The sequence below is a fragment of the Pezoporus flaviventris genome, unplaced genomic scaffold (assembly GCF_033815535.1).
Source record: "Pezoporus flaviventris isolate CSIRO_AGI_PZ_B2104156 unplaced genomic scaffold, CSIRO_AGI_Pfla_v1 ptg000081l, whole genome shotgun sequence".
Lineage (NCBI taxonomy): Eukaryota > Metazoa > Chordata > Aves > Psittaciformes > Psittacidae > Pezoporus > Pezoporus flaviventris.
In genome coordinates, this window is record NW_026892629.1 from 4,692,949 (window position 1) to 4,815,727 (window position 122,779).

The 122,779-nt window shown below is 41.9% G+C and overlaps 2 protein-coding genes across 4 annotated transcripts; one reads left to right on the forward strand and one right to left on the reverse strand.

Annotated features, from left to right (window-relative positions):
- Window positions 1-53,327: 53,327 nt before the first annotated feature.
- On the forward strand, window positions 53,328-89,525 carry ECHDC1 (ethylmalonyl-CoA decarboxylase 1). The gene is made up of 6 exons (XM_061475008.1): window positions 53,328-53,351; window positions 60,773-60,994; window positions 65,563-65,705; window positions 70,412-70,464; window positions 72,271-72,351; window positions 88,901-89,525. Exons 2-6 carry the CDS (start codon window positions 60,775-60,777, stop codon window positions 89,304-89,306), a joined length of 903 nt encoding a protein of 300 aa, XP_061330992.1. The 5' UTR covers window positions 53,328-53,351; window positions 60,773-60,774; the 3' UTR covers window positions 89,307-89,525.
- Window positions 89,526-94,183: 4,658 nt separating this feature from the next.
- RNF146 (ring finger protein 146) lies at window positions 94,184-106,202 on the reverse strand. Of its 3 annotated transcripts, none has more exons than XM_061475018.1 (3): window positions 106,083-106,202; window positions 100,368-100,523; window positions 94,184-95,957 (listed from the first exon to the last, which is right to left on the reverse strand). In XM_061475018.1, exon 3 carries the CDS (start codon window positions 95,954-95,956, stop codon window positions 94,898-94,900), a length of 1,059 nt encoding a protein of 352 aa, XP_061331002.1. In that variant the 5' UTR covers window position 95,957; window positions 100,368-100,523; window positions 106,083-106,202; the 3' UTR covers window positions 94,184-94,897. The 3 variants fall into 3 exon arrangements, with proteins under 3 accessions (XP_061331002.1, XP_061331004.1, XP_061331003.1); XM_061475020.1 differs by lacking the exon at window positions 106,083-106,202 and adding an exon at window positions 105,912-106,042; XM_061475019.1 differs by lacking the exon at window positions 106,083-106,202 and adding an exon at window positions 101,545-103,436.
- Window positions 106,203-122,779: the final 16,577 nt, after the last annotated feature.

The following is a 122,779-nucleotide window of genomic DNA, read 5'->3' on the forward strand; positions in this document are numbered from 1 at the left end:
TTTTGCAGTCTTTCTCCAACAAGCACTAAAGCAGCCAGTCTGGGGCTGAATACAAGAGTTTTTCACTATTGTAGTGTGGAGAAAGCTTTTGCCTGTTCTATGCAGGAGTCTGTCTCTCCCACAAAAACCTTCTGGATGGGTTTATGCAATTTCAATTCATTTTGTGGCAAAATTTCACAGCAGTTTGGACAGAAAGCGCAGAATTCCTCATTCTCTGTTGGAAGTTAGCCAAAAGCTGAACTAGATGTCCAAAGGGCCAAGAAGAATTTAAAACTGTTTAAAAATCTTCAGCCAAAGTGATCAGCAGTCAGCTCACCAAGGTTTTTAGAACTGAATTGTCTCTTTAAGCTTGGCTCTGGGAAATAAACCAACTTGTTGCTGTTGTAGTGAGTGGAAAGTGGATGATGAAAGTAATTTGCAACATTCAGAAATGTTGCAGTCTGGTGATTTAAGTAGCACTATGCTGCTTTTACAGCCTCCTGTGAATAGTTACCTGTTAGATAATCTGTTTTTCCTAGGATGCCATTCAGAGCCAGCCCGTATGTCTTTTGATCTAGACTGCTGTGTTTCATAGGAGGTATACATTTAAATATGTCTGGGAGAACCAGGCCGATGTGATACTGGAGACAGCATCTCTCTGATCCGCAACATTTGTGAAAATCAAAGCTTGCTAATTCAGAATACCTGCTTTCCTTTTATGTCTATACACACACACACACACTACACATTAAGCGTATGTATACACTGATTAATTATTTTTACTGCTTCCTTCTTGTTTTTGTGCTGTCACCCCACTGCATGGAAACATGCCGTGCATACAGTGGGGCCTGTATGCGGTTACAATCAGTCTTAGCTAAACTGGAAAAAACAGTGGTATTACACTAGACTTGGGATCCCAACCAAAATCACAGTTAAAGGATATGTTGAGACATTTAGAGTAGGGAGCTGGACCAAGTAATTTGTAATTCAATTCAACTAAAGTAGTCCTAATCCTTTCTTGTGCCATTCTGTTCAAACATTATAGGTTTGCAGCTGTCTTTATAGGACCAGTTTGAGCATATTCGTATTTTTCTCCACCTACATTTTCCTGTGATTTGGAAAAAAACAGGCTGTAGGAAAAAAGATTGAAGATTTCTCCAATTCAAGATAATTGGATTCAGTTCATTCACTTGGCACATGGGAGTCAAATGTAAACTGTGTCAGAATGGAATCTATCAAAAGCTGGAGAGGAACTGAGTCATCAAATCCAGACCTTTGGTTTAGTCTAATTGCTCCTGAGTCTCCCTGAAATCCAGAAGCAAATCTCAAAATAATCTGCTGGTCCTGGTACCTCCTACCGAGTTTGAAATTTGAAGGACTGCAGAGAGAAACTTAAAATTTTACATGCATGTGTAAGTATTATCAGAGTGCAGAGATTGTAATGGGTCTCAAAGCACTTCCTGCAGCCCAAAAATTCCTGCCAGTATTTCACACTGGTGATCTCCACTCTAGCCTGTAAGGCCAACTGTGTAAAAGCCATTGAACCCCAACACCCACAGGAAAAAGAACAGCAACAACAAAACCAGCAACAAAAAACCCACAGAGAAAAGTCCAAGCTCCAACCACATGTGCGACATCTCTGCTAAAACAAGAAAGCAGATACCAGCTTTGCTACATAGGCTTTGGCAGTGATGACTTACTGCCACAGAAGTCTATGCAAAAAGAATGGTCTCCTCCTCTTGTACTGGGGAGCAGTAGAGAGACATCTTCATGTTCATAGCTGGATTCCCAGGTTTGCACCCACTTTCCTGAAAGAGCAACAACTGGCAGAGCTGAACTGAAATCAGCTTTGTTCAACAAGTGGACACTAATGACATTAGTAATCATCTTTGTTCCAGAGCTCCATGCTGTTACTACTGACCAAGAAACACAGGAAGAAAAAAGGCTTTTCTTGCCACCCATAGCAAGTTTGTGGAAGGGTGAATCTTGCAGCATTTCTTTCCCTAAACACAGTAAAAAAACCCACAGCCTCATTTGTACTTTTTCTGAAACGCTATGTGCACACACTCAGTCACTGGTGGCTAAAACTGTTTTTCATGACAACGATGTTACCCACTGTTGACGAATTAATTATTACAGAAAAGGCCAGCTGCAGGAGGTCAGGAATAAGGAAATGCTATTTTAGAATTTCTTTGGCAGAGACACAGAGAATTTAGTTTTTGTTACACACACAGCTTTGAGCTTCCAGTTGGATCAAGAGGAGAGGACGTTCATCTGCCTCCATCATTTCAGACAGGTCTTGATCTTCAAAAGTCTGTAATGATATCACACAAGAGGAACTTCTGATCGATACACTTAGTTTGGAGGTAGAATAAATGACTGTGATCCAGCTAAGTCATGAATCTTGGGCTTGGAAAGACCACTCTTCTCCCCACGGGCAGCTTACAGTGTGAAAGCACACTAAATATGAGATGTTAAATCTTAAAGCACTGCACTGGTACATGTTTATCTTCTAGCTGCATTTTCTGCAGCCCTGTGGAGCAAGCATTAACATTCCTATTTTTGAAGTGAAGGAAAATGAAGCAGAAAAAGAAATAGCAGGCAACTCTTGACTTGCTGGGGGATAGTGGGAGGAAGGAAATGAAGCAGAAGATCAGAACAGAAATTACTGTAGCAATGTAAGATGTGCCATGCTCTTTTTTTTGTTGACCTTTCAAGAGGGAAAGAGTGAAACCTCCACTGCCTTACAAACCAAATTCTCAGACCGGTGTCACTTCACCTGATGCTAACGAAGAGAAAACCTCGCTGATGGTGCATTGAAGTGGAAGGGGGACTTGCATGATCCATTCCACAGCAGGGTCACTATCTCAAGTGACTCTGTCAAGCTTATTATAGCCAGTAAATGATGCAGCAATTGAGTAAGTAATTCTGTAAATCTGCATTCACAATCTTAAGAAGCTTTTTTCAAAATTGACATATGTTCTACAGAGGTTCATCCTTGTATGTACATGTCTGGTCTAACAAGTGGATATTTACTGTTAGTTTTCTGTTCTTGTTCATCTGTTGGGTTTTAATCCAAATAACAGAAACAGCTGCGAGATAGATAGATAGATGGTGGGGCTGGGACTTCAGACATCTGTTCTCAGTGTTTTTGACCTACCAGGACATTCCTCAGCTGATCTTGCTTAAACCACTGGGCGAGATTCTCAATAGTGCTTGCTAATTTCTACAGAAGTGATGGAAGCACTTGCACAGTTCCGCGGGCCTTGGTTTCTGTTCCCCTTGTGCAAAATAGTGATTATAATAATACTTTATTTGGCTGACCAGTCTGTTTAGGTTATGTTAGTCATTGCAGAGAGACAATAGGAACTCCCTTTCAGTGCAGAAGGAATAGTAGAATCCAAAATCCACTGAAATCATTAGAAGTCTTTTCTATCTTGGATCATGCACTGTGTGTTTAAGATAAGTTTTCAGCTAACATTTCCTATGATTGAACTTGTGATATTATTAAGGCAAGGAGGTGTGAAAGAACCTGAACAGATGCAAAGAGAGCTCTTTTCTTTGATTAACAAATGTCTCCAAATTACACTTTGGCAAAATTTGCTGTTAGTCCTAGTTCTGGGAAAATATGGATATCCCAAAGGCCAGCTGACGGTCTTGCAGGCTGTCATCAAAAGAACTTCTTATTATCAAAGTAGTGGATAAAGTTATTCAAATATTGCTGAATTTACCATATAAGGGATATTGGATTCAAAACTGGACGGCTCTGTGACCGTCACTGTGATTTAACAGAATCCATGCAGCAGGTTCCAAACGTGCAATACTTCATTCTCCTGCTCCTGATAAAGGTCTTGGATCCATACAACTCTCACATTTAATTGCACACTTCTCAGTTAAAAACACATCTTTAATCAAGTCAGCCACAATCATAATGATCAGATGTTCTAATGAGAAAAGAAAGTTGTAGGCAAAGCCAGCAGAGCTCACACAAAGCACGCTGAAAAGGCAGGCAAGCTGATGGCTGGAAAAGTTTCTGTTTCTTCTCTTTATCACCCGTCCCCTCTCCTGCTGACATTTTCTAACTGAGAGAAGCTGCCAAATCGCAGATGGTTGTGGGGCCTGCATGAATCAGAATAAAACAAGGAAGCTAGTATTTGTAGGAGAGATTGGAACAACAACTAAGACTGACCTAATTATTCAAGCATGGTCAGACATAATGCCAGACTGTGTTTTCTGATATTTGTCATGTGATTTATATATCAGTATATACTGCAGAATGCAGACAAAAATTGCTGAATCCCCTTTTTTCTCTTCTGTTGTGAATCTAGTATCTTTTGGTGCTCTGAACCTGCTGACTCCTGAATTTTGCTATACCAAACGCCTTAAACTTAATTTACAGGGGCACCAAATCAGATAATGTTTGCTCATGTAATCATAAATATAGATATTTTATTACCAAGATTTTAAATTGCTAGGCAACCAATATTCTGTCTTGATGAAGATGTGATACTGCGTGCTGGGACTTACAGTTTCAGGACTGTATCAATGTATGGAAGTAAAGGATCAACACACTGTTGACAACAGCTGGTTCCTCGATTCACTCTGCCGTTACTTTTGCTACCCTTTCTGATGCTTTGTTATTGAAGGACCATGTTGGAGAAAAAGTATGGTTATAGGTTGAGTCCCTGAAGTTTACAGAACACAGGAAGTAGAGAGGAATGCTGAGTCACAGACAAGACTCAATCAAGCACTGCTTCTACCCTCCTGAATCTCTGGCATTAGAATAACCTCCTCTAGCAGCAGGACTGCTGCTGCAGTACAGCCCAGCTAGACTTTGGTAGCAGTAGGCCATATCATGTACTCTGGGGAAGGAGAGAGGAAAAAAAAAACAACCACCAAACAACAAAAAGCCTCAGAAGTAGGAACATGAGTTAACTTGTTCTGAAGACAATGTTTCTCCTATTCTTGGTCACAGGACTACATATCTGCACACTGATGGATTGCTCTTTTTGTATTTTTTGGATGGAGTGCAATGCCATTTTTCCCATTTTGTAGCTGGAGAGCAGAGGCACAGAGAGACCCATGTTCTAAAGCCATTAAACTCTGTAATTCCAGAGACTTCTTATGGGAGTCAGGTTTCCAAATCGAGTTTCAGCATCTGGCCAACTACTGTCTTTCCTCCCTCCCTGACCAAACTGAGATTACAGGGTAGAGAAGGAAATTGAACCCACACCTCTCACACCCACCATTATAACTACATACCCACCAAATAAGATTGGGATTTGGGTCCAGCTTTCTTGTACTGCTCCAACTCTGGAAACTGCTGTAAGCTGTAAGCATACATAACATGCATTTCTGTCATAAGAGGTGGCTGCTTTAATGTCCCAAGAAAATGATCCCAAACTTTTCAAGCACCTTTAAAGGGGAATTTTGCTTTCCTCTAACTATCCTTTGGAATTACCTCCAATACCATTCTGTCCTCTCAGAATAAGCAGACATAGAGAATGTGTAAGTAACTCTCCATGGATTATGAAATGACAAAGAGCATATTTCATACTCCATGCCCTTCTTTTTGTATTCTGACATACATCAGCTGTTTTCACCACTGCGGCTGGGCAGAGGTTTTTTTGTGGTTCTCTATGCCAACATAAAGTTAATTCTTAGCATTGACTACAGATGCCGTAGGCACACACACGAAGTGGAGCTGGGGCACCTGCTGACCTGAGAGATTCTAAGCCACTGAATGTCACTTTATGACTGTCTCTGAGTCACTTCAACAGAGCTTAGTCATAGAATTAGCACATGGGTCCCAGTTAATGAGCCATGCAGGTTCTTGCGGTGCCTCTCAAAGATGATTTTCAAGAAGAGCCAGATGCTCACTTGCAGGCAGTGAAATTACCATGTCTGTTTGTTACTCATGTGGTTAGAAAACACACATGCAAAAGAATAATCTTTCCTTTTAGAAACTTGTCATTTTGTTTTGTATAGCAGTGGGCAGCAAATGCTAATGAGAGACCAAAAACCATCACACAGACTAAATGACTAAATGCTAATGACAGACATCACACAGACTAAATGCTAATGAGAGACCAAAAACCATCACACAGACTAAATGACAGCCAAATTTAACTTGCACTGAAGTCCATGGGAGTTTTGCCAATACCTAGTACAAATACTAGAAGTTCCTCAGAGTCAGACAAATAGTAAAATGATACAGGGAAAAATCCAGCTGAACTCTGCACTTGAAATATCTGCTCATAAGAAGTTCACTGGTTAGGTTTGTACAGCTGCTCAGGAGCAGCCCCTGGACCAACCACGTCCAGGTTCACCCTGCTGACACCACATGGCAGTGGGAGCTCCCTGGGATGTGGCTCCAGGGAGAGTCAGACGATGCTCCCTGATGTGAGCACTGTACTACAGCAGCTTCCCTGGAATACCCCCCTGCTGTGCATCCCATGGTCCCATTGCCTCTGGTAGCAGCAGGTTACAGATAGACAGGACTCAGTCCTGGATCCTGCCTTGGAATAACCTCCTTAGCTCTTCCTAGGAGAGCCACCTGACATGTGGCAAGTGGTGGCTGAAAGGAGTCTTAAGTTCAAGCCAAAACCAGTGATGCATTTCAGCCTGCACAGGTACAAAGTAGGTTAGATCCACTCTGAAACACACCGTCATGAAATTTCTGTGGTACAATCTTCTTAAAATTGCTAGTTTTCCTGTTTGGTAAAGTATAATCCTCTCTCCCTTTAAAGACAAGGATAATTAGAGCATACAAAAAATCCTGTTGCTTAGACCTTGATCCTGTTTAGTGCTTCTGATCCCTGGCTTTGTTAAGGAAGTGTTTAAGTGGATAATTTTGTTTCAGTAAGTGAACCATTCTCTTAGATTATCAGAGAGTAGTTAGTATTCTGCCAAGTAAGGTTTCAGAAAAAGATACCCTTTAAAATAGGATAGACAAAATAAAGTAGGAGGGTAATCATATGTTTAAAAACATCACAATATAAGAGACATGCATTTTAATGTGTGAAACACAAATCTGTTTGAGTGTCTTTTGGAGGCACCAGGGGGATTTGGACTGCATGGTGCCAGACACATACAAACACACATTGATCAGAACTTGTGGGCATGAACAGTATACAGCATTAAATAGATGAGATTGAGAGACAAAAAAAAAAAACCCTGTTTATCCTTGGCTGAAAGTTCGTGCTGTAGGCAGAGTCAGATAGAAACTATCACTGGAAATACTGTAACCAAAATAAGTTGAACCACTGCATCTCCAAATACTCTAGTGTAATTTATCACATCAAAAGGCATCCTACATCCTCCATTTCTTTTAACCATGCAGACAAATATGAAAAGGCATTCTACTGCAAAATGTGCTAAATCTTTCTCATAAACTCACAGGCTCACCAAGTTCAAGAGACCAGCAATACTCATTTTTGAATGACTAGGTATTAGCAGAGATACTAACTATTTTCTGGTATTGAAAGTATCAGGTGTGACCACCTCTTAATGTTGTGTGTTTACATATCTACCCTCGTAGTGCTGCCAGCAATAGATGAGGATGATGTCACCAACTGACAATGATAATTTAGGATACCTGATGCTTATGTGGCATGTTAGATCCCCAGAGCACTGGGCAAGCACTAATTTGGTAACGTAGTTCACAGTTTATACCAGAATAACCATTGGGCATCCCTAGCAAAAGTGTAACTTGGTACCTGTGATTGCTTTGGGTACTGGAGTACCGCCAAGACTTTACACAGAGGGAAAAAACAACTTTTGGCCAATGTACAGCCCAGTAATGCACAGTTTCTCTAGAAATCAGGCTCCAGACATTAGCAGCTCCCCAAGACATAGTCACAGTCCATGATTTCAACAGTCAAGGGGTACAGACTGAGAGCAAGCCAACCTAATCTTTCTCAAAGGCAAAGCTATTTTGGGGTCCAGCTTGCCTATAACGTACTAATGGATATTTTGAGGTCCTGGCTTCTGATGTCTGTAACTCACTGACAGCAGTGAGTTTCCTCTCACCAAGAGGTCATTGTGTGCAAGAGACAAATGAATCTATTTGATTTATCTCTGAGGCTGCCTTATATTTTGGCCTTGAATGCTACCTGTTTCTCTTGTTGCCTCCTAGTCTCTCTCCCCATGTTTCTCTCCTTGCCTTGCAGTTGAAAAAAGCAAGAAAACACAAGCAGAGTCATAAATTTGCCGCTTTAGGGAGTCAAAAGGAATTTATCCTATCAGTTGCTGTAAGCAACCTCCATATAGATGTGCTATAGACATAGAATGCTCTCCTGGAACACCAAATGAGTTCTGTCTCCCTGCTTTCCACCACCCAGCAAGTCATCCTCACTGGCTGTCAGAAAGCGTGAAGTGCTCTGAAGAAACCAGGGATGTAAATGCTGCTATGGAAAATAGATATATGAAATTACAATAATTACTGTTGTACTTAACCATATTGCAGTATATAATTGAAGGTTGTTTTGTGGGTTGTTTTGTTGTTTTTTTTTAAGCATTAGCCAAGCTTTTAAATCTGTTAGGAGCAAAGATAAAACATGCACTCTTCTTACTGTTTCTCAACATTTCTGAAGAGGGAAAATGGCTGAAAGTTCAAACTATATGCTTCTCCCAGGTGCAGTTCTCATTAGGTGTTAGTACGCAGTATTTGGATTTTATTTGCTTGTGTTGTGAATATTTGAGGTCTGCAGCTTGATCATGTTCTGTGAAGGTTTTCCTCAAGCTCTTGTGGACATATGAGGTCTCTGCCACATGACTAAATTGCTGGTTAATTGCTATGTGTCATCTAAGACCTGTTTATCACTAGGAATCCTCTGTGTACCAGCTGCTAGTCTGCCATAGATACAAGGTAATGCAACATAGCTCAGACTGTTGTGAAAATAAAACATGGTGCCCAAGGACTGTAGTCAGACCTAACAATGCAGGGGTTAGGAAACTTGGTTTTTTTTCCATTCTTTGCCACTCATCTTCTGTACAGCTCTGGGCAAAATCACTTTGACCTGTCATCTTCTTTTCTCTTTTGCTTTTCTTCTCTCTTGTTCACTTAGGTTAAAAGAACTTGAAGGATTATATGCACCTGGGATCTCTAGACTTCTCCATGCAAAGAGTTATTATGTTTGTTGGGGTATTCATCCAGCTAGGATATGAACTTTTCAGTTCAAAAGACCTTAGTGAACACTCTTGTGAAGACAGCCGTAGTGTGAATTCAGTAAGGGAATCACATTATTAACTGCAGCAAGACCAGTGAATGGTGCAGTGCCTCAGTGCAGAAAACAAAAGCCATTAGTCTTAAATATTCCTAATTGAATCTGACTGCTAACTAAACCACTGCAGTGACTCACAGCAGTTCTGCAATGTAAATACTTTTCTCAGAGACAATAAAATATAATTCGAGTCAGCTTGTTGTTATTGATTACAACATAATGCATTAGAGAGCATCCTTTTCCATACACTCTATTTATGGTATCTGCATCATGGAACAGTCATTACAGCTTTTCCATCCTTATTGTGCAATCATGAACAAAGCATTAAACATGCATTCCTGTTAGCATGCTAACTCAGGCCTGTCAAAAAAGACAGGGACTAAAGTCAGTTGATGAATTTAGAATTTAGCATTTCTGTAAGAAATAGAATGAAATCCAGGGGGAAAAGTGTGTGATTTAACAAGGGATATTAGCTTTCTCTTTATGGGGCATGCTGTACGTTGAAGACATGGCATGCATGTTTACACTGCCAAAAACATTCACAGGGCAGATGGCACTACATGAGCCTTCTCTCCCCGCAAAAGTGGCTCTGTGCCCAGCTCTGCAGCTCTTCCTCCACTTCCTCCATGAACCCAGAGTCCCAGGAGAACCTTTCTTACAGAAGCTTGCAGTGGAAAACAAGGCTTGTGTTCCGCCAGACCCAATTCACTTTAAACAGTAGCCAACCGAATAAGGTACGTATTGACAGGCACATAGTCAGGAAAGTATTTTTAGGCTTAATGCAGTGCAACTGCATGCACAACTAGAGAGAAACTAATGTGCTGACAAAATGCTCTTCCTACCTCTTGCTTTGAAAGCCACGGAAGGTTCAACTTTGAGATTGCCATCTTTAGAGCTGCTGCTGCAGGGTGGTAGTAGAGCAGAATCACAGGAAGCCACTGATTAGAGTCTGCTTTCTGCAGAGGAAAGTTGTTTTCTCAAGAATGAGATGTACATAGGCCAAGGCTGATGCTATGGCAGCATGAAGCATTCCCAGGAGAAAGCGCAGCTGCGATGCTCCTGAAGAATCTCATTTGGTCTAGTGTTTCAAGTAACCTCACAGAGCCCTAAAGGTGAGGATAGCAGATGCTTACTATCATAGAGAGCCCTCCTTCATGATAGAAAGCAGCTACTTAAAAATCAGGCTCCCAACTGAGCAAAGACATGATTAACTGCTTGAAGTTAAACATATACTCAACTAATTCGCTGAACTGGAGTCAAAGGATGCAAAAGGTGACAGCAAAGGGGACATTTAACTGAATGAAAAAAGAAAAGAAGCTTGTTACCAGAAATGCTCATGAGAATTCTCTCAAGTTCCTGTACTCTGAATCAGAGTCTTTATTTTGTCCCCGTTGCACCTCAGCATAGCTATACAGAGCTAAGCTGGAGTGATTTACCCTGGAGGGGTCACTGTTCAGGTGGAAATTGCTTTAGAAGTGTAATGTATTCTGATTATTAGTAGTAATTGTGAGCTTTTTCTGTCAAAGAAAGTGAGTAGTACTTAAAAGTGAGCAGCAAGAAGCAGTGGAAGAAGACCTACAATAAACTCTGTTGTTTACTAGGCACGAGCAAATACAGCTTGCTCCATATTGTGCATCCTTCTGCTACAGCAGACCTGTAGGTCTCAGAGCACCACAGAGCAATGTCCACCTGCTGTAAATAGCCACTGAGGGCTATCTGAGAGTCTTCTGAAGGTACTACTTTTTCAGGACTAGATCTTTCATTCGTCCTTCATGGTACGACCAACATGAAATTCTCCTTCTATAATATATTAACTTGGATATTTTGTGCCATAAAGCACCAGCCAAGTCGATACAGAATTTATATCTACTCAAGGTCTTTCACACTTTCTGCATCATGTAAAATGTGCTAAAGAAAGACAGCCGCATTCCTCAGTGATGTGCACAGTGATGTGTTCCAGGTTCCCCATGGCCTCAGTGGTGCTTGTGAGCAGAACCACGAAGCAGAGCTCCTGTCTCCTTCCTGCAGATGCTTTCATCCCATGCCTTCAGTGACCATGGTCCATCACGTGTCTATCTGTTCAGGTGTCTCCAGGATGAAAGCAAAATACAAATCCAGAGAAAAGAATGTATGTTGCTCCCAATGCACAAGCAAAGTGCAGGAGGGTGTGCAGGAGTGGGTAAAGCCTACTGGATCATCTCACATCAGATTCCCATGGGTCCCAGAACACGTGGGTCCCACTCCTCACTATATGCGGTCCACGATGTCAACATTGAGAAGTCCGCAGACCCATATGAAAGATTAGCATCTGAATGTTTTGATCCTAGCAGAGTCTTGTGGTTTGTGAAAAAGTAAGTCACCATCTTTTGGTCCATGCAGGGTGGGATATGAGTTTGATCATAAGCACTATATTGTGTCAAGAGGTGACCTATAGTAGCATAAAGTATGCTAAAGAGCATACCCAAATTGCTGTACACCCAAACTGCTGTACAGACAGGGCAGGATCTGTACAAACACAGAGACTTTCACAGGGCCACTAGCCAAATGACATATATTTTCTCCAAGGGATGACAAGAGCTTTTTTTGGTTTTTTATGGGCCTGAGCTGTGTTGACTGCGTGGCTGTTAACTTAGACAAGCCAAACTTGTCAAATCCTGCTGGCCCACTTCTTGATGCCGAAGACATTGTCCAAGAAGAGCTGAATTGTTCATAAGCTGCTCCCCACAAACCTCCCTGTAGTGCCTGAACTGATGTGGAAAGGGCAAAGACATCCTTAGAGGATTTCTGTCCTGCTGCTTCTTCCCTGGCACTTGACAGACTGACAGGCGTCAGAGCATGCAGCAGTTGAAGGAAAGGGAAGGTCGCCATGAAAGGAAGCCAAAAGATCAGGCATTGTTCCAGGCATGGCTGCTGATATATAAACTATAAGCCAATTGGCATACAAACCCTTCTAGCTGCCAAACATATTCCATGAAGAGCTCAGGGTGGTCTCCAGGGCTGGACCACTGAAAGGAAAATATGCACTAATGGCAGCAAGATGTGAAAACCTTGCCAAGTCAGGACAAAAATCATGTGTGTACCAGTTTCCATGCCTCTGAAGACAGCTCTGTTATGTCTGTGAAAATAGACCTACACATGGACATGGTCACGCATACATGTGCACACACCAGGCACACACAGCCCAAGATGGCTCACTCTAGCATTGCCTTGTATTGCCATCAGCATCAGATGGTGCCGCTTTCTCAGGCTGCAGCGTGCACTGCTGCTGAAGGGGACTTTATTCCAAGCGTGTTACCAGCACTAATATTCATGCCCCTATCTGGCAAGCAGGACTGGGGAGAACTCCAGCTGAAAACCAATCCGGAGTTAAAATAGATTCATGCTCAGTGTGAGACACTCCCTGACTCAGCTTGCCATGGGTTCATACTTCTGCTGGTGACAGTGCAAAGGAGGCTTTGAACATGTGCAGCAGGGCCAGACTTGTCTCTTTTGATGACAGTGTGAAATCAGATCTGTGTAATTGCACATGAAACCCCAGTCTGGTTCACGCAGGTCAGACTTGGAGGAGCATTCAAGGGTTTGTTTCAAGGAGACTGTTTGTTTATCTAAACTGTCCTTCTAGACTAAAATAGAAATAAGCATGAAGTAAGAAGAATTTTATCCCCCTAGGTATTCAGATTAATTTAGGCCCCTTCAGAGCCCAGTTGCTCACTGACCTAGCTCCTCTCCCATTTTCCCCTCACGCACTGCTTCCTAGCTGTGTCTATCCCCTCTGCTGTAACGGCTCTGAGGTGTGGGGAACCCCTTAATCAGTGGTTTGGCATGATAAATCCTCAGCACATTAACCCATCAAAGGAAAATGGATTCTCCCTTAGCAGGCCAGGGTACTGGCATGACTTTTGCACAGCCTCTGACAACCACCATAAAGAGGTGGAGACACAGGGCTAAGAGAAGTAATGGTGGCAGCCTGCAGGTAAACCAGCATAGGTTTCCCCTTTGGGACAACAACCCCAGAAGACAGTAGCTACCTTTTGCTCTGAAATAGTGCATTCCCTGACCTGTATTGTGACTGGCAAAAATAGTGAAAAGCAAGTTAAAGTCTAGCCTTTGATCTCACTAGTGCTTTGCAGTCAGTTTTAATACACAACCTTAATTTAAAAAAGCAGTGGATTTGCTTTCTTGGCTTGCCTTTTCTTAGTGGCCAGAACACTGGAGGTGTTGAAATAAGAGACGTCTTGTCCAGCTGGAGTAGCTGATTGATATTTGGAGCATTTTCATCAGGAGGAATAATCAATTCCATGAGTCACATGTCCTTTGCCCTGAACTTATTTAACCTACACAACACAAAGCCCTGTTCTCTGAAGCACAGTTGTAAGGACTGGGCATTTCCCACACTGAGCACTCTGTAGCCTGACATTCCAGCAAGTTCTGTGCCAATGAAGCCCAGTTCCTGTTGTCTCCCAGGAAGACCCATAGTGCTTTCTCTTTGGTTTTTGCTGTTAACACACATTTGTCTTTAGCTCGTACACTTATTCCAGGCTTGTGACTCTGCAAACTTCAGCACTGTAACTTGTTGTGCAGCCTTCACTGGTTAGAATCATAGAATCACAGAACAGTTTGGGTTGGAAGGGACCTTCAAAGATCATTCAGTCCAATCCCTCTGCAATGAGCATGGACATCTTCAACTAGATCAGATTACTCCTCTTGTTTTCATGAGGTTTTGCTAATGGCAGCTGGTGGCTGCTCCTGTTGAGCCAGACAAAGTGCACAGCACATCCCAGGTTTGCTGTTGTGTCTCTCATGTAGTCTTGTTTTAGGACATGCAAAACTGTCAGGACTTGTGCACTCCTCAAGCAGTTGATTTCTTGATGTCTTTTCTCTACATAAGTACCCTATAGTGTGAGGTGGAACAGCCTTTCATACATAAGGCAGCAATTCATTCCAATGCAACAAACCCATTCATGGTGTACACAAGGCTTAGTCCTGCAAATATCTCATGTCTGCACTGGGCAACACTGGTTAGTATTTGCATTTGTGCTTTTTTTCTGCTCACGTGTTCTGGTTTCTCTTTCACTTGTTCCTGCCTGGTCCAATTATTTCCTCTTTAAACTCAATTTTGTTTGTTTCTGTTATGCTTTTGTCTGCATTTTCCCAGTTACTCCTTTTCCTAATTCCACATGCATTCCTGCATACCCCTTTCCCCATACACCCGTTCACTTGCTACTGGCTTAACCTAGACTGGTCAGCCACTTTCTGGTAGCTGTTTTGAACTGCAGCAAAACACTGTACAGACTTTCAATGTCAGCATGTGTACAGATTTGAGATTGACAGTAATGGGCATTCAGATGCCAGAGAATTTCCCTGAAACTCAAAACAATTTTGCGCTAATATTTTTGATAATAAATTATGTCACCAAATAAAATAATACCGGAAATTTAGAAGCACATACATTTTCTTTCCCAGTATTTTCCATTTATTTTCAATTTTTTCTGCTCTATTCTAGAAAGACACAAATCTACAAATTAATGATCAGTTCTGGTCCTGCAAGGACTAGGGATTAACATTATAGGGTGTGTTGAATGCGTAATCTAGGAGCGGTACTCTGACTGCATATACACGAGTCTATGCATGTGACAGCTATGAGGCAGTGTGATTTCACCAAAGGTGGCAGATGCAAGCCTTGGATTGGAACAGAAAAGATTTTCCTTAAAAAAAGATTCCGTTCTTGAATATAGAAGTATCCTAAATACAGACATTTGCATTTTCAGAGTTTGCCAGTGTTCATGCTTCCAAAACCCTCAGAAATCCCCAAATCTCTAAACCAAAAGCACTGTTACAAAAACATGTTACATTTTAGTTTTCAATAATGTTCCAGTGACTGCCCAGTGTCCCACTCTCCTGGATTACCAAGCCTCACACCAATTTGCTGGACTATCTTTCTTGTACCAAAAGGATGTGAGAAAGAAGATGGCAAGCATCACTGGAAATACATGCTATGCTTGATCTGTGTGAGAGAATAATGAAAATATTCATCTACCCTCAGTGTTCTGATAATTCATTAGTTAACACTTACATTGCACTCCAAACTTCTTTGGTGGGAGGCATGACTCCATGGTTACCCTTAGCAGGAGTAGCAGGAGTGGTTTTAGCCATGCAAGTGGGACTGGTCTGGTGGCTGAACACAATGCCATGCCCATTGCCATCATGCCAAAAAATCAAAAGTTCAGAGGTATTTTGTAGGTCATGTTACTTTGGCCACTTCTCCTCATCTAATATTGAGATCTGATGTGTATTTTGGAAGAGGAAGCTTCCCCTAATCCATCAGGATTGTTTTCATCATAAACAAACCCCTCGCAGTACAGCTGCAGCCTGCACTGCTTTGTGCCTCTTGGCTCCAATAGTGATTCCTCAGGACAACATAGAGGTAGAAACCAAGCGCCAGTGACTGCAGCCAGCAGGCCTTGCTTTGATATACTGGCAGCACCCCTGCCCTAAACTGTCTGGACCCCAGGTACCCATGCAAATCCCATGCCACAGCTAATGTAGGGGAGAGCCATGGAACACTACTGGATGGGGACACCAGCTCTGGCAGCAACTGAAGGAGGCATGAAAAATGGCTGGGGTTAGTGCATGGAGGCAGTGGGGAGTGGGAGTCCTGTGAGGAAAGCCCCCAGGAAGGTAAATGGGGATAGAGAGAGGTGCTGGAGGGTGGCTCAGCAAGGGGATGGAGAGCTGGAGGACTGGGTAAGGACAGGGGCTTGGAAGGGGAAAAGACGGTGACACAGGAAACTACGGAAAGGAAGAAACAGGGAAAACAGGGAGAAAGGATGATTTCAGACTCCCAGGAGGGAAATCAAGTGCTAGGAAAGTGAAGGAATTGTCACGGGGAACAGAGGGACACATGAAGCACATTGGCATCAGGGACAACATGAGGACTGATGGGAAACCTGTGGGAGAAAGAGAGGTGGGGCCGACAAAAGGGAAGGGAGAGAAGCAAAGGGAGTCTGGACTTGGTTGTAAGAAGAATCAGGAGAAGAAAGAGGAAAAGAAAACATGCAGGAGGTTAATGTAATGGAAAGAAATAAAGAATGAAAGTAAAGAAGCAAGGAAGTGACCAGGACTTTTATAAACTTCAGTTCATTCAGACTTGTCCAGCCCAATTTGCGGGGTGAATCTAAGGATGACCTCAGGAACCTGTGTTAAACATCACTGCCTTTTGGAAATTTACTTCCACTAGTAGTGAAGCAGGCACATTTCCTGGTACACAGAGGAGATGGAAGGAAAGAAAAAGAGTAGACGTGTCCATAAAGACAGTAATTACAACCACATGCTCTTATAGCAGAACTATTTTTAAAGGACCATTGTAGTAGTTTTGTTTATTAACTGTTACTGGGGAGGAAAAGGACCATAGTGCAGTAAGGAATTAACTAACCTGCATTTGCAGCACTGCCTGCTGCTGGATGGGCTGGTGCTTGGATGCTGCATGCCTATGCAGTACATCATGTGGCAGGTGGGGAGCCAAGGTGCAGTTTTATCAGTCCAGTGTTGCAGTGCTGCTGGATGGGCTGTGCTCCCAGAGCTGGAGCTGTGGGGAGGAGGAGACCCTCTCCTGGGGAGGGACTGATACCTCCCTGCTTTGCCCAGGGGTCCCCTGGATCCCTGCCAGGCACTGTCCAGCTGGCAAGGGGCTGGTTTCCACCCAGTTCCCACTGGCTTGGCTCCTTCTGCCTCAAAGGCTGAACAAAAGCAAGTGAATCCAGCCCTGAAAGCAGCCAATTCTCTGTGTCCTTCAGTACTGCCAAATTCTTGAAACAGAGTCTTTAATTGCATGCAAGTAGTGTCATGAGAACAAGACTGAGACTGGAGGGCAGTCTTTCCATCACATATCTTGCTGTCATGAGCTTTATAAGGTGCATACCTGACAGTGTGATGCTGCTGTTAATCTTTAGTATGCTCCTCAGCCCCGAGCATTTGAATTTTGCCTATTCACAGCTTGTCCTGCGGCACAGGGAAAGAAAGGCCACATGCGAAAAATAGGTCCACATGTCATTGCATGTGGATTTTTGGTTCATTTCTGAAGCCACTGTCCCTTGAGGCTCTCAGCTAAAACCCAGAGGGGAGACGATCAGTGCCACGCATGCTCTTACCCATACCATGCAACCCATCCTATCTATGCCCTACCCCATCATCTGGGAGTATGCCTACCCTGATATTTGTACCATGGACAGACAACGAGTATGGCTGATCACAGCATGGAAAAACCCTTCCTCATCTGGTACTACCAGCTGTATGGAAAGCCACCCACACAGCTGTGCCAGCATCTTTATCTTTTAGTGCCCATGCAGATGCACACCCCTAACAAAAGCCACTGTGTTTTAGCACTCCAGAGCAGAGGCTGCTGATGAACAAGTTCAGCACATGGCACAGGCTGACACCACACACTGGAGCTCTCCTCTTAAGGAGTTTCTCTGCATCAAAGTGTGTTGAAAGCTTTAAAATTTAGTAAATTATATTAACGTTCATATAATTTAGCATTAGCAAATATAGTGGTTAGGTACTCTCCCGCATTTTAAATATTGTTTACTGTGTGTGACGTTGGAGAGACACATTTTAACATCATGTTCAGAGAGGTATCTATGCCAGTGTGCACCAAGGGAACTGCTGTGTGGTAGCGCCCCAAACATACCAGAGGGGTGGTGAGAAGCCTGCCTGTGACACTGCGTGGGAAGGATTTTGCCAATGGCAGAGACTTCATTAAAGACAGCAGTCAATTAAAATCCTGTAAAAATCAGATGTGCTTGAGCAACAAGATCTTTTGGAAATCCAGCTGGAAGAAATGGCATTTGTTCCATGAAGATGTAATAAGAATCACTTAACAGCCTAAAAACAAAGAATGCATTTGATGAACTCAAAAAGAGATGGTATATACCTGGCACTAAGAGTAAAAATTCTCAGCATATTTGACTCTTCAAAAGCTCTGCTTACAAATGTGCAAACAACTTGGTTTACTTTCTATTCCTGTTCTCAGGAATGGTCTGGCCTCTGGCATCTCATTAGAAATAGAATTGTATTGACCGAAAGAGACTGTAAATTAACCTGTGTATCAGCAGACTGTTTCTTGCCATGGTCCCTATCCTGATACTGCATATGCGCACTTGTCAGGGCCTTATTTCCCTGCAATTACTGCTCATGCCAGGAATGCTTCTGGATGCAGCAACCTTTTAAAAATTAAAAATCATATCAAATGTAGTTTTCTGTTTTGCTGGTTCCACTCCATTCAAGGACAATGCATCAATATGCTGTGGACAATGTGAACCTGCTCTCTGCTTCCCTGCTCTGTGGTAACAAGTTGCTACTTGTTATAATTGTTATATTGATTATTTTTAATAGGATAGTAAATTGCCATAGAAATTGCCAGTCTTCTCCTTCCGCATCCTGGTATTTCCAATTAGCTCAGAAATATAGTCCAAACCAGGTGTCTCCCATAGCAGTATCTGTGGTCAACCATTGTGCATGGACTGACTCTTGATGGGCTCATAGAAAGAAAAGCAAGCTAAGGAAAGTGAGAAAAAAGGTCTCCTTCTCTGTAAAATGCCTCTGAAAACAAAGGAACTCGGAAAGCATTGGGCTAGGTTAGCTTCTTTTCAGCAAGGGTTGCCTGTGAGTTTACATGTTTGTGGCTTTGTCAAAGTATGCTATAGAGCTGGCATTATTTCTCTTTTCTAATCTTTTCCTTTTCCTATATTAATCATGTAGCCATACATAGGTGACATGTAGATAAGCTATACTTTCTTTGGACTTCTGCTTATTTGCTTATTGCAGGACTATCTGTTAAGGCAGGAATTCTGAGGGAATTACAGGTATTTCTGCACATAAGCAAATGATGTTAAAACTATTAGCACATGGAATAGCCTGGAAAACACTCAGATGCCCTGAAGTTTAATAAAAGAAAAATTGTATTTAAATGACTCAAGGCCTGAAATAGAGGTCAAGTTCACTGGGCAGGCTAGTTTAATCCCAGGGAAAAGTAGTTGCTTTCTGGAATAACTCACAAAATGATAAGAAATAGGTATGGAAGCAGCTTCAGGAAGTCTCAATATTAAGGCAAGATCAATCAGACTTGAACTGCCTCAGAGAGCTCCCTTCCCATGCCTTCCTGATGTTCAGAGAGCTTCCTCCAACGGGACATCTGATGTTGCACTTAATTTAAAATCCTTCCTTCTTGTTTCACCCACTATTGTCATGGAGAATTGCTTTTCCCGTTCTCTTCACAGCATTTGCTCTCATGGTTACCAGGCCTTTGCATCTAAGATCCTATTCCAAGGTAGTCCTGTCCATATCAGCTTCCAGAATGGACCCTGATGTAGAAAGACTGAACACAATCTTGCACAAGCTTTAGAAGACCTTTGTTCAGATTTGTTTACCGCATTTAAGCCATGAGTGCTGTCAGAGCATAAGCAGAGCCAGAAGGACATAAAAAATTGCCTGCTCAGGATATCTACAGTATCCCTACACACTGCAGCTCCTCTGCCAATGCCACATATGTTTTTGCTGACTTTCAGCTTCTTTGCATGAAAGAAGTTGTAAAGCGGCTTTCACAGGTCAGGGAGACAGGGAGAGGGTATATAAGAGCCAGGTAAAGGGATGGCTTATTCTCTCAGGTTATCATGAAATGGTGCTCTTCAGTACCTTCACTGTGATAAATGAACCAGGATATTTGAAACAGATAGGAATAACTTAAATTTTAACTCTGTCCCAGCCAGAGCAGCTTGCAACACACATATTGTTTCCTATTGTCAAAATGTGATTGAATGCCTTATTTTATTTATGAATAAGGACTGAATGCATCTTTAATGGATTAATTTTGCTTCTTACATAAACCTACTGAACCCGCAGAGCTAATCTGTATGAAAATTGTTCTCTTGGTAACAACTCTTTCCCAAAAATTCCATCATCACTTTAATTTTAAAAAGCCATCTTTACAATAAACCTGGTCTTCATGTTTGTGTAATTTTGGGTTTCCTTTCAACTACAAATAGGTTTTCAGGACTTATAAAATGGCAGTGTGCACTCTCCTTCTGAAATGTTCTGCAGTGATTGACCATATTAGTCCAGGAGCTATCCTGCCATCAGAAAAGACAAAATGATTTTTATGCACAGGAATAATAGACTTCCCAATGACAGACTTTCCAAAGGGACAACATAGGTGAGTTGAGAGTTTGACCTTTCTTCATACAGCTGTACAGGCGGATGTTAAGAGCCATTCATGGTGGCCAAGAAGGCACCGCAGCTTGGCTCCAGGATGGCTGCCTGACTGGCTGCACTGATAAGACAGTTGCACAGAGCCCAGCCACATGCCTGGAACAGAAGAGCAGCCCTTGCACACATGCAATGACCTGAGACCTCACCAGCAAGCGCAGTGCCCCAGGATGAGCAGACTTTCATGCACTCACTCTCCTCCACAAACCAGTACAGTGCTTGCTTTGACCAGTGTTCTTGGATTCGATGCACTGATCCTCTTTACTTATTTCGTATTTACAGAGGAAGTGACTTCTAAATAAAAGTTCAGATGTTACACCATTGGGGAAAGCCTTTTCATCACCCTCTGCCTTGCATTGCTTTTCTTTATCCCCCATTCTCATCCCTGCACCAACAAAACCAGTGGTGGGGATGAGGAAAGTATGTAGGATCTAGTGTGGTTACAGGGGTAAGGCTGCTGTTTGGTAATGTAAGACCTTTAAGACTACAAAAGTTAGGATTCCTAGTACTGGATCAAAACCTCTCCAGCCCATTGAAACCAGTCTGACAGCAATAAACTCTGCCATCTCCCATTTGTTCAAAGCACACTGACAAGTTCAGCTTTTATCAGCTGGCCTTATATCACTGTTTTAACTTCATACTGCATCAGGTATTGTCTGCTCTCCCACAGCTTGTGTGAAAGCTTCAGGCTGCCAGAAACCACTGCTACGGGATTGGGTTTATTTGGCTGGAATGTGATTGTTTGATCTCATTTGTCCATTTAGGACAGGTAGTGCTCATGTCTGGTACTAATTATCATGAAACTACAGTCTTGAGAGAATGCACAGGCAGTGATTGGAGAGTAAGAGCACAAGGTAATTAGAAGAGAGAATGAGGGAATAAAAGAGAGGGGGAGGGGATGGGAAGATGATGTAATTCTTTAGGGAATAAGTAAAAGCAGAGCAAAAACAAACTCCAGATAAAATTATTTGGGGAAAAGTAGCCAAAACAGGCATGGTGAGGGGAAAGGATAAGGCCTGATATTTTGATAAACCCTCCATCTGAAGCACTTCCTAGCAATCTACACTTAAAAAAGTGTCCTGGGTTCAGCAGTAGCAGTCATGTTTTTTCCTTTGTGTTAACTGGTGCAGTGCTGTGTTTTGACTTCTAGTTTGAGAACAGCGTTGGTGAAGCCGATGTTTTCGGTTGTTGCTAAGTGATGTTTACCCTGACCAAGGACTCTGTGAGGCTCATGCTCTGCCAGGGAGGAGGGGAAGCTGTGAGGAAGCAGAGACGGGGCGCCTGACCCGGGCTAGCCGGGGAGGTATTCCATACCACAGCACGTCATGCCCGGGGTGGGGGGTAACTGGGAGTTACCCGGAAGGACAGGGGCTTCCGGGTGGAACTCGTTTTCTTGGCCGGTGGTATCGTATTCTCTTCCCTTGTTATTTTCCCTTATCATTGTTTTAGCTGATAGTAGCGGTGGTGATTTGTTGCTGGACTGTTCTTGTCTCAACCCGTAGGAGTTGCACTCTCTCGATCCTCCTCCCCGTTCCTCCGGGAGCGGGGAAGGGGAGAGCCCCGGTGCAGGGGGGGGGGGAGACGGACACGGACCTTGATTGTTGTCAGCTCGGCACCACTCACTGGGAGTGAGTGAACAAGTTACCTGACTGGGTTTAAACCACGACAGTTCTTTTTGGCGCCCAACGTGGGGCACGAGGGGTTGAGATAAGAACAGATCTGACTGGATTGATAGTCACTCGTCACAATGCTGATTTATTGGCTCTCAAGGTTTTTCCTCTTGATCTCACAGTTTCAGTATACCATATCTTACGTCCATCCGGTATTGGCTATATTAGTGTTTTTCAAGTGTGGGGCTTGGGCTAAGGTTTTTATCCCATTGTACTTTATGGTAATGACTTGTAATACAATAGAATCATTGATCATGAAACTGATCTGGCTTATGTTCCCAGTGTGGTCACCACCTTTATACTTTGGGAGGTATATGATGGAGGTGCTTAGCAATTACACATCTTTTTTCTCCTTCTCAGGTGCTCAACCTGTGAAGGAGACATCCTTTTACCCTCCTAGTCGTCCCCCCAGACCATTTACATTTGAGAGTTTTGAATTTTTTGAATGGCCTTTTAATGCTGTTGAGACTTGTTTGCTGATGGTGATGGGAATCACGATGCTAACACGCATACAGAGTGTGTTTTGCCCACTACTGATTTCAAGAGTTAAGCAGATTCAGGTTTGGGTCTTGTCTGGGGTCAAACGACGATGTAGGAGGACCGAGAGATTTTCCCAGAGGCTGGACAGCCATGAGTGGCAGGGTGTGTGGGATAGTATGGGCAAGTATCTAGGTCAGTGGGCCCCTCCAGTATTTTGGAATTTCACTACCGAACAACTGCAAAATCCAGAAGAATTAGTAAAACACTTAAATGAGGTGTGTGGTCATTCTGGCCATACCAGAGATGGACAAATCACGGCAACGTGCTGGGGCTTGGCCTATGCTTACAGGGCCTTGTTCAACACTATCCAGCACCTTCAAAAGGAAAAGAATATCGGCGGATTTGAGGGCAAAGCGACAGTCGCTACTCAAACTTTGGCTGCAATGAACTGCGCAGCTACCCCAGTGGCAAGTACAGCAGCTGCTCAAACTTCAACTGCAACAGACAGCGCGGTTACCCCAGCTCCAAGCACGGTAGCTACACCACCCCCAGCAACAAGTACAGTCGCTACTCAAACCACAGTGATAATCACTGCAGCCAAACCAGAGGACCAATTCGTACCAATATCAGTTGCCCCTGTACGCAAGAGAACAAGCAAAAAGGAGGCAAAAAGGGTGAAGCGAGATGAAGAACCAATGAATTCACCACCCGGCCCAGAATCTGATCAGGAGTCATCATCACATGACGAAGAAGAAGAGGTAACTTCTCGACCTCGGACCTCAACCGAGCTGCGGAATATGCGAAAAGATTTTACCCGTCAACCAGGGGAGCACATCATCACCTGGTTACTCCGATGCTGGGACAATGGGGCCGATGGTCACGAACTAGAAGGTACAGAAGCCAAGCAGCTGGGATCACTTGCTAGAGAAGGGGGAATTGACAAAGCAATTGCAAGAGAGAAAAAGTCCCTCAGCCTTTGGAGGAGGCTCTTGGCAGCTGTGAAAGAAAGGTTTCCGTACAAGGACGATGTTACGAGTCGTTCGGCCAAGTGGACTACTATAGACAAAGGCATCCAGTCTCTGAGGGAATCGGCCATCGTAGAGATGATCTATCACATCAAGCCGAATAACGGGGATACACCTATAGATCCAGATGAAGTTGAATGTACACGACCCATGTGGCGAAAACTTACACGGAATGCACCGTCATCATATGCCCATTCGTTGGCAACAGTGACCTGGAATGACATAGTACCACTAACAGTGGATGAAATGGTTCATAAACTCCGAGAGTTCGAAGACAATCTCACTCCTTCCATCATCTCAGCTGTGAAAAAACTGTCCCAGGACCTCGACAAATTGAGGGACGATGTATCTGATTTATCCAGCTCCTCACGTGTACCAACACACGTCTCAGCTATTAACAAAAGACGTCCTATTATTCAAGAGAGGAGATACAGAAGGTATACGCCACGGGGTACCCTATGGTTTTACCTGCTGGATCACGGAGAAGACATGACAAAGTGGGATGGAAAACCTACTTCAGCTTTGGAGGAACGGGTGAGTGAACTGAAGAGGGGAGCAAGGGCCAAGACTGATCGTCCCATGAGAGCTACGGCTTCAGTCTCTGGTGAGCAGTTTCCCAGATGGAGTGGAAGAGCTGATTTTACTCCAGCTCCTGTGATAACGAAGAATAATCCCTTTCAACACGACTTAAGTGTCCAATGCTGTGACGACCATTAGAGGGGCCCTGCCTCCAGCCAGGTGGAGGTAGGGGACAATCGGATTTACTGGACTGTGTGGATCAGATGGCCTGGCACATCAGTCCCACAGAAGTATAAGGCTCTAGTAGATACCGGTGCACAGTGTACCCTGATGCCATCAAGCTGTCAAGGGGTGGAACCCATCTATATTTCTGGAGTAACAGGAGGATCCCAAGAGTTGACTGTGCTGGAGGCTGAAATCAGCCTGACTGGGAGGGAGTGGCAAAAGCACCCTATTTGGGTGGTGGTCCAGAGGCTCCATGCATCCTCGGCATAGACTACCTCAAGAGAGGGTACTTCAAAGACCCAAAAGGGTACCGGTGGGCTTTTGGTATTGCTGCTTTGGAGACTGAGGAAATTGAGCAGCTGTCCACCTTGCCTGGTCTCTCAGAAGATCCCTCTGCTGTGGGGTTGCTGAAAGTTGAAGAACAACAAGTGCCAATTGCGACCACAACAGTGCACCGGCGGCAATATCGCACCAACCGAGACTCCCTGATTCCCATCCATCAGCTGATCCGTAGACTGGAGAGTCAGGGGGTGATCAGCAGGACCCGCTCACCCTTCAATAGCCCCATATGGCCAGTGCGAAAGTCTAATGGAGAATGGAGACTAACAGTAGACTATCGTGGCCTGAATGAAGTCACACCACCATTGAGTGCTGCCGTACTGGACATGCTAGAACTTCAGTATGAACTAGAGTCAAAGGCAGCCAAGTGGTATGCCACGATTGATATTGCCAATGCATTTTTCTCCATTCCTTTGGCAGCAGAGTGCAGGCCACAGTTTGCTTTTACTTGGAGGGGTGTCCAGTTCACTTGGAACCGACTGCCCCAGGGGTGGAAACACAGCCCTACCATTTGCCATGGACTGATCCAGACTGCACTGGAACAGGGGCAAGCTCCAGAACACCTGCAATACATTGATGACATTATTGTGTGGGGCGATACAGCGGAAGAAGTCTTTGAGAAAGGGAGGAAAATAATCCAAATCCTGCTGAAAGCCGGTTTTGCCATAAAACGGAGTAAGGTCAAGGGACCTGCACAGGAGATTCAGTTTTTAGGAATAAAATGGCAAGATGGACGTAGACAGATCCCCACAGATGTGATCAACAAGATAACAGCAATGTCTCCACCAACTAATAAGAAAGAAACGCAAGCTTTCTTGGGTGCAGTGGGGTTCTGGAGAATGCACATCCCAAATTACAGTTCGATTGTAAGCCCTCTCTATCCTGTGACCCGGAAGAAGAATGATTTTAAATGGGGCCCTGAGCAGCAACAAGCCTTTGAGCAAATTAAACGCGAGATAGTTCATGCAGTAGCCCTTGGACCAGTCCGGACCGGGCCAGATGTAAAAAATGTGCTGTACACTGCAGCTGGGGAGAACGGTCCTACCTGGAGCCTCTGGCAGAAAGCTCCAGGGGAGACTCGAGGTCGACCCCTCGGCTTTTGGAGTCGGGGATACAAAGGATCTGAGGCCAGCTATACCCCAACTGAGAAAGAGATACTGGCAGCGTATGAAGGGGTTCGAGCTGCTTCGGAAGTGATTGGCACTGAAGCACAGCTCCTCCTGGCACCCCGGCTGCCCGTGCTGGGCTGGATGTTCAAAGGCAGGGTCTCCTCTACACATCATGCAACTGATGCTACATGGAGTAAATGGGCTGCACTAATTACACAACGAACTCGAATAGGAAATCCCAGTCGTCCAGGCATTCTAGAAGTCATCATGGACTGGCCAGAGGGCAAAGATTTCGGAATGTCACCAGAGGAGGAGGTGGTGCGTGCTGAAGAGGCCCCACCATATAATAAACTGTCAGAAAGTGAAAAGCAGTATTCCTTGTTTACTGATGGGCCCTGCCGTATTGTGGGAAAGCATCGGAGATGGAAGGCAGCTGTATGGAGTCCTGGACGACAAGTTGCAGAAACTGCTGAAGGAGAGGGTGAATCGAGTCAATTTGCCGAGGTGAAAGCCATCCAGCTGGCCCTGGACATTGCTGAACGAGAAAAGTGGCCAGTACTTTATCTCTATACTGACTCATGGATGGTGGCAAATGCCCTGTGGGGGTGGTTGAAGCAATGGAAGCAGAACAACTGGCAACGCAGAGGTAAACCCATCTGGGCTGCTGCACTGTGGAAAGATATTGCTGCCCGAGTGCAGAACCTGGTGGTGAAAGTACGTCATGTAGATGCCCATGTACCCAAGAGTCGGGCCACTGAGGAACACCAGAACAACCAACAAGTGGATAAAGCGGCTAAGATTGAAGTGGCTCAGATGGACTTAGATTGGCAACATAAAGGTGAATTATTTCTGGCCCGGTGGGCCCATGACACTTCAGGCCATCAGGGCAGAGATGCAACATATAGATGGGCCCATGACCGAGGGGTGGACTTAACAATGGACACTATTGCCCAGGTTATTCATGAGTATGAAACATGTGCTGCAATTAAACAAGCCAAGCGGTTAAAGCCTCTTTGGTATGGAGGACGATGGTTGAAGTATAAATATGGGGAGGCCTGGCAGATTGACTATATCACACTGCCACCAACCCGCCAAGGCAAGCGCCATGTGCTTACCATGGTGGAAGCAACCACCGGGTGGCTGGAAACATACGCTGTGCCCCATGCCACTGCCCGGAACACCATCCTGGGCCTTGAGAAACAGATTTTGTGGCGACACGGCACCCCAGAGAGAATTGAGTCAGACAATGGGACTCATTTCCGGAATAACCTTATAGATATTTGGGCCAAAGAGCATGGCATTGAGTGGGTATATCACATCCCCTACCATGCACCAGCCTCTGGGAAAATCGAACGGTACAATGGGCTGTTAAAAACTACACTGAGAGCGATGGGTGGGGGAACTTTCAAGCATTGGGATACACATTTACCAAAGGCCACCTGGTTGGTCAACACCAGAGGATCTGCCAACAGGGCCGGCCCAGCCAAGTCAGAACTTTTACATATTGTAGAGGGGGACAAAGTTCCCGTGGTGCATATGAAGAATTTGCTGGGGAAGACAGTCTGGGTTATTCCTGCTTCAGGTAAAGGCAAACCCACTCGTGGGATTGCTTTTGCTCAGGGACCTGGATATACTTGGTGGGTAATGCGGGAAGATGGGGAAGTCCGATGTATACCTCAAGGGGATTTGATTTTAGGGGAAAACAGCCAGTGAACTCAATTGTATGCTGTTGCCTGCTGTGTAATGCTTTTATAGCCCATCAACTAGATGTCTCCAGGTCACCAGCGACTGGCCCTGACTTCCCTCCAGCCATCATCCCAACAGAGAATGAACTTTGAACATCATGGACCAAATGGACTCGGCAGCATTATAGGGATTGGTCCATGCACTAAGAAAATGATTTTTTCCTCTTGGTCTGTATGTATATGGATGTATATATGTGGGAGAGCGATGGGGTATTGAAAATGTGGGATCTGAGCACGACGTGAATGGTATGGAATAAGGGGTGGATAATGTCCTGGGTTCAGCAGTAGCAGTCATGTTTTTCCTTTGTGTTAACTGGTGCAGTGCTGTGTTTTGACTTCTAGCTTGAGAACAGTGTTGGTGAAGCCGATGTTTTCGGTTGTTGCTAAGTGATGTTTACCCTGACCAAGGACTCTGTGAGGCTCATGCTCTGCCAGGGAGGAGGGGAAGCTGTGAGGAAGCAGAGACGGGGCGCCTGACCCGGGCTAGCCGGGGAGGTATTCCATACCACAGCACGTCATGCCCGGGGTGGGGGGTAACTGGGAGTTACCCGGAAGGACAGGGGCTTCCGGGTGGAACTCGTTTTCTTGGCCGGTGGTATCGTATTCTCTTCCCTTGTTATTTTCCCTTATCATTGTTTTAGCTGATAGTAGCGGTGGTGATTTGTTGCTGGACTGTTCTTGTCCCAACCCGTAGGAGTTGCACTCTCTCGATCCTCCTCCCCGTTCCTCCGGGAGCGGGGAAGGGGAGAGCCCCGGTGCAGGGGGGGGGGGGAGACGGACACGGACCTTGATTGTTGTCAGCTCGGCACCACTCACTGGGAGTGAGTGAACAAGTTACCTGACTGGGTTTAAACCACGACAAAAAGAAACAGCATGTGAGATGAATAAACACTGCTCCTCTCATTTTACAGTTGGGGAGGTGAAGATGGGTGTTTGTGAGTGGTGGGTTTGTCCAGCATCTCACAGGAAAATGTGGCAAAACACAGGCAGCTCTCTTGAGCCCTAACCGCAGAAGATTCCTCCCTCTCCAGGAAGGAGGCATGGCTAGCAGTCTTCACTTCCTCCAAGAAGGTGGCTGGCTTGTTGAGATGGACAGAGGGATCACAGCCAAAAGCAGAGTTGGAGGTACCAAAGAATCAGTATTTCCCTCTCCCTCATGAGCACAACTTCTGGCAAGTCTTCTCAGTGAGCTTTCAGTATCTGCCAGCGAAGACAAAGTCTGTGTCAAAGGGAAGACAACCTCAAGGGTAAACAAGCAGTGCATTTTCCAAGCTGTCATAACCTCATCCAACATGAGTTCTGGCACCAGGCTTTTGTCTTTTTTCATGTTCTCCTGCTCTTGGGGAACTCCAATGGCAGAATTAGAAACAGCACTGAAGACAAGCTCCTCAGGCTCCAATTTAAGAATATACCATGGTGCTCTCTTAAAAGACTTAGCCCCACAGTAACTGTATGCTTAAGTGTACATGCAACAGCTTTTTATTTTAATGATTCTGTGTCTCAGTGCTTTCTGTCTGTGAATTCTGTAGGCAGAGCTCAGGAGATGAGATCCCAGCACAGCACAGACCAAGAGGAAAAAGAACAGCTGAGCACACCAGTAAAACAAAAATAGACATGGTAGCCCTCCTGAAAGGGGCATGGCTCTGCAGCCACACAGTCTGGCTCTGCATTGCCCTCAGATCAGGAAACTACAAGTGGGAGGGAAGAATCCACTCTTCCTATACAGTTTCACCCATATTCTGCTAGGGACAGATGCCATTTCTTTGACAACATTGATCTGGCTAAGGAGAAGCCAGAACAGCAAATATCGATGTGGGCAAAATTCATAAAGCACTGCCCATTTTTGTTTTCTTGAAGTATTACACAGCAGCAATAGTAAGTGGGTCTCTCTCTTCTTTAAGATGCTTTCAGGGAAATGCGTGGATTTTCTGATTTTCCTTTTTTTTTAATAGGGAGGAGCAAAAACCTTCATGTTTTTAATAGTCTGAAACCCAACACGCTTGAAACTATTCCAGAGCATTTCTGGGCTGGGATGTTCTTTGGAAAGCACCTCTGCATATCAAGAAGTTGTTCATGATGTTCATCTAGAATTTGTCTTTCCTCATTTAGCCTTGTCCCCCTGAGGTGAATTTCACAGAATTGCATCAGCAATTCTGATAAGCAAGCTAAAGTAATTTCTTTCTGCTTCTTTTATGTAACAGGCAAGACATTTAGCCATTTGATTGCTATTGATTTCCTTGGGAATTAGGTATCTAATACTTTGGGGATTTCAGCCAAAACTCCTTGAAGAGACCTCCTTTTGGTGCTTACAAAAATTCTTGTCAGTCTATCCACAGCTAAGTGCCATAATCAGCATTGAATCTTAGGGTTCTCAACTACTTGTCCCATATTCTTTTGCCAAGATTGGAAGGCCAAAATCAGTGTTAGACCTGTAAGCTGTACAGCTTGGTAAGAAAAGGTACATGGGTAGAAGGGCCTTCCCCGGCTGCCATCCAGGTTATGGAGTGGAGAGCCATTCCATGTACTGGCAGCTCAGGCAGAATGAAATGGAGATATGTGGGGATGTCCATCAAAGGATGAAATTTGCTTGGATTTAAGTTGTTCAAACAGGAGGCTAAGAAAAGTAAGCCCCAAAGCAAACAAAATGCAGCTGGATGCATTTACTAGCGTTAGCTGTATCCATTCTCTGGCCACTTTGGGTTCTTACACCACAAGTAGTAACTAAAGGAGCTTTTTGAAAACTGAAAAAACCTGGCACTTTAGTGCTACCTTAGCTGGCTTTAAAGCATGTGCTTTCTTGCACTGTTTCTGCAGAGCGGATTTTGGAAGACAGTTCAGCTTTGACAGTGTGTCCTTTTTCAAGGGCTCTGCTGACCTTTCCTGAAAGCTAACAAGACAGAAGTGAGCCACCTGCATCATTTCCCCATCACTCCTCGACAGTTCCATATAAATAATAATACTTACAACTGGCAGCTGACATTTACATTGTGTAAAGAAAATTACCTCAAAGGAGAGAGGCCTCCTGACATGTGAAGTTTGTAAAATGATAGTGAACTTGTGTGTTCTGCAAAGGAAAATACAAAAATAGGTGAGACCCAGTATGGGTTGAATAGCTCAAGTGAAGTTTGACAGTTCTACTAGATATCTGTGTTTCATCACAACCCAAACATCTCCTTTCTGCCTTTAACAGCTAGGGTAGTTTCCTCATTAGCGTTTCTACTGCAGTCAGGAAAACCAGGGCATGCAGAAGCAGGCTCTGAATTTGCTGTCTCCTGGCTGCTCAGTTTTACCATCTGCCTCTGAAATCCAACTTTAACCCTGGGTTATACCTGCCCATTCATTTCCTATCCTGCTAAAATCTTCTGTCAAGTGCTGATGTCACATACTGGGTACTCCCAGACCCCTCTAGCACTGCCAAACGTAAAGCAGTGCTAAGGCAATATTTGATATTACATATGCACATATTGCCAGTATGTACTAGCAGGTACATGATGGCCTGGATTTCTAAATGATGCCTGTGCCTATGTGAAGAAAGACTCTGGTCTCTTTCCGCACCCAGGATTTTCTTAGCACTTACATTTCAGCACTCTTGGGTCCATAATCTCTGTGTGCTCCACTGACCGATATCATTGTCACCTGCCAGAGGCTGGTCCTAGCTTTCTACACACATTGCTGCAAATAGGTATCACCAGGTATTTACCAATTGCAGCTGGGTATGGTGGTTGGAAAAGAGCTCTCCTTTTGGAAAAGAGTCAGGGAACTCCCTGATTCAAACAGCCACAAGCATTTCTGCGTGCTCCTACAGTGCTGTAATTGCCATTAGATCCTGTGAAGATGAAAGCCAACAAGCCCTAACCCCTCAACATGCTCATACGGTGTGGTGGACCAGTGTGGTTTTACACAGGGTTTGTAGACTACTTCTAAAAGGTCTGTGAGAAGGCATTAAGGAAAGCAAGCCTTTTGTCACTACATTTAAATGAAGAGGCAGGCTAGATACTTGAAAAAAGATATAATTAAGAGTCAGCAAGTCAGGAAAGTTTTCAACCCACAGACCTAGGATATATTATTTTGCATCAGAAATATGCAAGTTAAACATCAGTATCAAACTGTAAGGTCCACTGTCAGCCCTTAACTAGATATAATAGAGATTTCTATGATGAGTTACTGTTGCTGTGGCAATTCATGAAGGCAATAGGCATGAAGGACCCCAGCAGAAATTTTTAGTAACATACTGAGGATGATACAGTTTATATTCTATCTCCTTTGGGTTTTATCTTTTGTCTTTTTTCCACGTCTCTGCTCCTCAACCATTTACATGGGAAACCTGTTTAGATTCCACAAAATGCATTGCAATCTGCTTTTCACATGTGACTTTCTTTTGTTGGATTAATATGTATGAATAAAATCTATAAGAAATGCTTGTAAAAAGCTGTGTGCAGCCTTCTGCTATGCTCAGTCCACACAGCCTCGCCAAGACACTTCATAAGCCACAATACAAAACATACCCTCCAAGAAAAGGATGGCACATCCACGAGTTAGTCCTTCCTTAGGCACAGAGGAGCCAAGGGTCGCTGAATATGTGGCTGAAATCTCCCATATCACGGTGTTTCCAGAGAATAAGGGCATCAATGTAAAACATGAGCATTTGTGCTGACTATTTTGGTTGGAGCTTGCTTTTTGAGTAAGTATTGCTAATACTCCTGCTGATGGTGCTAGTTTGTTGTTTCAGTGATTTAAAGCAACCATTTGTTACTGAAATCTGGCTTCCTGTACACAACACTTCATCCAGCTACTCCAGTACTGAGTGAAATAGTTCATTTCTGACCTAAAAAGCTTCTAGAAAGAAACTAAAGACAACAGCGATGGAGAATCTGTTATACCATTTAGTATGTTGTGGATTGCTGGGTATATATATAGGTATGCACACACACACACATACACTAAGATTTATCAGAAATAATTCAAGAAAGCCTTTGATCTTTAGCTTATTTTTGTATGACTCCTGGACATAAGCCATCAAGACTCAGACTGTATTGCATATTCAGATTTCAAAAAATCCTATTTAAATTTTTAAAGAAAAATACATTATTTTTTGTAACATTTTGGAGTATATATTGATTGCAAAACTGTGTGGGCTTCTTTAAGGAGAATTGATTATGGTTTAAAAAATATCCTTTTCATTGTTTTAGGTAAATTGAATTCACTTAGAGTAACATATTCCAAAGCAGGATTGTGGAACACAAATCCATTACATGAGAAAAAAGCATTCATGGTCAAGTACTGCTTATTACTGCAGATGGAGACAAGGCTTAGCTTTGTAAGAAAGGTGCGGCCTAAGGAAACTGAGAAAAAAACCTCTCTTTTTCAAATAGCTTTACTATGCAAATCAATGCCCTTAACTTACACTTACCATTTAATACAGACAGTGCAGTACCTAAATTCAGCACTGTAGGTGAGACCATGTAATCTTTTGGTTGCACTACCCTTAGAAGATGATAAAATTTGTGAAACACTGTATTTTAATTATGAGCCTTGTAATGCAGGGAAGTCATGGAACCAACTTGTAGTTGGGCATCCTTTGAGGAAATGCTGGATAGAAAGAAATCTCAGAAATATTTCAGGAAAATTCAGGAATATCCCTACGTTCCCAAGAAATTATTCTGGTCTTATATTTCTTAAAAGAAGACTGTGAAACCAAGATTTAACTGTAACTTCACTTGTCTTTCCCGTTGACACAGTTATTTACTCACTGTGTGTGAATAATTGCTAGAGACCAAACTGCTCTGTAAATTTGATCTTTATTTGCCTGCAGTACAGGTGTGTTTCTTTCAGTGTGTTTCTTGTCAAATCTGCTCATGCACTGGCATTGTTAGAAACTGCAAATTGGACACAGAAGCCATTCCTCCTGACACTGCTTGCCCTCAAGTGACAAGATTGCTTCTGATGGTTGGCTGTCAGGCTCCAATTCTGGCTTAAAAAAATCCCACTAGAATTTTCTTTTCTTTTTTCTTCCTTTTTTTTTTTTTCCACATTAATTCCTGGAAGACACCAACATTACAGGAATTAGGAACTCCAGAAACTCTGAAGTAATTTCTTTTCCACCCAAACATGCTGTATGTGGGACATTTTTCCAACGATAAAGTGTTCTGTCAGATTTATTGCCTGGGTTCGCAGTTTGCATTGAATTTCCCCTCCTCACCATCACACAGGTTTATTGCCCTGTCCATATGGAATAAACAGCAGAATTGGAGATCCAGATCCCTAACATGCCTTCTACAGCTGTGGCAACTCCTCCTATTCAAAGGGAACTTAAAGCATCTTTAATCCCTGCATGGGAGCAAGGCATTTAACCATAAGCCTTTCTTGAATGATAAAGAGAAAGCAGATCCAGACCAGAAGATGGAGAAGCCAGGATCTCATACAATCTGTTCTGGTTTGAGAGATACTTCCTTGGTTTGATAAATTTTACTAAATAGGCACCCTAAGGCTAGCCTGGTTCATGCCAGAAGATGGTTTGTCTTCTGCATACTTCAGCATGATGGATTGGTAATAGAAAGTGCTCCCTGGCAAGTCAGGAGGCAGCTTTCGAAACAGAGGCTGATCCTCCATTCAGAAGAAGAGGCAAGTCTCATTCTGATGATTTTCTAATTGTAGAAATTGGGCTAAAATCCTCATTTGACATGTTATTCTTTTAATATAGGGGCTCATCAGAAGGCCTCTCTACTAGTTTGGAAAGCTAAATTACACCCAATTTCACTTTCCACACTGTGACTGTGGGCATATTCTGTTTTCTGGAATGTTCCTGCAGAAGATATATTTCTTCATTGGAAAGGAACCTTCCAAGACCACAAGAACAGCTGGAATGCATTGATTTTTAACTTATGACAAATATCCCTAGTTATGGTTTGCAGCAAGAACCCATACTTCATTACTTCCTAATGCAAGAAAACATTTTGTCTGCCTTCCTGATTGGGCTGCAATAGGTTATTCATTTCCCAGGAATGCTAATACAGTGGCTCTCTTCTTTCTCTTGCTATGGTCAAACCACCCAGGCAAAAGTTTGGGAATATCCAAGATTATTTTAAAGTAATTAGCACTCTGTATTTCATTACACTGCCTCGTTGAACTGCTCAGCTACCTAGGAGCAACCAAATGACAACATCATGCAAGCATGTCTTCATTATGTCAATCCATGAGCATAACAATGCTCATATATGTATACATATATTTCTAGCACTCGCAGCTTGTAGGTTGTAAAGCTGATGTACTAATCTGAAGCAGAAGGTTGGTTTGGCCTCTACTTCTTTTCTGTAGAAACTCAGAACCACATTGTCATACGGATGTGTTCTGGAGCACAGTGTTAGCACAATATACAGCTCTGCTTGCTAAGCATGTGCCACTGCTTTGAGACAAACCTGAAATGTGTGGCTGGGATTTTATTCTTCACCAGGGTGCTTAGGCACTATTAGAGTGATGAGGAAACTTTAAAAATGAGAATCGTGACCAGTGAGCCTACAGGGACTTTGACGAGCCACATTGCCACAGCAAGCCTCTGTCAAGCTTATTTCGGCTGGTTTCAGTGTTTTATTATTAAAACCAGAGGAAGCACTGTCACTTGTAGAGCTGGGCAATCTGTTAAACTGAACCCTATAATCTTTTGATGAATGGATTAATGGAAAACTTATCAAAAGGAATTTGTGTAAGAGCCAAACTATGCCTGCTTTTGAAGGGGACTGATTTTGCATGAGCCAGACTGTTCTGTTTTGGTTTCTTTCAGGTTTGGTTTGGTTTGTTTGTTTTGTTGGGTTTTTTTTTCACCAATACAATGAAAAACTTCAGTTTCCTCCTCTGCACACAAAACCAGAATTGTTTGAAGACTCTGAGTTTTCCTAAGGTCTTAGGGATTTGTTTCACCCTTTCTCCTCTTTTGCTTTATGCTCCCCCAACAGAGTTTGTAGAGCAACCTCAGTCTTAATCTGACTGAACAAACCAAATGGTTGAAAGGAATGCTGCCCTGCAAATAACACAATTCTTCCCCCTTGTGGCATTTCAGCAAAAATCACAGTTTGTGATATTTATGGTAAATATCTTGCAAAGCTGACAGAAACAAACCCTTGTGTTTCCTTTGTAGCTACAGGCAGGGAGAAGGAAGAGGAGAGCAAAGGTCTGAAGCAGCATTTGAAGATGATTTGTGTCTCATTTGACATGGTACCTCAAGGTATGGTAGTGACATTGGCTGCCCTGTGGTGCACTGTCTGATAGGATGTTGTCAGGCCCTGTTGAGAGGTTATTCTGTTTTGAGGGGTCTTGTGCTCTACCAGTGGCACCATTTAACTCCACTCTGACCCAGTGATCACGGAAGTTAGCCAGGGTAGCATGTCCCTGCAGAGAAGAATCATTCCTCAGCAGTATCTGATAAACCTGCTCTTCTTTACCATGATCCCCTGCCATTCATTGAAGTAGATACTCTGACGCTCACTGAGGACTCCTGGCATTCAATACATTCAATGTGTCATTGCAGAGCACAGAGGAAGTTTCAGAGGAGCAGCAAGGATGTAACACCATGTCATTAATTTTATGAAATTATCAAAACATAATTTAAGGGAGTGTTTCGCTTGTCCCTGGTCTTCCTGTAGTGACTTGGAGCAATAAATCTGTATAGCGAATAATTCTGCTTCCCCACATTTAGACTCATTGCTTAATGCCAAATCCCTGCAACAATATACATTTGAGCTTCTTTAGATTCATAATTAAAAAGAAGCCAGACTCCCTGGAGAGGGGATGGAACACTCTTGGGTCACATTGCAGAAACTCTTGAAAGTGTCATGGTTTAAACCCAGCCATTAACTCAGTACCATGCAGCCGCTTCGCTCACTCCCTCCCCTTCCTTCTCCTGCTCCCGGAGGGATGGGGAGGAGAATCGAAAGAATGTAACTCCCACAGATTGAGATAAGAACAGTCCAGTAACTATGGTATAATACAAACCACTGCTGCTACCACCAATAATAATAACGATAAGGGAAATAACAAGGGAAGAGAATACAACTGCTCACCACCTGCTGACCGATACCCAGCCCAACCCTAGCAGTGATCTAACTCTTCTGGATAACAGCCCCCCAGTTTATATAATTGGCATGACATGCTGTGGTATGGAATACCTCTTTGGCTAGTTTGGGTCAGGTGTCCTGTCTCTGCTTCCTCCTGGCTTCCCCTCCTCCATGGCAGAGCATGAGACTCAGAAGGTCCTTGGTCAGAGTAAACGTTACTGGGCAGCAACTAAAAACATTGGTGTTATCAGCACTGTTCCCAGTCCAAAAGTCAAAAACACAGCACTGCACCAGCTACTAAGGAGAAAAGTGACTGCTACTGCTGAACCCAGGACAGAAACTCTAGTTCTTACTTCAGCCCCAGCACATCTTCAAGCCCTGTCAGCAGTATTCTACCTCTCTTGGAGACTTTCTTGTACCAGTGTGTGGCTGTCAGAGTAACTACCAGGGGTTACAGACAAGGCATAGCAGTGATTTAACAGCAGAAAAACACCCCTCCTGTTAAATTCTTTGCAACACCTTTAACTAAAGCAGAGCTGGGCTTCACTGAATAGCATCTGCACATTAAATTTCTTTCACTCCATGCTGCAGGCGAGGTAAGTGGCACATATTTCCACTGCATTTTTTCCTGCTTGGAAAATCAGAGCCTAAGTCTGCTTTTGATATGAAAAATAAAACCCCATGTGTACTTTTCAGTCTGTTTCAAGAGCCTGGCCTGGTGACTTTCTGTAAATTCACTCTGCTGCAGCAAACCAGCACTTTTATTTTTCATTCTGAGTCTTGAAATAGTAGCAACCTCCTATTTAATTTCCCTGGTAACTTGTACAGAAGAGAATAGAGTACTCCCTGGCATAGATCTGCAGAGCAATAACTGAACATCATGATGAGCAATTTCAAAGCATTATAAGTCTTTTCCACTGCAGGATATTTTTTCCTCAATTCTCCCATAAAACCCTGCCCACAGTCAACTGTTTTTACACCATCTCATTTGTTCCCACACAGGTTACCAAATTTACTACCACATTGGTCAGATCCATAAGTCTGCTACAGGTGTTTTGTAGCACCACAGGTACACAGTGGCCATAATCCCAAAATGTGCTTTGTAGCTGGTGTGTGTTAGTGGAAGTCTCAGGTCATTAACTAAATACAGCTGTAGGCACAGAGAGACTGAGATCTGGTCCTAATGTGGCAGCTTGGAAAATCTCAGTTTAAAATGACAGGTACGTGTGTTCTGCACAGAACGTTAGAAAATTGGGTCTTTTGTCACCTTCTCTAGTCAAATCACTTAGGCACCATGAGGAGCTGAATCACTAAGGAAAAAGCCAAGGCTGGGTTGAGGCAGTTATATCTAGGGTGGTGGAACCAGCTGCTGAAACAATGGTCATTTTGCAAATCCCTAATAAAAGCCAACTTTGTCAGGGTTATACAGCACCACTTTCCCTGTGCTATTAATCAGAGTCAGTCACCTCTTCTATATAGTACCTTGGAAAGGAAGCTTGTGACCAACTGGCAGCTGTTTTCTTCCCACAACAGGACTGGGAAATAGGCTCCTGCAAGACAGCTGAAAACACATTTAATGGAGCACATGTTGGACTATATCACAGTGAGGTGGACACATACCTGCCTCTATCTGATGAGTGTGTCCAGGCCATTTTATAGTTACGGTGATGTAACTTCTGCTACCTGCCTGTGATGGTGTGAGTGGAGGCAGGCCAGCTAGGGAGTATGATACTGGATTACTGAATTACAGAGAAACAGCTGGAACTTCTGACTCTGGCAGCCACAGCTGTACATAGGCTTTGTAGAACAGTCACGTTTTCTAGTTTTGAACACCACTGAGTGAAGTTTAGGTTATATCATCGTGTATTCCCTGGCATTTTTAAAAATGCTTGGTTTTATCCTCAGGGAGCATTTGTCCTTCTGTAACACAGTGTACTCAAGACGGCACTTGGTATTAGATATTGATTCATAAACTCTGGGAACCATCTCATCTGACCAACTGAACAAAACAGCATTTCACCAATTTATTCCTACGCTGAGTGTAATTATTTGAGAATTTGACTGGAAAATGTTTGAGTCAAATGCACACTAAAGGCTAAAAACTCACTGGTTCCCTTGGCATTTATTCCCATGGTTAATTTCCCGCTCGACCCCTGTGCTTAAAAAAACGGTGTTTATTTTCTCACATGAAAACATGAAGGATTTAACATCTGGTATTAACTGATTCATATTGGTTCACATCATGCTGGCATGAAGTGCCATATGAAAGTACTTCCCAGTACGTCCTCTTGGTGTGGACGTGGGAGTGATCTTAAAAGTCTTTTACAACCTAGCTGATTCTACAATTTTATGACAAAATTGAGCCAAGGCATATATGGTGCACAAACTCAGTGTGGCTCCTCTAAGCCTCCCTGGTGCAGACAAGTGCTTCAGGCGTGGGCTGTCTTCCTTGCCTGCTCACCCCCATCACTATCTGAGGGTGTAATTACCTGCCTGTCTGTGTTATTACTCAGGCATCCCCACTGCAGAAAGTGTGGCCATATCTCATAGCTTGGGTGGAGACATCAGTAAATGAGGAGTAAATGTTTCTAGCAAGAAGCTGCAACTCCTGAAATCTCCACTCTGAGGTAAGCCTCAGACGGAAAGCTTCATTTTATTTCCTTCTTCAAGTCAAGCCTGTTTACTGAATACCAGATCAAACTAAAATGAATATTGATTGCTGTGTTGCCTTCCCTGGAATTGTATCATTAGCTTCATCAAAGCACCAGCTATGGTGTCCTAAGTTCCTCTGTCCTGCTATAAACATTCCTATAGGGAATTTGAATTGGTTTATTATTCTAGGAAAACTGTATTTCCATTTTGTTTTGTTAAATTATCACTCAGTTACTTTGGGAGTGCATACAACTACAGTTAATAATTAATAACATTGTTTAATTGGGAATAAATGCTGACACAACCAGAAGCTCCTCCATTATTTGTTTTAAAGCAAATCCTGTGATTGCCCCAGACCCGGGTCTCAGATTGTCCCAGGTAGCAGCAGGAGCACCACAGCTTATAGCCTCTGCTTCTGGCCTCGGAGCTGTGGGCAGCTGTGCTGCAAGCTCTCTTCTTATGTCTGCTATGGTTGCTGCAACTCTTGCAGGGGAAAAAAGGGGCAATTCCACCCCAGGGAAATGTAGGCTGAGTCTGAGATCAGGCCACGTGGTGAATGTTGCTGTGAATCACATTGTTTCTGTGACTTTTGAGTCCCTGGGACTAAATGGAGCCCCTCATCTCATTTCCCTCTAGAAATTCAGTGCAGCACATGAGCCTAAGGATGAAGGATGTGTTTGGACATGAATCCTGTGTCTGCACTCAGCATCCAAGCTTATCTCAAAAGGCAGGTCTCAGACGAGGGCTATCTTGCTGTTAAAACTATCATTCTGGTTTTATGCTGAGGCAAGGTTATGTAGAGTACATACCTCAAGATTATCAAAAAACACCATTAGTTCAAAGAGCATGGTGAGATTGAACTGGACCAATTCTTTTGTGAATACACATGTATCTGTATATGTATCTATCTATTTATCTATCTATCTACAACACAGATTGCTTCCTGGTTTCTTCTCCAGCAGGGTCACAATGAAGTGCTACATGCTAGAGAAATTCAACTCAGTTTTCTCACCCAAGCCAAGTAAATAGATTAGGACCTCTGTCAAACAGCTATCCCAGAAAGGATGACCACCTGAGCATTGATATATGACACAGACAGCGTCTACTTGGCAGCATAAACCTTGCAGCAGCAAAGCTCAAAAAGCATGGCCATACCAAGAGATCCTTCTGTTTCACATTAAAAGTGTTGACCAGCCAATACCATCTTTGTTAATAGATTTGTCTCCTGTCTTGGTGAGGCTCTCTGTGCACAACACCTCACCCATCTTCTTCCCCTTCTCCTTTTTTTGTTACTCTTCTGACACTTCTCTTCTGCCTTCACTGTATAAACTTGCCATTGTTATTAATGTCTTGCTCCTTGTTCCTTCCTGTCTTGACTTTATAAGGCAAGAATACGGGAGCAGCCCCCTTGGAAATAGTAATTGTTATTACTACAAGGGGCTGAAAACTTCACTCTGCCCTGAGTGTTCTAGGTTCCTGTATTGCTATTGTGCTTCTGGGAGAGCTAGAAAAGGCAGCTACAGTCCTCAGACTACCCATATCACATGAGCTATAAAACCTGGGAAAGTGTGCCAGGGAACCCTGAACATCTTGGGCAGATGATCTTGTTACAACAATAAATTTCTTCTATGAGCTCATTCCGCCTGCAGGTGACAGATAGGCATGCAGTCCTATGATTTAATGCAGGCCTTAAGTGTGTAAGTCTGGTGTCAGAAGAAAGCTATATTTGCCAGAAATAATGCTAGGATCTGATTGCCTGTGTAGGAAGAGGCAGAACTGCTGTAAGGTGCATGCAGCTTCATGTATCAGACTGACTGGATCAAGAAAGGGATCTCAGAGCACAGGGTGATGCAGATAAAATGTCAAAAAGACATTAACATACTGAGGAATGGAAAAAGCAGGAAACGTTATATTTATTCCTTTGAAAAAGCTGTTATGATAGCTCAGACATATGCCTTGGCTATGTTGTGTCATTGTAACAGATGTATTGCATTATTGTTGGAATTTATTTTATTTTTACAAAGACAGACAGGCTGCCAAGAAGGAATAGTTTCTCTATATCTTATTGAAGCATGAGATAAAATTTGGGCAGGAATAATCAGAACTACTAGTTCCTGCTAAAGTAGCCTGGGTGATGGCTCTGTGGACCTTTATTCTGCAACAGCGCTTGCTGAAGTGGCCCTATCATTCTTCTCACCTTCATGTTTTGTTCCTACACTGCACTTCCTTCCTTCACTATGCCTAGCAAAACTTCTTGTACAGTCACACAATGGATTAGATAAGAATTTATCTGTCTGAGAGTCAACTTTCTTTTCCTTGGCTTCAGTCAAAACAAACTATCGATTTGGTTCATGATCTGGATACACAAACCCTTGTGCCAACATGATGGAAGAGGCTTGGGTTAGGAATAAGCTCCTAGAGGAAGGTAGGGTACTACAGAAACTGCAGCAGCACTGCTATCAAATGTGGGGAAACTATTCATGCAAAGTCTGTAGTCCCTCAGCCACTGTTAGTGGTCATTCAGGCTAGCACATTAAGAACACAAGTCTGTAGTCCAATCAAGCACATACCAAGAGGTGTTAATGAACCCCATTCCTTGGCCTTGCTTCTCTTGCTGCATCATAATTAGCTCAGATGTTACTATGCTGTAAACAAGTAACATATACAAATCCATGTATGTAAATCCATGTATGTTCAGAGGGTGATGTAAGCAGGTAATCTGACAATTTGTGTTCACTTGCACTAAGACTAGCAACAGCCTTTTGGCCAGGCGGAGTCTTACAAAAGCATCTTTCTGGAAGCAAAGACAGACAAACCTCCTTTACTGCAGGAGCCAGGAGAAAAAGCAATGTAATAATTAAATCATAAACAGAGTGGGCAAAAATGGAGCAAAACCATGTAAAGTAAGTTTCTTTAGGTTTCTTTCCCAGGTGATCTGTCTCACTCCAAGGCTTGCCTTTCTTTCACATTGCTTGCCTATCCCTGCTGCTGGCCTACGCCCATAGTGCCAAATACTGTAAGCAGGAATCCCTGGCACCTGTGGGCATTTGTCCCTATACCAGACTGCATGATGGCAGATGCAGAGGCTGCCAGTGAGGATATCAGATGAAAGAAACCTTTACCAGTCAAATTCCTTACCTGTAACATGGGGAAGAAAGTGTTTACCCACCAGGACTTCCCTAAACCTACAGCATCTGGTAGTAGTAGGCAAAATCTAACGTGCACTCACCCTTACCTACTTACTCAATGACTTTATTTCCAAGGAATTTTGCCGGGTTAAATTTCCAAACATAATTTGAATTATTCTGTGAGAATATCCATTTTTAATTTTTTAAAGTTCATTTTTAGTCCTTCTTCAGCAGTCTCAAAAATGTGATTCAAATTATCATAATGACTCCAAAGAATCCAGATAAGAAACACAATGTATGTGTGAATATCACATTTATGACTATGATTTTTAGCCTGAAAATTATTTTTATGAGATTATGCTGTCTGCACATCAGTCAGTCTACACTTCCTTACAGTTTCTCAGTCCTTTGCTTATGTTAGCCAAGTCTGGCAGAGGTCTCCAGGTCTCAAATGTATTCAGATTCCCTAAAGTTTCATGTAAATGAGCTTAATGTAAATCAGTGGACTCGAATTCTCCTTCAGGGGAAAGTTAAGCAAAGCAACCATTACTCCCTCTTTCTGGCAGTGGTCATCCTCTGCTGGCAGCCAGCCAGCACACATGCTGGGGTGTGTTGCCTCTGCCTTAGGGTGCCCTATGGAAAATATTGGGCTGTTGCAAAGGAGCTAGATGAGCCACCAGGCAGGCACAAATCCATTGGAAAGTACATCTTGTTCTTCTGGCTTACAGAAAATGCTATCCAGTCAATCACAACACTGAGCCTCCTGGGCTTGGAGTACAGGGAGTAATGAATACTGGTCTTGCTGTGGTCCATTGTCTTCTCTCAGCATACAGACTCAAATAGCATTATGATTTAGTAAACTAAGATGGAATTTCAGTGGTCTTTAAAACAGTATTGATTGCACTTCAAAAGCAATGTGGCAGAGTAGAGGCACAGTAGTATATAAGGGACCTGAAAAGTCCCAGGTTCTTTTGTGGTGGCAGGGCAGGGTAGGAAGAATAATGAACTCAAATGGTAGTTATTGCAGAGAAAACTCTGGAGAATCACATCTAGTATTTTCTACTTTCTACTTGTCATGTTTGACAAAAAAAGAATCCTGAAAGAAAGGTCTACTGAAAGAAATGTTGCTAGCCCAAAGCGCCCTCCTTCCAGCTTCTAGTATGGAAGAGCTTATTTTTACACATTAATAACTTCTACTTGGTAAGAATGTGTTGTTCTAGCTCTTTGACAAATGGCTGTGATGCAATGGAGTGCAACAAAGGAAGAGACTGAAGTGCTGTGGTAACGGCATTAATACATGTCAGCACTGATGCTACTTACAAGGGTGTTTACCCTTGCTGTGTGAGCTGGCACGTGATCAAAGAAGCTTTTCTCATGCACTGCATCCTGGTAAATTTCCTGGTTCACTTTTATCCTGCGTGTCCCATCCTCCTACAATGACACAGCACAGCAGCTTCTCTGAGGCTCCAAAAAGTTGCAAAAAGGCTGTCAAGTCCCAGACAGGATTTTAACCACCTAGGTTAAATAGGCTTGAGATGAAGCTAATTCCCTGTGCAGCATCTTTGTGCAGAGTCTGTAGGAAGATTCATTTCTGTTATTTCCATTTGCAGTTGCTTTTTTTTTAGAGATATGATTATGCTCCCTACCCATCTCTTCCTGCTCGGATAAGGAAACAGAAAATGGAACACTGAAGAGCATGCCAGATTAGAAGCTGCTAAAATATATATGGCCAAAAATGTCTGATTGATCACATTTAATGAATAATAATACCTAGTGATACAAAACACTTTATAAAGGATGTCTGTCTAGCCACCCATCTATCATTCTGCAGGAGGAGAAGGGGAGATGAGTGGAAAGGCAGGAAGTGCCCCTTGCCCCGTCATCAATGAGGCTGTCCAGGTTCTTTGCTCTCAGCAAAGATGTCATCCCAACCCCATGGGCAGAGCATCCTCCGCAGCCAGCTCATGTCACTCCTGTGCCTTCCTGTGAAACTGCACTGAGGTCTATGCTCAGCACTGCACCAGCATGCATGCACACACACATGGGGCCCAGCTACCCTCTGAGCTGACTGACTCAGCCACCCAGTAATGCCTGGCTAACCAGTGTAGAAAGAAAACTAACACTAACCCTAAACACTTTTGGAAATGGTGACATAGTATCTCATCACCAGCTTTATAGCAGTATTAAAATAAATATATTAAATAATTAATTGTGATTTATTCACCTGATTCAGCAGTTAAAAGCTTGCAAAATTTGTTTTCTTGATATATTACTTTGTATGTTGGTTGTATATTGTACTTGGTATATTAGTTGTTTAAGCAGACAGAAAAGCATTCTGTGAAGATTCAAGCTTTTTGTTAATATTTTTAATCCTATTTTATTCACATGTATCTGAAAGGCAGTAAAGAGAGATGATAAAATCTATGAAGTGTTCTTTATGCCATTTCTTGTCATGGTGGGCTGGTTATATTTTCAGATGTACTCCGCAGCATCATCCTGAAATAAAGTTGTCTGCATGTACAACCAGATTATGCACAACCAATGCAAGCAGGAGAAGCCCTGCTCAGGGACACAGAGCATGTAAATTTACTCTCAGACTGACTCCAGCCTGCAGTCTCCTGGTTAACTTTGATAGTCCAGGGATTTTGCACCTCTGTTACTTCAGGCTAGCTGGCAATGTACACCTCTCTAGATCATCTTCACTAAAGTAAGGTTTGACTGCACTGCTAGTGAAAACATGGCAAGAATGATAAGCTAACTCACAGAAATGCATATTCCATTGTTACTCATGTTAGGTCTTATTTTAGGCTGAAATTATTTATTGAAGAAAACCTAAACAATGAATTGAGATTTTGCATATTGTTTGTCCATCTTGTCCATATTATTATCATCTGTTGACAGGGGGAAATAAGCCAACACAGGAAGCATCAGTGACACAACAGGAGTCTTAAGAAGTTTATTTTCCTTCCAATTTTCTCTGCATTTGGTTTTAGCTTTCAATTAAACCACAAAAGCAGTAAATTTTGACTGTGTGATGAGTTAGAACATTAGACCTGTACAAGACTATGCTTTCAATGGAGGAAAAGTGAAAGGTCTGGTTAATCTTCAAAGGCTTTAAGGGCAGTAGAAGTTCAAGAATTTTTTCAATGCAAAACAAAAGCATACACAAACCCACCATTTTACAATATTAAAAAAAACACTAGCATGTAGGTATAAATGAATTTATCCCTAAATTAACTGCTTCAGAGGCATGATCACAGCCATTAGCAGCTCTTTAATACAGTTAAAAAAATCTAGGTTTTAATACCATGAAATCTCTGGTGACAGTCAGAAGTTGCTTTTTATTAATTTCCTCTTTTACCATTACAGTATTTTTATGCACTTTGTGATTTAACTTTGTGTGGTCTACCACAAGATAAACTCTAAGCTGACCAGCTTTCCCATGTAAAGTCAAGTCCAGCACTCCTGGTGAACCTGGGGTCACTGGATTCAGCAGGCTGCTCTGCCCCTGCCCAGAAGAGAACCTCATTATCCATCTTTTGAAATATTTCAGCTGTGGAAGTGACACACTTACATAACACCTACTTTAGAAAAGTAAAACCATTTCTGCTTTCAAAGAGGAATGCTCTCCAGCTCCCGCCACTACTTAATTCTCACAATTTCCTCTTTCTCCATAAAGTGTGAGCTAGAAAAATATTATGAGCAAAAAAATAGTGATGGCCAGAAAAGATGGAAGAGAAATTATGAAAAGGCAGTTGATAGCAGGGAGTAATGCTACCTGAAAGAGAAAAAAAAAACAAACCAAAAAACCTAAATATATTCCAGTTCTTATTTATAAACAAAGCTCACATTGCATCAGTGTTTGCCATTTCACCCAGATCCATTTATTAACTCTTCACATGAAAAGGGGAGGTGCTACCAGATAAGCAGACAAAAAACAGCATTGATTTAGCATTTCTGCAACCCATGACCACAGGGGCCAGGGAGTGGCAGGCAGGGTGTAATTTCTCCTTGATGGCCAGATTTCAAAAACTCAGTCCCGAATTGAGGACTTCTTTGCTTTAGCTGCAGAGATTTGGCTGCTTTGTAGAGGAAGAACTTGCCATAAATGCGGTAATTGGTGAAACCTTCAGCCAAGATCTCTGCATAGTTTCTCATAGATAGACCTCCCACATAGGTATCTAGGCATGACAGTGCCAACATTTACCATATTTTCATGTTACAGCTACTGAGAACAACTGGAACTGTTCTTCCCCAACCTCTAATACTCCAACCTCATGAGATCCCACTTGGAGTACTGCATCCAGCTCTGGGCCCCCCCTACATAAGAAAGACATGGACCTGTTGAAACAAGTCCAGAGGAGAGGCACAAAGATGAACCTCTCCTGTGAAGACAGGCTGAGAGATTTGGGCTTGTTCAGCCTGGAGAAAAGAAGACTCTGGGGAGACCTTAGAGCAGCCTTCCAGTACCTAAAGGGGGCCTATGAGAAATCTGGAGAGGGACTTTTTACAAGGGCAGTAAGGAGAGGACAAGGGTGAATGGCTTTAAACTGACAGAGGGGAGATTAAATTAGACATAAGGAAGAAATTCTTTACTGTGAGGGTGGTGAAGCACTGGCACAGGTTGAGCAGAGCAGCTGTGGCTGCCCCGTCCCTGGTAGTGCTCAAGGACAGGTTGGATGGGGCTTTGAGCAACATGGTCTAGCTAAAGGTGACCCTGCCCATGGCAGGTGGATTGGAACTGGGTGATCTTTAAGGTCCCTTATGACCCAAACCATTCTGTAATTCTATGAAGGAATGTGGTTTGGCAGGCAGAGTGGACCTGGTTCAGCCAACTGCTTATGTGACACCAAAATCAATGGGAGTATTTAGGGGCTTAATTGCTTTGCTGAATCCAGGCCAAAGAGGAAGAAAGCAAGATGGTTAAGCTGCAAGGCTCATATGTATATATATATATATCTATCTTTAGTCTGGAACACTTAGATCTTTTATCAATGTTATGATTCTCCCTAATAATTCACGGTGGTTTAGGAATATTTCAAAGGAAACACAAGCCTCACTTTCTGGCCCTAATTTAGCAAATATTTTTCTGTCTGTGTAACATTATTCATTCAGACAGTGCCATTTTCTTAAGAACAGGAAGACATGATTGAAGTGCCACAACAGGCTGTTTTTGCAGGTCAGAGCTGTATTTTATTATCTACAGCATTTAAGCATTCCTAACAATGTTATACAACTGCTAGAGACATCTGGACCTAATACCGAAATGTTCCATAATCTGTGTGTGCATGAATATTCTTGTGCCAGAATATTTATTTTAAACTCTCTTTGAAAGAAAGAACAGTAAGTTCAGGGAGTTATATTTTTTTTTTAGTTGTTTTTGTTTCAATAGTAAACACACCTCAGACAAATAAAAAAGAATAATTCCAATGCCGTTGTTGAAAAGATGCTTTTACTCACTGGTTGTCAGAACCCATACAGAATGACTGCATTTGCCCTAATTAATGGCCCATTTTCAGGAGAGGCTTTAATTAACAGCTGACATTTAAGCAGCACTACAATGTGCTGTGCAATTATCACCTGGCCTACTTCTGTGTGATCCAAATGCTCTTGAAAAAAAGGCAGGATGCCTTTTTTTTCCTGAAAGTTTTACAGCACAGAGTGGAAACAACTGAGGAAGAGGGAGGAAACACAGCCAGATCTTCAGGGGGATTTAGGGTGGAGTTTTCCAGTACCATTAGCCAGACCCAGTGACTGGCTGCCTCTTCAAAAGCGGGGCAGGTACTCATGCACCTCTCTTTGCCCTGGGCCACATATTTTTAACCCGCTCCCTCTCCTCAAACTGGCAATGCCCTGAGCACCATGGAGAGTCATGAACAGACTACAACCGAACCTGCTGGTGACCTGGGATGGCCTTTCTCCTATCCGTCTTGTTTTCCCTGTTTTGCATCCTTGAGGCTCACCTGGTAGCAAGCCAGACTGTTTTAGCTCCTTAGCCCTGGAATCAAAACCAAACTAGTTGTGCTTAAGCTCAATACAATGAGCTTAACTGGCTCACTGTGCAGTCACCCTTAGCCCTCACTCCTAAGAAGGGGCAGGAAGAAGTGTAGGGTCACTACCCCACAGTGGAGATGAGCTGGTATTTTAAGCTGTACTGTAAATAGAGCAGTCTTGTGAAATCAAATCTTATCTTGTGTAGGAAGGTAAATCGCACATGAGAATATTTTCGTACTGTGTACATTTCCTTCCAGAAAATTCATCAAATAACAAATAACAGTGCTGCTAAAGCGAAAGGTGGTAGCAAGTGGCATGGGCCTGGTGGTCCTTTTGGCTGGGCTGAGCCCACTCTTCCAGAGGTGAGCTGTAACCAGAGGACTTCACAAATAAAGAACATGCTTTACCCTACCTATTCAAACTGTTCTATATGGCATGCAATAATCAAGTAGCTATTAATGTTTAAGTACAGCAGTATTTGCTGGGTCACTGAGAGCGTGACCAAACACCCAGCTTTGGTAGTGTGGCAATGCCGAACCTCTTTCCTGCTCTCCAGCCTGATGAGTACTTCATTATACTATACAAAGTGAAACACCTTTTGGCATGGGAGCCTGGGCTCCTTCCCCTCACCTTTTCCAGCATATACTGCAGCCTGATGACCTGACCACCTTCCCCATAGTAACTAGCTGCTTTGCTTGGATAGAAAAGAGCATTTACACTGCCCGGATGACACACCACTTCCTATGCTGGGCTACAGAGGTGCATATTTCTTTGCCTCTTCTTCCAGCCATGTCTTAGTGGAGCCCAGGGTCAGCTCTGCTGGTTCTCTCCAGGCCCAACACAGAGAACATAAAATAAACATATCATGGTAAGATGGGTATGAGCTACCTGGGAATAGCTGAGCCCTCTGTGGACATTTCTAAAGGCCAAATATTGTGCGGGAAATAACCCCAGTCCCATGTGCTGGTAGCTTTGATTCAGGAGGTGGATGGGAAGAAGAACGCCGGATGAGGTTGCAGTCCTGAGGTACACACAGTGAATACCCTGTCCCCAGCCAGCTCCTGCCTAATGAAATCACACCAAATTTAACTTGGCATGCAGGGCTGCATTTAGAAAGCTGAAGCAGCTCAGGGGTATTTCACATATCTGCAGTGGGGACAGGAGAGACAACTGGGGTGGCAGTCTTGTTAGTCAGCCTTATATAAATTGTCTCTTCCCATGAATTAAAGCTGCCAGGCACTGATGGGGTTTGGGAGCCTCCAGGGCTAGCCTATCAGGAAAAACAGAATATCATGATTTTGTAACCAGAAATCTAGATTTTAGAAGGATTTCAGAAATTTAGAAATAGAATGCTGGTATCTGCATCTTTTTCTGTACATCTAGTCTTTGGAGTATGCATTAGGCCATCCTTTAACCTGTCACATTTCCACAAAGGGCTGATTATATTTGCCTCAAAAAAATCACAGTCAAGGGACTTTTTATGAACTGACTGTGGGGTTATGTGTTGGTTAGTATCCAATAATCCCTGAGATTTAAGCCTGGACCTGTCATCGGTTTGTTCCATGCCTCTGAAAGGAGTTTGTAAAAATAGAGCCAGGGAGCTCTGCGTCTATCGGAACTCAATATTTCAGTCTGGCAGCTTTGGATCCAAGAGTGAAGTGTTGCTCTTTCAGCCAGTATACCGCCGTCAGCTTCTGGGTCACAGATAGAGAATGGGAATGTGCTAAATAATTCAGGTGGTGACCTGACTCTCCTAGGGCAGAACTGCTTTAGCAATGCAAGGAGAAAGTGTTATTGAAATAAGTGGGATTATTTGTATTAATAAGGACAAGAAACTCTGTGGGATTGTGGGTTGTTTTGTTGGTTTTGGGGTGTTTGTTTTTTTGTTTGTTTTTTTTTTCTTATTGTACAGCCAAAGATGCAGGAAGTAGTGTCATCATCCTGCTGGAAGTTACAATACGTAAGAAGTCTTTAGTGTCTGTTTTCAAACAGGAACCAATTCATCTGCTCATTTTGCTACAGACCCCATTTTGCATTCTGAGCATACCCTATTTCTAATCATCACATTGCATATGACACAATGCAATAAAAGCAAAAGTGAGGCAAACTGTTTATGGAACTGTAGGTCAGGTTTGTGTTGCTTCTGTTAAGTACTGCTAGGTGGCAATGTGTTACCTAAAAAACCACCCTCTGCTTCAGGCATTGCTGGCATGTGTCTGGGCATTGCTCAGCTCCAAAAGCGGAGGAGGCCTTGGAGCAGGATCTGCTGAGAGCTGTTTCACTCACACAGATTTCTAACTCAGTACTGAGGTTTTCCAGAAACAAATGCAAAGATGAATCCTACTGGAAAAACATCTCTCCTTTGTCAACACAAGAAGAAAAACATGAGGCAAGCCTACCTATGGTAATATTTCTGTTTACACCAGGGGTGTTGTTATAAGGGAATAAATCCTTCTGTTGCATGAAGATAATGCCACGTGGGACTATAATATGTAATATTCTTACAGGATTAACAATACAAAACTGAAAATATTTATTCAGAGTGCAAAGATTTTGTTTTTCTAAACATATGATTAGTTGAACTCTTCTACATGTTCAATCATAATGTTTAATCAACGAGACCAACTTCAGGATATTTGTATTGACAGTTGGGTTGAAAAACAGCTTTAATAAAGGTGGGGAAGATATATTTCCAGATACATCTTTCAGCCATGCTACAAATACCTAAAACTGAGTTATCTTATGTATATGTATTAAGAAGGACACAGTAATAAAGACTGGCTTATATTTGCATATTGCTTTGAATACGCAAGTGATCTGCATTGAAACAAGAATTTTATTTCCCTCTATCTGGCACCTGGTGTGGTGGCATATGTTCTTCCAAGGAGGGAAACCAATTGCCAGGAGAAGGGTAGAGACGGCAGGGTTCTGTGCGATGGTGACGTTTTAAGCCAGCTATACGTTTACATAAAATTGCAGCTAAGGATTACTCCCTTGTGATGCTGGGGTAGTTTGCAGCTGGCTCAGTGCTTCAGTCCAGTGTGTGTGCAAGAGATTGGCACACACTGGAGAGGGAGTATGTGGGAGCACGTCTGCTAGTAAGGACTTACACTTGGGCTGACAGGGAAAACAGATGTAAATTGATTCGGAGAAAACTCCAGGAACAAACTTGCCAGCAGAGTTTCAAGTCGACAAGCAGGTATTCTTTATTGCGGCGCCGGGAGACACGGGGATAGCTCCCCCTAACGTGTGTCCCCGAATTGCTATACAGGTCATTCTTACATGGTCACAGAACATATTACATCATTTTCCAAAACGTTTCCGGCATGCATATAAAAATGTGGTGGTCTTTAAGGGTCGTTTATTTTTCCCAACAAGCTTAATTAACATTACAGACATAGCAATCATCCTGGCCTCCTACTTATCAGTTAGTTTAACTGCTCTCATCCCGGACATCTGCTAGTCCGGGATACTCCCTAGTAGATGCTTACACCAGTTTAATGGGTTTATTAACACCCCAAGCATAGCAATCATCCTGTCCTTTTACTTATCAGTTAGTTTATCTGTGCCCACCCTGGACATCTGCTAGTCCCAGATACTCCCCATCCCCAGGTCCTGTCATTCTATTCTGCTTTTCTCACACCTTTTGTACTGAGGTCCTGAAACTATGTCAACTACCTTCAAGCACCGCAGTTATTTTCCATTACAAAGCCATCAAACTTAATGTTACTTAGAACTGATTACATTTTGTACTTTTGTGCCTCCTTGCTTCAAAGTGAATCTGGGGAGCCTGTCTCTCAATACGGAAGCATGCTTCTCCTGACAGCGTCATCACGGAAAGCAAACGGGGCTGGAGGTTAGCGCGCATGTACTTCACTCTAGGCTGTATTGCCCTGGCAGAGGTGCATAGCCCAGCCTGAGCTACGTGTGGACATTCTTCTGGGATGCTGGACAAATAACTGTCTTTAATTACACTGGCTTGAATAGAAATACTGGGCTTTTTTTTTAGCAATGCAGGCTGCAGGTTCAGGAAACCAAAAATAATATTGAACTGCTCGTGTGCTATTTAACAACCAGGGAAGCTAGCATGCATCTGCATCTTCTGCTGCAAAGCTGCTTTAAATTTAGGCTGCATTTTCAGTCCCAGAGGTCACAAGTAGATGTGGCATGGAGCAGAAGGCACCACAGCTCAGGCCGCTCAGCTGCGGGCCCCGAGTCTGCCTGAAGCTCGCAGAGGCTCAGTTTAATCTCCTTTGCTTCCCACGGGCCTCCCTCGGCACCGGCTGCTCCCCAGGGAGGTGAGCTGCAGGCCCGCCTCAGAGGCCTCGCCCCTTCCTGCCCCGGCGCTGAGAAGGATCCCGGCACCCCGGCCCGGCCGGCGCGGCGGCAGTTCCCGGAAGGGCTGCTTTCCCCGCTGCACCGCCCGCCGGTGCCCGCCCAGCGCCGGGAAGGGGAATAGTGGGGCCAGGTCAGTGCCTAGCCGTGGGCTTCTGCTTGCCTCCGGCCAGCTGGGGGCCTGTGGCGCTCGGGGACTGCCCCTGGCGGCCCGCCGGACCGCAGGGCGAAGGGACGAGGGTCTGTGTCGAGCGGGTTGCTGAGGTGGCTCGGATCCTCTACAGGGCCTCGGGCTAGCAGTGGGGAAGAGGAGAAGCAGGATTTGGCCAAGAAGTGGGCGGACGGGAGGGAGGCGTGGTGAGGCGCGGACCCTTCGGTGCCGCTGGGTGCCTGGGTCGGAGGCGGGGCGGTCTCGTCGGTGCTGCTCCTGCCTGAAAATGTTAGGCGCTGCTACCTCTCGTCACTTGCTCGGCTTCAGCCCTGAGACCAGCCACTTATCCCTGCCTTGGGCCCTTCTCACTGTGGAGCCCATCCATGCTGGTTGATATGTATATGTGTGTGTATATATTTATTTGTTTGTTTGTTTGTTTTTAACAGGCCATGCCAGAAATGCTTGCCTAGGTAAGACCAGGTGTTGCAGTGTACTTCTCATGATTTTGGCATTGCACAAGGTCAGCAGCAAGAAGCCTCTGCTGGGGAATCACAGAACACCAGGTTGGAAGGAACCTCAAGGATCATCTGGTCCAACCTTTATAGGCAGAGCATGACCTAGAGTACATGTCCTAGCACCTTGTCCAGTTGAGTCTTAAACATGTCCAGTGTTGGGGAATCCACCACTTCCCTAGGGAGATTATTCCAATGGCTGACTGTTCTCATTGCGCAAAATTTTCCTTTGGCGTCCAGTCAGAATCTCCCCAGGAGTAACTTGTGCCTGTTACCCCGTATCTTTTCCGTATGACTCCTTGTAAAAAGGGAGTCTTCATGTTCTTTGTAGCCATCCTTTAAATACTGACAGGATTTTCACCCCCTCTTCCCCTCAAGTTTTTGCGTTATTCCCAAAGTGACACTGTGCAGGATGCCTTTGTTTCCTGAAATGTAGTGTGTAGAACAGAAAATCAAGTGACGTGCTGACATGGTGTGCTTCTGTTAGTTGCCAGTGCTGTACAGGGGAGCAGGAGGTATACTCCTGAGAATCACATGGCCAGTTCTGTTACCAGAATGCAGTTTCGTTGATGCTTTCATCAGGAGCATTTACTGGTGCTGGTAAGGAGAACAGTAGTAAAAGGGTACTGAAAGGAATTCAGAGCACTGCTCAACTACAGAACTTTTACAGTCTTCAAGGCAAATCAATCCTTGGGAAAGCATCAGTATTTGCGATTACATCTAGCATGAATTGATCCTTATGATTTCGGGGATTTGGTGACTAAAAAGCAAATGGGGAGTTGGCTGTGGTAGTTTCCATTCCTGTGAAGTAGCACATCGGTTCATTTTAAAGGTGTCTGAAATACACCTAGCGGGCAGTGAACTTTATGTGAAAGTGTTTTCTGTCACTGTTACAGAGGACCCTTTGCTGACAGAGGCAGAGAACCTCTTTAGATCAAAGCATTAAAAAATAAAGGGCCCATGTGCTTCTTGCAGAAGTTAACAGATTCTTGCTCTCACCCTCTGCTGTGAAACTCAAGAAACTCGAGATCTTGTACTCACCATGTAACCACAATCAAAGGTGGTGTCATATATTTATGGAAAGACTTCCTTTGTCAGCTGTTTTACATACTTGAATACTATTATTTTTCACTAGACTTGGGTATGTTTCTGTGTGATGCTTTCACTAGGTCTTCAACATAATTAAAATGTGTTTAAAAGAGAACATATTTGGTTGGGAACAGAGAAACAACTCACATCTTAACCTTAGCCTGCAGGGACCATTAAAAGATACAAAACTTAACAAAGAATAAATAATTTGGAAAACGCATAGCTTGCTATCCCCAGAATTGACATGCTCAGAAATGAGGAGAAAAACAAAGGAGAAAAAGAGAGAAAGAGAAAAGCAGAAAAGAGATGTAAAGTGTAAGCCAGCTTAAAACTGGAACTGCAGATGAGAGATTTTTTTACTTACAATGTTAAAAGGTTTTTTTACATTATTTTTATTTCACATGTGCATGATTTGAAGCCATTTCAATTAGTCAATTTGGATATCTTCTCACTTCTTGTTCTCTCGGCATCTGGACAGGTAACCATTGTTTCTAATGATGACATAGAGAAAATAGGAGGCCCAACCTTTTTGTTCTCAACAGAAATACAGAGGCTAAAAACCTGCCCCATATAATACCAGCTACTTCTAAAACCTGTTTTTAGATTAGTTACAAAGTTCTTTAAGTATCTTAATGCTGAACTAGAAGGACTATTGATCCTACTTAATTTTTCCCCAGTGCAGGTCCCAGAAACAACGTACTAAAAATTTGAACAGGATTCAGAAGTTTGAAAGCCACAGAATCTTGAGAAAGGCATGAGCCTGAGGCAGCTCCTCTTGAACTCGGTACAAGTTCCTGCTTTGTGTAGTCATGCCATAGAGGATGTGCATTTTCTGCCTGGAGGAGGCAGAATTTTCCAAGCTTTGATTAGTTTCTGTATTTGTAAGTTACCTTTTGTCAGCAGGTTTTATGCTGATGATCCCTCATCATGCTTAAGATCTGCTCACTGCTTTCTTCCAAATGAAGGAAAGCCAGCTGGAGAGGTGATTGCCCTTATATTGCTTCAGCTGGTAATTATAAGAGTGGGAAGAACCTGTCAGATAAGATGTTTAAGTCAACCTAAGCCACGAGTAACTGAAGGGAAGAAAAGAGATGCATAAGCAGATGAGGTAGGTGGAGGGTTCTGAAACCTTCAGGTGAGGAGTGGTGACAAGCAGCCTGTTCAGCCAGTGCTGGAGAGGAACCCTGCAGCTGAGGCCTCCCTCCTACACCTTTCTTGTGTCTGAAGACAGGGTCCAGTGACTCCTCTTCCCTATGAGATCTGTACTTTTGATTTGCATCCAGGCCAGTCCCCTTTGATCTTCCTGTTTCTGAATTCTTTCCATGTTGAACACTGGCGTTTATTCCTCCTCTCCCCATCATCCACAAGCCCACTTTCCCAGGTTCCAGTCAGTTGGTGTTAATGGTTTTCACTAATTTTCAATTTATTTTTTTGTGTGTGTGTGTGTGTATAGATGTACTATTTTCATGTTTTAGTTGTATTCCTCCTTCACTGCCCTTTCACTTGTTTTCATGTTACAGGGTCAGTAGTGCCAGTCCTCTGCACTGGGTCACCACTTGCTTCCCAATAAAGTCAGTCACTGCAGGAACCTGATGAAGTCACAGTGACTGTCACTGCTTTCTAGTACAGATGAATGCCTCCCACAGTGACTGCTAGGATACCCACACAGATCTGAACTGTGAATCATCATCTTCGGTTCATGTCTTCTATCCCTTTCTCCATAGCCTGTTTCACAATTTTGTGCTTGTCACTGGAGTTGCAGCTGCTGGAGGTCTTTATCAGATCAAGTTCTCTTGTGCTTCTTGAGTCATCAGCTGCCCTTGATGCCTTTGCCAGTGTCACAGAAATGCCTTTCTAATTGCTTTTTTTTGTTGTTGTGGTTATGTCATTTCATTATTTTTCTGCTTCCTGAGATTTCTTTTGTGGATTTAGTATGTTGGATCCCTTTATTTCTGCTACACTTTATCTCAGCATACCTTAATCCAAACCCAGTAATTCAGTTGATCTATTTTTTGTGTGTGCTGGTGACTCACAATCTGCACATCACACCTTTCACTTCTGTCATGTGTGAAAGGGTACTCTTATTTTCCTGATGTATTGAAAGCACATACCTGCATCTTTTGTCCCCATTTTCTTTTTCTCCTCACTGGTGTCAGTAATTCAGGCCCTGTCTTTGAGTTGGAATTTTCGCTGCTCATATATTTTAACTTGCTGATTATTTCTGTGTAGCTGCTCTGTAGTGCAGCATTTCTTGTTTGTGCATGCAGCTCAAATGCTCATTTGGGCACCAAGTGTCCAGTTCTCGGGTTTGTCTTTGTTCTTCTACCCATCCAGGAAGTTGGCAACCTGCATTCCTTACACTTTGCTCTGGCCGGCTGTCTTAATGTTTTTCTCCTAGTTGCAACTGGCAACACTGCTGGTGTTGCTGTTTGATACAGTGTGTTTTAAGAGTAAAAGCTGGGGTTGTAACAAAGTAGTGGTGAATGACAAGAGGAAATACCCATGTTCAAGAGCTGAGGCTTAATAGTTTTTCAAAGAATCTGCTCAGGAAATATTGCTGCTGTTGTTATCCCTAATAAGAATAAATATTAATTATTATAAATTAATATTATTAATAAGACTATAATAATTATTATTTTATTAACATTGTGAGAGGTGAAGTTTAACAGCAGTCACCAGAGGCTTTCGGAAGGACTGATACATATACATACACAAAAATACATATATTGTGTGTGAGTGCATGTCAATACATATATTACTCTTGAATAATGTGTGTCATTCCTTTGATACTGAAGTGTTGACATGTGATATGTGTTCCTATTAACTGAAGTGTTGACATGTGATACGTGCTCATGTTAATTCACAGTCTGCTAGCCCACAGGCATGGGTGTTATAAAATCACTTGAGTGCCAAATGGGATTTAAACTTTTGTTTTATGTAAGAAGTACAATAATTGCAGAATGGAAGGCTATTGGTGTCCATACTATCAGCTATCTCTTGGTTGTCACCAGTGACATGTAAAGCTTTAGCACTGAAAACATTTGAAAGATGTTAATTGCCCACAGTGTTTGTTATTCCAAAGCTATTCCTATGCTGATTTTGTTTTTCACTATAAAAACTGTGCATAAACTGTCTGTGATACAGATGATAACAGGTATAGCATGTCTGACTTTTTAAAATTAGACTAAAACTTAATTTCTGTAAGTGTATCTAAATAGACATCATTATGTTAAAAGTGAAAATCTGAAAGCTTTAGTGTAATAAATATCTCTTAGCATATCCTACAAGATTGTGTGGGTTACTGCAACAGTCCTCTCTTGCACTGCTTTCACTTACAGTACAAAACGTCAGTCTCAGTCATGCTGTGGATTGTGAGTGCTCCATACTGATTAGAATTTAGGATGTTGGTTGCCAGAGATCAGTAGAAATCCCTTTAGTTTGTGAGAGCTGTAGCAAAAATATCATGCTTTCCCTAGTGGTTAACTTCCTCTGACTGAGCTGTTTAAATTCTTGGTTTTATTTTAAAATGTACTGGGTACTGACTGGTACTGTAAGAGATGGGTTTAAGAAAATAATTCAATGATAATACTTTGCATGAGTCATTAATCATGAGTCATGATCAGCAGGCAGTGGTGTCCAATTTGTTTTCTAATCCTGCAGTTGCTGCTGCTCTTTATTACCATAGTGATAATATTAAAGAGCTGTTAATGCATATAACCATGCAGCTGAAAATGACAGACACTTTTTTTCAGTGGAATAAAATTTTCATATCTTAAGTTTGGTTTGCTCTGTACATTTTTATTTTCTTCTTTTATTTATTTTTTTTTTGACATGGGAAATCTAGGTATTATAAAGGTGATCAAATGAGTATAATTTGGCAAGGAGGTTAACAGAACAGACTTTCCGCCCCCTCCCTTGGTTTTCAAGCCAATCGTTGTGCCTTCCTAGAGAATTAAATCCAGTCTGTCTGTCTATAAGGACTGTGGAGGCTTTGTATTCATTAAAACTTGGAAGTTAATTGTTCAAGCTATGCTTTGCACAGTTTTATTGCATGAATGTATATTAGGGAATGACTACTGAGGTTTAGAGAAGATGGAAAGCAGTTTCTCTTCTGAGAGCCTGAATATAAAAAGAATCATTTAGCTGAGAAATGCACTCTGGAAACCTGTTTTCACTCTTAAAAAAAAATTTACCAAGATAAGTGATTTTAAAAGCTCTGAAAGGTGATGGCTGAAGTGTTGCAGACAATATTAGAATGTGCATAGGTTGTGAGTGTTGAGCTGATATTCTTTACAAAGCAATGAATCTTGTATTCAATTAGATTTTAACATGATTAAATTTTAATTAGTTGTATTAATTTACACTTTAGAGTAGAAAAGTTGATTCAGGCTGATTAAAACCTTGAATTTAGTAAGGAACTCAGAAGACCCTTCAAAGTATCTGAGCAGATGGTAAAAATTGATCCTTTTACCTATTCCAGTGTATATGACTTTATAATGCATAGATTCATATAGGCCTTACTAGTTTCTTTTTGTTGAACTTGTGCAGTCGTGCTGGTGGATGCAAAGTGGCGGGACAGGTATGAATCTACTGGCATAGATGGTTCTTTGAAATCAGCTGGTGCAATGTGTACTCATCCGCATCCCAGAATGTGGTTGCTGTGTAAACTCCTGCTACATTTCAATGAGGATTATACCTGCCCCGACAGAAGCATTTTCCACTTTAGTGTAGGATGGTACAGCCAGGGACAAGATAAGTGTTCACCTGAAAGGTTTGTTCACTTCTTTCATTATGAACTAATTGTATGTGGTTTTTTTTTCATGTGTGTGTGCGCTTGTTCATGTGTATATAATAATTGTTTTAAGATTCCTAAGTCAGGATGCCCTGAACATAGCATAAAATATAGTTGTCACTAAATTTTGTCTCACTGAATATGTTTGTGTTCTGGGTTCACCTTGGGAAAACTTTCCACGAGCTTCTTGCCAATTTTTAAAGAGTCTTGTTTCTACCAAATACAGGTGTGAAGTAAAAGTGGTCCTTTCCCAGTTCTCAAGAAAAAAAAAAATTAACATCTACCATATCTTCTGGTCTGCTGTATCCATTAAAAAGGTGGCTGGGGCAAAGCTAGGACTAGTCTAGCCAATCACAAGATTTATATATAAAAAAAACCTCTTTCCATGTCCTGTGGGGATTTTGATTCCCACTCCAAGAGGCTTCTAGGATTACTTCTTTTTCAGACCAGCTATCTCTAGTTCAGGCTTTACCCCATTTCTTTCAAATCACTTGTAAGCTACTTTCTTTAATACACCTCTTTCCAAAGTAAATAAAATAAGGCTGAGCCACAGATCAAGAATAATATTTGATGACTTCTGTGTTTTTTTGCTAATACACTCTACAATGTAGAGTGGAAATAGCAGAGGAATAAGCCATGGCTGTACTGGTACATAGAAATAGTTCACCACTATTATGTACTTATATAAAAGACGGGTGTGATGCTATATATATATAATACTGTTGTATGCTTTTCCTCCCTTGAAGTACTGCACAGGTTCTGGTGCTCTGTGTCCAAGAAAGGCCACTTCAAAGTGCTACTGAAATGACTCGGAAAAGCATACAGCTACCAGGGCTATTCAGACTAACTAGGTTTAAGATGGAGTGTGATAAACGTGTTAATGGAATTAGGTGACAGGGAATGGACCTCAGTGTAAGAATGGTCTTCAGTTCTTAATTTGTGTGTTCCTCAAGTATTTCTCTCAGGAAGGTTTTTCTGTAATAGTTGCTAACTGAGAAACAGGAGATCCAGATCCTGAAAACTAGAGGTTTTGATATAATTATTCCTCCAACATAGGTGTGAGTTTGGAAGTTTGGGTGGTTTGGGTTTTTTTTTTTTTTTTTTGTGTGGGGGGGGTGAGAGAGTTTTTGGAAGATTAGTACAAAGTCGGTCTAATGGAATACATAAGAATTTTACTACAGTTCTTGAGCCTTTTGAGTTCTGCACACAAATACTTTTGGGTAATTTTTACAATAAAGTATTTTAAATAATATAATTAAATAATTTTTACAAGAAAATATTTTAAAAGATGCTAATTTCTGACTAAACTAATAAAATCACTTCGTAAATCTTCTGTTAACTTTGTGGAGTAATTAAAACTAAGAATTTTGCAAATACAGTCTGCAGTGATTTGTGTAGGCTTCTATGATTTCATCACCTTTAACTTCTGCTGTCCTGCTTCCCTCTCTGTCAGAGGACTGAGGTGGATTTCAAATATTTAACCCCTCCTTGTTTCCAGAAATGGTCATTTTTATGTGGAAGAATTTACTTCAAACTACAAAAGAAAGGATACTCCAGCAGAGAAGGATGTCAGTGTATAGCCAGACTCATGGCTATCAGGAAGAACTGATAAAGAAGAAACTTCAGCAGTTTGCTGGTGGATCCATCAATCTTACCAAAGAAGACAATGGCATTGGAATACTTACTTTGAACAACCCGAAGCTAATGAATGCATTTACAGGTATTAAATAGTTAATGGGGTTGCTGGTTTGGTCTGTTTTTTTTTTTTTTTATCTTTCAGTTACCCATTTTAGCATTTTGCCTAAACAAAATGAAAAGCTGTGCGTTACTATTCCTTAACTGAAAGAAGAAGTGTTTAAGTTTTATCCAGATGTGCAGAAAATGCCCACTGTTCTGCATAGTAGCTTTGCCATATGAATATAAGAAATTCTCAACAATACAGGGACAGTCTGGTAGAACATTTTTTTTCAGTCAGTACAATTCTGCTACTGTGCCCTTTCTTGTATCTCATTCTGTTGCTACTGCTCTGGGAACGTACAAGGGTATTTTTAAGGGGCTGAGAAGATGCCATCTTTGTTTTGTAGTTGTTGTAGAAAGGGTGGCTTTACTTCTTTGTTCTTTACCTAAAGCCTTCCCTGTAAACTTCAGCTTCTGTAATTTGGTCTTTTCCACTTGCTCAGACTGGTTTCCATCTCTTCTTCATTTGTTTTATGTCTGAAATACCCATAACTAGTTAATTAAGATCAGATGAGCTGGCTATTCTCAGCTGCTGAGATCATATTTAATATGATTTTATACTGGACAATACTTAACTATCAAAATCAAGTGCCCTATTTTATTAATCTTGTATTATGAGAGGATCTTGACCTCCAAGGTATTTGCCATCTCTCCTTAACTGTCTAGAGTATTCAAATTTATGCCATTCTCTTCAGATGTAAGTGCACAGGTTCATAGTCTGCATCTACCTGAGCTGGAGCTGTGCATAAGCCTTACTGGAAGAATGCCTTTATCTCTTAATATTTTGAAAAGGATAATTTGTGTCATTTTGTTAATTTCTTTTTTTTTTCCTGTTTTATTTTCCTGCCCAGTTCTCACAGTTCCTTTGCTGTCAGCAAGTATGTTTGCAACCCACTAGCAAAACATAGAGCTGTTTACATGAAGAGTGCCAGTCTACTTCTGCTAATGATTGTTAGCTGAAAGGAAGAAAACCTAAGAGAACAACAGAATGAGTGTCAATGCATCTAGATGTGTCTACCTTTTCTCTTGTTTCCCTGTAAAAGCTTGTGTATAAAATCATTATCTAACTTGAGAAGTTATAGCTAGAAGATGTTAGCATGGGGATTCTCCTTCTGCAGGCCTCCCGGTCAGCATGCATGATGTTGTGCAATCATAGTTACATTGTTGTTACTTCTAACACATTGGGTTTTATTTTTCAGTCGAAACAGAGCTGTGCAATGTGCAGCCTTTAGACTGTGTGCTCTTAGCTTCTTTTGTTGTGAAAGCCCAGTGTGTTATTCAGATCAAATGTAACACAAGTCAGATTGCTTAAACTAAACTTCCATAGAAAATTACAACTATGTTCTCTGTTTTCTAAGTGCTTGGCAGAAGGAGCTCAACTAATTTGTTGAAGTGCTGAGCAGTTACCGCTGCTATTTAGGCCGCTGGTACCTGTGCTTTAACCATATGAAGGGCTATATAATGTTAATGTACTGAAATCATATTGTACATCTCATGTTGGGTACCCAAGTTAGCAAATATTTTTTCTATATCTTAGTTAGAGGTCTGTAAAATAATTTCATTTCTCCTTATAGGACTGCTGTGAAACTAACATATTGGTGTATGTGAATTAGATGCTCTGGTAACAAAGAAGAGCTATAAAAAGCTGTGAGGAAATTAATAATTCTTTCTCTAGTGCAGACCCTGATTAGCATATAGCAAATGAACCATGGGATCAGGCAGTTCTGTTTTACAGTAGTGTGTAGAGAGCAGTACTCCATTTTGTTAGGTAATAGACACAAAAATTTGCTGTGAAAAATCTTGCTATGGCAGTTCAAGAGATTACTGCTTCTTTCTAAAATGTGCCTCTGCTAGAGACTTTCGTTGCTACAGGAGGGAGAGTAGACACAAAATCATGCTGGCCACTTGGCCACTGTGGTGGAAGTATGAAAAATGATGGGATGTGCAACCCCTGAATTGCCCCAGCAGACCTTCATCAGCCAGAGCCTGTAGATTACCCCACTCAAATAAATTCTGTTCTGTTAATTCTGTGTTTCAAAGCTTCTGGATAGTGGCAGATGTGAATGTATATATAAATGTATGCTTCCTTTAGAAAGCTGCAAAACATCATTAAACTGTTGAGAGAAATCCTATTTGCCAGGCATTTACTTTACAGAGCAGCTTTTTATCTCGAAGGAATTATGTTTATTCTAAGCTTGAGCAACTCACAGAACCAAAAGCAGAACAAAATTGTTGGCAAATTGCTAATGGGCAATGTGGAGGTTGTTATGCCTTGTTGTTATGCCTTTTTTCTCTTCTTAATTAGAGTCTGATAGCCACCTGTTTGAAATGGTCTCTTTGGAAACAAATGCTAATCAGGTCAGTTTAAGCCTGGTGGAACCAATTTCAGCAGCCCAGCCTTTTGCTGAACTAAAGTTGAACTTAATTAAAAAAAGAAGGAAGCTAGCCAGCAGGAATTAGGTAATAATGGTGATAATTTTATTTTCTAGACTTGACTTTAACACATTTATTCTCAGATTATAGTTAAGATGCAACAAATTATCTTTCCAAGTAGGTTTAGTGCTGCACAAACTTACTGGTATTAAATACTGAAGGACCAAGACTGTCAGAATGAGGATTTGCTTTAGTACTGTGTCCTCCTCATTACATCAGACATGATGGACTGTATCTATTGGCAAAATAATGGTTCAGCATTGTCTGTAATGGAAGGGATCCTCTCCCAGGAGGGTGGGACAGGTACTTTTGTCCCCTGCTGTTGCATGTAACTGCCTCATATGGTACCTCTTTGTAAACTCCATTTTTGAGTTGACTAGATTTTTGGTTCATAATACTCTGTGGAAAGACTCTTCAGTACCTCACTGCTTTGACTGTTAAAAGCATCACCAACAGTGGCTGCGCTGTATCTTGATTTCGGCAAATCTTGGGTGCCAGCTCAAATACCTTTCTTGTAAGAAAACTTGGGAAATATGCAATCCATAGGGTTCCTGCACACCTTTTTAAACAGTGGCATATGCAGAAAAGTCACTGTTGAGTATACTGTCAGGCTGGGAAAGCACATCAATTGCAGACCCACAAAAATCTTATCTAGGTCTAGTTCTGCTCAGTATTTTCATTCATGGCTTGGATGATGAAATAGAAGGTGAAGTGCTGAAATTGTTAGATGACTACAGATTAGAAGAGCTTGCTTGCAAGAAGATTATTATTTGGAACAGAGGAATGGAATTTAAAATGATCACACAAAAACCATGTCCAAATTATAAATACAGGAGGAAAAGGAACAGGTTAAAGTGCTGGGATTTTTTAGAGGATCATAGTCTGGACCTGACAGTGGGGAAAAAAGAAACAAACCAATGTCATCCTGGTATGTAATATGTGATATCCACTTAATTATTGCCTTCCTCAGGAACTTTGTTAGAATATGCTATTTTAGTGGCTGAGACCAAGCTTAAGGTGGAAATGCTTGACTGAACATTTACTCTTGACCTGGTGCTGGGAAGCTTTCTTCATAAAGAACTGTAAGGAAAACAAACACAAAGGAAAAAAAAGAAATCTCCCATGTGAGAATGGCTGCTAACAGGGAATTTCAGAACAGGTTGACTTCTGTGCATGCAGGCATAGGGTCAGAAACACAACACTCCTGGCAGAAAAGGAAAGAGCCCTTCAGGGTACTAATCTGAAGTATGCTTCTGTCTGAAGAAAGTAGTCCTGTCCATTTAAATTCTTGTCAAGAGAGTGTAAAGCTGAAAGTGTCATCTGTATGTAGCCTGTTTCTGAAATTAGTTTCCAAAAATGTTTCCTCTTACCATAACTGAATAGAGTCATAGGCATTCAAAGAGGAACAGCTTGAAGTGAATGCTGGGTAAGCTCAGTTGGTGTGGAATATGCTACAGTCTAGGATGAGCTAGAAACAGGAATCTGTAAAGTTCCATGTCAGAAAGGGTACTTAAGTGAACATACAAAAATATTATGTTTAAGCTAGAAATAAAAAGCTAGTACTGTACAATCCGTGTATTTGGACCCTATGATATACTTTGTAAAGAGAGGCTTTCTAGAAAGGTACAAGAGGGAATCAAAAGATGTTTTAGAAAGATCTCTTTTTTTTTTCCTTTTTAAAAGATTAAAGACGCTTTGCACCTATTTTCAAATATATCTTTATTTTCTTACAGATGGATACTTCTAAATGTCTTTGGCCTCCAATATAATTTGTTCCTTAGCCATTTTTTAGGACTGGTTGTAACTTGAGCCCACCTTACACATGATTCTTTTCTGTACTCTGCCAGTTCTTTGGGCAGAGTGAAATGGCAGTAACAACAAAATGACTACCTGGACGGTTATAGATGGATACATATAAGTTCATATGTCTTTCAGAATTTTGGGAAGTACATCCTTGAAAAAAATATATATGTCAGTGCTTGTGTGCTTTCCCTTGTGTTTATAAGCCCATCACTTATTAACAATAACTTGGTTTTGATGGTGGAAAAAATGTAACATAAACCAAAATGGTGATAATAATTTCCTGTTAAACATTTTGCTTCTCCCCTCTTGTGACAGGTACTATGATGCTGGAACTTCAGGAGAGGGTAACAGAACTGGAAAACTGGAAAGATGGCAAAGGCCTTATTATCTACGGTGCAGGAAACACCTTTTGCTCAGGATCTGATTTGAATGTTGTCAAAGCCCTATCCAACTCCCAGGCAAGTAGTGATACAAACTAAATTTTTTGAGAAAAATAAGCTTTCTGATATTCTGAGATCCTTTTCAGAAAGAGGTGTTGCACTATGCTGCTGCTGCTATTTTACATGCAAGTCACAGAATGGAGCTTTTAATGGTTGAAAAAAATGCTGGCAGCCCCTCTAAGCCATGGCTTAAGTGTTATTGTAATTGATTCATAACTCTGAATTCCTACATTATATATTCTTTTTAGCCTTTTAAAAATATCATTTCAGTTTCTCAGAGCAGCGTATGGTGAATTCACACATAAGATAAGCTGTGCTTCAGTAGTTTGACCTTTAGCTGCAGATACAAGTAATCATTTCTCATATATTGTTAAGTCAAAACCAAATTTAAGTAGCGTGGCTGCTGTTACAGAAAGGTTTGAATTTTGTTAAAACTGCACTTGGACCTGCATAAAATGGAAGGAGAAATGCAATTCTTGTGCTGTAGTTCAGTCAGGTGTGTTATGTGTGTTACTGTGGGGTTGAAGAGGTCAGGCTTTGATGGCAATTTTTCACTCATAACACCCATCTTGACAACTTTGACATGTGCTGCAGTTCTTTTTATGGGTTAATATGTGGTTCTTGGCAACATCTGAAATAGGACTTTATCAACTGCAGGAAAAAGGTGTCTTCTTGTGCTGCTCTTACATCCTGGTTTGTCATTGTGGAAACTGGCATCCTGGTGCATTTCTGTGACCAGTTTCAGGATTTAAACACACAACTCAAACATTTAATTGAACATTCCAGTAAGAGCGCCAACTCAAAACTGATTAATATGGTATTTTGTCTTTGGTGATGATTTGTTTCTGTTGATGAAACTAAGTATCATAAAAGCCGCAATGTCTTAAATATTTATGACCTGATTAAAATAAATCGGATGGTCCAGTTTTCAGAAGGTATAGGAGGCTTTGTTTCCTTCGTGGAACATTGTAAGAGGGATGATTTTCTTAATGTGGAGATACTATGCTTTATAGATATAAATGGGGAGTTTTCATTTGGATTCTATATAGGCACGGTTATTTAAAAAGTATAAATGCATCTGTGATTTTGGTTTTGTGTTGTTTTGGGTTTTTTTTTTGTTTGGTTTTTTTGTGTGTGTGTGGTTTTGTTGTTCTGGGTTTGTTTTTTTTTTTTTAATCTGAAGTTTTCAGCTTATTTTAGAATTATAGTAACAGAAAGGAGCTGCGTTCAAGCATGGGGCCAATTCTTACCTGCAGTCTAGGCTTCCCTTCAGACTTCTGCATTCAGTAATTTTCAGTGATTCTGCTTCCTTACTCTCTTTGACATTTGGTGTTCTGCCTGTATGTTTATACAAATTACTTGGAACCACTGCAGTGGCAGAGAGGGGTCTTGTAAGGATTAGGGTCCGTAACAGATGTACTGGGCAGAATGAAGTGTACAGGTATTAAAAATAACTTTGTTGAAAATTCTTTTCAAAGAATCCAAATCTCATGCTAGTACTGAGAGTGTAAAAGTCAACAAAAATGTTCTAAGAATAGTTAAACTGTTGCTTTCTACTTCCTTAGGAGAGTTTAAACTATTTATTCTGAACTGAAAGTTTACTTACACTAGCCAACTCTTAAAACATTTGTTTGGTGGGATTTAATGATCTTTACTAAGTAAAATTTTCATAGAATAAGGAATAGCATTTGCTGTTCTTTAGTCCCACAGAGCACTGCTCTCTAACTTGCTTCATTTGAGAGAGTTTTGTCTGCTTTCAGGTTAAAAGAGCGTTAGGTTAAGTTTTCTGTTCACAGGCATCCCTAAGGCAAAAAAAAAAACCCACCTAAAACCAAAACCACAAGTTAATAGCTTTGTGCCTGAACTGTTACTCTTTTCCCTTATTTTTATGCAAGGCTACTTTAGCTCATAGCTTTTAGTAATTACAGAAAACACCTTTATTTTATTCAACCAATTGTTTGAGGGAAGATTATATTTTTCATAATCTGCAATAGCTTGTCCTTCCCTGTAAAGGCAGGGAATAATGGCCAAGGCAGAGAATAAAGGAAAGGCAGAATAATGGCCAAGAATGCTGAAGGATTTTCATGCCCCCTAGTGGCTCTTCGTCCTCCTCTTCCTCTTTGTCCTCTTCATCCTCCTCCCATGTTCAGTTGTTCCTAACCCTGAAACAAACCCAGGTCCTCCACCTGAGTTTCTTTGGTGAGTGCTAACATTATGTGACCAAATCACAGAACACAAATTAATAGTGGACTTTTAATTTTTATTTTTTTTAATATGTATATATTTCTTTCTGTCTTTCTAAGCCTGGCTCTCAAGAGCAATAATCTCTTTCCGGAGTGAGACTTGAAAAGCTATCTAGCTGAAAAGCAGGAGAGGCTCTTGAAAGGACAGCTGAAAAGGAAGAGGCATAAAGGAGAATTTCACTTTCCTGGGTCTAGAAGCCCTAGGACTTCCCAAGCAGGAAGCCACAGAGGGTGGCCTTTTGAGCAGTTGGAGATGATCTGGAAATGCTGTACTGTCTGCAGTAAAAATGGACTCAAAGCTCTTGCAGCAAAAAGAGCTAGAAGTATAGTTTTCTACTTTATGAAGGTGACTTTCCTGTTCCCTGCTTCCCCTAGCCCCAGTGCAAACTATTAATCCTTTTCTTCCAAGTGCAGTGCATACTGTATTTTACCTCACTTTCTGCTTATTAGATTTCTTCTTACTCCAAGGATGGTATTAGAACTGAAAATGTGATTATTCCACTAGACTCCAGTGAGCACCTCTCTTATTCAGATAAAATACTTATCAGGAAGGTTTGAAGGGTATGTTGGCCAGAGCTCAAGTAATTGTGATTTATTTTTTTCAGAGTGCTTTCTGTGCCGGCATTTTTCCCATGCAATACACAGTAATCTCTCTACCACATGAGAATATTAAGATCTTTCTTTTTGTTTGTTCAGTTATAACTGCATTTATCAAGCTGGTCTGTTCTGGCATTAATCTTTAATTACCATTTTGGATTTTGGTATGAATTGAGATGGCCAATTTGAATGCAAGGACTCTGATGTGATGAAATGAAAAATTATTTTCTCTGAAGAGCTTTTTTGCAGCTTCATCCTCATGGTTATAGTATGGAAATTGCACATGCCCATGTCCAAGAGGTGGTATCTTGTATGTTTGTGTGGGTTTTTGACTCAGTTGTTAAGACAGCTGTCATGGAGGATTTGATTGTTCTTTAATTTGGAATGGAAATATTGCTACTAGTCCCAATGGTTGTAGGAGATGGCTACAGTGATAACTAAAAGCTTCTCTGTAAATCAATGTGTGCTGGAATTTTCAAGCAGGCCTTTAACGTAATGAAACTGAATTCACTGGTTCCTGAGTAGCGACTGTTGTGGCAGCTTCAGTCTGCCGGAGATCTGTCCCTGGACATCATATTGCTGGTTGATGTTAGGTAGAGTAGGTCTTGGGAACACATGACTAATGACAATAAATCAGTTGAAGTTGACTTACTATTATTTCAAGGTCCTATTCCATGATGTACTGAAGACTTACTGCGTATTTTTTCTTTCACTGAGGTATGAGTCAGGAGCTTTTACCTAAAACATATTCTTTACCTTAACAACCCCTGTAAAACTGCGTTTTAGAAATCGGTAAATGTCAGTAGAGATGTTTCTCTGTTCTTTTTCTTGCTGCCAATAATTAAGGGGGGAGGGGGTGTGTATGTGTTTTTTTTTCAGTTGAGGATTTTGAGGTTTTCATTTGGTTTTTTGAAAGAAAGGCTGAAATTGGTATTGACTAGGAGCTTTTGCTTCTACAGTGTCCAAACATATATATATTTAATCTGGATTAAATGGCACATGTATAGTTCCATATGTATATGAACATGGCCATACTGGGTCATTTAGCCCAGTCATTTTTCAAGTTCCTGGTTTATGCTAGATGTCTGAGAAAGCATATAAGAACAGGGAAGGGAGATAGAGAATTATTTTGCTTGAAAATACTCTCTTAGTCACAGCAATTTGTGACTAAGACATCTGGAGCCAAAGGTGTTACCTTGTATTTAATAACCTTTTGTCAGTTTTTCTGTCTTGACTGTATCTAGTTGTTCTTGAATTGATATAGGTTGTAATGCGTTGCTGCTAAGTGCCACTGTTTAACTGCCTGTTGTATGAAGAAATACAGCAACTGGTTTTATTTGAAGCCCCTTAGTTCTTGTACTAGAAGAGAACAATTGTAGCCTATTCATTATTGTTTGCAAGCTGACATAAAACATAGAGGAGTGAAATAAGAAGAATCTTCTTTCTGTTTTCTGTTTTGGTTTGGGTTTATGTTTGCTTTTTCTGAAATGTTGTTAGCCGAAACTAGAAAAAAGGAAGTTGGGAAATTGATAAATTGTATATTGTCTAAAACTTTGTGGATTTGGAACAGGAAAAGGTACGCAAAGCTCTGTAGTCCTACACAGACTTTTAAAGCTCAACTTTATGGGTGTTTAACTGGGAGTAAGAAGAGGAAATTATGTACATTTTCACATAATAGGAATTCAGTATTGCAATTACTTTAGCTGTAGTTTAATTATAACTGAAGTTCACATAAATTGATTGAGTTCTGAATTTTTTTATTTTTTTTTCTCACCAGATTGAGACCAGGTTTTCTGTTTGTACGTAGTGGGGTTGGGCTGGAATTCAGGCAATATTAACCACATCAGGGTCACTTAACATTTTTTAATTTCCTGTTCTTTGTAGGATGGGATGAATATGTGCATGTTTATGCAAAACACCTTAACCAGACTTATGAGGTAATATATTTTATTTACCCTTCTTTATGAAGTAATTATAATTATTGGAATACATGTTGGCTAACTCTTTAATATTATGTTTAAATTTAAATACATAGTTTCAAGTATGTAATTTTGAATCCCAGACCTTGTATTTACACATTAGTCAGGTAGGCATTTATGGATTTAAATTAGGCCTTGACATTTTGCAACTTAATAGTTAATAACTTAATTAATAAATAGCTTAATAGACTTGCCAGAGATTGGAACAGAAAAAGACCCCTATAGGTTTATATGTGGAGGGTCAGGATATACATAGAGTTAAGCAAGTGTAGGCCTTCAGTATTTCTAAAGCTGTATTCTGTAACTCAGTGGAAATCAGTAGCTCTTAAAAAACAGCCAGGGCCAGCTCATGCAGCCTACGCAGGTAACATTTATTTAATATATTTATTTAATCTTCCCACTTCATAAGAGGAATGTATTCAGTTCTACCATCTGGTACTTCTGAAAAACACTTTTTTCTTTCCTTTAGATTTAGCTTCCCTTAAGAAATCACATTTCTATTAAATCCATGTGTGGTACAGTTTGTCTTTTTTGCTGCTCAGAGCTCTTTGAAGATAAATATTCTTTGTTTTCAAATAATCTATATGAGAAAGTGTTATGAATTAACATTATGCTGTAAAACTGTGCAGGAGATTGGAGACTTAATGGTACTAGTTTTTTAAGGAATCCTCAGGATTAGAATCCATTTGTATAAATTGGTCTCTGTATAATCAGAGTTCATGGGGCAAACCAAAGAGGACCAAGATGCCTGAAGATTAAGCCCTTACCAGAGGTGGTTTGACTTAGAGTACATTAAAGCTACAGTTCATAGGGAGCACTGAATTGCTGTCTGGGGACATTTATTGTTGATGGGACCAGTCTGCCTCAGGGAGAGCCGAGGCTGATATATGGTCCTTAAGAGGATCAGCCTGTGGATGGAGGGGACTTGGACCCATATCTTCTGGTTCCCCATAGTCCACATTAAAAATGAAGTTACTCTCTTCCAGTGGGTTTACTTGTGCCATGTATTGTATGAAGTGTACTGCAGCTGGTAAGTGAACAAAACAGCTGTATGGGCATGCAAATTCTGGGACTAACTAATTGTCTTAATTTCTTAAGGAATTTAGCTTATCTGAAGTCAGTCACTGTTCATTAGTATTCATTACACAATGGCAGTAGGGAAAGTGGTTCTCCCTACATATTCTTCCTTCCTTCTGTCCTTTAAATTACCTTGAACATGATTAAATACAACACCATCAAAGGTAACTTACTGCTGCTATCCTCAAAGGATGGATTTGTCCTCCAAAAGAAAAGTTTTGTTGATGACTGAAATGGTAGTGCTGTTTGAAGAAATTCCTGAAGATGTCATGCTAAATCTCATTATTTTTTAGATAACCCAGCCCTACAGTTCTTTGTGTCCCTTTCTACTATTTTCTGTAGTGTACTGGCTTAGAGTCTTGTCACTCCTTCTTGCAAATAGTCTTTTTTGGTATAATCTATAGCAGGTATTTTTCATAACACAGTACTTGATCTTCTTTACTTTGATTCTATTTAATACATCTGTCTCACTGTTTCATTTTGGGATTCCATACCAATTACAGAAGACTCATTTTGGTGTAACTGGAATTGGTATTGTGCTGCTTAGCCACAAAGATGTAGTTATTTAAATGAATTTGAACAGTATATTTTTCTGAACTTTTACTATAGAGATGGTTTGCTTGAATTCTTTTGTCATTTGTAAAGGACTAAAAGCATGAATTTTGCTTGCAAAACTCTCTTGTGTAGATTGCCTTTGATCAGTGTTGCACTAGTCCAAGGAAAAGCTATTGGAGGAGGAGCAGAGCTTACCACGGCATGTGATTTCAGGTAATATCACCAATTTGAGTAGTTGCCATGTTGGACCATAGATTTGATAACTGTACCTAGGAAATGTGGGGAGCTTGAGCTACCACTTTTACCAGGATTCATGTACCTGAATTCCAAGGCATTTGGAACTGGGCTTTGTCAGCAGACTTCACAGGGAAAAAGGAATTTTGGGTTTGCTGATAGTGCAGAGGAAAGAGTATTTACTGCCAAGTTATACAGTTTGAATCACTGTGTAAAACAAAAGCAGTAAGGAGTTTTAGCAGCCAGCTGTGTTATATACCAAGTAGGTCCAGCCTCTCACCCCTGAGTGAGAGGCAAGAGGACTACAAAATTGTATACCCCCTTATGTCTTTATGTGGCTGACATAAGTAAAAATAAATACATAAACCTCTCCATTAGTCTGGTATTTTGTGTTCTAGGTTTATTATTTGTAACATAACTTTGTGCTGTACAGTTTTTCAAGCGAGTTCAAGGTGCAGAGGAAAGCAAATGAGGTTCTGTTCCTATTCTTTTTCCATGGAGGTGCAGGGATTTGCCACCAACTAGCAAAAACCAGAGGGCTTTAATTAAAGAGGCTGAATGCAGAACAGGAACTGGAAGAAACTGAAACAATAAAATGTCACTTTATTTAAACAGTTGCTAATGTGCAAACAGCCTGCAGATGTAACAGGATAAGCACTGTGTGCAGCCTTTCTGAAAATAAGGAGGTTTTAGTGAAGTTTTTATGCAAGAGAAGGAAATGTGCTCTTTAAGACGGCCTTGGTGCCTGAAGTGAGAAATAAGTTGTCCAGGACAAGCTGAAAGTACTTACACAAAAGTAATGTGAAGCAAAGTAAACTAGAATATTACAGCACTGTTCCAGGAGTCAGGAACAGGCTTTGGATAGAGGAGATGGTATCTGTGTTGTCTGAGCCACTTGGAAGCAATCTTCCTTTACTTTGAAACTAGATGTGGCCAGATCTTTCTTCATATCTACACATCTGAAACCCCAGCTCTGACTGTGGCCTCTGAGTACAGTTTGTATTATAAATGCCTAGTAAACATGCAGAGAGGTACTGTGTTTGACAGCTGTGGCACTGACAGGAGAATACACCTGGGAGACTTAGTAGACCTTTCTGTATCTGTGAGTCTATTGACAGAAAGAGAATCTTGTTATCCCTAAATAGGAGTTTAGGGGATGTGAACATAATGAAATGGAAATCTTTTGGTTTTCTAAAATACATAGTCTCTACTTTTACTCCAGCTATGCTGTTTGACATACTGTATAATTATAGTCACTGTCAAGTAGCTCTTATTTGCATGAATTGAGCAGCTGCAGTTCCTCTGATGTACTGCCATAATTTTCATTATAGCTACAGCTGTTGATGCATCTTTGATTACTTTCTAACACACCCATCCAGTGCAACTAAATAATAGCAATTCAGGAGGAGCAAATGGGACTTAATTAATAGCAGCAACAAGATAGAGAAACATAATCTGTGCTGCTGTTGCTGTTGTTGCTCCAATTATTTGAGAATTTTAATACTGGGGGACAAAATGTGTTTTTTTGGGGGACTATGAGTGGATATTAATGGAACAGGTATTCTTCCCTGATTCTCTAGATGCCAAAAGAGGAACTTCAGAACAGAAATCGTGAAGTTTGTTTTCTTCCTTGAATCAATTGTTTGGATATTTTATTTTATTAAGAACAAAGTGAGTTATGGCTGGTTTTAATTCTAAATTTTCAAATCCATTTCTGTTTTTCATAGTTACAGTGTAAACTACCAAACTTCTTGGTATTGGCCTAAAATATTTTCTTATTTTTATCTTTGCCAGTTTATACTACATTAACTATACAGATATTCTTAAAGTGACTCATTGGAACCAAGTGGCTTATGTACCTTCTCTGAAATGTGCCCTTGCAGCATGATGCACATCTCTGCTAATGCAGAGGTGTGGACAAATCCGATTTTAAAATAGCTGAGTTGGTTTAAGATATTACTGATCTGTTCTTCCAGAGGCCGTTCTTGTGGTTAATTGTCTCTTACTCTGTTTTAAGACAGCTCATTTAAAATTGGATTAGGGAGGGCTTGCATGAACTCTGGTAGATTTATTGCTGACGTAAGAACAGTGATGAAAAGTGAAAGCCTCTTAGGTTGCTCACCTTTGATCTGAGAGAAGAGGTCTTCTCAGAACATCTTATTGAATCTTGGCTGCTTTATGGATTGTTGCAGTATGACTCTCTGTAAAAGCAACATCCTTGTAAAGATTATAAACATGTGACTGGGGTGGTGGTGGGTGAAATTATTGTCCAGAGAAGGGCAAGGTAAAAACCCTTTCAGACTTTCTGTGGTATGAATACTGGGAAGATAAGACTTCTGACACTGTAATAATTTATCTCAATTATTTCTGTAAAACTGAATAATGTAAAACCATGCAGATATGAAACTTGTTTGGACATCTGAGCCTTTTACTGCAGTTTCTCATTAAGCCTAGGCTTTTTTCAGTATGCCACAGCTGAATATTCTGAGACTGTGAAGATGGCTCCTGGGTTCTTCTGCCAAATATGTGTATGTTGTGGTTCTTCATGACACTTCAGCCATTTCAGTGACATGCACAAATGAATCAGTGATGCAATTTTACAAATGATTGAAATGAAGTACCTATTCTGAGTTCCCTGTATGCAGAAACTTGAAGTGTATCTTGTACTTACACAATACATAAAATTAAGGAGAACTGACTTGGCAGGATTGGTTAAGGAATTTGGACAATTGTAGTGGGTTGTTGGGCAATAAACTAACAGATACGGGGCAGAGATGGTTTGGTAATGAATCCATTTGTGCAATTAGTAGATCACAATAATCTCTGAGGACAGTATCTGCAGTGGACTACCAGCCAATAGCCGAGAAGACTAACTTTGATTCTGAGCTGTTTTGTCTTCTATTTCACGTTAGTGCCTTTGAGAAAACTCCCTGAGGCAGTGTCTGTGTAAGTCTTTTAGATACATCTACAACTTTGAAAATCTGGTCCTATGCCACTTGGCAAATGACTTCCATTGTATCTGAATGCTGCTGAAAAATACAGTCTCTTCCCCACTACCCTTTTTTTGCTTCCTAATGCCACTGGAGTCAAAATAGAGGTGTGTCACTACCGATTGAATCTAGTTTAAAAGGTGGCATCTCCAGGCAGAGGATGAGAGTGAAAAGATGGAAAGCTACCCATTTCTATGACTACTGACCTCAGAAGTGCTCATAGGTAGAGGCAGCAGTATTCTCCTTTTCCTTTTTTTTTTTCATTTTTTTCAAAATAAATAAATCTCCTATTTCTTCAGCTGTAGTTAATATTGCACACTTAAATCGCAAAGAGCCAATTTCATTACTCTTGTTAGTGCTGAGCAGTATCCTACTTCATAAAAAGTGCCATTGATTTAAAGAGGTATTTGCTTTCTGAGCAATCTTCTGCCCTGTGTCTGTAGGAGTGGCAGAATCAAGCTTTTAAAAAGGGAAGAAGCTTATGCTAATAACACTGTATTTATCAAATTGCCCTTGCTGCATTTTAATTGGATATTTTCTGTATTTTTTTTTTGTGAAATATGTATGCATGCTTACTATTTCATTTTAAGGTCTCAGGCTTGTTCCATAAAATGCATAAGAGATACAATGAAATTCACTGCTGTCAAATAGCTTTTGGGGTGTGTGTTCTTGTTGTGACTTGTGTTTATTTACTTTTACAAGAGTGTGTTTAATGCTTTAAGTGTAATTTATATGAAATGAAAGAAGTAGAAGATGGTATAACCACTACATAGAATAGATCTAGGTTCACTATAACTTCTCATTTGTTGCTTCTTTCAACAACAAAAAGAGTGGGGAGAAGCTGGAAACACCTTACTATTTTACAGTAAGCTTTTCCTTATGGAAATAGGTTTCAGAGTGTCAGAGCACAAAACACTAGCTTCTTTGGAAATATTTCACTGTATGCAAGGCTTTGGGCTTTTAGTTTATCAGGAAGAGCTTTTAGGTACACAAGATGCTGCTGTTTGAAATAAAGGTGCCTCAGTACATAGTAGCTGTTTTCACTGGACAGAGCATGATATGAATGTAACGGGATGGGTTTCACATTTTCATGAGTTCTTGCAAAGTCCAGGCTGACAAAGCACTTTTCATTGGATGTGACTCTAACATTGCTGTGCATAGTCAGAAAAGAATCAGCGGCTGAATCTGAGAGTGGGTTCTCTCAGCTTCAGGTGTTTGCTATATGCCACAGATCACTTAGCTATATAAAATTTTCCTCTCTATGTATATGTGTGTGTGTGCATGTAAAACCTCCTTCAAATCAGTTGCCAGTTTTAGAATTCCATTGCAGTCATGCATCACTTCACGTTTTTAGAGCCATGGGAGTTTTGTTAGTACAATTTTCTAACGAATTTTCAGAGGTGGATTATAGTTTTAAAAGTTTCACAGTGCCTGCCTTTAAGAAGACTGTTTTTATTTTCGACCTAGCACACTTGATGTCTGCTTAAGTAATCACAGCACTGCTAGAAATGGACTTGAGAGCTTGTATTTTTGGGTTTGTTTTTATGGCCTGGTTTGGTTTTTTCCTTTATTACCAGTTTTCATTTGGGTTTGAATTTCATGGGTTCACAATCTTCCAGGCAGAAGATTTTTTTATGTAGTCCACAGTTCAAATTTACCACTGTTTGACTTTACTGGAAATGTAAATAACAGCAACATAGCCTGAATTGGAGTTGATGTTTTTTTCTGGGGTTGTCTTTTTGTAGGGATTTATTTCATTCTAAGTTAGTTTTTTTCCTTTGGGAGGCCAAACCATCTTATCCTAGGTGAATGAGATTTTTGTTATCAGCATGCATCTACATTTTAGACCACTTCTACCATGCAATCTTATGTCCTTTCTGTTGAACAATCCTGTCTGCAGCTGATTCTGTGCTGCACAGGAATAATAAACAAAGATAATGGAAAACTTAGATAAGATGGATTTTAGGGAATGCAGAGCTGGACCCATGCTGATTCTTGCTGAGACCCTGGGCTCTCAGTACACTGTAGGAAAGCATTCAAGTTTGAAGGAGAGTTAGTTTAGGAAGAGTACAAATGCACTGAAATTGTCCATTATGCTTGCACCTGTGAAGTGACTGATCCCCAGTTGAGATAAACTGCCTGCAGGTGTTTGAGTTGGATGCTGTATTGCTGATCTTCACTACCAAAATAATCTTTTAAATATGTATATATATATATGTATATATAAATATGTGTGTATATATATTATCAGACAGCTCATGTGAAGTCTGAGAAGCACTTACCTGTTCCAGTGTGCCAATTCTGAGGTGGGATTGTATTGAGCTGTGGCTCCATGAGAAGGATGGACTACCTGAACAGCTCACTTTGGTGCTTGAGAAGAGTGTCCCTGCTGCCCATTCCCAGCTCACTGCTGACCTCTGGTTTGCCATGCACCAGTAAAGTATGCCTATATGAGTTGAATATCTCACTAGGAAGCAACAGAAAGCCTATATGTTTCCTGTCCTTACAGTGAGTTAAAGTGGTTTGTACAGGGATAGACATAGTATGGCTAGAGCAAAGGAGGAACTCAGCCTCTAAATGGTGACAGCTCTAGGGAGCTGTTAGGTAGCCTCAGTTTCCCCTGAAGCCACAGCTTTTAAGTGGCTAACTTTGCATTTGATCAGCTTCTAGAGAATGTCTTCCAGAGTCCTTGTTGTCTATCTCATTTCCTCAGTTCTGTCCTGTGCTACTGTGAAAAGGAGAACTAGTCCTTTCTTCATCGTTCCAGGTAACAATATAGTTAATGTTGTAGATAACTAGAGGGTAATCATCCACATCAGAGTCAGTTTATTGAAATGACAAAATGTTCCCCAAGTTACTGTTTCCCTGGGTTTTTGCAAGGTGTGGATCTCAACTGACTTCCGTTGTAAATATTGCCTTTGCAATCGCAACTTCCAGTCTTCTCCTTTACCCCACCCCCCCACCTTTTAGGTTTTTTTTTTTCCCCTCTAACCATAAGCAACCCAATGTCTTAGTGAAGAGCTGTGGAGGTTGGACCTTTGTGTTCCTCTTCCCTCCAGACATATCGAAAATCATGTGAAATAAGACTGTCAGAATCTATAAGCCTTGGTGGCTTTAGCTTCCTGCTTATTCCTGGATTCTGTAGTTAGTGAGCAATGAATTGCTACTTCTGTAACGCAGCAGTCACCATAAGAATAAATCAAATTATAAATTCTTACGTTAAATAAATTCCTATTGCGCTTAAACTGTTGTATGTGTATGAACTTCTACTCTATCTATGGTCTGTTGCTAGGTGTTATCCTCCAGTTGTTTTTTGTGCTGATGTGTTCATAAACAGAATGCAAATATATCCACTGAGGAAAAATCAATAATTTCAATTAGTGTGGTTTTGTGTGTGTGAAAGAGAAAGGTTGTAAACAGAATGATACCAGGGAAATGATACTTTTAGTGATAATTGGTCACACTTTTAGGCGTATTTGTGGGGAATCTCTTACAGTTTGCTGAAAATGAGCCTGTTTATTGTCCAGCTAGTCTGAACATACCATCAGTTAGTGATGTGAGGCTGGCTGTAGTTCCCTGTCGGTGTAACTAATGAGCTATATTAAAAAGTAGAGAGGCGAAGAAGCTAAGTTACTGTTTAATGTAGACTTTTAATATTAAATTCTCCATCCCATTTATGCCTTTTATGAGTCACTGTGCCCTCATCTCCCCTGAGAAAAAAAAAAGGGGGCAAAAAAAGAAAGCTCTGAATTCATGCATCATATCTGGAAAAATGAAAACTTGGGTCACAGCCCCATGATCATTTAAAAAACAAAACCAAACCCACAACTTTCAGCATGTTTTGCATGTTTTGTTTGAGATTATTAACCTGACACAACGACAACATTTCATTATAATTTAATCACCAGTGATTTCAAACAAGTGTATGATCTCTTCTTGCTTTAGTCAGAAATTGTTGTGTAGGATGTGCAAATGCAGCATGAGTAGCACTGCACGCAGATGCTAAAGTATGTGTTGCTGCCTAGGTCTTGCGAAGGCCTGTTATTTAATGTGATGTTGCAACATATTTTAAATCCTTTAATGCTGTGGGTTGCAGAAATATGATGTATCAAATCCATCATAAAGTATTACAGCAACTCAAGCCTTACATCTCTTAGGGCTGATGTCAAGAAATGCTGTACCTTTCCAGGCAGCAGAGTTCAGACCAGTGAGGTGATCTTTGCCTCTTTGACATTTTAGGTGCCAGGCTCTGAGCCAGAGTGTTGGGAAGCTCCCCCTTGCCTTTATGTATTGGCAGCAGAGATGAGCAGAGAATATGACTGAAATGTTCCTGCTTTAAGAGAGTTGAATTTGGTCCAGGAGAATTTTATTCTGTTTTCTTTGGTCTTTATCAAGACCAAACATATGCGATAGAAACAAAGATGTGGGAAACCAAAGTTAAAAACATTGATGTATGTGCTGCATCAAAATGTGTACATAATTTTTAAAAATACAGTATTTTCAATTTGAAAACAAGCTCCAATGTCCTTTTTTTTGATTTCTAGATGAATACTGGCATTCAGACTTGACTAACCATGTCAATTATCAAACCTGTTTACCTCCAAGCGGTCATTCTTCATAGACGAATCTGGTAAAATATCACTGGATCTTTTATAATGGAAATTTTTGCTTTTGTCTAAAAGGCATATCTGTTGTTGAAGATGTTTGCTTGAATTAAATCCAAATAGCTGTAGTTCCTTTTTTGGAAGGAAAGACTCATGTAGCATTTTAGATGCATGAGTAATTTTTATGTGAGCATTATTTTGGCGTTCACTCACTTGTGTATTGAGGTTTTGGCAGCCTGTGAAGAATAGCTAAAACCTGCTTCGTGGGTAAGACCCGACTGCTATGTTAGATGAGAATTACTCTGAAAATGATTGTATGGTAGAGGAGCGTGTCTGGGACTGACACCCACTGATACCAGGGTAATACAAAAAAGGTCAGAGCTGGGAATTAGAAGAGGAGGAGAGTTAGTAAGACATTGGTCATTCGCAGGGAAGGAGAAATGGAGTGGTACCCCATGGATTGCTTTTGTACAGCTGTGGGGAAAAAGGAGGAATCCAGGCACTACATTTTGAACAACTGGGCATTACTCCCGCTTTATGGCTCTGGTGATTCATGCTGTATGCAGAGTTTATACTACACACTTCAGGGGAATTAACAGCTCCCCGGTGTAAATATCTGTTTTATTCTCTTGGTTCTGGTGCTCTTAAATTGTGGTATGAGCCTTGTGTGCTTTTGTAAAGCCATGCTGCTCCTTCTCCATGTGTGCACAGGGGGTGTTGTCAAACAGATCTGAGGCAGCAACCAGGGACTGGGGACTCTATTGCTAATTGTGTAATTGTAAAAATCTGTGTCTTTTCCAGTTGGGAAAAGCCTTTTAATTTACATTTCTGTTATTTTCTGGATCTCCTCAGCTCGCTTGAATGCTGCAGCATGAGAGGGGATGAGGGAACACTGTGTGGCTCAAGCAGCTTTTGTGCTGCATCACAGCTTGCAAAGGGGCAGCTCTGTATGTACAAGCAGCATTTGCTGCCTTGCATGGTGGTGATTTGGGGGAGGGGGGGGGTGCTGCATGAGCCCTTGGCCAGCCCTCTCCCCATCCCCACGGCCCCCTTACATAGGGCTGACCATCCCCTGCCACCACTGGTGGGAGATAGTGCCCTGAGCTGCAGGATTTCCCTGTGAGCATTGCACATGGACCTCAGGAAGAGCCATCCTGGGAAATGGGGCAGATTTGCTTTGCAATTTGACCAAATAATTTTCTTTTCTGTCAGTTTATTGCAAAGTGATAGGGGGAGGAAAGCTCATCTTACTTCCTTTAATGCTGCTGTGGAGTTTTGATAAGTCATGGTTTTTTTGATCCCTATTTCTTGCCCTGTGATCTGTCACCTAATTCAATTTTTCATTCCTGCTACAGAAAAAGGTCTTTCTGTAATTTCCAATATTCAGCCTCATTTATCCCTTTAAGGAGAAATGTAGCTTTTCATGGCATGTTTTTCTCTATCTGGCTTCTGTGAGGCCACAGGTGAGAAAGTGTCAAGCCTGAGTAAGAAAATAGATTTAAAACCCCTAATGCAAATCTACTGGCTAAAACTGTCTGTAGCTGACTTCTGAGAAATTCTAGTCTAGAATGAGGTTGGAAGAGCCATTTGTGTGTATGGCAGCCAGTATGATGCCAAGCATCACCTGCAGGAAACTTTTGGGAGGTCCTACCTACCTTGTCTCAAGGCTGCCCTGCTCCCTGTGCAGTGTGTTAGCAGCAGTTTATTTCCCTGTGTTTCTTTCCTTCCATAATCCTGCTCTCAAATTAACAGTCTGTCTGGCCCTCTTTTAGCTACTCTCCTTTGATCAGGAAAGTGCTTAAGAAATAAATGTTTTTTCACCTCTCTGGTTATTCTTACACAGTCATGTCTGCATCGGTTTTAGTCTGGGGCTTGCCAGATCACAGACCGTGTGCTCTGCTGCTTTTTGCTGTGGATAGGCCTTTTATTAATTTTTCTCAGCGCAGACTTTGCTCTTGATTAGATGATGGATTTTGGGGAATGCAAGTTTCTGTATTTGCCTGTTACAGTTTAACTCCTGTTATCCAAAGGATCTTTTTCTAAGTAACAGTATTATTTTTGTGGTTCTTCCCTGGAGTGGCTTCCTTTGAAATCTGTAAACACGCAGCCTCTTTGACTTGACTTTGTTGCTTTTGGAGGCTCATCTTCCATTGAATGTCCCAGTGTTTGAGGAGTAAATGGTGGGTTTATCCATACCTTCAGCTCCTATTTACTGTCAGAGACCATATTCCTCCTAAAATGGCTTATGTCTGTTTAGCAGTTTCTGTTCTGACGTTTTTTTGTTCCATCTTTGCCTTCAACTGTTTTCTTGTTGCTACATCTTCCTTTTTTTTTTTTTTTGATCCAGGACCCTACTTTTCAGAATTTTGTCATTAACCACGTTTTTTGTCTTTATATGAAAATACAACTTTGTTCTTTCTTCTGCATTTCATTTGACTCTGGGTGATGTGCGAAAACATGATTGAGCCATGCTATAAATGGTTGTTTAAAGGTTTCCTTTGAAAAGTGTATCTCTTGTTGTTTAGGTCCATCTGCTCCTCTCTGGGAAGTGCCAACCCAGAACATTAACTCTTGCTCAAGAAAATAATCTGTAATTAGGAGTGTATTTCTTGATGTGATTTTTGACCCTGATCCTTAGAGTTTCACAAAATGTGTTGGAAAATCTAACTGGAGGGTAGCAAAGGCAGGTAGGTAGGTGGTGGTAAAGGCAGCATGTGCTGGGAGACGTGAGACTTTCCCTAGTGCTTGATTCTCGGCTTTTGTTGCAAGTGGAGGGGAAATGGATGTGCTAAGAGTGTTACAAAATAATTCAGTAATTATAAATAAAATTGCATATAATCTGTAAGACAATTTGAAATGAGCTGTGAGAAAAGTAAGCTCTCGTCTTGGTGAGATTTCTTAGGCTGGCATCAAGCCTATTCCTTTGACATGGAATTTCAGAGTGTGCCTAGAATGCTCTGAACTTGAGAGGCTGGTAGGATTTTTTGCATTTTGGTTCTTGGGTATTATTTTAATTTATTTAAGCCTCATGTAAAGAAGGTATATCAAGTTTGGTGTTTGGGGATTTTTTAACTACTGAGAGGGTTTGAGTTGGGTGACTTTCTGATGGGCTTATTAAAATATAGCTGGACCTAATTCTTTCAATTTTCTGTAGTAAAGGTTGCATTCCTGGAGTAAAGGTTACAGATTAAAACTCATAGACAGGAAAGATCAATAATGTGTATGGTCTTCTCTTACCCTATTGACATTTGGGATTGCAGAGCTGCTTTGTGCAATTGTATCAAAGATATGTACAAGGAGCATAGTTTCCCCAAACTCTTTTAAACCGCTTTGTCTTCATTTTTACATTTTTTAGTGGCTACCATTTAGGCATCTGTCAAGTGACTCTGACTAAAGGATTCCCAGGGAAAGCAAAGACTCGGGGGTTTATTTTTATGACGCCAATGTGGATGGACTATCACCAAAAGCTTTAGTTTTAACAGTTTTACACTTTGTAAGTCTCACTTCGTGTTGCCGCAGCTCTGAAGCAGCAATTCCTGTAACGTCTAATGGTCTTATTCTTTCTCTGCATAGGGCAGAAATAGGAGAAGCTCTCCATGAGTGAGAAGATATGGGAGAGGAGCAAGGGGAAGTAATACCAGCAAGCTGTGCTGGGAGAGCATAGAACAGTCATGGCTGGCCAATATTGACTGCATTGCTGCAGTTCAAAAATCTGCTAAATATAATTAGAAAGGAGTTATTGATTAAATGTTTAATCAGGGCTTTTTGATCCTTTAAAGTCTATCCAGTTAATCAAGTGATATTGACAGATAAGTGAAATTATGACTAGCTCTTCCCAGGATAAATCCACTTGCTAATATATTCAGTGAATTGGGATGGGGGGTGAAGGATTGGTGATAGTGTGTAGTGGGATAACTGAATTTCAGAAAAATCTTTAGCTCTTTTGTCTAGCAAATCCATTTACACAGTACCTAGGTAATTTGATGGTGTAGTGATAAAGATAGTGACGAGACACTGCACTGGATAGGCAGAGGCAGAATAATTAGTCCCAGCTTGCTTTTTGAAGGAGACTATCTTATTCTTGAGGGTCTAATTCTAACAACATCTGTCACAAAAGTTGAAGTCAGGGCTGGAAACTATGCATCAGCAGCTTTGCTGACCAGCTAAATTATTTTAGTGTAGTACTGCATATTTCTTCTGCAGAATATTCTTCCCACAGTACCTTGCTGCTTCAGAATTCATTTTTATTGCAAAAATGACTGGTTAATGAAGTTGGTTTAAGGTGAGTTTCTGTAATAACCACAGAAGGCTTGTTTATTGGAATATTGAACTAGGCTAAATCTAGGTGTTTGAGATTTTTTTAATTAAAAATAAACCCCTGTATGCTCTGCAGTTAAATACTGATGAAAGTATTCCTAGCTTTCCAAGTAAGATTTATGGTCCTAAAAATATTTTGAGAGACTAAATACTTATACAAGAAACGATGTAACTATTAGAATACAATGTTGTCTCATAATTAACTATCAGTATCTAGGTTTCCAGGTTAGGTCTCTGCAGGCATGAACTACAGCCTTAATTTCAGTCAGCACTCTTAATTTCAGGCTTTCTGTGGCTTTGTGAAGATGTCAGTGTGGTGTTTCTTGTTTTCAGAGCTATACCAAGGGATTACTTTTGCTGTTAAAAGATTCTGGAGAAAGTAGGAAAGAGATTTGGAACAAATTGCCAAGGAGGGCTTATATATGGGGCCTCAAGAGTTTGTATTTTAATGCTAAGGAAGTTCTGTAGTTTCTTTTATGTGCATTGACATCTGTCTGTGCATAGTGGGCAGGATAGGTTTTAGACACATTAAATGGGAAGCTACATGATACCTGGTGTATCTTTCTGACTCTAAGATTTGGAACGCAGGTATCAGAGGTGGATTGAGCACTAGGTACATGTTAAATCTCTGCAGGGCCACCTGCCATGCTAAAAAAATGGGGAGAAGGCAGTGAGCCTGGAAGTTTCCAAACTGCAGTGTGTACTGCATGAACAGTTCAGGACAGTGTGCAGTAGCAGCAGTGCTTGACTACTTGTGCAATGGTCCTTTCCCAAGCTGAGAACCAGGTGCTGCAGCCCTCTGTGATGCCAGCAGCCTCCCTCCATGGTGTGCCAGTCTCATGCCAGCTAAGAGGAAAAGATTGCAAGTCAAGAGCTGTGTCCTTACATGACATTGAATCGAGCAGGGATGGGAACAGAATCCAGGTTGTTGACAACATGTTTAGTGTTTTAGGCATACATTTTTTACATTATGGGTTTCAGAAGCATAATGGTAGGAGCTTTTAAAATGCATAAAATAGAGGATGGTATTTGTCCCTTCCTAGTAAACTTCATTTGTGCCTTTGCCTTGTCAGAATACTGAATATAATTCAAACCCCGAGGTTCAGGAAGTGATGAGGTAAGGGCTAGCACAGATTTTAACATAATCTAAATGCTGCCCAGGGAACTGATTTTACCTGTTGGGACATCCAGTTCAGTAACATCAGTAACTATAAAAAGGAGGTATGAAAAGCTGAGAAAATACATTTTTGTTTGTATTTGCACCTTTTATTGTATATCTCCAGCTTCAAGTAGCTGGGAAATATTTTAGCAAAGGGAAGCATAGCTGTTAGCTCACAGCAAGAGCCACCTTTGAGGAAGCAATTATACCTATTTAAGGATAGGATTTGTTTGGTTGCATTGTGAGTGGCAAACAAGGCTTTCTCCTCACGTGTGTTGCCAGTGATGTGATGAGATGTGACATGACAGCTGGTAGTCTGTGGGTGAAATGAGATGTCACGGAGTGATGGAATTCTCCGATCAAAGGTGGAGGGTTTGTAACATTTAGTGCATCTGAGGGCATTTTAATATGTACAGCACAAACATTTGCTGTAGCTCTTGTTTGTTTTAGATGACTAACCCAAAATTGGATGTGGCCCATGGTGGCTGTGCTTTCCTCCTAGGGGGGTTGTAGAGCTTGTAACATGGAATTATAATGTTCTTAAAGGTTTCAGCTGCACTTCGATGCTTCTATTCCCTCAACCTTTTATTTCCAGTTTAAGTTGTGAGGATTTTGCTGCCCTTTATGTTTTCTAAGGAGGTTTCTGTGCTTGTAAGATCTCCAGTTACTTTGTACATTAATTACATTTAATAAATATTTTTTTTTTCAATATCGTCATGTAACAGATTTTCTGCTTCTTTTTTTTAGGCAAGGAAGGCATGCATCTAGGAGCCCAGTGGTATAACCTTCCCCTGGGATACAGGAAATGCAGATTTTAATTCTCTTGACCTGGAAGACAAGAACAGGCATACTCAGTCAAATCAGGGTTTATTTTGTGTTCATCCACTATTCTGTCTCAGGCAGGGCAGGATTAGGTGAATAAGGTATAACAGCTCAGAAATGGAATAGTGCTTCGGTCTTCTCAGCTTTTTTGATGTCTGCCTCATTATGTTTAGTAGTGCTTGATATACTTTTCTCACATAAATTCATCTAATGGGAGATCAGCTCTGTCATGTCCTAGAAGGTAGACTCAATTCCTTTCATAAAATAAAAGGAAAATACTTATGCGAGGTTGTAGCTGGTGATGTTCAGAGGCTGATTCCAGGCTAGCTTGGCAGTGGCATGAAACTCTTCAGATCTGAGCTCAGGTCTCCACTGCTTCCTTGAGTATGGGGAGAGGTATACCTAACAGAGAGTGTGATGGCTGGCTTCTGTAAGAAATGATGTAACTTAGAATCATAGAATGGTTTGGGTTGGAAGGGACCTTAAAGATCATCCAGTTCCATGACTTTCTTAAGCCTGAAGGCAGTCCAAGACTACCTTTACACCTTCCACTAACCACCACTTATCTCAGTATTTTCTGTGGAGCTTGCTCAAAGGAGCATTGTAGGGAGAGGTGAATTCCAGTGAGATTCTGGAAGCTGCAGCCTCACAGCCTCTCTGTGGATTTAGCTGTCAGTCATTTATTTTCCTTTCATCATGCTCGGTTCCATTTTGTGAGGGGGAGGTGAGGACTCCACAGGGTAGCAGAGCCTTTCTCACATACTAAACGTTTGCAACTTTTTCCTTATTGGCGCTGATGGGTCAGCTGTGCTTCGAATGTAAAATTTGACTTCCCATGAGAACCTCAGAGCATGCTGACCCAGTTTCCCAGATGAGTCTGTATGGTGCCCTCAAGATGTCCACTGAAATGCCTGTCCTTAAGGCCTGGCCCCAGGTACCTGGGACAGTCTGAGATTCAACCTTACTGACCTGCAGTGTCTGTCTTGTGATACTACCTAGAGGTTGTCTACATCAAGATGCCTAGCTGCATATGACTGCTTCTTTTAAAATGCGTCACATCACTCAGCACAGCTAGAATTAAACCCTTAATAATGTTTTTGTTATTGCTTTCCCAATGGGACACCGGGTGCCAGCAAATTGCAAAGTAAGCTGAGACAGTGAAGGAGTTTTGGAATACTTGCAGAGTCTTCCTCTTGGAGATGAGAGACCTGAGCTCCGTGGGATTTGCTGGGTTTTGGAAGCACTTGCTCATGTTAGCTAAAAGCCTGCAATACATTGCGCTCTTCCTTTTGTCACACAACCTTCCTCCAGTATCTCTACAAAAAGGCTTTCATGCAATCTGGCATGTCAGCTGTTGCCTTTGTGCATTGTGTTGGGTCTGGGATAAAGCGTAAGCTCTTCAGCCCTGGAGCTTTATCGTATGTCATGGATGCTGGTGGTGCTCTGGTTAAGAAAAAAGCAACCAAGCGAACTTACAATTAACAATAACTAAGTGGATTTGGGAACTGTGAGTTCTTACAGGTAGTTGCATTTTTTTAAAGGTTTTCCTATTCTTTCCCCTTTGAAAGCTGTTCATCTTGGTGTTTTCACTATGGAAAACTGCATTGTTAGGAAACAGACTTGTATGTAGGTCTCAGTATTACAAGATATATCTTCAGAAAGCCAATTAGTGCTTGAAGTAGAAGCTAATCTACTTCACAAGTATAATTTGTCTTACAAACAGTAGCAAGCAACCACGCTGCAGAGTACCATCTTAAGAAAAAGCAAGTCTAGTTTGTTTCCATACATCTATTCTGTGTGTTTCTGTTTCTAGAGGCTTTTTCCACTAACCTAATGCGTGTGTCAATGTGAACACTGTGTGGAGACAGTACAATGCTGCAGCATTGCTCCTCCAGGGAGAGGGCTTAATCAGCCCTAGGGTGAGTTGTTAAATTAGGGAGGTGACAGACTGTAGAAAAGAAGCAAAGATGTGAAATCTTTGAAAAGAGAAATGTGACCCTACCTTCTGTAGGGGAGCGGTTCTGTTACACACTGTAAGCAATAGATAAATAGAAAGCAATTCTGTTATGTTATGAGCTATGAATTGTTGGAATGAGCAGTTAGAAACCAAGCTCACATGGACTCCAAAGTATGGAACAAAAACCAAATCAACTGTGCTATAAATAAAGCACCATGCTGCTGACAGATCTTCCCCAGTGCAGATCAGTAGTAAGATCACGATCCATTCACTTGAGAAATACGGTTTGTGCATTAGTATGCTTGAGTTTTACCTAAAACCCTGTTGTTTTAGGCATGAACTAGCAAGGCAGTGTTGGCACTGTAAGTGTAACATGCCCTCTGCAATTCTATTTTCAAATGCAACTTAGAATCGACTACAGGTGTCAGTGTGGGCACTGAGCATCTTTACTGTGGCAGCTTATGTATCTCATTTTGAGGAGGGCCAAAAGCTGCAGCTGAGGCATGGGATGTTGTAAAAATTAAGGTACTCCAGCTCTGGCTGTAATCAGCATGCTGTCAAGTTGTACCATCAGCCTTTGGGGGCAGAGGGGAGGAAAAAATAGAAAATGGAGTGCCGTTGAGCTGAAAATGGAAGTCGATGCATAGATTGACTGTGTGTGTTTGTTCTTCATTGACAGATTGATGACACCTGGCAGTGAAATTCGATTTGTCCATAAGCTCATGGGTCTGGTGCCAGGCTGGGGAGGAGGTGCCCGGCTGGTGCGGATCATCAACAGGAGGGCTGCCCTCCAGCTCCTCAGTGGGGCTACCAGGGTGGACCCCGAGAAGGCTTTGCACCTTGGGCTGTCGGAGGAGACACTCTCATCCTCGGATGAAGCTGGAGCATTAGAAGAAGCCCGAGCCTGGCTAAGTCAGTACACAGAGGGTCCAGCCAGCGTGATTCGGGCTGCAAAAGAGGTGGTGGCAGTGGGAAGAGAGCTACCGCTGGAAGCAGCCCTACAGACAGAGAAGGACATTTTTGGAACTCTGTGGGGTGGGCCTGCCAATTTGCAGGCACTGGCTAGAAGTCCAAAACATAAATGACCGTCAGTGCATAAGAAATGTTCCTGACCTTTTTGCAAACAAAGCTTTCGCTAAAGCAGGCATTTAACTGAATCATTTAGGGGCTTCATCATTTAAACTGACATTAACATTCCAATCGTTCACATCAGGCAGACATATTTGGTGTGCAACCACATAGAAATCCCCTGCAGATTCTTTGCTGTCCTAATCATTCACTGAATGGAGATGAGTGAAATTAGTATGCAATTCTTCTGGAATGAGGCTGAAGATTATTTTCTTCAGAGTTAATTTTGGTTTTCTAACTGGTATGGAAATAAATTGCTTGAAAGATACAAGGTGTATGTATTTGCAGAACAGGTGCATCTAAAGCTGCAGAATATGAGTTTCCCCACATGAGACTAGTGTCTTTAAGCAGCTTGGAAGCGATGGTAACTGGTGAGAGGATAGCTTTTGTTTTTTTCTTTGTCAGTCAGTTCTTTTTATAATTGATGAGAAAGTATCCAAGGATACTTAAATTTTAATTATTTTTACAGGAGAAGCTCTGAGTTACTGAGAAGTTTATAGCCCTCGTTCAGTGATGGTGATTCAGGTTTTTAAATGCATTTAGGTGCCATCTCACTGTTTGAGGAGCCAGCTACCTACATCTGCATCTGCACATTCCCATAGCCTCCACCTGCGCTGCTGAGCATATACAAAGCTGCTGACCTCATTCTTTACAGAGAATCTAGCTGGAATCTTGGAAGCCCATGAGGTACCATGCATCCAAATGGGATACCCTTGACTGACTGGGTGGTCTGAGTACTCTAGCATTCTGGAAGGATGTATAGATCTGTCTACCTTTTTCTTCAGCGTATTTTTACTGGTAGAGCATATTTGGGCTGACCAGATTTGGCACTCCACCTTCAATTCATGCCAATGACTGTGCAAGTAACTAGATAACTCAGTGATTTTAGAAATCAGAAACTGACACCGAGTCCCTACTTTGGTAGATGAATCTCAAAATGAAACAGGAAAGCCCCTCTCTGGATTTCTTGTAGGCCCTTTTTAGGTACTGGAAGGCTGCTCTAAGGTCTCCCTGGAGCCATCTCTTCTCCAGCCTGAACAAACCCAACTCAGCCTGTCTTTATAGGAGAGGAACTCCAGTCCTCTGATCATCTTCACAGCCCTCCTCTGGACTCACTTGAGCAGGTCCACATCCTTCTCATGCTGGGGGACCCAGAACTGAATGTGGTACTGCAGATGAGGTCTCATGAGAGCAGAGTATGACTTCTACAGTGTGGCAGGATTCTGCAGTTAGAGACAGCAAGGTAATTGTACATATGTTTGAGGATCTTGGGGCAGATCAATGATGGCAATTAGGCCTGGACTGCCTGTTAAGATTCTGCAGCTTTTGAGCAGATGCTGTGCTCTGCTGGGTATGTTTCACTATATGGTTTTCACAGTGGGGAGTGTGTATAGCCTGAAGCAACCAGAAGAAATGCTTGGGAAAGGGATGTGAGTTGGCACCTCAGGGAAGGTAAAGCACTTGCTCTGCACTGTTGATCCTGTCTGTTTGCCTTCACACCTGGAGCTGTTGCTGGGGGAAGATTTCAAACCTCTCTTCTCCAGAAATAAAGTTCAGTTTTCACTTCCAGGTTAAAGTGACACAAATGGGAATGTGGGGAGAGAGTAGTGTTATGGTTTGTGCCTCTTCCCCCCCACAAGCCCTTTTTTATCTAGCAGCTCAGTTGTTAGTCCCCTGTGCAGCTAGATTCTTGCCTGTGTACTCTGAAGCACTTCAAACTCATTACTTCTGAAGTACGGATGTTTTAATATAGTCAGGCAGTACCTGACTGTTTAGTAATGAACTTTTGTGCTTTTCATGAAGTTCCTCAAGACTCTTGAGGGATTCCAGACTGCCAGCACCACTGAACCTTCAGAGCATGTTCCAGTCTGTGCTCATCTGACTTCTTGAAGCAACAGCCCATTGCCGTGGGTCAAAAAAATTGTGCTTTAAAGGGCAATTCCTTGTGTGTTTGCTAGTATCAAATTTGCCTTTACTAATACTGTGATTATGTTTATAAAATGGATGTAAAAGTTGCTTAGAACCTGAGCAAGACCCTTGAATTTTTAATTATTCTTCAGGAGCCAGGCTGAAAGGCTCATTATTCCATGCATTGGGTGATACACATTTGAAACTGTAGCAGAAAAATCTGTTTTACTTGCATGTTGTGAATTAGACCTGTGTGCCAGGAAGTGAAATTCAGTATGTACATCTATTGGGGACCTCTTTCCGCTTCAATTTGTAGACAGTGAGCTTACTTCTCATTTCAGTAAATCCATTTCCCCAGCCATCCTCTCCAATTTGTATCAAAGTCCAACATTTGCTTCTGAGAACAGGACAAATAATTAACAAGTACTGGGTAAGACACTTTCAGAAAAGTTTCAGAAAAGGCTACAGAAACTCATTTTGTTGGGATCACAAATACACCAAACTTAGCTTCACGAGAGTCTGAAGACAATGACAGGTGTTTGTTTTGATCAAGGATTTTGACAGCAGCCTAATCCTGTATTTTCTGGTTTCTTTTCTGTTTCAAAAGCAAGTACACCCCTTCATACAAAACCCCACCTAAATTACCATGAGTGCTAACTTGAGAGCTACAGACTGAGATGAAACAGAATCCCGTTTTACTAATTTCAATCCAGAATGCTTTATTTCATTGAATACTTTATCATCTTAAAGTGAAAAATACTGTAACCAGCAGCTGACAAGCATTTATTGTCTTCACAGTTGTTAGACTCCAAGCTTCATCTCTTTGTTGCCCTACAGAAATGGCCTAAACCAAACAAGCAGAAAATGCACAAAATAAATTATATACTCCCAGTCTCTAATTAAATGGTGTGCTAGCTTTTGTATTTCCTAAGGGCTAGTCTGCCAGCTCCCTCCTCAGCAGGCTAGGTTTCCTACTACATTGTGAAATGCCTGTCGTGTTCCCTTGCCTCTGTGTACTGTGACAGCCTGAGTGTTTAATGGTGGTGTGGATTCAGCATTGTGTCTTTAAAGGTTGGATACTCTTTTTAAAGGAGACCACTTTTAGCAATATAGATATTTTATCGTATTTGCTCCTGACAGAAATATACTTGCCAAATGGGCAATCTAGGTAAGCCAGGTGTTCCTGCTGAATGCTCAGTTCACTATGTCATTTGTTTTTACTGTGACACAGGATTCTTGTATTCTGTCTTCTGGAAATTAAGAAATGGCATAGATCTTAATTTCCCTTCTCTGTTTTATTCTGCTCTACCATGCATTTCTCTAGCTATGCTATACAGTTTGAAATCCACGTAATGCATGGTGTTACAAACCACCACGCAATGCAGTGTGGCTGTGGCTTAGCTAATATTGACAGAGAACATGTTTCCTGCTGAAGGGAATGGTTTAAATGCAAGATAGGAATTACTGGTTACTACTTTTTTTCCTGGCTTGATCTGGGGAGTGCATTTGCCACTCCAGTAATTGGCTATTAAGCTCTCACCAGCCTTACTTTAATTTTAGTACTTCACAGCCAGCAGGAGCCAAAAGCAGCATCACGGGTGTTCGGCCAAACAGAGGTCTGCCTCCCCACTTTGGTCAAGAATCTTCAAGAATGATTGCTGATAAAATTATTTGTAGGCTGTTTGGGCTGAGAATCTTAGAATTAAGTGTACAGCAAGTCAAGTTCTTGTATTTTGTTTCTTGCTTTCTTCAACAGCAGATACCCTCAGATTAAGTAAAATGTGTGCATATAACAGAGGTGGCATTACTGAAGGGTTTTGCAGCACAAAGTCAGACTTTGATTAGAGCCACTAACGTATGCTAACTCAAAACAAAGAAATGACAGCTGGAAACCAATAAATAGAAGAAAAAATATTATATCCTGTTTCCTTCTGAAGTCCATTTTACTGGTTTATTTCCTTACAGAACTGTAAGATGACAGTAAAAATCTGTGATCGAGAGTATCCATTCCTTGACAAGAAGGAAATCTTCCTTATTTCCACCCTAATCTCCTCTGCACTCCTTTGCTGCCTGACCCACTGATCTTACCTGCAGGCAAAGGACACAAAGTGGAGGGCTGTCACAGCTCTGCCCAAGATCAGACACAGCAGCCATCATTACAGTAAGGAGAACATTTCAGAAGTTTAATTCTACCATTTCTAAAAAACAGCCCTTCTAATTCCCTTCAAATGATTACCTGCCAACAGCAACTTCTGTCTGAAGACATGTAGTACCTATGTATCAGCTACTGTCCCTCTCTATGCAGGGATACATGTACTCAGAATTGCAGATTAATTAGCTTTACTTTAAAGACTGAGTCCAGAATCAGCTGTTTCTCACTTTGAAAAAAAAATGTAAACCAACTGCTATCAACAGAAAAGACAAGCTGTGCTTTTCAATCTTCTCCAATACACAGAAGACAGTTTGTTGAAACGCATCTCCTAGATTGCTAATAAAGTACAAAACTACCTTTCCTGCACTGCCCTACTTTTGCTATGAAGAACAGACAAACAGCAATATAGTCCTTAACATCCGTGTTCTTTGTTACAGGTTCAAGTCTGATAACTCATGCTCTTTTACTTCAATGTTTCTGTTGCTGATGTAGGGCTGTGTGTGGTACTTCTACCTGCTGTAGGACTGAAGCGAGCTGATCAGCTTTTCAGATGAGAGACAAGTGTTAAGCCTGTGTCAGCATTAAGCCTGCAACTCATGATTTTTCAGAAGAAAGACATACAGTGTTGTGTTTGACAGGCACCCAGTCTGGGATGCAAGAACGTGAACATAACATTCAGAGCAAGTCCTCCTTTGTGGCAAACACTGGAAGATGGTTTATGATAATTTCCTTTAAAGTTCTTCCAGTGAAGCTCAATTAAACTGGAGACGTATCTGAGATTGTTACTGATAAAATGTAGTTTTATTAAATTATAAATTCCGTAACAAAAACAAGACAGATCAAGAAAGACCTCAAAAACAAACCTACAGGGACTAAATGGCAAAGCCAATGAAAATGCCATGAAGAGTGTATAGGTAAGAATTTGCAACAAAAGTTAACAGCATTTTTACATTTCCACTGAAGAAAGGTAAATGATTGCTCTTGTCTAGTAAAAACACATTTTTAACTCCAAGCTCACATCTATTTTCTCACATTAAATAAAGCTTCCTGCTCACACCCGACATCCTGCCTGCTCCCACATTGCTTTAATATTCTTTTCATACATCAATCCATGCAGAAAGTAGTAAGACACTTAATGCAACAGTCAGATAATGAAGACAATTCAAGTTGTACAGTAGATATACATTGGCCAAAAAAGGGATCGAGTATCTCCAAGGGGAAAATGCTACAAAATAAACACAAGACATTTTCAAGAAAACTGGGCATTGCTAAGCAGCTTTCAAACCATTAAAGAGGACAACCCAGTTTCCTACAATTAATAGTCTTCCAGCTGAGACAAGTTAAGAGACTTAAATTAAACAGGCCAAATCTGTTTCTCCCCTTCACCCCACCTCCCCACCAAACACACTGCTAGGTTTGAGTGCAATGCCAACGTGGACAGAAAATTTACAGATACAGGACTGAGTTTTTAATCGCATGGCTCTAGATTTAAACTTCAGTGACTGTGCACTGTCCATCTGGCCTTCTAGATCTTACACTTGTGTTTGCCACCCCGCCCCCTGCCACTGGTCTATCCGCTCCCAACTGGCTTGCACTTGCATTCAAGTGTCTCTGCTGGACAGAGGACAGGTGCTGCTGAAGGTGGGCAGACACATCCTCACTATCGCTGCTAGCATCCGATTCGGTCTCCTCAACAGAGGTGTCGGGGGCTGGCACCCTACCAGAAGATGATGATTCATGGTCTTCTTCTCCCTCTCCCCTGTGACTCCTTTCAGCCATACTGTCTTCATTTAATTGCAAGTGGGCAAAAGAGTTCTCTAGGGAATTGCTCGCATCAGGTGATGGCGTTGAAGGACTCATCAGTTGACCATCTAGTGATGGCAGGGGCCTAGCAGAAATGGATGCTAGAGGCTGCCCAGCCGCAGCCCCCAGAGTCGGTGTGCTGTCTGCACCATCAGCGGAGCTCTCTCTTGCCAGGTTGACAGTGTTAGCGTCACAGTCCAACCTCAGCCCGGCCACTCCCTTCTTTGGTATATCTATTATGTCCCGTTTTATTTTTCTGCGGCGTCCATGCTCATTTCTCCTATACTGAACCATATTTTCAAGGTCTGCTACGTATAAAAACCCGGCAATTAGCATTTCAGTGCTCTTTTTACCCTTGGAAAAGGCATCTTCCAGCTCTCTGCTGGTACGTTCATCATACTGCCACCAACCATTTCTACCTTCATAGTACCAAGCATATTCTCCATTGCCTCTGCTTGCTGCTTTGAGTTCTTCTGGTGACAATAGGGTTGGCTTGTCAAGAAAATCCTCTGGGATCTCCTGCCGGCAAAGTGCACATCGTTTCCCAAGCCAAGAAGCTCCCTTCACACACAGATAGCAGAAAACATGTTTACAAGGCAGACTTACTGGATGCACACACGTTTGCAGACAGATAGCACATTCAGGGACTGTCAGGGAAGGTGCTGCATTAGCACACGACTCATTCGTCTTCCTATTTGTGGGAAGCATGTTGATTGAATGATCTATTTCGCCACAGCCAGCCATCCTGAAAAGGATCAAAGATAGATTTCAATCAGTTTACTGTGTCAAACTAAAGTGGTACCTTACGTCACCTTTGACCTCAACACACACAGAATGAGATGCTCACCTTAAATTATCATTTATGAAGCTCAACTAAAAGAAACTGACAGGTTAATATTCTGCTTCCTGAGCTGACAGACTAGAGTACTGGGAACATTTATTTTGCTAATCACCAATCTATCTGTTTAATTTTCAGCATGTTATCATGTCAAATTAGAAAATGAATTTTGGAATTTCCTCTGTTCTTTCTCTTAACTATGATTAATGAACCTTCAGTCAGACAGTTACTTTGGAGCCTCCTCAGGAAATTTAAAGAAGCTTGGTTCTTCCCTCAAGAGATGATCTAGCTGCAAACATGGTGATCATCTGTTTGATTAAGGGATTGCCTGAACAGTACCTCATACTAGGTATGTTTCCACACTAGCAAATATACCTGGCAGCAGCATACAGCTGAAGTATTCCCCCACTCTACCATCCCTCAAACTGAGCTCAGAACAACCACAGGGATGCAGAAAGAACCAGATTTGAAAAATTAGCTGGGTTTTTGTTTTGGTTATTTTTATTTTTATTTGATTTGGTTTGGTTTCCTTTTTCCTAAACACCAAGTGAACTCCCTGATATAGCTGACATGCTTGTGAGGTGGGCTGATGCCAGCCTTATGAAGTTTAACCATGCCAAGTGCAAGGTCCTACACCTGGGTCGGAGCAATCCCAGGCACAGCTACAGGTTGGGCAGAGAAGAGATTCAGAGCAGGCCTGCAGAGAAGGACTTGGGGGTGCTGGTTGATGAGAAAATGAACATGAGCCAGCTTCAGTGTGCGCTCGCAGCCCAGAAAGCCAACTGTATCCTGGGCTGCATCAAAAGGAGCATGACCAGCAGCTCGAAGGAGGTGATCCTGCCCCTCTACTCTGCTCTTGTGAGACCTCACCTGGAGTATTGTGTGCAGTTCTGGTGTCCTCAACATAAAAAGGACATGGAACTGTTGGAACAAGTCCAGAGGAGGGCCACAAGGATGATCAGGGGACTGGAGCACCTCCTGTATGAAGACAGGCTGAGGAAGTTGGGGCTGTTCATCCTGGAGAAAAGAAGGCTGCATGGAGACCTCACAGCAGCCTTCCAGTATCTGAAGGGGGCCTACAAGGATGCTGGAGAGGGACTCTTCATTAGGGACTGTAGTGACAGGACAAGGGGTAATGGGTTAAGACTTAAACTGGGGAAGTTTAGATTGGATATAAGGAAGAAGTTCTTTACTGTAAGGGTGGTGAGGCACTGGAATGGGTTGCCCAGGGAGGTTGTGAATGCTCCATCCCTGGCAGTGTTCAAGGCCAGGTTGGACAGAGCCTTGGGTGAGATGGTTTAGTGTGAGGTATCCCTGCCCATGGCAGGGGGGTTGGAACTAGATGATCTAAAGGTCCTTTCCAACCCTAACCATTCTATGATTCTGTGAGTATCTCTAAAGGAATTGTAGCCCAGCAGAAGGAGCAGTGTACCACAGAAGATATGCAACCATAATTTGATTGATGTGTGAAGTCGCTGCCCCTACCTTCTCTGCCCATATCATATCTGTATTAGAGATGATTTTGTAACCAACTGTAAGACAGAAGGGAATGCAAAACTGTCACTTTGGCATTGTGTAGGATTTCAGTAGTTGAAAAATTCTAGTCTAAATATGCAAATGCCTTCTCAACTACATTTTTGCCATGGCAATCTTTCACAGTCTGTTTCATGGTAATTTGCCTTTTATGTTCTTATTTTATTATTTATTAGCAAACCAAACACTAGATGTGAAATGAGGGAGAAAAATGGGCTTTGGGAGATGGAGCCCAAAAAGCTGCCTTTTCTCACTTAAATCCCCAAGGAACTTTGAGGCTGATATTCAGCAAACCAGCCTTTCAACCAAACTTGTCTTTGTTGTACAAGCAGCTAGGAATAGTTAATGCAAAATTATCACAGGTATGAGTGCCAAAAGGGACCTTTTGAGGTAATGCAGACCAGTCCCCAGCTCCACATGGCACTACTACCAAACTAAACAAGATCAGCCACAGCTTTGGCTAGCTGACTTTTTTTAAGCCTGCAAGGATGGAGATACCAAAACTTCCCTGGATGGCCTGTTCTAATGTTACACACATTTCTAGCAGAAAGTGTTACCTCAACAGCAAATGCCTCATTTACTGCAAAAGACTCTGCTGCCATAAACATCTTATGAATACATTAAAAAAAAAAAAATTGCTTCAGTCAGTTTCTGTATTTATTTTTGCAATAATGTATTAAGTTCTATTTACTTGAAAAATGTATTTCTGTATGCTGCCTGTTCCCTTCTATCACTATAATTTCCTCTCGTAAGACCAATGCCTCTTTAACCCATTTTTTATCAAATCATTCTTCTAAAAGCTCTACAGCTTAAATATTTTTTCCTGAGGTAGCACGTAATTGCATCTACCTCTGTTTCAGTTTCATATCTCAATTTCTTTCTCTGAGATTACAGACAAATCTGGATACTAGACCTTAAATCAGCATGCCAGATACAGACACGCCACTACCTACCACCCAGTAACTGTCTTTTCACTATACAGTACACATCTATCTGTGAGTTCCATGCTAACAAGGTGGTAAGTTGCTTTCTGGGAGTCTCACACTTTTAAGGTTATATTTTGCAACAGAATTTTTCACTAAAACTAGGATTTTATAATGAGAAACTTATTAGAAAAAGGGGGAAAGAAAAGCTATTGAGATTTCAGAATATGCCCACAAATACAACCTAACCATATCTCACGAAAGAGCTGAAAGAGAAATCCATGTACTGATCAATTTGTGCTAACCATGGCTGAGGTAAAGGATCTGAATTTTCAAGTGCTCTCATAATGAGATACTACTGTGCGAAAAGGCACAGAAGCAGATTTTTACTGCCATGCCACAGTTTTACAAAAGGCTGCTTTTCCCTGAATTCCCTGAATACACTTCATAAGGTTATCCTTTTCAGATTCAGAAGATTAAAACAACCTGTAGATATGTAACTTCTATACAAGTCATGTACCATAATTAAGATTTTGGAGGGGATTAAAATGCACTGCTTGGATTACAAATGCAATACATTTTGACAAACCAAATTCTGATATCATAAACTAACTTATTAGTAAACTAAAAGAAGAGTGAAAGTTCTCACCTGTTTACTGAAAGCACAAAAATGCTAATATTTGAACTGTGCTCAATAGGTCACCCATTAATTTCAAGGTTCTTAATAGATTCCTTTCTAGAGCAAGACAATAATGCAGGGTATGAAAAGAAAGGAGTAAATACCTTATTCTGAATTTCCTATGTGATTTTTAGTGACTGAGGAAAACGTTAGGTGTAAAATGAATACAGCTGGAGGACTAAACCCTTATCTCTGAACAACTGTTAGCCAGCAACTGAAACTCCTAAAAGATAAGCACAACTGCAGTTGAATGTGCTCAGAATGCAGGACAATTATGTATTTGAGGATTCATATCAACTAAACTGATGCTTAAACACTTTTTGTTTTCAAAGGAAGATCCTAATTAATCCTTTTTTGTTTACCTTTTTAAGTATAAAATGTAGGTCACAGAGTATGTTTACAAGCTGTTTTGAGGATGTACGTGTAGATTTTTACTGAAAGAAGGAAAACCATCTAGGACCAGTACCCTGCTATGTTACGGCTGTGGAAGCACTTTCATTGCAACTGATCACAAAATATTTTTCCTGAAATTAACAGTAATCTGTAACAAGGTTTAATCAAAAAAGGCTTCATATTAGAACTGTTATGAAACAGTTAAGGTCTGGTTTTTGGAGGGTTGGGTTCCTTAAATCACTTCTGGCAAGAGGGAATATTACATTATTGAATAGTGAGGAAAAAATTAATCAAACTCAAGGGCAAGTTCTAAAAATAATTTTATGTGAAGTACTTAAATCCTCAATTTAGGTATAAGTAAGGGAACAATAAGCATCTGAACACTGCATTTTAGCATACATACAGCCAACTGAGAATGAGCTAGGCCACAATCTTACCAGATCCCACCTCTCTATTATCCTTTTGTGGGTGTTTTTTAATTATTAGTATTATTATTTAATATTTTATATAATATTTAATATTAATACTAAATATTTAGTATTTAATTTGTAGCTTAGGGTGCACAGCCTAGAGCACCTTCATCAACACACAAAGCATGGAAGAGGTGATGTATTAAATTATATGAAAAGACCCCAGGCCTTTGAGGACTCTACTGGAAGACAAAGTAAATTCCCACAAAACCACCCCAGAACTGAGTAATTTTTCAAACTCAAGTCAAGTTCTAACTGTGATTAAGCAGTCTACCACGGAGCTGACACCTGTAAGTACATTAACAAGACAACAGCTTACGTTTTCTGAGCAATTTTTACTGAAGCATGCTACAAGACTAAAACGTCCTCTCTTCAGATGTCTCCAGCTAGGATGGCAGGTCCTCTTTCCCAACCTGGCTCATTCCTTACTTGTCCAGCCCAACGGTCCGCTACAGTGTTTCAGCTTCTCTGCAAACTAATAGAAAGCAAATAATATCACCGTTACAGTGTTGTACAGAGGTATGAACAAGCAGAATACAATGCCACGGTCCTGTTACAGGGGAGAAATTACTGTGCTTTCATTTACCTGAGGCAGGCTATTTTCAATAAATATATCATCAAATTTCTGTTTTATTTTTTGCAATAATCAGTTTTGGCCCACAGTTTTGATGTCAATTAATTTGATGTCTGACTTGAGCAAATTATCTCTTTCAAAACTATTCCAAAAGGCAGATATATTTAACTATAATAAGTTAACAGCTCATTTCCATTAAGTGACCATGGACAGAAAAAGAAAAACAAGACTGAAGTTATTTATGCAAATTCAAGCTCTAATTAAAGTGACTCATTACACTCAGCTGTTTCAAACACAATGGCTTCCTAAACCTTTTTATAAAATGATCCATATCATGCTGTCCTAAGGACTATCTAAGTTTGTATCTTGCCTCTTAACAGGGTCTAGTTTCAGATGCTTGAGGAGAAAACAGTGCACTCAAACAGCTGATTTCCCCTAGGTCCTCTCCATATTTCAAGCAGGTTGTAGCTCAGAGCCCTGTGTCCCTGTCCTCTTCCTCAGAGATCATATGCATTCATTTAATGAATGAACCTCAGAATGTTCAGCATGCTTTTCTTTATAAATCTACATGTGGATGTCATCACACAGGCTGATACACAAGCTCTATGACCTAGATTTGATGATTAACAAGGTAAACAAAAAAAAAAGATTAATTGGGACCTTCCTTTATTTCTTTATAAAGTGCTGGCTGAAGGGCTCCAAGGTCCATTCATGGAATGAATGCATGTGATGATCTCTAAAAAACCACAAAGGACAAGGATGCAACTCAGCCTCCACACCCCTGAGGTAATACACCCCTCTTCAGCCTAGCAGGTAATGTCAGACACAAGACATTTTGTGCATGTTGCCAAACAGAATCTGAGCTAAGTCATTTCACACACAAGTAATACTCAGTGGAAACCAGTAAGTGCCTAACACATACCTAAATAACTCCACACTAGGGACACAGGCATCTGCAAATTCAGGGACGGAAGGGGGACCATCAAAATTTCACTGCTGCATTCTCATGCCCTAAACAAGAAGGTCTTGACATGTAAAAGCCACGCTTAGTTACAGAAAGTGTTTGGGAATCTTCTGTAAAAAGACTGTTGAGCCAAAAAGTTGTATCTTCCTTCTGGGCTGTAGCTTTCAAGATGATTCATAAGCATTCTGAACTATCATTTCCATTTGCTGTAAATTGTTATATATAGGAATGGTGTAAAGCACACCTGAGAACGTCACATCTTAAGATTTCCATTTGCCCCAGGAAAAAAAATATTTCGGTACAAATACAATGCAGATCACGCACGTAAAAGTCAAGCAAAGTCAAAGAATGATAAGGGCCTGAAAGAACAGGCACCATTTAATATTACAGTATTCTGTGCTTCATCAAATGATCGAAAATTTATCATTAATAACATCAGAGGGAAATGTTCCGATGAATTCCATATAAGACACATTACTCAAATGTTATTTTCTTTAGAGCTGAGCTCCATGTAACATTCTGTGCAGCTATTTATAGCAAAAGCTCCTAAGGAGAAATGCAAAAATTAACAAGCCTATCCACACCTTTCTTCCCCTCATCATTCTAGCAGCTTCCCTTTTCTTCACACATCAATCTGAAACCAAGAGCTGCAACTGCATTAAAATTTCAGCCCTATTAATCCACTCAGATGAGATACTATGTTTCCTATGATCAAAGAGGCAGTTGCAACAAGCTTGATGCTAAGGGCCTGATGTTCAGTCCTTCATCTGGGGAGCTGGCTTTCTGTTACTTCTGTAGGGATCACTTGAAACCTTTTATCTACTACCTCTTCCAATCCACTACCTCTTCCAATCCACCATTAGACCTAGCATGTCATAAGAACAAATGTTATGTGGGGATGGGAGAAAAAGGCTGGCTCTGTTCTGGCAGATTTCTTAGGAAATAAAAATGCATGCACATATTCAAGGTATGTAATTATACCTAGAAGAATCCAATTAGGACATAATTACAGGAGTATGGTAAGGCAACTTTCTAATTGCTGCATAGCTCTTTTCAGGAGCTAGTTCCCAAGCTGACTTCACGAAATGTCACGAATGTAGGTAACCTCTACATTTCATGACATTGTTATTTATTTAACATGCCAATCTCGACAATTTTACTAAATGAGCTAAAAGACACAGTTATAAACACACACTCCTTCCTGGACTTTTTCCCTCCTTTAAAGTTAAGTGGGTAAGAGCTATGTTCTATACTTAGCAATTAATTCTCTACGTAGTATGAGGAGTTACGCTACCTGCGGCAACCTGCGAGGATCCCTTCCTTGTGCATACTCACTAAATATGTGCATCCTACCACACATCCATTTTGAAACTTTCATTCAAGATGCAACAGATGAAGAATAATCCCACTGACCACGAGCATGAATTCAAACTGGGCAACATCCCCTCCCAAACTGAGGCTCAGCCAGCATTTAACTGCTCTCTTTGCCCCATGAAAGCCTCTCAGGATGCTTGCTGGGAGAAGTCACCTCTGCTTTTTCCACACAGCTTTTAAGATTTTTGAAGTGTTTAATTAACCCATTGAAGTGGTGGACTCTCTACCAGATCTATCTCCCAGAATGGTTTCAGGTTCTCCTTAAGAAAAATGTCGTTTTTACTAGGCCAAGGTGGAATGAAGCAGTTGCTTGTCAGTTCAGTCAACTGCGCCCACTGGATTCCCTGTAAACTATCAGACTCAACACCATTTTTTCCAGTTACTTCTTTGGAAACAACAACAGCAACAACAAAACATTCCAGAAACCTACATATTTAAGAAGCCAGCTCTGAAATACTGCTGAAGTGTTACCTGCAGTCTTAAGAGAATTTCTCCGTAGGTAAAAGCTCCGTTTTTTTAAAAAAGCAAACAAGCACAAACCATTGGTACACCAGCTTCTAACCAAACCAGAGACTACTATTTGAGTCCTACTTCAAATGACAGATCTTGCACATTTTGCAACTCTGTAATCTAAAACTGCCATCACAAATTCATTCACACACCCCCTCGCAAGTTGGAAACTCAGCAGCTACAGCATTGCTTCAGAAGAATAAAAGCTCTTCTGCGATTAAATACTTTTTAATGGATTTTGCCATCCATTCACCCAAACTCCCCAATTCATAAATCAAGCACTGGGTGGGGGGAAAATGGAAAAGAGGGAAGAGGAGGGGAGAGGGCACAGATGGGAAAAAGAAGCCCAGAATTCTGCAGTTCTGCCCTTCCCTACAAATCACCATGAGCCCAACAGTAGGAAGAAAGAAGGTGGCTGGGGTTTATTTTAAAAAGGAAGAATCACTCTCCTGTCTGAAGGTCTGCTACTGTCAGTATAATATCAGATCGTGGCACTGAGTCTACCAGGTATTTTTTACACTGTCTCTGGGCACTGGATAGCACAACAGATAAATAACCTCACTGTTTCCTGCCCTTACTTACTTTTCTGGATGTGTTTCTTAAACTGAGAGCAATTCCTCAGGAACTGCTGATTGTGATGAGGCTTCAGGTTGCCTGTCACTACTCATTCTTTGCTATTACACGTTAATAAAAGAACAACCCTTTTACGTACATTTGGAACTGAATCACAGAAGATCAAGTAAGTGCCGAACAGTGAATCATTTTGGTATTAAACTGCTACATATTCACTCAAAATGAGGTTCTTCTATGCTACAATTGGAGCACTGAATTTGAATTTTAACCATATATCCTGTTTCAATTTATTTAACAGAACAAACTGTTAGATCACTCAAACAAAACGATATTTTGCAGAAAACAAAGCAGAAATTGATTCGTCTGAAGTTACCGACGCTTTAGAAACAGAAAGTACATGAATGTCTTATATATGCAGACTTGACTAATATACACAGAAGAGAGGAAAAAAACATTAAACAAAAAGACTTTTTCCCCACTAATTCCAGCAGTCCACTGTTCAACATCCTTTAAATGCAGCTCCAGCTCTCTAAATAAATGACAATTCAATTCCACCTAAATTGATGCAGTGTATTTTGAAGGAAACAAGACCAGAGCTTTTCCTTTCACTCAGTAAGGACTCAGCATTGTAGCAACTGAAACAATAACTATTTTGATTCACTTGGAAAGAAATCCCAGTATTAACTGTGCAAGACTGCGCATCAAGTTCTTGCGGATATGCAACATTTAAGAATTTACTCAAAATGACCAAATCAATATTCAGATTTCACCATGTCTTCAGCACTATTATGGACTGTAATTTGGGGTAGTGCGTTTTTAGAGGGGCCTTAGGCGCTATTTTTCGGCAGCCTGCTGTCCAGAGGCAGCACCTAACAAAGCAGCAGGATTCCAGTATTACAAACCTGACAAAAGCAAAGCATTTTAAAGCTCTGCTCCCTACTCTTCCTTGTAATTATACAATGTATACCGGTGGTACTACACCACCAGTAATAAAACCTACAGTATTTCTGTCGTGTCTCACAGCACAGAAAAGTTATACAAAGAAAACAGCCACACTTTTATTTGGTTTTAACTATTTCAGCATTCTGATTATGCCCTTTGCGTGAAAAACTCGTATTAACTGAAGAGTCTGTAATAATTTTTCAGGGTGGCAGCACGTATCGCACCAGAAGCCAGACGCATTTTCATGTCCCATTTTAACATTCCGAAGGAATGCAATCCGAACGGTCGAGCCGCGACCATCGAGCACAAAGAAACAAAAGCGCTTCCACTCAAAACACCGGCTCCTTGTTTGCACTGTGCTCCTACGACTGTTTGTAGGCATTCGTTCCATCCCAGCCTCACCCCAGCGATCACCCCAGTCACCGGGGCGAGCCAGCTCCAGCAGTGACATTCTGAAAGGCGTGTGACACATCGCGCAGCACAGAACTACTCAAGGCACTGCTCACCAGTGTAGGAACTAGAGCGCTCGGCGGGGGTTTCTGCCCCGCATCACGACGCCACAGCCGGTGCTCCTGACCTATTTTACGGCCGAGCACAACGGAGCCTGCAAAGCGGGGCCGGGCCCCGCGCGGCACGGGCAGAGGGATGCCGTGTCTCCCAGGCAGAACTGCCGCACGAAGGCGCCGCGGCCCGGCGACAGGGGGGGTGGTCTGCCGGAAGAACTAGCCCGGTCCCGGCCTGGCGGCGGCAGAGGACGCATACACCGGGGTTCCCGGCGGGCACCGGCGGTGGCCGGCAGCGCCCGTCACGTGATCCCGCGGGCGGGGCGGGGGATGGTGGCGGTGATTCCACACTCCCCCCTCGCCGCTCCACCAAAACAATACCGGGCACGGCTGCCCGCCGGGCCCCTCAGTCGCGGCGCTCACCGGCCTTTTGTTATGGGTGACCACCCCAGCTCGCTCCCTCGCCCGCGGGCAGCGCCGGCCCCGGGCGGCAGCGGAAGAGGGGCGCTGTTAGAGCAGCCGTTAGCGGCGGCCTCCTCCTCGTCCTCCACCGCCCCCCGGCCCGGCCCTGGACGCGCTCGGTGCGGCACTCACCCGCCGCTCAGCCCGCAGCCGCCGCCGTCACCTGCCGCCTCCTCCGGCCCCACCGCCGGGACAGCGGGACGCGCCGACGTCACACGCGGGACGGAGTGGCCGAACGCGCCACTGTGACGCGGCGCAGAGGGAGGGGCGGCAGGAGCGGGGGAAAGGACCGCGCGCGTGCGTGCGTGCGTGACGCCACTACGTGACACCGTGTTGCCCCGTCCCCGGGGCGGTGCCATGGCGGTGGGGCTTGACCGTTGTTGCTGGGCTAACGGGGACCGGGGCGGCGACGTGGGGGCTGCGGCTCTCCCGGCATCCTGTGGTGAGGCCCCGAGGCGCTTGGGAGCGCCGGGAGGTGGGGACTGCTTGCCCTGCCCGGCCTTCCCGGGACCCCTGCCGAGGTGGAAGTCTCCGTGTGGTGGGTTGTCTCTGGCTGGGCACCGGATCTGTCACTGCCTTGCTCAGCTGGACGGGGGAGAGAAAATACAGCGAAAGGCTCGTGGGTCGAGATAACAACAGGGAGCGATCACTCACCAGTTACCGACACGGGCAGCACAGACTCGACTCGGGGGAAAAATTAATTTATTACCAACCAAATCAGAGCAGGATAATGAGAAATAAAACAAAAAACTAAGACACCGTCTCCTCACCCCTCCCTCTTCCAGGGGCCAACTTCACTCCCAAATTCTCCAGCTTCTCAGAAGCACAGGTGGAAGGGAAAGGGGGACTGCAGTCAGTTATCACACGTACCCTCTGCTGCTCCTTCCTCCTCAGTGGGAGGACTCCTTACATTCTTGCCCTGCTCCAGCATGGGGTCGCTCTGCAGCAGACGGTCTTCCACCAACTTCTCCAACGTGAGTCCTTCCCATGGACTGCAGTTCTTCATGCACTGGATTCCTCCAGTATGGGTACCTTCCATGGGTGCAGTCCTTCAACAACAGCCTGCTCCAGTGTGGGTCCCCTGCGGAATCACAAGTCCTGCAGCAGACCTGCTCCAGCGCGAGCTTCCCACAGGGTCACAGCCTCCTTCAGGCATCACGCTGCTCTGACGTGGGGTCCTACACGGGCTGCAGGTGAAAATCCGCTCCGCTGTGGACCTCTGTGGGCTGCAGGGGAACAGCCTGCCGCACCATGGTCTGTACCATGGGCTGTAGAGAAACCTCTGCTCTACTGCATGGAGCAACCCATGCCCTCCTTGCACACTGACCCTGGGGTCTGCAGAGGTGTTTCACATGTTCTCACTTTTCTGTCCAGCTGCAGTTCTGCAGGGTTTATTTTCCCTTTTTTTTTCTTAATTGTGTTATGCCAGAGGTGCTGAGTTGGTCTTGGTCTTGGCCGGCAGGTCTGTGTTGGAGCTGGCTGGCATTGGCGCCCTCAGACACGTGGGAAACTTCTAGCAGCTTCTCACAAAAGCCACCCTATAGCCTGCCTGTTACCAGCACCTGGCCGCACAAACCCCATGCACCCCTCCAGTAAGAAAAATTGTGGAAGTGGTGGGATCCCCAGTGTGTATATTTCCTGGAGCTTTCTGCCCAGAAGGTAGAGAGGCAAGCTTCCTTGGGGTTCATCTTTCAAGTGTCAAGGTATTGATGATCCAGGCTGGTGACAGCACTGCAGGAAAATGAACTAGCACAGCTCCATTACGCAAGATTAACTTGAAGGCAGATTGCATCTGTCCCCGCTGATGAGGACAGGGAGTAGGTAGAGCAGGAGGCATGAAGGGTTGGTGGCTTTTCCCCCAAGCACATTCTGCAGCTCATTTGCCTGAAGATTTTAATGGCTTAGCAGCTGGGCAAAGTCACTGCTCCAACTTAACCAGGTCAGTGACTTGTGTTGCTGTGCGCTGCCCAGCTGTGGCGGCTGGTGAGGCTCTGGCTGGTTTGGTGTCTCCCACAAGTGGAGACAGACTTGGGCATGATGCAAATGTAACTGCCGGGGGGGGGGGGCGCAGACTGTCCTGGAGCTGAGCTAGTCCCTTTGGGATGGATGCAGGGAGAAGATTTGTGTTGCCTGCTGTTGCCAGAAACAATTGGAAAGTCTGCTGTATTAATTATTCTGGAATGTAACAGAATGGGAAATAATAATCGACACATCATTCAGGCTGGAATTATGATATTCATTTAGGTGGAGAAGGGAGGCTGTGTGTCCAGGTACCCAATGCACATAAATGGAAAACTAAAAGTTTCAACATCTCTAAAGGTGCAAACTGTGTAGTCAGGAATACTAAACCAAACACGTTTAGTTAAACCACTGAGTCTTTCTAGAAGTCTGGAAGAGCCTACCCACTGTTAGCACTGGTTTTAGCAAATGTGACATGATTGCATCCAGGGACAAACATTTACATGGCAACCTACACTGCTATTTAAAGAGGTCTGTGTGAGGCTGAGTCAAAGAATAGAGATTAGAGAAAAGGAAAGGTCGCTTACTGGCAGTGTGTGTTCAGCCGCAGTAGGCTTAATCCCTTACTGAACCAGACCCTGATCCTGTGGAAGCTATTGAGGCCAAATTCCTGCTGGTTTTGGTTAGAATCTGACCTAAAAAAACGAAAGCAGGCCCGGGGTTCAAAGGGATCTAAAGAGTTTAAACAAAGTTGCTCTCACTGCATGCAGCTTTGTAAGAGAAACAGCACCTTGGAAAACTGTACTTAGTAAAATAGAAGTCCATGGCTGTGCTCACGTAGGTTTGTGACTGTTTGCTGCTGCTGCAGGTTGACTGAGAAAATGCACTAGCGAATGCAAGATTTTATTTTACACTCCATGAGTTATGGAGCAAACATGGCAGTTACAGGGAATATCAGATAGTTTTAAAGATAGTTACCAAAGTTTCAAATGCATTGCACCTCACTGAGGATATAAGAAGCACAAAGGTATCTAACTGGATCAATTGAAATATAGGGGTGAGAAATTATCTACTTCTAGTAAGATTATACTTTCTAAAATATTACCTATGCTATTATCACTCTGTATTACCAGCTCTTATTTTAGTCAGAATGGCTGTTATTCTTCTTTTGTGTTTCTGGTTTTGGCACAATCACAACCCATCTATTCCAATGGTGACTTCGTTTATGAGTATTAGTTTTTACCCATCTGTTATAGTTGAAAACACCTCATTTGTATTTTTTTCTACCTCTGCTTGTTTCACTCTTCTATTGTCTCCTACGTTTCTCCTTGTTTATTTTTATTGTTGTCTACATTGTCATCAATCTGGAATTTATGTCTGATGCTTGCCACTAAATTATTAATTAATACAGTGGATTGAGAAGTACAGATTCACCAGACTAATCTTTAAAAGACGCCACTTCCCCTGTTAAGTGTCTACAGTCCTGCCATTAATATTTTGCTGATGCATTGGAGAACTACTAATCCATATTTCACTGTTGCTATTTATAAAGCATCTTTTTATGCTTCTGCAAGTGTATGTGATACTATATAAGCATGTGCAATTATGCCAATGTCTTATATTCATCAAGAACTCAATCTTTGCTACACTTGGTGAAGTTAAGGAGAGAGAGGAAAAAACTGTTTTCCTTCTGCTGTGGTTTTCAGTTTATATCAAAGCAGTTTGGGGAGTTTGTGGGGAGACCCTCAGAATTGCTGCAAATTTCACTAGCAGTAAAAGAGTGGATGAACATGGTACTGTGCTCTTTCTACACTCCTGCATCTTCAGCAAACCCTCTATATTGTGCACAGGAGGTGTAGAGTTGGCAATCTGCTGCTCAAGTGAAAGTGTACCCGTGGCTCTTCTACGCTAATAGCCAAAGTGGGGTTGAGAATGGAATGTATTGTAAATACACTACGCAAAAATCCTGATTTTGTTCCAGTGGCATGTTTGTTACATGAACCCCTGTTGCTTATCATTCACTGTATTCTTTTCCTCTAAGCTGTCGTAGAGCATGAGATCCCCAGTTTGCACTACAATTTTCATTAAAGTGGTAAATATTTTACCACCATTGAAAACACAGATGCACAAATTTTCCAGAATTATTTCTTATTAAAAATGATGTTGATAGTTGTTAAAGACCATGACACAAGCTTGTCCCTTGTGCTACAGGTGTTTTAAGTGTGCTGACAGTGCAGAGCGGCCTGACTTGTTTCAGCCAGTCACGCTAGCCAGGGTCTTCTCTAGCAGTGTACAGCCAGCATCAAGCTGCCTCCCTCATTCCTCATAGCAGCCTTCCAGTATCTGAAGGGGGGCTATAGGGATGCTGGGGAGGGACTTCATTAGGGACTGTAGTGATAGGACAAGGGGTAATGGGTTAAAACTTAAACAGGGGAAGTTTAGATTGGATATAAGGAGGAAATTCTTTCCTGTCAGGGTGGTGAGGCACTGGAATGGGTTGCCCAGGGAGGTTGTGAATGCTCCATCCCTGGCAGTGTTCAAGACCAGGTTGGACGAGGCCTTGGTTTAGTGTGAGTTGTCCCTGCCCATGACAGGGGATTGGAACTTGATGATCTTAAGGTCCTTTCCAACCCTAACTATTCTATGATTCCATGATTCCCTGGCCTTGGCACCTGGTAGTCCTGGCTCCTTACAGCCAAGCAAAAAGTGTAGGAGGAGTGTCTAGATTTTGTCAGAGAGAAAAAGTGGCATTTGTTTTGACTCCCTTGAAATGCAAGTGCAGTTGTTCTGGTGATGTACAAATTTGCAAGTGATTTTTCATTTTGACTGTTTTGAAACTGCTGGGCTTCATGTCTGTCTCAGCAATCTACGCTTATATTCCTGCTGTGCTGTGGCTAAGCTGATTTCCAGTCACTATGTGTAGATACAGAGCAAAGTGTTGGTTAAGGCCTGATCGGTGTATGAAAACGCAACTACCGCACCTCATATAATATCTCTATTTTGCTTACATAATCTAGATATATAGCAAACTCTGCCAAAAATGCTGTTATTTAACAGTTTTGGAAGGATTGTGCTGGTTAGTCATAAGAACAATCCCATTTTGCTTTAAAAACAGAAAGTTGAATGATGCTGAGGAGGAGAAGTGGGAGAAGAGGAGCTGAGGTCAAGTTCTCTTTCTCAGTTCTCTCAATCTGTTACTTGCACTGGATATGTACTCATTCTGTCTGTGAACTCCCAGGGAGAGATCCTGATTGTTTTGCTTTCATTTAATGGCAGTAAAAAATTCCACACAGCATACAAAACAAATTTATTTTATTGCCCCAGTTGGCAGGCAAGGTAAAATATTCTTCTGCTAATAAGTAAACAGTGATGTTTTCCATTATCCCAACTGTCAGAATTGTATCACAGTGTATATTACTGTTGAATTGAAGTCACCCATATGGTGATGCAGACAAGCAGGATAAAATCACCACAAAACAGCTACTGCCTTATAATAGAGTGTGTTTCAATCTTTGAGTTTTCCAGGAAGAGCGATTTCCTCCCTATCAACAGGGACTATTAAGCTCATATTGAAAAAATAAAATACTTGGGATCTTCAAAATCGTGATGTTTACAAGAATTACATTAGGTTAGATTTTGAGTTTCTCACTGGAGGGTCACAAGGATGATCAGGGGACTGGAGCACCTCCTGTATGAAGACAGGCTGAGAAGGTTGGGGCTGTTTAGCCTGGAGAAGAGAAGGCTGCATGGAGACCTCATAGCAGCCTTCCAGTATCTGAAGGGTGCCTACAAGGGTGCTGGAGAGGGAGTCTTCCTTAGGGATTGTAGTGACAGGACAAGGAGTAACAGGTTAAAACTTAAACAGGGGAAGTTTAGATTGGATATAAGGGAGAAGTTCTTTACTGTAAGGGTGGTGAGGCACTGGAATAGGTTGCCCCCAGAGGTTGTGAATGCTCCATCCCTGGCAGTGTTCAAGGCCAGGCTGGACAGAGCCTTGGGTGAGATGGCTTAGTGTGAGGTGTCCCTGCCCATGGCAGGGGGGTTGGAACTTGATGATCTTAAGGTCCTTTCCAACCCTAACTATTCTATGATTCTATGATCTTAAGGTCTTTCCAACCCTAACTATTATATGATTCTATGATTCTGATTCTATGAAATTTGCTCACAGGTTTTACATCTGTAGGACTTACAATAACAGAGCTACATATAAAATGTAGGTCTGTCACTATAAGGCAGACTTTATTCTAACTTCATTGGATCTGAAATTCTTGTATAATCATACATCTTCTGAAGTGAAATCTTGAAAACTAGCTGGAGTCACGAGATTCTTGATGGATGGAAGAACTGTGAATCGCAGAGAGGAGGTATCACACTCATGACTGTATTTCCTTCCTGTGGAAGGAAAGCAAAATATCAAAAATATCTTGTTGCCATCTTCATCCTTCATTTAAAGAATGGATTAGAAATTGCAATTTCCTTTTTGCATCACTAGGTGGTATATGGTAACTGCAGGGAAGTAAAGAACTTAAGAAGTTTGATAGAGCATAGGTACTGCTGCCTTTCCTGATACAGCTATTGAACTGACCAGACCCCTGGCTTACAGAGGAAATGCATGCAAAGCTATTCCTGAGAAATAAAACTGCTTGTCGTTGTACCAAAACCCTGGTCCTATTTCATTCAGTGTCAAAACTTGCTGAGTGGTTCTGTCTCATGGTTTCTGGGAGACTGCACACTAGTTAGGCCTCTGACTCTGGGTTATATTTAAAAAAGTGGAACTCTGTATTGAAATGCTTGAAAAGACCTACATTTTGTTAGAAAGGTAGCAAAGTCTTCAGACTGCATTTATCAGACTCACTGAGCTACCTGCTGGTGAGCTCTCAGGTATAGAAGTCCTTACAGAGACAGACCAGATGGAAAGTTAGGCTTGTAATTTTAGTTACACCTTTAAGAAGTATGATGTAATTGCCATGCAAGCAGCTACTTTTACACTAGAGAGCACATTATTTTTGCAGGTAATATTTTTGAATGCTACAGTAGGACAGTAAAACCAGCATCTCCTATAGCAATTATATATATATATGTATGTAAAAGAAATAAAAATGAGTAAAATAAAGGGAAAAAGGAAGAAAATAATAGAAGACACAAGCAAAGGTCAGCCAAAACAAATTCCATAAAAATATGTTTTCCCAGAAATTATAATAAAAAATAATATAATTAAATGTGAATATTAGTATCTAAGAATAATATGAATCTCTTAAAAAGCTGACACTACTCAAGAAAGCTTCCTCGCTTGAGCTCTTCTTAGGACCAACCTTTTGACATGAAAGTCTTCTAACAAGTAAGATACCAGCTAACAAGCACTCCAGTATTTTGGTTAACAAGTGAGATGGTTTTGTTACTCTTTTATAAAAGAGCCAACAGCATTTTCAACAAGAGTGGTTCAACAACTTAAGTAGAGCTATTTCCACTTTCCAGTTATGATAATGACATTTTAGTTTGAAAACTGCCAATTAAAAATTAAAACTTCTTTGGATGACTTGGTCCTCTAGGCTTTACTTGTTTGAAAAGGGTCACATGAAGATTTGTGTACACTGTTCTGCAGTTAAATCTTATTTCTCTTGTTCCACATGGGAGCCAAAATTTTCTTAGTGCTTTTTAGCAGAAAAGAAACCAAAATGAAGCATCCTGTTTTCAGAGGCTACTTAGCTGTTCGGTGATTTGTGCTTTTTGCATTCCCTGGTCTCTCCTATGCTTATATTCTGTGGCTTCTTGGGTGAGAGACCCTTTCATTATGGTGGGCAGTATCATCTGAAGTTTTCATAGCAGTTTCTCACAGTGTCGCCAGTTTCCACAGTAGCATGAAACATTGTGGGTAGGGAGTTAGTGTGCAGGACTCTGCTCTGTACAGCCTAACCCCACTTTGCCTTTGCTCCCCTTGGTCTACTCCCCAGAGTTTGGAAAGGTTGTGCTCTTGGGTAATTGAGTGCTCTCTTTAGTAGTGGAGAGAAATAGTGGGATGAAACAGATCTCTGGAGAGAAAGGAGTGAGGAATGGACCTATGCTCTGTGCTGTGTAGTCCTCCAGCATCACACCAAGGCAGCAAACAAGGAGAAGAAAGCCTTAGGCACACAGGACCATCCTTCATTACAATCTCCACAGCAGAACAGGAGGCCTCAAAAAACAGGTCTCAGTTTCCAGCCTCAGGGCACAGCTAATTTTTTGTAGTACTTCAGACCAGTAAGAGAAAAAGTTTTCTGAAGATGTATAGAGCTATGGTACAGAAAAGTGAAAGTAAGTAGCTATGCCACTCAAAAGAAGTGTTCATCTTGACTACAAGAGGTAGCTGTGTAGTGTGCCAGCATCTCTTTGTTGCTTGAGTGAGGAATAACAACATCATGTAAAGAAAACAACTGGGGCAAATATTCCTGTTTGAAGTCTAATTTCTCTCTGTATACTCACATCTCTCAGTGAGATGCCTACAGTAGGCAATGTAGCAGAGAATACAGGATTAGACCAGTCTTGTAATGCACTTTTCAGCCATTCAGTTGAAGTAGTACTGCCATGGAGAAATGCTTTTTAATGTTATTTCTCAAATGCCAATAATGTAGGTTATATAAATGTCTGTTAGAAGGAGTTTCTCCATGAAAAAGGAAAAGACGGCCTAGTTGTTATGACAAAATCTTAGAAGGAAATTAATGACAATCAATTCTTAAATAATTATTATAATTGCAATTTTAATGGCTGTCACCTTTAAGAGCCACACAGGGTGGAACAGTTAACACAAAGGTGACATTGCAGATAGTAGCAACACAGTACCACTTGCTTTTGTGTCTATTTTATAAAGGATTCTCTGTCAGTATGACAGCATAGCATAGAGAAGTGTGTTTCTTAGTGGCATGAACTCTGAGCTGACGGGAGCTCACTGAGGATTTGAGGCATGCATTAATCAGTAATGCTGTACTGCCTGTTATATCTTAGAGTTTAATTAACAAATTCAGTGAGGGGAAACAGCATCCATAAGCACTGATAAAGGGATGTTCAGCATAGCTTGCAGAATAACCTTTTGAATGTTAAAAAGAATGAAGTCACAAGTTAATAATTTTGATTACTCACACAGTCCCTAAGCCAGTACTTGCACACAACTTTACATTTCACAAGTGGTTTCATTAGAACAGCAGGATAGACTGCCGAAGCAAGTATATGTGTGTGTTTAACTGCCTGCTGCCTTGCAATCTGCTTCAATTGGCCCAGGGCACATCTGAAGAGGTTATGCCTTCTCCAATAGAAGGAAACAATAAAGGGTTTGAAAACACGAGTGCAATTAACCCCTATGTAGATCTTCTCCAAGGGGAAGAGGGACAAATCTACATCCTGGTTGAGTGTGCTGACAAACTAGTTTAGAAATGGCATGAGCAGGCAGCCCTGCCAGCACTACTTATCAGGAAGAGGTGCTCCAGCATAAATGACTTGTAATCTCAAGAGAAGGGATGCATTTTCTACAGCCTAGAGTGCAATACCCTTTCCTCCTGTATGCTTAATGCCTTGACTTAATCTGTTTCCTGCTCATCCTGTTAGCTCTAATTGTTCTGACTGAGTGCACATCAGTTCTGTGGATTTCACAGGGTAACAAAAGTTTGCTGCTGCAACTCTATATCCCCTCTCTGTACCCAAAGGAAGAAAGCAGGCGAAAGAAAGTGGAAGGCAGGGAAGGAAGGTTCAGAAAAGGATTACAGTACCTTTGGGATCACATATTTAGGAAGTACAGCTTTCTAATCTCTGTTCTGGCATAAGCTTTACCAAATCAGTAGTCAATTTTTCTACCTGTGAAATGGATTATATTACTTACCTTTTTTCACAAAGGTCTTGTGAGAATACATTAGTTAGAATACTTTCAGGATGAAAAGTACGAAGTGGTAGTATTCTGCTGACACCATAATCTTCTCCAGGTTCTTACGTGTCATCAGGGGAACCTCTGAGGAAAGCAATTGTTTCCAACCTGTGGTTACTTACCATTTATTGTCTATTGCTTGAGTTTATATCTGCTTGGATTTTCTTTATTGCCTTTTTTATTTTTTATTTTTTTTCTTCTTAGTTTGGTAGATAGGTTCTCAAGATGAAATTGATTTGTTCGTTTTGTGGAGATGCTATTCTGGGGATGGCTGCACCTGAGCCTTAGCTTTTCTGTGCACCAGTTCATAATTACTGGTCTCACTGGAATTTAAGCAAGATAAAAGAATGCTATTCCAGGGCTTCTTGTTGTGTGAATTAGGTCTTTTGGTATGTCTGTAATGTTAGCTTAGAGTTTTTTTGTGGTTTGGGTCTCTTTCATTAATCCTGAAAAGCTTCTGATGTATTAATGCATCACTACTTTGCAAGAATGTGCATTCTTTTAAAGAGCTAAGGTGAATAGATTAGGCATTTTGTTATTTATTCAAAGTTCTCACATGAGCTGGCAGTTTTATAACTGTTCTAATTATGTGAGCATTGAAATTTGGGGGGAAGAACAATGAAATAAGGTGTTCTTGGCTTCCAGCAGTGCTGATAAAGTCCATGAAAAGCTCATATTAAAACAGATGAGGAGTTTCAGTTCACCACCCTTCCTGGTTTTGAATAGGATGGACTCAGTTCTGGCCCTTGTTCTTGCTGCATGGTGCTTTACTCTAGAATTAGTTTCACTGATTTCAGTTAATTCATTCAGACGTACAGTGATCACTTCTTCCACTGTCATCACCTCTCCAAGGTAGTTGTGATATTCTTCTTCAATTGGAGGTAAAGCAAATTGCAGACAATTTCCATTAACTTTGAAGCAAGCTCTGAAAAATCTCATTTTGCATGTCTCCATTTTGTGTCACCATTCAGCACCTGTAACTTTAGCTGTGTATTGGGTAATGCCGCAGGGACACACTCACAGCCAGTGTAGCTCAGTTTCACACAGTTTCACAGTATTCTAGAGATTGGAAGGGACCTCAAATGATCATCTAGTCCAATCCCCCTGCCAGAGCAGGAACACCTAGATAATGTTACACAGGAATGTGTCCAGGCGGGTTTTGAATGTCTCCAGGGAAGGAGACTCCACAACCTCCCTGGGCAGCCTGTTCCAGTGTTCTGTCACCCTCACTGAGAAGAAGTTTCTTCTCAAGTTTAAGTGGAACCTCTTGTGTTCCAGTTTGTACCCATTACCCCTTGTCCTATCATTGTTTGCCACTGAGTAGAGCCTGGCTCCATCCTCGTGACACTCCCCCTTTATATATTTATATACACTAATAAGGTCACCCCTCAGTCTCCTCTTCTCCAAACCATAGAGACCCAGCTCCCTCAGTCTTTCCTCATAAGGGAGATGCTCCACTCCCTTAATCATCTTAGTTGCCCTGCGCGGGACTCTCTCCAGCAGCTCCCTGTCCTTCTTGAACTGAGGAGCCCAGAACTGGACACAATATTCCAGATGCGGTCTCACCAGGGCAGAGTAGAGGGGAAGGAGGACCTCTCTCGACCTACTAACCACCGCCCTTCTAATACACCCCAGGATGCCATTGGCCTTCTTAGCCACAAGGGCACAGTGTTGGCTCATGGTCATCCTGTTGTCCACTAGGACCCCCAGATCCCTCTCCCCTACACTGGTCTCTAACAGGTCGTTCCCCAACCTATACTGGAACCTGGGGTTGTTCCTGCCCAGATGCAGGACTCTACACTTTCCCTTGTTATATTTCATCAAGTTACTCCCTGCCCAACTCTCCAGCCTGTCCAGGTCTCGCTGGATGGCAGCACAGCCTTCTGGCGTGTCAGCCACTCCTCCCAGCTTAGTGTCATCAGCAAACTCGCTGATAGTACACTCAATTCCCTCATCTAAATCATTGATGAATATATTAAATAATACTGGTCCCAGTACTGACCCTTGAGGCACTCCACTAGTTACAGGCCTCCAACTAGACTCCACCCCATAGACTACAACTCTCTGGCTTCTCTCCTTCAGCCAGTTCACAGTCCACCTCACTACCTGATCATCCAGACCACACTTCCTCAATTTAGCTGTGAGGATGCTGTGGGAGACTGTGTCAAATGCTTTGCTGAAGTCAAGGTAGACCACATCCACCGCTCTGCCATCATCCATCCACCGTGTTATTTCCTCATAAAAGGCTAAGAGACTGGTCAAGCATGATTTCCGCTTGGTGAAGCCATGTTGATTGCCCCTCATAACCCTCTTATCCTTGATATGCCTTAAGATGGCACCAAGGATAAGGTGTTCCATCACTCTCCCAGGGATGGAGGTGAGGCTGACCAGTCTCTAGTTACCCGGGTCCTCCTTCTTGCCCTTTTTGAAGACTGGAGTGACATTTGCTTTCCTCCAGTCCTCAGGCACCTCTCCCGTTTCCCAAGACTTGGTAAAGATGATGGAGAGTGGTCTAGCAAAGACTTCTGCCAGTTCCCTCAGCACCCGCAGGTGCATCCCATCTGGACCCATGGATTTATGGATGTCCAGATTGCTCAACTGGTCTCTAACCCATTCCTCATCGACTAAGGCAAACCGCTCCGTCGACCTGACTTCATCTAAGGTCTCAGGGGTACAGGGCTCTTCAGGACAAAGAGTAGACAGAGACAAAGAAGGCATTCAGTAACTCTGCCATCTCTGTATCTTCTGTCACCAGGGCACCCATCCCGTTCATCAGTGGGCCTACATTGCCTCTGGTGTTAGTTTTATCTGCCATGTATTTGAAAAAGCTCTTTTTGCTGTCCTTGACCCTTCTCGCCAGGTTTAATTCTAAGGATGCCTTAGTCCTCCTGGCTGCCTTCCTACATCCTCTAGCAGCAGCCTTATATTCCTCCCAAGTGGCCAGCCCCTCCTTCCATGACCTGTAAACTCTCCTCTTCCACTTGAGCATACCCAGCGATTCCCTATTTAGACACGCAGGTCTCTTGGCCCTCTTCCTTGACTTCCTACGTGTCGGGATGCTCCAATCTTGAGCTTGGAAAAAGCAATCCTTGAATGCCAACCAACTATCTTGGGCCCCTTTACCTTCAAGCAGCCTTGCCCATGGGATTTCCCCTAGCAATTGCTTGAAAAGGCCAAAGTTTGCCCTGCTAAAGTCCAGTGTTGCAATTCTACTGGCTATTCTACTGGTCCTACCACACAAGATCCTGAATTCCACCATCTCGTGGTCGGTGCAACCAAGGTAGCCCTCAACCCTTACTGCTTCGACCAGACCCTCCTTGTTAGTGAGGATGAGATCCAGCAGCGCTCCTCTCCTGGTCGGCTCATCCACCATTTGCAGGAGGAAGTTATCATCCATACACAGGAGGAACCTCCTGGACTGCGGCTGGGTTGCCGAGTGGTCCTTCCAGCAAACATCAGGGAAGTTAAAATCCCCCACGACGACCACGGCCTGTAACTGTGAGGCCGCTCTCAGCTGCCTGTAGAAGGCCTCCTCAGCTTCCTCACCCTGATCCGGTGGTCTGTAACAGACACCCACAACAGTATCGCCCCTGCCAGCCTGCCCCTTAATTCTCACCCACAGACTCTCAACTCGCTCGTCAGTGCCATTCTGTGGAATTTAGTAGGCTTTTAGCTACTCACGTCAGCAATAAATAATGTGTAACCTTTAAACTGCAGAACAGGTGAATGGCAAGATATCTAGTTTGCATCCATCCCTGGTACAGATTCCTGGGTTTATACAAAGCCTGAATTTATGGCATCTATTTAGCTGGGAGCTCAAACTTGCTACCATTATTCATTTTGAGCAGGATGCTGCAACTATGTTATTCCACCGATCATGGATTAAATTCATTGCTGTGGTAAGAACATATAGCTCCCTGAGTTCCAGTGAAGCAACACTGGGTTACACCTGCCACAGATTCATTCACATGATTTCATCCTAGGCTCCAACACAGCTGGATAGTGAAATAAAGTTGAGTCAGACTGTAATGTCTCAAAGAGTGAGCAATAAGACTAGAAGAGGTGATCAGATATGGATGAATAAATCAACTTGCTTCTGATTCATATTACAGATTCTGCAAGGCTATTGATTTCAGAGATTAAGCAGTACATCTTATAGGAGTCATAGTGCACTTGGTTTGAGAGAAGATAACGAATGGACCTGCACTTTCATTTGCATTTCCACAGCATGGAAAGTTATCTATGGGTTTTTAAGGAATGCATGCAGTTGTACATATGCATACCTCCTTGTATATACAGCTATGGATGCTTCATCCTTTGTGTTCTGTGGGAAAACTTCTGTGATTCTCAGGTCCAGCAAAGTAGATATTCTGTGCAGCTTCTGGTGGGTTTGGTTCAGGTTGATGTGATGACGGCCAGTTGTGTTGATGGAACAATTATTTACATTATCTAGCTTTTTATACCTCATTACTCCCACTCCAGTTTCTAGCTTGCTATAAAATAGCAGGTGGAGGGATAAATTACAGAACTCTGCAGGAGGAGCAGAAAAAACTGCTAGCTCAGCAGAGGAGTATCTGGGACTCAGGATATTTGGACAGATTTGGCAGACAGCTTGTGATTGCGGCATAACTGCAGAAGCTGGATATGTCAGCTGGAAAGTTTAGCAGTGGTATCATTACTCATTCTATAGTTTTACCTGATATCATCAGGCTTCAGATTCTGTGGCATTGCTTTTCATTATCTCCAGCAATGAGATAGAAAGTTCCTGTAGCTAAAATAAAGGTATGAGAGAGCCTACAGCTTTACACAGAGCAAGAATTTATAAAGGAACATTCTTTTAATTGATCATCCAGCTAAGCTGTAGTAGCAGTCAAGATCTCTCTGGAAAATACTAAAGCTTGTATTGGAGAGGAATCTGGAGTGGTAGTAGACTGAGAAAAGTAGAGAAAGGAGGACTCATGTTTTAAACTCATTTGAAATTGTTAACTTGGTTTAGACTAGACACACAGTCCAGTTATGATAGCTTAAGAGATGAGTGCCCATAACTGTCTTTGTATAAGCTTTTAAACCAGAAGGAACTAGGTCAAAGTTAGGTCACACTGGGTGGGATTCAGTATGAGTCTTAAACACAGCCCCTATAGATAATCCACCCATTTAATGCTATGGATATGTGGGTAGGATTCAGGTGTCCATGTGCAGGTGTCTTGTGCCTTGTAAGGTGCTGTAGGGTTTCTGAGACATCCACTTGGGTTACCCTATATTTCTTTCTTGCTGGGAATTATGCTTGCCCAGGCCCAAGCATGCACGTGCTGGTAGAAGCCAGAGGTCTTAAGGGCAGCTGTGAGCAGCAGAGGCTGTTGCTAACAGGTCTGGTAGCTGCTGCACTAGTCAAGAAGGCTGCAAAGGTTTTTTTTTCCCGATGGCAGATACTGAAGAACTGCATTACAGCTTTACACTTGTAATATTTTAAATACATGATTTGCATGTAAAAATTTCTGCTGTGTAATGGACTATACAAGGGACACCAAAGTTTTCATCTTTCCACTGCCCATCTATGAGTAGTAAGGTGGAATAGCACCATAATGGAATAATTACCCTAATATTCTTTAACCCTAATATTCTTTAACAACCAAAGTCTCTCTCATAGTTGAGCATATTTAAGTTGTCTTCTCTCATGATGCAGTGAAAGACAGTACTGACCACCAGTACCCATAACTATACTGGTAATTGCAGCTATGTATGAACTATGCTCTTGTTGATTAAATTGGTTTACCCAGTAATTGAAGGCTTATTGTAATATAATTGTAATTGTAATATACTGTGTCATTTCTGAACAATGGAGAAGTAAAGGCTAAAGGGTATCTAGTGGAACAAACAACCTCCTGCATGCAAATAAATTGTCCAGTTGCTGTTACAAACAAGAAGCATTGTATTCTGCCAGACTTGCAACAAAGAAATCATTATCTCTTTGGCCTGTGTGTTGAAGAACAATAATCTGTATTTCCAAAATTAAAGCCATAATTAACCTATTATTATGAGTCCACAACACAAAAAATGAAGAAAATGATAGTTAGGGCTCTCTGAGTCTCAGATCCCCAGTTAGCAATCCCTGAATCAGGCGTTCAAATTTTCCCACATAAAGATTGCTTTGCCTGACTCTCTGTTCATTAAGGAGGTTCAAATCACCTCTCATTTCCTTCTTCAGGGTTGCATTTCAATTTCTTTTGGTTGCTGCTGAGACTCTTGATCTTGGTCATTGTGTCTAAATGGAAGCATGGAAAATAGAGTAAAAAAAGTCAAAGGTCATCTTTCAAGGTTTCTATCGCAAAGCCGACCACAAAACAGAATATGCAGATGTGTGTGCATGTATGTGTGTCGTGGTTTAAACCCAGTCAGGTAACTCGTTCACTCACCCCCCCCCCCTTCTTTCCCTCCCCCTACTCCCGGAGGGACGGAGAGGAGAATCGAAAAGAATGCAACTCCCACGGGTTGAGATAAGAACAGTTTAGTAACTAAGGTATAACACAAATCACTACTGCTACCACCAATGATAATAATGATAAAGGAAATAACAAGGGAAGAGAATACAACACCTCAGCACCAGCTGACCGATAACTCGCCCCCCAAGCCCGACCAAGCTCTGACCGATACCTCCTCCAACCCTGCAGTCTCCCAGCCCTTCCGGCTAACTCCCAGTTACCTCCTGGGCATGACGTGCTGTGGTATGGAATACCTCTTTGGTCAGTTTGGGTCAGGTGTCCTGTCTCTGCTTCCTCCTGGCTTCCCCTCCTCCCTGGCAGAGCATAAGGCTCACAAAGTCCTTGGCCAAACCAAAACATCATTGTTATCAGCTCTGTTCCTGAGCTGAAAGTCAAAACACTGCACTGCACCAGCTACCAAGAAGGAGAAAAATGACTGCTACTGCTGAACCCAGGACAATGTGTTTGTCCACATCCTTATTATTATCAGATGTTAAGGCCAA

What these genes read in the sequence shown, in the direction of transcription:
- ECHDC1 (XM_061475008.1), top strand. Translation starts at nt 60,775, where the DNA reads ATGGTCATTTTTATGTGGAAGAATTTACTTCAAACTACAAAAGAAAGG. An exon ending in ACCTTAACCAGACTTATGAG is followed by an intron (nt 70,465 to 72,270) that starts GTAATATATTTT and finishes TCTCTTGTGTAG; the next exon opens with ATTGCCTTTGATCAGTGTTG. An exon ending in ACCACGGCATGTGATTTCAG is followed by an intron (nt 72,352 to 88,900) that starts GTAATATCACCA and finishes CTTCATTGACAG; the next exon opens with ATTGATGACACCTGGCAGTG.
- RNF146 (XM_061475018.1), bottom strand. Translation starts at nt 95,956, where the DNA reads ATGGCTGGCTGTGGCGAAATAGATCATTCAATCAACATGCTTCCCACA.